This window comes from Schistocerca cancellata, chromosome 5 (assembly GCF_023864275.1).
Source record: "Schistocerca cancellata isolate TAMUIC-IGC-003103 chromosome 5, iqSchCanc2.1, whole genome shotgun sequence".
In the NCBI taxonomy this organism is placed as follows: Eukaryota; Metazoa; Arthropoda; class Insecta; order Orthoptera; family Acrididae; genus Schistocerca; species Schistocerca cancellata.
In genome coordinates, this window is record NC_064630.1 from 432,547,849 (window position 1) to 432,692,027 (window position 144,179).

The 144,179-nt window shown below is 39.7% G+C and overlaps 3 protein-coding genes across 4 annotated transcripts; 2 read left to right on the forward strand and 1 right to left on the reverse strand.

Moving 5' to 3' along the window:
• Positions 1–12,414: 12,414 nt before the first annotated feature.
• LOC126188920 (ATP-dependent RNA helicase WM6) lies at positions 12,415–47,128 on the reverse strand. Of its 2 annotated transcripts, none has more exons than XM_049930635.1 (11): positions 46,990–47,128; positions 39,938–40,154; positions 39,555–39,775; positions 28,044–28,227; positions 27,840–27,958; positions 21,516–21,647; positions 21,263–21,409; positions 20,726–20,863; positions 20,526–20,643; positions 20,260–20,307; positions 12,415–12,665 (listed from the first exon to the last, which is right to left on the reverse strand). In XM_049930635.1, the coding sequence occupies exons 2-10, from the start codon at positions 40,143–40,145 to the stop codon at positions 20,294–20,296; spliced, it is 1,281 nt and encodes a 426-aa protein (XP_049786592.1). In that variant the 5' UTR covers positions 40,146–40,154; positions 46,990–47,128; the 3' UTR covers positions 12,415–12,665; positions 20,260–20,293. The 2 variants fall into 2 exon arrangements, with proteins under 2 accessions (XP_049786592.1, XP_049786591.1); XM_049930634.1 differs by having other exon boundaries at positions 46,944–47,069.
• Positions 15,406–16,757, forward strand: LOC126188589 (piggyBac transposable element-derived protein 4-like). The gene is made up of 2 exons (XM_049930191.1): positions 15,406–16,529; positions 16,583–16,757. Exons 1-2 carry the CDS (start codon positions 15,406–15,408, stop codon positions 16,755–16,757), a joined length of 1,299 nt encoding a protein of 432 aa, XP_049786148.1.
• A 46,273-nt stretch (positions 47,129–93,401) lies between the features above and the next one.
• Positions 93,402–97,488, forward strand: LOC126188590 (craniofacial development protein 2-like). The gene is made up of 4 exons (XM_049930192.1): positions 93,402–93,920; positions 97,008–97,107; positions 97,263–97,293; positions 97,386–97,488. Exons 1-4 carry the CDS (start codon positions 93,402–93,404, stop codon positions 97,486–97,488), a joined length of 753 nt encoding a protein of 250 aa, XP_049786149.1.
• Positions 97,489–144,179: the final 46,691 nt, after the last annotated feature.

Sequence of the window (144,179 nt, forward strand, 5' to 3'; positions counted from 1 at the left end):
CTGCAAGTGACTAGAATGACAAATTAATTATATTTATGCTTTGTGATGTCATATGCCTTCCTGTGGCCTGGCAACATACCAGAAATCCTCAAGGACAGGTTTTCTGCATCTCATTGGTCATTCACTGGGCTGTAGCAAGTTGCTTGCTATGGCTGATGTTTATGATACTGCCACTTCTGTTGTTCTTGTTGACAGTGGTGCTGTTTCCGATACTTCAGATTTGGTTCTACCACTACCGCTGTGCTCCCTTGTGAACAGCTAGCAACTTGTGTGTTTCCTTGTGCTGACAGAACATTACATAATTTTTGTTCTAGTGGTAATGCTTCATTGTCAGCAGATTGAACACAAGATTTTCCAAATAATGCTTAGTTCTTGTTTACTACTACTACTGAACCATTTGAAGTGTCAATTTCTTTTTGTTTTCATATTTACTATTTCTAAATATTTGCTATTAAAAAGTTCAGAATGAAATCTCTTTCCAAATTCACCTATATCTACAAAAGTCACATTTTCTTATTTCACAGTCTTCTTTTAGACGAGAACACTAAATCTTGTTTTTATTTTCTCACATCGTTTGTTCCCACCAAGAAAGTGGAAAAGTCTTTATAGCTTAATGTGGGGATTTTTTCGCGACTTACTGATGTTGCTGTACAAAATTTCACACTTGATTTCACTGGGGAAGTTAATTGCACCTTGCTTTTGTTGCGAAAATCAGTAGCTGTTTCGCCCTTGGCAATCTCCACATATTTCAATTTTGCAAATTATATGTGACACAACAGTATACAAAGAATTATGACAGAGATTGGTATGCCAAAGAAATTGGTGAAACTGGTAGAGGTATACCCAAATGACACAAAACTTAAGGTTAAGGTAGGCAATAAAATGACAGAAAGCTTCCAAGTTGTAACAGGATTATGCCAAGGAGGTGGGCTATCACCTGTTCTCTTCAACCTACCACTTGAGAAGGTAATGTGGGATTTCAACAAAGAAAACTTGCAGGGCATTCAAATTGGTAATGAACACGTTACATATCAGGCCTATGCAGACAGCATTGCACTATTAGCATGCACACAAGAAGATCTGAACAGAAGTATCCAGACCTGAGAGTTAATGGCGACTAGGAACAGTCTACAAATTAGCTCTGAAAAGTCTGAGTATATGACCATAGGAAGAAAGATCCAAAACTCTCAAGATTTAATTGTGAACAACACCAGGTATAAACATGTGAAAGAGTTCAAATATCTTGGATCAATTTTTACAGAAGTGACATCAACTGGATGCTATCACTCTGTAGACCCTATATTAAAATTTAGAAGTCTCTCTCAACAACTAAAGCTACAGCTGTATAAGGCATTAATAATGCCAGTAGTACTTTATGGTTCTCAAACCTGGAGCACTCAAAAACAAGACCTTAACAGACTACTTACATTTGAAAGGAAGGTCCTCAGGAAAATACACTACTGGCCATTAAAATTGCTACACCTTGAAGATGGCATGCTACAGACGTGAAATTTAACTGACAGGAAGAACATGCTGTGATATGCAAATGATTAGCTTTTCAGAGCATTCACACAAGGTTGGCACTGGTGGCGACACCTACAACGTGCTGACATGAGGAAAGTTTCCAAACGATTTCTCACACACAAACAGCAGTTGACCGGCGTTGCCTGGTGAAACGTTGTTGTGATGCTTCGTGTAAGGAGGAGAAATGCGTACCATCACGTTTCCGACTTTGATAAAAGTCGGATTGTAGCCTATCGCGATTGCGGTTTATTGTATCGCGACTTTGCTGCTTGCGTTGGTCGAGATCCAATGACTGTTAGCAGAATATGGAATCGGTGGGTGTGAAGGAGGGTAATACGGAACGCCGTGCTGGATCCCAACGACCTTGTATCACTAGCAGTCGAGATGACAGGCATCTTATCTGCATGGCTCTAACAGATCGGGCAGCCACGTCTCAATCCCCGAGTCAACAGATGGGGACGTTTGCAAGACAACAACCACCTGCACAAACAGTTTGACGAAGTTTGCAGCAGCATGGACTATCAGCTCGGATAGCATCGCTGCAGTTACCCTTGACGTTGCATCACAGACAGGAGCGCCTGTGATGGTGTACTCAACGTCGAACCTGGGTGCACGAATGGCAAAACGTCATTTTTTTCAGATGATTCCAGGTTTTGTTTACAGCATCATGATGGTCACATCTGTGTTTGGCGACATCGCATTGAACGCACATTGGAAGTGTGTATTCGTCATCGCCCATACTGGCGTATCACCCGACATGATGTTAAGGGGTGCCACTGGTTACACGTCTCGGTCACCTCTTGTTCGCATTGACGGCACTTTGGACAGTGGACATTACATTTCAGATGTGTTACGACCCGTGGCTCTACCCTTCACTCGATCCCTGCGAAACCCTACATTTCAGCAGGATAATGCACGACCGCATGTTCCAAGCCTGTACGGGCCTTTCTGGATACAGAAAATGTTCGACTGCTGCCCTGGCCAGCACATTTTCCAGATCTCTCGTCAATTGAAAACATCTGGTCAATGGCGGCCGAGCAACTGGCTCATCACAATACACCAGTCACTACTCCTGATGAACTGAGGTATCGTGTTGAAGCTGCATGGGCAGCTGTACCTGTACACGCCATCCAAGCTCTGTTTGACTCAATGCCCAGGCATATCAAGGCCGTTATTACAGCCAGAGGTGGTTGTTCTGGGTACTGATTTCTCAGGATCTATGCACCCAAATTGCGTGAAAATGTAATCACATGTCAGTTCTATATGTCCAATGAATACTCGTTTATCATCTGCATTTCTCCTTGGTGTAGCAATTTTAATGGCCAGTAGTGTATTTGAACCAGTCCGAAATCAGACTACTCAAGAATGGAGAAGACACCATGACACAGAATTAGAAGAGCTGTAGGAGCTTAACATCTTGGGATAGGAGCCTAACATCTTGGGAGTGATGAGAAGCAAAAGACTGCGATGGGCTAGACATGTAGTTAGAATGGAGTTAACAAGGTGGCCCAAAATTGCAATGGACTGGATCCCATCAGGCAGCAGACCAGTGGGAAGACCTAGAAAGAGGTGGATCAATGGAGTGAGAGAAGACTTGTTGCAACTGGGAGTCACGGAAAGCTGGAGACAAGATAGAAGGAAATAGACACAGGTGGAGAGCTCTAACTGTGGTGGCGTGCGGTCCACTGGACCTGATCGCGTGAATGATGATGATGATAGGAGTCAGAAGCAGATTCCAGACAAAAAAAGAATGACAGGAAGAAAAATAATAGCAAATAAAAAATTCAATGATGCAGAAAATTATAAGAAATAAAAAACGTTACACTTAAACCAATTAACTGAATAAAAATAATAAAGTCTTTTGATTAGATTTGAACCTTCGATCTCCTAGAAACTAGGTTTATACACTTACCATTACACTAAGCCACTACACAGCAAAAAGGTGTTATATTTATGACACTGATGGCCAAGTCACAATGATTAATTGAGGGCCTTTAAAAATTTGGTTTCATGCAATGTTGTATAATGCTTATCTAATGTTAGCCAATCTCTGTGATGATAACTGTATAAATGGCAATGAATCACATCTTGCTTGGAAGGATCCAGTAGTGTTTGTTCAGTGCTGTGTATGAAACGTGCACTTCATTAGCATTGTTTTGTGTGCGTGCGTATGTTTTTAGTGTTGTTCTAATATGTGATTTAAAAAAAGGGATTCAAGATCCAAACACACCAAGAAAAAGTTGACAAGGAATTGGAAGTAAACTGCTGTTACTGTTGTGACAGGTTTGGTAATGTTGAAAGCTTCCGGCATGAAGCTCAATCCTCTGATAGGAGGAAACCTCTTACAATAGGTGAAGTGTCAACTATCAAGTAATTTTAATTGGACTGTAGTAAAGCACTGTGACATTCAAACTACCTTTGGGTTGATGAGAGCTTTACCTACAGGAAGCAGCAGTTGTTTACACAGAAGCAGCTTTCTTTCCAATTTACTAAGTTTAACATGTTGACTGCCACAAATCACTACTTGTCACACCAGAACCTTACACCTGATGTGTGCCTGCTGGTCGTTACAGCAGTACCTCTCACTTGATACCATGGTCTGGCATGGGGTTGAAATATCACTATGCATGTGGCAGTTAACACATTAATTTAACTGACACAAGTGCATATAGCAAATTTAATGATAGCTTATTGTTAATACAATGTAAATATTAAAGTCATTAAATTTCCTTGTCTTTTGTTAATGTTCACCTACATCCCTGCAAGATCTCCTCCTTGACTGAATTTATGGAACATTTAGTACATCAATAGCACTTTGCAAGACAATTTCAGTAAAATAGGGAGTCAACTAAAGACACCACAGGAATGCAATTTATAGATATGGCTCAAATTAATATGAACTGGAAAAAAAGAAGGGGTTTTTACAAGAACTCATCTTGTAAAGCAACCCCAGAAAGTCAAGAGCATGTATAGTTTTCTTGAAGTCACATCAGAAATAAATGACAAAGTTTATTTCCAGGACTCTCGAGATCAATGATTAAGCTTGTGTTCTACAGCCTCTACTCCAAACTGTAATTGTTGCAAATGGGGGACAATGGTTTATGGCATTCATTTCAAGTAACTTTTAATTTTTTTAGGAAATGTGCCCTACATAGAATGCTCTTGAAAGAGCTGTTCACTTTTCTTGTGAGATGTCACTAAGATTTTAGTGTAGGTTCTAATCAATGATTTTGTGGCGTGGTGTACACTAGTGTAAGTTCCACCCTGTCTAAATACTTACCTGTTGACTGCACAGGATAGTTTGGCTTGCCAAAGAACTATTGTGGCTGTTATCTTTACATGAAGTGTGAAGCAATATCAGGAAGAGTTAATTAGGACAGGAGGTCTGCCATAATTTTTCACCACAATCAACGAGAGAGAGAGAACAGAATGTGACGTCAACAGCAAAGAATGACCCTGATGCTGTGCTGAAGGTCACCAGTACAGGATTAAATCAAAAGTATCTGCACAATTTTTTCCAAAAGCCAATTCACAGTAGCATTTTTCAACTTGTCTTGTTTTCAATGCACTCATTCCTTTGTTGCACAAGCTTTCAGGTATCATCAGAAAATAATGTTTAGTAAACATGCCACATACACTGCTTTCTTTACATTTCCACTGGGAGGTGAACTGAAGGCCTCTAAACCCATAAATGGAAAACAGACTGGACAACATCATGATGCTCCAACACCTCAATATGTTGAATGGTTTGTATGGCAGTATGTGGGTGTTTATTGTCATAGCATCAATTCAGTTTAAGAAAAGACCTCAAATACATTTCAATTCAAACTGCAAGTTTCAACTTCTTGTGCAGCCTAAGTTTGGCTGGAAAAAGGAACAGTATAGTTTCACAATTGGCCCTTGGCTTGGCAAAAAAAAAAGAGGGCCACTTTTCCTGCATAGGGTCAATTCACTGCATTTGCACTCTCCACTGTTTTAAAACACACATTGCAGACTTTACAGAAGTAGAGACTTCAATTTACTGATAACACAGTCTACCATGAAAAAAATATTGCCCCCATATTGTGCTGAAATACTACTATTGAATTTAGCTTCTGGTACCCTTTTAGACAACAAAACATGCAGTATGCTGATCTCTTTAGAAATCAGTGGTCGTCAGACTACAGCCCAGATCATGTTTCCGTGCAGCCCACAACCCTCCTCAGCTTCGCACGGGTAGCATTAGTTACCTACTTGTTTGGCATAGCGGTGTTTTGTTTACGGAAACTGCGTAGAATTGTGATTAAAGCCGTGGAAGTAATTAGGTAACTGAAAACCATCCACCACTTTCATTTAATGCGCCATTTGCCAGTGTCCCACAGTGCTAAAAGCGTGAGCGGCCTGCTAGCCAATAATGTGAGCCGTGCATCAAATGCGTCATGAGCCTATGGTCGCTTGTTTGTCGGTGATGGGCTTGTCCCGCAGCTGCCTAATTGTTAGTTTTGTTGTATCAGTGTGTCAGTCGTGAACTAAGTTTCGGTGCCCCTGAGCGTTCGGCGCGTATTGAGTGTATTTGTGCTCATATTTGATGATATAATTATTAGTGGAATAAATAATGTTTGATGTGCCCTCAAGAACAGTGATTAAGAGGAAAATATGTGAAAAGTTTTCAAGAAATATGAAAAAGAGTTTTGCTTTATAAGTGGACACTAAGAAAGTACTGCTACTTGCTTAATATGCCTGGATATGATTGTGGGACTGAAGAGATACAATTTATTTCACCACTACACAAGTAAGCACAATTCATTTACAGTAGCTTTTCCTTTGAATTCAAATGAAAGAAAGGAAAAAATTGCTCATCTAAAATCTACCATTTGTCATCAACAAAACGTAATGTTAGCAGCAGTTGGGAAAGGTGAGGCTGTCACAAGAGCATCAAACCAAGTATGTAATATTCTGGCAAAAAATATGAAAGCTTACACAGATGCTGAATTAGTGAAGCAATGTAAGATAATTGTTCCTGAAACTTTGTTTCAAAATTTCTCCAACAGTAAATAAACATCAGCTGAAATAAAGAAGCTCACACTTTCAGAATCTACCTGTACATCGTATAGAAGATATTTCAAAATAGATGTTTGAGGCAGTAATTAATGAAGTCAAACTATGCAAATACTTCAGTCTTGTTTGTGATTCCAGTATAGATTTAGCGTCGATGGCTGTTTTCATTATTTGTGTTCTGCACAAATGATGGGGTAAAAGAGAGATTTTTTAGCAGTTATAACCATGAAAGGTCACACAAAAGGATGTGATTTTTGTAGATGCAATTAAAAAAAAACTTATCTATGAGCAAATTAGTATCAGTATGTACAGATTGTTGTCCATCAATGACGGGTGTCAACAATGGTTTGATAGTACTGATTAAGAAGGAATGCTTACTGCTTACTGCATCAAGATAGTTTGGCATGTCAAATTTCAAATACCAAATTGAAGATTATTATGCAAACAATTATAAGTTTCATAAATTTCATTCGTGCTCATTAACTTACACACTTACCTTGGCATTACAAGAACCAAACAAGATAACTGGGTAAATGACTAACAAAATATTTGCAGTTGAAGCCTAACTGCTATTATATATAAATGAACTCTGTTACAAATATTCAAAGCTGTTTCATTCTCGTAGAGAACCCTTCGCATGTTGGACATCATGATCTCAAATTATTCTGCAAATTTGGATTTCCTAAAACTAATTTGCTAAATGAAATAATCGAACTTCAGCATGACACACAGCTTAAAGCTCTGTTTATAGAACATCGTGAAACAACAGTATACTGAATTTTGGAAATGTGTTCTAGCAATTATAAAAATTTACGAGACTGTGCACAGTTCATTTTAACACTGTTTCATTCAACTTACCTTAGTGAAGCTTCATTTTCAAAAATGAAGTCCCTGAAAAATAAATATTGTAATCAGTTGTCCAGCCATTTAGAAGACGCAATGAGGATTGCATGCAGACCAAATGATGCAGACAGCCAAAAAAATTCAACATCCCAAGTCACATTAATGAAAAATTATATATTTGTATTTGCATTTGTTTTGCAGTTATAATGAATAAAAACCAGATTCAATAGGAGACCTGTAGCTTTCTTATATAGCCTGTTGCATGTGCAGTGCATCTGTCCTTTCCTCATTTTTTTTTAAATTGCTTATTTATTTCTACATTTTTTGAAAGTTTCATTTAATGCAATTATAATAAAGTTTTTGTGGCCATTTGAATACTGTATTGTAATATTTTATTAATACATATATCTCATCTTGCATGGAAGTACTTTAAAATAAATTTCAGGAACAAGATACACTGATCCCACATTTGTTTTTGGTAGTGGCTCAAAATTACTAATGATTCCCTTCCTTCCCTTCACATGCTCCTACTTAGCTACACGCATACTGTAAGATTATGCAAATCATGTGAATTTTATTTTCACAGAGATAATGAATTTGGAATCAATTAGTCAGATGCAGTGTATGCTTTTTCCAGTTTATTGAAACTTCATGGGCAGTATATTTTATGCAGTTTTCAACACTCATAAACATGGTGACCATCATTCTGTGAATGACACACCACCACTGACTCATGCTACCACAACTATTATTTCAGTCGGTCTCCATACTAGACTCCTGTGAAGGCTGACAAAAAAAAAAAGAATTGTTGACATGACTACTACTCGTATGTCTCCTACAAATATATACCTCATAATCTAAATAGTCATCAAACCGGCAGATGGGCATTTAAAATCTTTTTCCCTGTACTGCAGAATTTCAGTGTCATAAACATGGGTTATTGTTGTCAGTTACTGCACAGCAATGTTACTTAGCGAAGGAGTCACATACATCCAGCAGTTGCGAGTGGTTTGTTTCCGAAAGTAATGTTTCATTTAACATGTGCTAATGTTTACAGTTTCTCTCTCTCTCTCTCTCTCTCTCTCTCTCTCAACAAAGATGATGTGACTTACCAAATGAAAGTGCTGGCAGGTCGACAGACACACAAACGAACACACAAAATTCAAGCTTTCGCAACAAACTGTTGCCTCATTAGGAAAGAGGGAAGGAGAGGAAAAGACGACAGGATGTGGGTTTTAAGGGAGAGGGTAAGGGGTCATTCCAATCCCGGGAGCGGAAAGACTTACCTTAGGGGGAAAAAAGGACAGGTATACACTTGCACACACACACATATCCATCGACACATACACAGACACTAGCAGACATTTGTAAAGGCAAACAATATATATAAACAATATATATATAAACAATTTGTTGTTTTTAGATATATTTTTCCTACGTGGAATGTTTCCCTCTATTATATATATATATCCAGTAAAGACTAAATGGTTTGCAGCTGTCGGCTGTAACTGTCTCCTTCGTCAAATGAAAAATATACTGGAAGAATTGTAAGTAGGTGCACGTAAAGTTGTTCTATCACCTCTACAGGTGCCACTTGGTACAGGAGCAGATAGATTTGTCGTTGCGGTGGGAGGAGACGTAATAATGGAAATGTTTTCATGTTCGTTTCTCAGTCCTGACAACAAATAGATGCATGTGGCTCGTACCAATTACCTGCTATTGTATCAATCTTAAATGAAGTGGGTTGGATTCATGCATACGCATTGTAGAGATGGTCATATGTGGTACATATTTGTTAAAAGAAATAATTAGTCATTAGTGTATGTGTGTCTCCACGTCCTCCACTTCTCCTAAACCCTTGGATAGATTTCAACCACACTGATACACATATTTTCAATCTGTAAAGAAATATTGTGGGGTAAGCAAAGGCAACATCTTATTGGGGTGGGGGATGGTAATGTGGAGGGAGGAGGACATGCGGACACACACACACACACACACACACACACACACACACAGGGAGTGCGAAATGGACAGGTAAGTGGGTGAAGAGATGGTGACTGAGGGGAAAGTCGAGATGGACGACAGAGCGAGGGCAGGAAGAAACAAAATAACATAAGCTTGGAATAAATACATATCTAGCCAATGTCAGGTACCTCATCTAGTATGAAATAAAATTAAGGCTGTTGTAGTTCAGTCAAGTGAGTTGAGGAAAAATGACTTTCAAAACATGTAGAAAACAGTCGTGATCGAGTCTTATGTTACATAATACATTTAAGTCCATTTGCTGTTATTAACCATCTGTTCACAAAGACAATGCAACAACATTTCGTCGGGCAATTAGTGTTACAATTTACAGGTCATTGAGGATGGCAAGAAACTGAAGCAGAGAACTTTCTACAAGTAGTGGTCCGAATGGGATCAACCTTTAACGATAAATGCTAGAAAGTCAGTGGTAAACCTCTCGCTTCTTTACTATAGCTTGTCTATTGTAGGTTCACAACACACCATTTACGTGGTTTGCCAGTTAATAAAAAGACCTGGAAATCTGCAGCCTGATGTGCCACATCAAATTGTTAGTTTTGGCCCCTGAGCAAAAAAGTTTGACAACCATTGCTTTATGTGATATCGGGAGCAACTTTGGACACTTTTGAGTTGCACAAATACCTTTCACCTACTCTCCAGTATGGCCATCATTTCTGTGGAGATCATGCAATATCCTCCATTTCTTAGCATTACAATTTGTTTACTGAGCAAGATAAACTTACAATTCTTTCCATATAGCATAACGTATAATTTTCTCAACAAAGAAATTCACACAATACATTATTGATGAATACTAGTTCAGTATAACATTGTATTCTAAAGGAACTTACAATTATGTAAGTACAGGGTGGCTACTCAACCTTGGGGGGAAAAACTTCCCTGAGAATTCCAGGTGTGAGGATGATGGTGGTGGTGTCAAGAAGCTCCTGATAAATTATTAATAAAATTCACTTTCATTGCTAGTTAAAAATGCAAAATTCCCTAAGATTTCCTTGATTTTTCCAGGTGAAAAGTACCGTATTTACTCGAATCTAAGCCGCACTTTTTTTCCCGGTTCTTTACACAAAAAAACACACCTGCAGCTTAGAATAGAGTGCAAAGTAAGCGGAAGATCTGAAAAATGTTGGTAGGTGGCGCCACAAGAGATGGTTGCTAATAGGAACTTTTATGAATCACATGCAGTATACTCTTCACCATAAGAGTAATACGAATATAAACATTTTGCCATGTATTCGTTCGTGTTAGCTGCTATCTCATTTAAATCCTGTCTGCCTACTAAACTAAGAAACTAGAGTGAGAAAACAGCAAACGCGGAAGAATATACATATCATGTCATGTTTGTAATCTTATTATTCTTATGCCTAATAGTAAGCGGCGGTAGTGCGGACAAAAGCAAGCCATGCCGCGAGCGGCGACAGGCCGTAAACACTCATTATCAGAATGCGACAAACAATGCATGACACAGTACAGTAGTGTATCTTCAGCTTAGAGTGATGTAAACACTTATAACAAAGAGAACAGCATTAATCAAATCAAAGAAAAATAAGCAATAGATTCAAACCAGACGAAGCACGTGAAAAAGGAAGGATACCCCTATAAATACAGACGGAGCGACTGACGCATAGCAATGGCTACCTGGTAAAGCTTAACTGCTAAGCTTACGACTCAAACCAAACTACTGTAGCTGTATCGTCATCAATTCGAGCTAAAATGTGTCTCATATTAAAATGTACCAACTTTGTTTCGATTTGGAGGCGCAGCCTAAAACTTCTCTCTCCCCTTGAATTTCGAGTCTCATTTTTCAGGGGCGGCTTAGATTCGAGTAAATATGGTAATTTCCTTAGAGTTCCAAATGAATCGCCATCCTGTAGTAATAGGATTTGTTGGAGTCGACATTTACTGCCCTGCACACGTCTTCACTCATTGAAATTGTGGTCCTTGACAGAAGTACCAGCAAATCAGTAACCTTTTAAGATCTCACAACTCATGCAATTCATTTAAAACAGTGAACACAAATACACTGACAGGAAGGTAAGAGATTCAAAGCTTTTTTTCCAATTTATTTACACAAAAATGAGTTTAACAAGAATATTTTCCACAGATTATGCTTCCTTGTGAATGCATTTGGCTCAGCAAAAATTAAATTTGTAAAATTTCCCCAAAACAGTTCTCGGTTGGTTGAAAAGGCATTTACTTTTAATCGTTAATGGAAACAGAAAATTCCATAAAGTTTAAAAGTTTCCCCTGCAGTTTCAGTGCACAATTACAAAAACCACAGTTGCATCACACTTTACAAAACAGTTTGAGAGTTCTTGCTTTCAAACCAGGGTTTAACATTTGAACTCTGGTTTGTAATGAAAAAAATAACATTTAATTTCCCATAAATACGTTCCTTAAAATCAAACAAGACTTACTCCATACTAAGACAATCTTGTGAATTTGTGTAAATTACTATGGAACCTTATCACAAAGACTTGATGAAAGTCGTATTCATCATCAATGATTTGACATAAAAACTCCCCATTAATCTGAACAGAACATGCTAATTCTGTTGGTTTTCCAATAAAAATCTCTTCAAAACCCTCATGGTACTGGTGAATATGCCAGTTATCTAGCTATTTTCCCATACTGTATTCAAAACCTTCAGTGAATTTCAATCCCTTAAGACTTCTTATAACTAGGTAAATCCATTTCCTTTTGTACTATTCTGTGAAGATTCTTAAAATATGCCATTTCAAAGTTGCCACAGCAAACTATTTCAAACTCAGATTGTACTAATACCAACATGAGGCACAAACATACAAAATTAAGTTCACAAATAGGATATTCACATACAAATTTGTGCAGAATAAAGATACAAAATTCAGCAATACCGATTATGAAAGTGCATAATCTAAATGTCACAGGCAATGTAAGCTCTGTCCACAAGAAAATTATTGAAAAACAAAGGTTATATAAGTAACATAGTTTAAAAGATTGACTTTATTGACAGTAGAAACTTATTTTAGAGAGACTATTATTACAGATATGCACAGAATATCACATGAAAAATGGACAAATACTATATTTCACTTTCACAACTTTCAAGCAATCCCACACAAACACTTAGATACGGTATTCAGTCGTGTACATGATGTCCCGTTGCATAATGATGTCAGTGTATGACATTAGTGGAACAGAACTTTGTGAGTCTGCAGAATACTGCGTTGTACTATCTGTAACAGAAAATACAATTATTCCATCAACTTAGGACCAAGAGCATTCAAAACCAATACTATGGGAGACATTTTGAGATGAATGTTCTATAAATATTTCACATATTACAAGTACTGCACATACTTTAAGAACTAACACAAGTGTCAAACAATTGGCAGCTGCTGCAAAATGGTGGGTTGGAATAGTTCCAGAGTCACACACCTCTGGCACTGGTACCAATACTTGAGTATCATCCTTTTCTGTGGATCCTGTCTCCTCTGCAGAAAGTATGCGAGAATCTGTCATTACTCATCCACTTGACTGAGTGGCGTTTCAAGGTAGATCTAAGTGTCCTATACAGGGTGAATGGGTACAAGGGAGACTTCAGGATATTATACCGATCCACCTAACCAAGAAGTTCAAGGTGGTGTCTTCCACTGAAACTGAGGCAGTGGAATTTACTTGACCTGTTTTGTCCAGTGTCAAGGGGAGGGAAACACAAGAAGGTAGGCGTCTATTAATCATTGGCAATTGAAACGTATGGCGAATGGTGCTATGCTTTAGGGAAATGGCAGTAGAGGATGGGAAAGGCCACTATGTGCAGTCAGTGCCTGGGGGCTATTCTGACAGCTATTGAGGGAAAAGGGTGCAACCAAATGCAGATGGTGGCATACGTTGGAAGAAACTGCGGCTGTCATGTGGGGTCCGGTCATACTTTTATCAGTCCAGTGACTGGCACATACAGTTGAGAAGACCAGCCTTGCGCACAGAGTTTCAACAAAGCTCACAATTTGCATCGCTGTCCCCAGAACTAATCATGGTGCCCTTGGTACTGAGTCGAGTGGAAGGATTGAGCCAGACACTTTGAAGGTTCTGTGACAAGCTTAGGCTGCAACTTCCTGGACTTGTGTTATATGTTTGAGAACTAAATGGGTCACACATCCAAGGCTGCTACAAAGTAGCCAACTGTAGAGCACACACAAGGATTTTTTTGAGTGAGTGACTCTCCATTGAATCCAGATGATAGCCGTAGGAAACCAAAAAGTAGCGGTGTAAGACTGAAAGAACTGCCTCCCACAGGTGAAAGTATTAAAAACCTTGGTTACTACCGAAGCATTCACAACACTGTGCCACAGTTCGAAGAGCTTCAAAAGCAGTGGAGTTCACATAATATTGGAATTGATAGCAGTGGGAGTTTTGGGGGAAATTTTAAGTGTATATCAAAAGGAGAGGCTATTGGTAAATGAGGGTGGTGTATTTTGTTGCAATAGACAATAAACTCAAATCCAAGATAGAAACTGAAGCTGCATGTGAAATTGTTTGGGAAAGACTCACAAGGAGAGATCCCAGCAGTGGAACTGACTATTTTAAACCATCTATAAGTGATATAGGATAAGATCTCCAGTATTATACCCTACAGCCATTAACCCTTGTGGGCCCCCAATTGTAAGTAACTATTTATTTATTTTGGAATTTTGTGACATGCCCAATATCATTAAAAAATAGTTGGGAGTTCAAATCTTGTCAGGCACTTTAAAGCTTTTAAACTTTTAAAATTTTTATTGAAATGAGTTTGATGATTGTTTTTATCAATAAACTGGTTTAAGTGTTTTTTTTTTTTTTTTTTTTTTCATTTCTATTCCTTTGCCCGCATCATTTTAATCATCATAACTTCTTCATTTGCTGTGTTTTTTCTTCCCAGCACCATTTCCCCACTTGAAACCTTTCTTAATAAATCTTAAGTTTATATATTAATTTCAATTTCATTTCTTTCATTTTTAATCATATTTTTCTATCCATGTTATTGCATTCATTATTTCCATTCCTTTTATATATTTTGTGTTTGTTTTTTAACTGCTGGATCGGCATTTTGAAATATTTAAATATTATGATAGATAAATATAATTAGAATAACATTCACAAAAATTCCAAGTAGGATAAGAATGGTATAAAGGAAAAATGAGAACAAATAACAAAAATTTATATGATGATTAAAATTATGTGATAAAGAAATAAAAAGTCACATTTAAACCAATTAACTGAATAAAAGTAGAATTAAAGTAAGATCAATAAACATTTAAAAATTAAAAAAGAATTGAAGCACCCAATTTTGTGCTTCAAACCCATGTTTATGGTGTGAAGGCCCCATGTTTATGGTGTGAAGGCCCCATGTTTATGGTGTGAAGGCCCCATGTTTTGGTGTGAAGGCCTTACATACTATCCATTACACCACACAACCAATCTATATTACTTTGAATTCCAAATTTTTATTTTCTTTGATTACTCACAAACAAGGGCTCACCACGGGGAACACCTGCAGGGTGATAACTGGGATATTAACCTACACCACTGCATAGATGGTTTCAACAAGTTGATCCCACCACTGTGGATTTCTCATTGTATCTGGGGTGGGTATAAAATGGTAACTGGATAATCCTATAACCCAACAGACCCCTCTCCCGATATAACCAAAAACTTTAGAGAAAACCTCACTTTTCTTGAATTAACCCTTTTAGTGCCAAATACGATCTGATCGTGATCCAGATTTTCGGCGAAAAATGCCAGTAACGATCTGATCGTGATGCCCTTCTCATTCATTTTTTCCGCACTTGAAGGCAAAGTTGTTAGTATTTCCTAGCCAAGAAGCAGAAGGAAGGTCGAAGGCACAGCATATCGATCTTCTTTTCGATTGTCAGTGCGATATTTCGAGTAATATAAACTTCTCTGGTGGTGTTTGTTTACCGACTATTTCGCGGCAGCATGGCGTCGTCGAGTAAGAAGTTGCAGTTCGATACAAGTGATTTAGACAATAATATGATAAGTAGTGGAAGTGAAGATGAATTTGCAGAAAGTGAATCGGATTATGAGATGTCAGGTGGAGAAGAGGACTCGTCGTTTTCTTCTTCAAGTGACAATTGTGCGTCAGCAAATGACGACGACGACCAAACGCAACTAAATTGCAGTGCAAATACTTTTGTTGAAGTAATGGATGAGACATCAGATAATCCACCTCCTCCAAGCTTTGTGTATGCAGAAGTACCAGGCCCTAAACATATACCAGCAAACGCCACACCAATTGATTTTTTCAATTTGTTCTTCTCGCTGCAGCTTTTTACGATTATGGTGACAGAGACTAACAGATACGCTCGCCAGGTGATTCAGTCTACGCATTTATCGCCAAATTCGAGAATCAAACAGTGGCAACCAACAACTGTAGCAGAAATGAGGGCTTTTATAGCAGTAATTTTGAATATGGGACTGATAAAAAAACCGACGATTTTTAGTTATTGGTCAACTGATGCAAACCTGTTGACACCGTGGTTTTCACAAATGTTTTCATGCAACAGGTTTCAGTTGTTGCTGCGGTTTTTCCATTTTGTAGACAATTCGAAACTTCACCCTCCTTGTCACCCAATATATGATCCAACAGCCAAGTTTCAGGTGTTGGTGGATATTGCCAACGATGCTTTCCGTCGCTACTACACTCCACACCAGCAACTGAGTGTCGATGAAAGCCTTGTTGGGACAAAGGCGCACTCACAGCTAATCCAGTACCTTCCCAATAAACATCATCACAGATGGGGAGTCAAATTTTGGATGCTGTGTGATTCAGTCGTAAATTACTGCCTGGGGTTTTATGCATACCGTGGTGCAAAAAGTGATGATGACAAAAACGAAATAAAAGAGAATGGCCTGGGATATGTAGTTGTCATGAAACTACTAGCTCTTGGGAACTACATGCAAAAAGGTTACCATGTGTTTTGCGATAACTTTTTTACATCTATTCCTCTAGCAGAAAAGCTGTATTCAGTTGGCACTTATCTAACAGGAACAATTAGAAGAAACAGAAAATTCCTGCACATGGTCTTCTGTCAAATTATGCTGTAGGTCAGCTAAAGTTTTTCAAGAAATCTGTTAAGCTTCTCTGTGGCTTCAGACAGAAGAAATCACAGAGAAATCCAGTCCTCCTTGTGAGTACATCATCCTCTGCTACATCATCAGAAAAGACAATTCGCAATAGACAGTCGGTCAAGAAACCGGATGTTATTTTTGATTATAATAAGTATATGGGTGGCATTGACTCATCTGATATATGGCATACTGCTATTTAGATGAGAGGAGGACTGTCAAGATGTGGAAGAAGGTAGTGTTCTGCATAATTGCCAGGATGTTGCTGAATGCATATGTTTTGTATAAGGAAAGCCTAAACCCCAGCGACAAACCACTGACACGGCTAAAGTTTAACAGCATAATCATTTGCAAACTTTCTAAACAGTGGTTTCAGGCAAGGACTGCAACCACAAGTGCAATAGATATAAATGTGCCTGCTCCAACAGTATATGGTGTAGAGACTCTTCCAGGGAGAAAGGAACGCTACTGTAGTGTTTGTTCTACGAAGGATAAGAAGCGGCGTTCACGAACAGTGTGTGTTTGTTGCAAGAAAGGACTGCATCCTTCATGTGTTGGTCAGCATGTGTGCAAGTAGTTGTCATAACTGCAACCTCACATTTGTCAGTGATTTATGACTGAAGAACTGAGAACACGTTCAGAGCAAAACAATTTTTTTTTTGTAATGTTATGTTCTTTTTGATTTTTTCCTTAGTGAAATAAAAAAAATTTGTATTCCTTTATGGTGTTTTTGTTAAGGAAACTACAGAGATTCTATATATACCTGAAATTTTTGAGTATATCGTCATTTGATGGGTCTCAGAGTAAACTGAAATCAAAGTTTTAATTTTTTTCGATAAACCCCATCATGAAAATAATTTTTTTCTCTGAAAATATGTTCTTTGACAATGTGTATTGCACATATTACTGTAGGCAGCAGCATTCCCTAAAAATTAAAAAAAATTACATTCCTTTATGCATTAGTTAAGATTTTATTGCAAGTATGGCAGAGGTCTGCATTTTACTGTAAAATCGCATGGCACTTTTTAACATGATCTTTTGAGAAAACGTCTGGCACTAAAAGGGTCAAGTTCCCCAATCATATTGTAATCATCAAACAAGACTTTAATCATCCAACAATCAATTGCTGAAGTAACAGTTTTGTTGGTGGTGGTCTTGATAAGATACCCTGTGAAAACACCTTCTCTGAAAACTTCCTGGAACAGATAGTTCAGAGCCCCCAATGAAGATGGAATTACATTGGATCAAATGGTAACAAACAGACACAAGCTCTTTGCAGATGTCCACATCGAAACTGGTATCGGTAAAAATGACATGGTTGTGGCAACAATGATTGTCAAAGTACAAAAGACAACAAAAGCTAGCAGAAAATTGTGGGTTGCGAAAGCTTCAATTTTGTGTGTGTGTGTGTGTGTGTGTGTGTGTGTGTGTGTCAACATACCAACACTTTCGATTGGTAAGTTGAATCATCTTTGTTATAGTCAGTGAACTACTTAATAAATCAGTAGGGCTGTATCTCAATGAGAACTTTAAAAGTTTCAGTACAGGATGAAACAAAGTAGAGGAACTACGGCTTAAGTTTAAAACAATAGTTGACCATTCACTGGTCAGATATGAACCCAATAGGACTGTTCATAATGGTAGAGATTCTCCATGATATACAATCACTACAGAGAAACCTCTAAAGAGACAGAGACTACTGCACAATAGGTGTAAAACAAGGCATAGGACTACAGATAGAGGGATAATGAATGAAATGCCTTTGGCAGTCAAGAGAGCAAACCTTCAATGAATACCATAGCAGAATATTGTCCCGGGACCTTTCACAAAACCCAAAGAAATTCTGATCATACATAGAGGCTGTTAGTGGTACCAAAGTTAGTGTTCAGTCCCTAACAAGTAAGAGAGGAACTGAAATTGAAGGTAGAAAAGTCAAAGAAAACTCCATTTTCAAATGTTCCTTTACAAAGGAAAACCCAGGATAACATGAGCGACATCAGTATTTGTGTCATTTGTGTTGAGAAACAGCTGAAAGTGTTAAAACTGGATAAAACTCCAGAGCCCAAATGACTCCCTACCAAATTCTATACTGAATTTGTGGCTGTTAGCCCTTCAATTTATAATCAATTGTAAATCCCTCAAACAAAAAACCGCACCGTTTTTGGAAAAAGACCAGGTCACACCCATCTATAAATAGGGTAGTAGAAATGATACACAAAACTACTGTCCAATATCGTTGACATTTATTTGTTGTAGAATCTTACGACATATTCTGAGCGTAAATGTAATGAGGTGTCTTGAACAAAATGACCACCTCAATGCCAACCAGCATGGATTTTGAAACCCTTGATCTTGTGCAACCCAACACGATATACTGAAGGCTTTGAATCAATGCAGTCAGGTAAAAGTGGATGACTCAGTACCGCACCTACACTTACTGTCAAAAGTTAGATTGTATGGGGTATCATGTGATATCTGTGACAGAAGTTTTTGGTAGGGAAGATGCAGCGTGTTATATTGGTTGGAGAGTCAAGACAGCAGTAACTTCGCGTGTGCCGATTGGTCTACAAAGGAAACTGCTTACAAATCACTCCCGCAACACATTCTAGAATAATGCTTAAGTGTTTGGGACCCATACCAAATTGGATTAACAGGGGATATTGAACATATACAAATAAGGACAGTACGAATTTTCACAGGTTTGTTTGACCTGCAGGAGACAGTTACTAAGATGTTGAGGAAACTGAACTGGCAGACTTGAAAACAAACTATCCCAAGAAAGTCTACCAACCAGGTTTCAAGTACGAGCTTTAAATGAATGACTCTAGAAATATACTACAACCCTCTACATATCACTCACACAGGGATTGTGAGGACCAAGATTAGAATCATTACAGCACGCACAGAGGCATTCAAATAATTATTCTTGCTGCGCTCCACACATGAATGGAACAGGAAGATGTTCAAATGTGTGTGAAATCTTATGGGACTTAACTGCTAAGGTCATCAGCCTCTAAGCTTACACACTACTTCACCTAAGTTATCCTAAGCGACAAAGTTTTCTGCACTTTGGCAACAGCTGACTACTATGCATCATCATTAGTAGAGTACAAAAGTACATCTGGATGCACGAGTGTAAAGCCACAAGGGGAGTAAAATACTAAAAAAATCATACAGGACACAAATTGTTGAAATATATCTTGGACACAAATTGTTGAAATATATCTTTCAAACAGTGGAAATCCAGATAGGAATATCAACAATTTAGGAAAAGACAGCTTGCTACTCACCATGAAGACACATCAAGTGCAGACTGCACCGTCAAAAGACACTTGTTATGCTATAAAACATTATTAGTGTCTTCGGATTGTGCTTGTATGCAACTTGACATGTCTTCTTTACAGTAATCTGTCTTTTCCTACACCGTTGAAATATATCTTTAGTGTTCATGAAATTCATCAGTTCAAATATATGTAATATACAAAACAATGTCAAATAGAAAAGTTACCGAAATTTTCATCAGAGCAGTTTAGGGGTGTGACATGAATGGAAATCACATATTGTGACAACTCTTGTCTGCCATCATCTTTTTTCTCACTTCATTGTTAATTACGGGCATGTACTGAAATGTTACCTACACTCCAACCTTATTATTTTTGGCTTTTTACGTTACAGCTGATGCACTAACACAAAAATTGTACTCACCGTAAGAATTTGCCAGGTATAAAAAACCACACTTTCATCGACCTTCAACTGCAATAAAAAAAATTATGTTAGCCAAAGTCTTCCTTTTTGTAGTAAAACTCTTAGTCTAACTGCAAATACTAGCATTTTATAACATAAGAACAGTCAAACACACTTTTAAAAAATGATTTTTGTAAAAGTTACAAGAACGATTCACATCAAATTATATCTTGGAATAAATGTCAATCTTGTCAACAAACAGGACTATAATGTAATGAGGTACATACTGTATGATGAAAGGTCAATTTCATCAGGTAATTCTGTAATGTTCACATCAAAACGATCTTGAACATCATTTAGTATCTTGGCATCAGATTCATCACTTACAAATGTAATTGCCAAACCCTGAAACATAAGAATTAAATTTATATGTTGGTACTAACAATTACACAAGATAAATTTTGCAGTACAGAAAGAAGATACGCACTTTGGTACCAAATCGTCCAGCACGAGCAACTCTGTGCAAGTAAGTGTCCGAATTCTCTGGCATGTCGTAATTGAAAACAATGTTCACTCTTTCAATATCCATACCTCGACCAAAAAGGTTTGTTGCCACCAAAATTCTCTGGAGAAGAAAAACAGGAGCATTGTACAATCAAGCACATTATTAGTAAACAAAGCACAAATTCAAAATTTATTTTTAAAACATCATTTATTACACCTGTACTGATAGCTAGCTTTTGGAAATGTTATTTAATAAATATTGAGTGGAATTTAAGATGAATAAAAATAATCAATGTTTGCACCAACACATACTACTGGACATCTCCTTCCCTCTAAAAGCAGAAGTCCATTGTCATCAAATTAAACTGTAGTTTTTTTTTTTTTTTTGACGTTTTGGAAAGAAAATGTAAATGAACCTTTAAACTATTTAGTAAATCTGATATAAAGTTTTCAATTTTATTGAATATTTATGATAAATCACACTGGTTTTGTGTTTCGAAGTGCCTAACATAGAACATACCTTTTGAAAATCCTTGAACTGCTGATACCTTGAGAGTCGCTCTTCCTGCAGCATTCCTCTATGAATGGCTATGGCTGGAAAATTCTGCTCTATCAACAGTTGTGCAAGGGCCATACACCGCTGTACTGATTTCACAAATATCACAACCTGAACACAAATTCTTTTCACATTAACACAACCAATCAGGAAGCACAATTTTATGGCCAACTTAAAATTAAAAAGAACAATGCAAAACAGCTACATTGTACATTACCTGATTAAATTCTAATATGTCAAGCAGTTCAAAGAGCTTCTTATTTTTTTCATTTTCTTTGAGCTTCACATAATGCTGTTGCAAACCATGTAGGGTTAACTTGGCTTCATCATCCACGTATACCTCCATCGGCTGAGGATTGAAAGAGTAGTACACACATTAAGATAATGTCCCCTCCCCCCAATACTTTCACTTGGATAGATGAATATTCTGAAAGGCTAGCACCCACTATCAGCAGACATTAAATGCCTTTTATTGCCCCAATTGGTGATTTTCCCAATAAATTAATATTTGTAAGTCTGCTTGTTATAGACTTCTACATTTTTATTTTATTGACCGATGGATTCTTAAACATTAACTCGATTAATAATGACCAAGGTGGAAGACTGTTAAAATAACTGACAATCAGTTACTAATTTACACTTATACTCTTGTACACCTTTACGTGACATGAGACTTAAAATTCACGAAGCATGTTCTTTTTTTCTCAAATGTAGTAATTATATGTTATTTCCATGCACAAAATTATTTGCTTCAAAATGTGTTGTTGCAGAAATATAAGATCCACAGCTGCAGTAAGAGTTGATTCATACAGCTCATCTCGAATATTAAATATTGTGTTGCACTGGAATTCCTTTCCACAAGATTGGTGGTATTTGGCAAGAATCTTATATGCGCAGACAGACATACACTAGAAAATATATCACACAGAATATTAAACTTACAATCTGATACTTCTACAACAGAAGACCAGTAAGCTAATGTAACTTACATTATTCCATCAGCACATATTATCAAAAATATGCTCAACGTCTCAAATATTCTGGATATGTACCACTTGTGGCAATATGTGACATGGTGAAAGCAATAGTCACTCAGCAACCAGTTTCATCAGACATCTGAATGCAAAGAAACTTTTCTTTCAGTAATATTAATCCATCCAAGTAACTGCACAAAGAGATGAAAATATATTGTTCAGTATACAATTTTTTTCATGGCATTACCAGTCATGAGCTGCAAATAAATCAAAAATCAGAACATTTATATGTGGTAGCACTCAAATACATACTAAACAAAAATGGACTCAGCAAAATCTAGCTGTGATTAGAGGAAGATTCTCCCACCTCTGCAATGAATCAGATTTTTACAAAGCACTATTTTATGGGAATTTTAATGAATAATTATTAGATGCAAACCACACCTCAACTAAAAGAGTATATGTCTTCTTCATTAATGTTAATCACTCAATTCATTTCACAACCACCTCTACCAAATTAGAACTAAAAGATAGTGACTAAAATGATGTCAAGTAATATATACATACTGAATCACAGCAATTACTGACTCAAAATTTCAATAAAACTAACAACTGTCATTTTAAATAAATCGACAGAGCCTCCCTCCAACTATTTCTGCAATCATCATCATTACAAGTGTACTGAATATACTTACAAGCAAATAAAGTTCGCCAGTTCCCAAATCTTAAAATTTTTGTTGAATGGCAACAAATACATATAAATAATAATTGTCCAGCTGTGCCTCACCTCTAGAATAACTGATGACGTGAAAAACCCACAGTTCTGAGGGATCTTACAGAAACCAAGAGGCAGAGGTAAATAGAGGTAGACAGGGAGACTATAACCACTACCACTTTAGTATTTGATCATTTTAGATACCTATACGCCACCCATGATTTGGGTAATTGAATATCTGCATTTTCTGTTAGTATATTTATGAGAATATTTTCTGCAAAATTGAACTTTAAATAGATTCAAGAAGAAAACACGTTTACCTGTTGACTAGAAAAGACACAGACCAACAAGATTTAACAATTGAGTCTCAATTTGTCTTTTAATGGCTCTATCGAAAAAATGTCAGTACTGTATGCGATTCATTTTTAACATAATATTATGTCCTTTTTGATACAAAATTTGACACTCTAATCTTACCTAGAATAATTTTGGCGACACACACACCTTCTGGCACCACAAAGTGTCATCCCCTTCCCTATAATACTTAACTGTGAAACTAGAGCATCTTTGTTCCCCTAAAACTGATAATTTCATCACTCACTCTTCCAAAAGCACAACCACCTTGTACTTTATCAATGAAAACACACAAAATGAAGCCTACACCAAAACACTTCACATTTATTACTCCTGCACCTCCCCCCCCCCCCCCCCCCCCAAAAAAATGAATTGGGTAATGACCATCCCATGTACTTGGAAAATATTGGGCCCTTCTATGATCCCGCTTATTAAATAAAGCGCATGCCCACACGCATGCACCCCTGACAACCCCCCCCCCCCCCCCCAACACACACACCTAACCAACGTTGTCACATAACTATTTATTGATTCACAACACCAATTGAACATGTGTGTGGTCAGCACACAAAAAAATTTTGTGCATGAATGACACTAGCAATTTTCAGGACGACCTAAAATACATATGAATTACATTATCTCCTCACATATTGGTAAGCATAATTTTCAATTTAAAAGAATTTTGCCAAAATCAGTACTTTTATGAAAATTCACCTCACTTCTACATTACTAAACATTTATTTAATCAACCCTTGTGAAAGAAGTGTTTAATAAGAAACAAAGGAATTATTCTGTCTTTTGAGACTAAATAAGGTTTTACTCGGACTGTGCATGTTTCGCTCTTTCCTTATTTCCACATGTTGTTCAATCCACAGAAACGCATCCAATTTTAACACACCGCAATGTACCAGCCTCAATATTTACTTTTAAATTTATCCATGTTATATGGATGTTGTTTGAGGTCTGCGACCGTATTATAAGATTATGTGGAATAATTTTATACTGCTGCAGTCACTTTTTACTAATATTTTATTAGCACAATGCATTTCGGCAGCATGCTGCCATCATCAGATGCATTATACAGTCACTTATACATCGGCTGATAGGTTATGTGCATTAGCTGTGTGTGCCAGTGGGGTTAAGAATTGAAAAATAAACCTGTGTGAAAGGATAAATCTGTTACAGTGTGTGAATTATGTGAATAGAAAGATTAGGTAATATATATTAATAAATTTACTTACATTTTTGTTGGTGATTTCTGTGTGCCAGAAAATTAAATCGCAAACAAAAATATAAGTAAACGTATTAATATATATATTACCTAATCATGCTACTTACATAATGCACACACTGTAACAGATTTATCCTTATACACTGGTTTATATTTCGATTCTTGTGCTAATAAAATATTAGTAAAAACTGACTGCAGCAGTATAAAATTATTCCTCATAATCCCAATATTTACAGTTTTAGAAATCCATACTCATCTTGTAGATACTCATACTCTTCTTCAATCGTATGGAATGTGACTTATTTTTAAATTATTTGCATTCTGTGCTATGGAAACAAAAGTACATATAACTGCAAGGTGAACACTATTAAGAACATAGAAATGAGAGAATACTGTGGATTGTGCAGAAATTTAAGGATATCATTGATTATGACAAATTTAAATATTGACGTAAAAAAGAAAAAAACCACCACACTATATGAGACACTTCTGGATGAAGTTCAAGGACAAAATAAAGGAGGGCTATATTTGAGATGGGTCATGACCAGTGGTCATGAACAGTGGGACACAGCTGTAAATTAATAACTAGGCCAACAATCCTCATTTAACCTAACCGCTCTATGATACCGAGTGAACTAAAATTAAGCTGATACCATTCCAAATGCTGCAATGCAGGCTCTACATATACACAGAGCCCTGAAACATCTTAAGTATGTTCATTAAGCACTTCTCTCACAGGGTATTCCGGAAAAAAAAGAAGAAGAAATAAAAATAATGTGAGATGTTTCCTATTTTGATGTCAGTATGCTGTTTGTCAGTTGGTTACGTGTTGATTTGTTTTGCAGATTCAGTGTTGGTGTAAAAGTTTAAGAAGTTTTCTATACGAAACATAATGCTTATTGACAAGAAACTCAATGCACTGCTGGTAAAGCTGTTTCATCAGACTGAAGTAGGAAGAGAGCGGTAGCCCATTCAAATTACAGTTGTTGAAGTTGCTGTAACTAAGAGTGACCGTGCAGCACATGCCTTATTCTGCCCCTAGTGCTTGACCCGTGTCATCAGAATTCTTTCTCCCCTCATTAAGAGTTCAAAAGATTTTGCAACACATTTTACACTGGTACCCCTACAGGATTCAGGATGCACATCAGACAAAGCCCCAAGATAGGCTACAACACAGTGACTTGGCCTTTGTGTTTTGGCATACAGAAATTGATGACATGCAGTTGGAGAATATTCTTTGGGCGAACAATTCACTTTTTACTCTTCATAGTGCCATGAACGCAGAGAACTGTCATATATGGGATTCTATTCCACCATATGTTGTGCAGGAGGATCCACACACACTGCTTACGTGACTCTGTGACATGGTTTCAAAAGCTACATCCGCCTCGCAGGGTATTAGGCGTACAGAGGCATCTGCATGTTATATGAACCTCCTCCTGCAACACACAATTCTAGCTTTGCAAGAACGCGTTTCCACAACACTACCTTTGGTAACAACTGTATATATCTAGCCAATTTCAAAATGTGTGGCCCTACGGATCCCCCTGACCTAAATCCATGTTACAGTTTGTGGCGATATGTGAAAGACCACACCTACCAGAGATGAATTCGGGCTCTTCCTGATCAGAACAGTAGCATATGACAACTTATCGATCATAACACCAGGTATGCTGCGAGCAACTGTCGACCATGCCGTGTTATGGAAGCAGCACATCGCTGAGTTGGGAGACTATACAGAACACATGTTGCAACTCATGGCCATACCCTAATAACCCCGTAACAACCAGAGTTATCATGAGTTTCATCTTTCCCCCGTATTCCTGCATACACACCACACTCTGACTGCTTACAGTGTCATACTTCCATTGGCAGCAGAAAGTGAAACTATTATTTTTTCAGCAAACACACAAATTACTGAACATATCTATGATGTTTCAGTGTAATCTGTTGCCCACAACCTGTGCTGCAGCTGTTGGAAAACTTTCAATTTAATTATAACCACCAGTACCTTTATTTTTTCTTTTATAACTAGATTGTTGCACAAGATGGTTTAATGCAACTAATTATACAACCCTCTCAACGAACAATGAAGAACTATTAGTGTGAAGCAAAACATTTAGACAGCTACCACAGTCTTACCTATTGAGTAAGTACAACTAAGAGAGAAGCATACCCATTTGAAAGCACCATAGCCACGACACACACATTTCATTTTGCCGTTACATTTCAAACCCCAAAATTTATCATAAATCGGCAAAGGACAGCTTGGTGTAAATAATGAAGAAGTTAAGATCAAATTCAACAGAACTTCAACCATTATTATCCCAATTAATAAATGTTATGCTGACTCAATGTGAATTTGTAAGAAACCACTGACAGAAACGAACATGTCTATCAACACAATACAAAAAAAACAACAACAACAACATTGTATTTTGTATGATTACTGTCTTCAAGCAGAGGTGACTTATCCTCAAATTTCTCCCACCAGGAGATAATTTTCTTCTTTAATTTGCATACATTAATTTAATACAACAAATGATGAAATTTGTAATACCAAATTAGGTTTGCAATGAACACAATGATTTTGCTGAGCCCAAAGCAAGGTATCTTAAAAGAACTATCACAAAACCTGAATTCAGATGTTTTCAGAGCAATCAATCAGGAAATTTTACATACGGTTAGATGAACAAGTGGCAGGTGGACAACAGGTCCTCTCGTGCCGAAGAAATGTTGCCACATGTGGGCTCCACAGTATTGGATGTACATCATCTTCCCACTGATGTCATTACATCTTCTGTAATGTGACAGCCCAACCCCGTATCATGCTGTAGTAGCCCAAAAAAGAGTGCAGCATTACCAATAATAATAAAAATTTCCCCAACTCTTCCCTTAAACCCAAGATCTTCTTTTCTTGAAACTTCTTTCTTGCAATCTTCTTTCTTCTCAACTTGGTCTCTTCTGTTCTTGAGGCCTACACCCCCAATATGAATCAGCTGCCCATAACTAAAATAAGTGATAACACCGAAGAATTTATCGTTGATGTGCTAATTATTTGAACTTTCGAATCACAACCACTACTGCTGTCATAAACAGTGGGTATACATAGGATGAGGCAACCACGGAAGAACTGCAGCACTCCTGAGAGTGAGAGCACCTACTAGACTTAACTGTGTTCCCTAAACAAGTAAACACCTCTTGTATCTAAGTGCCACCCGTGATATAAGAATTCTATTCCTAAGTTATAAATTGATTGTAAATTACATCTTGCATAAATTTCTTGCACACTGGCCGTATCTCCTTGCTTAACGTTGCGCTGAACATCATAACTTGTTTCCCATGAGGAGTGTTGCGAAAGATCTCTTGGACATCTCTCCTCATATCTGAAAGTAAATAAATAAATAAAAATATGGTAATACACAGAATTAATGGTATTCAATTTAAAAGAATCCAATAATAACTTCATACCAAGTAATTCAAGCATTTTATCACATTCATCAAGAATGAAGTGCTTCAGATGTTTCAAGTTTAGCTTCTTTGAACGAACTAATGCCAAAATACGTCCAGGAGTTCCTACAACTATGTGTGGAACATTGTTCTTCAATTCTGCCTCATCCTTTTGAATAGGAAGGCCACCGAAAAACACACCAACCTGAAATGAGAACACAGATTAGCTTGATTTATCACACACAAGCACTGCTACAAGAATCTGATGGGCACCAACAGCTATGGAACAGGTATTTCAATAATAATTTTCATAGTAACAAACTAATTTTGAAACTTTACAGAAATTATGTTGATTTTAAAATTGGCAGTACAAGTACACAAACTGAAAAAGTTGAAAGAAACCATATATTTATTTATTTTTTTGGGAAGTACAGAAGTACATAAAGCATTTGGGCATTGTCAAAGCAACTCTAGGATTCACCTCAACGAGACGGACAGGGAGGTTGATGGAGTTGATGAGTGGAAGAACAACAGGTGGTTGTGGGGCCATACATGGTCAAACACCTATTGTCATGGGTAGGAAAACTACGTAATTTTAGGATAAACTGTGACAAAACAGTCTCCCCTAGCTTAAAAGTATCTCAAGTAACTCAAGAGATTTCTTCACTGAGTATGCAGAAAATAGAATTTTGCACACTGAGGTGAACGAACAGCACAGTAATTTGATCTGAACAGTATATTGCTTGTCAAAATTTCCAGTCCGTTAAAAACAAAATACACAGCCTCTAGTGCTATCACCATACGAATCTACAAGTTGCGATTGCAGACGTACCTTAAAGAGGTGGATATCATGTATTTATATCATAGGTGGCACACATTTTTGAGATAGGGACGATCTGATCGCAATTAGTATAGATAAAGTTTTTGAACTGCTAGGCACGGAGCTAATAAAGCTAGACATCTACAAGAAGTTAACATACTGTGCGCGTACTGGTCACTTGGTGATAATGCGGACACTTTCTTTAAACTAACTGAAGTCCTGGCCTCAGTCTCAGCCCCTAAAACTAACACAATAGTATGTGGAGACATTAATGTTAACATGGGTGTTGAGCTGACAGTAGTAGTAACTTCCTCAACACTCTTGAGTCTTTTCGTATGACACAAATGATAATCACTGCTATGAAGTTATCAAAAAGTTCAGCATCAGTTTTAACCATGTACTTCCAGATATTGACAGAGAAAATTGTGAAGTGTTTATAAAAGATCTTGACCTTTTGAATCATTATTATCAGAAAACAAAGCTAAAGAAAGATTTGGTAAAATCCGCAAAACTGTCAACCTACAAAAGAATCTTCTCTGATTCTGTTCTTAATATATATCAAAGACTTTCGAGGAAGTACAAGACACTGAGAAAAAGTTGCCTTTGCAGATGACAGCAACGTCACAGTCACTGACAAGATACCGTAAGTCATGTTAAAGAAAGCAAATGAAACCCTGAAGGAAGTTTGGGATCGAGCGGTATGTAATAAATTAATGATGAATATAAAACACAAACATACAGTATGCACCTCAGCATACAGTGGGGAAACAACTGTCACATAACACTTAGAAAATAACGCTATAGACTGTGTAATGAACACAAAGCTTTTTAGAAAACGAACAGACTGTCAGCTAAGATGGAATGAGGGTGCAGATACTGGCAAAAAGAATTTTATCTGCATGTTATGATTTTAAGAGTTTTAGCACTAATTTGTACCAGTCAACGTCTTGTAGGGACATATAATGCCTAGGTGCACTGAATTCATAGCTATGACATTATTATCTGGGGACTGAAGGCACTAAACAGTCACAGTTTTTAAATTGCAGAAAAGGGACATAAGAGAAAGTAGTCAGGATCATCATAAAAACTATTTTAAAAAATTAAGCATCCTTACTGCACTAAGTGGGTGCATGTAGCAATCTGTAGTGCATATCAAGGAAGACATTACCTATTATTTCACTAATAGTTCTACACATAATCATGAAACAACAGCCAGTCTGGACTCTTATTTACTATGGGAAAAAAACCAATATCAGCATTTTCTATCAGCAAGTAAAATCAAATAATAAATTGACAAAGGAAATGTAAAAGATTCTCCGGAGTTCAACATCTCACTAATCATGGGAGGGGGACACTGATCCAGTTTTTCAGGTGGACTCGGGAGCATAGTTGAATATGTGCAGACATGGAATCTGCTTTATCAGCAGACTGGAGCTTGCGCAAAGAGTTCAAGAGTTTCCAATAGGTGCCCTTAGAGAATTCGGCAATGATGAAAGGGACTGTGTTTTACATTACAAGTTACCTGAAACAAATTGTGTGTAAATCTGCTTACACAACATGAAATGATACCTGTCAAATTTTATACAAGTTATGAAATCTAAAAAGAAAATGGCTCTGTAATCTCTCAAGTTTGGGGGAAGCCAGTACTGACAAACAAAAAATCAATTTCAGTGTTTTAACTCATAAAATCCCCCCCCCCCCATGAACTATGGACCTTGCCGTTGGTGGGGAGGCTTGCGTGCCTCAGCGATACAGATAGCTGTACCGTAGGTACAACCGCAACGGAGAGGTATCTGTTGAGAGGCCAGACAAACGTGTGGTTCCTGAAGAGGGGCAGCAGCCTTTTCAGTAGTTGCAAGGGCAACAGTCTGGATGACTGACTGATCTGGCCTTGTAACAATAACCAAAACAGCCTTGCTGTGCTGGTAATGCGAACGGCTGAAAGCAAGGGGAAACTACGACCGTCCCGAGGGCATGCAGCTTTACTGTATGATTAAATGATGATGGCGTCCTCTTGGGTAAAATATTCCGGAGGTAAAATAGTCCCCCATTCGGATCTCCGGGCTGGGACTACTCAAGAGGATGTCGTTATCAGGAGAAAGAAAACTGGCGTTCTACGGATCGGAGCGTGGTGGAATGTCAGATCCCTTAATCAGGCAGGTAGGTTAGAAAATTTAAAAAGGGAAATGGATAGGTTAAAGTTAGATATAGTGGGAATTAGTGAAGTTCGGTGGCAGGAGGAACAAGACTACTGGTCAGGTGACTACAGAGTTATAAACACAAAGTCAAATAGGGGTAATGCAGGAATAGGTTTAACAATGAATAGGAAAATAGGAGTGCAGGTAAGCTACTACAAACAGCATAGTGAACGCATTATTGTGGCCAAGATAGATACGAAGCCCACACCTACTACAGTAGTACAAGTTTATATGCCAACTAGCTCTGCAGATGACGAAGAAATCGAAGAAATGTATGATGAAATAAAAGAAATTATTCAGATAGTGAAGGGAGACAAAAATTTAATAGTCATGGGTGACTGGAATTCGAGTGTAGGAAATGGGGGAGAAGGAAACGTAGTAGGTGAATATGGATTGGGGCCAAGAAATGAAAGAGGGAGCCGCCTGGTAGAATTTTGCACAGAGCACAACTTAATCATAGCTAACACTTGGTTTAAGAACCATGATAGAAGGTTGTATACATGGAAGAACCCTGGAGATACTAAACGGTATCAGATAGATTATATAATGGTAAGACAGAGATTTAGGAACCAGGTTTTAAATTGTAAGACATTTCCAGGGTTAGATGTGGACTCTGACCACAATCTATTGGTTATGACTCGTAGATTAAAACTGAAGAAACTGCAAAAAGGTGGGACCTGGACAAACTGAAAGAACCACAGGTTGTACAGAGTTTCAGGGAGAGCATAAGGGAACAATTGACAGGAATGGGGGAAAGAAATACAGTAGAAGAAGAATGGGCAGCTTTGAGGGATGAAGTAGTGAAGGCAGCAGAGGATCAAGTAGGTAAAAAGACGAGGGCTACTAGAAATCCTTGGGTAACAGAAGAAATATTGAATTTAATTGATGAAAGGAGAAAATATAAAAATGCAGTAAATGAAGCAGGCAAAAAGGAATACAAACGTCTCAAAAATGAGATCGACAGGAAGTGCAAAATGGCTAAGCAGGGATGGCTAGAGGACAAATGTAAGGATGTAGAGGCTTATCTCACTAGGGGTAAGATAGATACTGCCTACAGGAAAATTAAAGAGACCTTTGGAGATAAGAGAACCACTTGTATGAACATCAAGAGCTCAGATGGAAACCCAGTTCTAAGCAAAGAAGGGAAAGCAGAAAGGTGGAAGGAGTATATAGAGGGTCTATACAAGGGCGATGCACTTGAGGACAATATTATGGAAATGGAAGAGGATGTAGATGAAGATGAAATGGGAGATACGATACTGTGTGAAGAGTTTGACAGAGCACTGAAAGACCTGAGTCGAAACAAGGCCCCCGGAGTAGACAACATTCCATTGGACCTGCTGACGGCCTTGGGATAGCCAGTCCTGACAAAACTCTACCATCTGGTGAGCAAGATGTATGAAACAGGCGAAATACCCTCAGACTTAAAGAAGAATATAATAATTCCAATCCCAAAGAAAGCAGGTGTTGACAGATGTGAAAATTACCGAACAATCAGTTTAATAAGCCACAGCTGCAAAATACTAACGCGAATTCTTTACAGACGAATGGAAAAACTAGTAGAAGACGACCTCGGGGAAGATCAGTTTGGATTCCATAGAAATACTGGAACACGTGAGGCAATACTGACCTTACGACTTATCTTAGAAGAAAGATTGAGGAAAGGCAAACCTATGTTTCTAGCATTTGTAGACTTAGAGAAAGCTTTTGACAATGTTGACTGGAATACTCTCTTTCAAATTCTAAAGGTGGCAGGGGTAAAATACAGGGAGCGAAAGGCTATTTACAATTTGTACAGAAACCAGATGGCAGTTATAAGAGTCGAGGGACATGAAAGGGAAGCAGTGGTTCAGAAGGGAGTAAGACAGGGTTGTAGCCTCTCCCCGATGTTATTCAATCTGTATATTGAGCAAGCAGTAAAGGAAACAAAAGAAAAATTCGGAGTAGGTATTAAAATCCATGGAGAAGAAATAAAAACGTTGAGGTTCGCCGATGACATTGTAATTCTGTCAGAGACAGCAAAGGACTTGGAAGAGCAGTTGAACGGAATGGATAGTGTCTTGAAGGGAGGATATAAGATGAACATCAACAAAAACAAAACGAGGATAATGGAATGTAGTCGAATTAAGTCGGGTGATGTTGAGGGTATTAGATTAGGGAATGAGACACTTAAAGTAGTAAAGGAGTTTTGCTATTTGGGGAGCAAAATAACTGATGATGGTCGAAGCAGAGAGGATATAAAATGAAGACTGGCAATGGCAAGGAAAGCGTTTCTGAAGAAGAGAAATTTGTTAACATCGAGTATAGATTTAAGTGTCAGGAAGTCATTTCTGAAAGTATTTGTAACGAGTGTAGCCATGTATGGACGTGAAACATGGACGGTAAATAGTTTGGATAAGAAGAGAATAGAAGCTTTCGAAATGTGGTGCTACAGAAGAATGCTGAAGATTAGATGGGTAGATCATATAACTAATGAGGAAGTATTGAATAGGATTGGGGAGAAGAGAAGTTTGTGGCACAACTTGACCAGAAGAAGGGATCGGTTGGTAGGACATGTTCTGAGGCATCAAGGGATCACCAATTTAATATTGGAGGGCAGCGTGGAGGGTAAAAATCGTAGGGGGAGAGCAAGAGATGAATACACTAAGCAGATTCAGAAGGATGTAGGTTGCAGTAGGTACTGGGAGATGAAGAAGCTTGCACAGGATAGAGTAGCATGGAGAGCTGCATCAAACCAGTCTCAGGACTGAAGACCATAACAACAACAACAACTCATAAATAACAAAATTAATGTTAACTGCTCGTTAAATCAAGCCTTCCACTGCTACAGACATGCTCTTTGCATTCTGTGCTGAGGCGACGTTTGTTATGGCTGTACGGCTCATCGAATTCTGGTGCCTGTGCTAGGAAATGGCCTTCTGACCAATATCAAATACTTATCATTTGATGTTTTGAAAACTACAAGGTGTACAACTTTGCTTTTGCCGTTTGCCAATAGTTGGCGACAATGGTAATTAGCAGTCGAGAGAAACAGATTGCAGACATCAGGCAGTTAGCTTGAACCTTGGTCAACATAACCTCATTCAAACATCAGTCGATTAATGTCTGCATCATAAAGTTTTTCTTGATTGAATACGTCAGTTTATGAGCCGAATTCTCATCATTTGCAGGAGGTGTTACAGTTTTGTTTCAATATGAAGAAAACAGCAGCTGAATCTCATCGAATGCTCGAATGCTCTCAAGTACGTATGGTAAGGACACTATTAGTGAAAGAATGTGTCGTGAGTGGTTTCAACGCTTCAAGAAAGGTGATTTTAAAGTCATAGACTGACATAGTGGTGGAAGAGAAAATGTTTTCGAAGATGCAGAATAGGAGTCATTGCTGAGTGAAGACTTGCGTCAAACTCAAGTAGAATTCGCACAATTAGTGGGAGTGACACAGCAAGCCATTTCAAAATGTCTCAAGGCTATGGGCATGATTCAGAAAGAAGAAACTTTGATCCCGTATGACCTGAAACCAAGAGGCGTTGAACGGCGTTTGTGTGTTTGTGAACCAGAGGCAAAAACAGAAGGGATTTCTGTATTGCATTGTGACCGGGGACAAAAAATGGGTTCATTACAATAACCCTAAATGCAAAAAATCATGGGAATATCCTGGCCATGCTTCCACATCAACGGCCAAACCAAATATCACAGCTCCAAGACCATGCTCTGTATCTGGTGAGACCAGGTTGGCGTCCTGTACTATGAGCTGTTAAAACCATGTGAAACAATCACAGGTGCTTGTTATCGAACGCAATCAATGTGTTTGAATAGAGCATTAAAAGACCAACGGCCGCAACACAGCGAGAGGCACGATAAAGTGATTTTGCAGCATGACAATACTCAACCCCATGTTGGAAAAGAGGTCAAAACGTACTTGGAAACATTAAAATGGGAAGTGCTACACCGCCCGCCATATTCTCCATACATTGCTCCCTCTGACTATAACCTGTTTAGATCAATGGTGCATGGCATGCCTGACAAACAGCTCAGATCTCGTGAACAAGTCACAAAGTGGATTGATTCATCGATCGCTTCAAAAGATGAACAATTTTTTCGACACAGGATTCATACACTGCCCAAAAGATGGAAGAAAGTAGTGGTTAGCGATGGAAAATACTTTGAATGATACATGTGTAACCAATTTGTTTCATTAAAGCCTCAAATGTTGAGGAAAAAATGGCGGAAGCAAAAGTGTACACCTTGTATTATGTGAAAAAATAACACACCTTATGGTATGGTACATTCACCTGATGAACTGATTTTTCTGTTCACTATCTATCGTATTTCCAGCACTGCATCAAATTATTAAAACATTGTACTAAATTTTAAAGCGTTTGCAGCAGCAAAAATGCATCATGGAAGGTTGATTTTAGCTCACACACTGCAATGAATGAAATGTAGATATTATATTAGAAATTTCATTTAAAATTGAGAGCAGAACAATAACTTCTTTCATTCTCAAGTTTTTGGTTTTATATCCAAAGAACAGTTGTGCACGACATGTCCATTCACGTCCCTGCACATCACTAATCATGTGAAACTTATTTCCTGAGATACGGAAGTCACTCATCCTCAGCAGCGAGAGGTCAGTGACTCAGGATGCATTCAGATGTCCATAGCACTGTAGGAAAACCCAAGTGGCGCAAGTACATCCTTTCAAAACAACTGAGCAGCAGCAAAACAGGACACGTATACACGCCCACAGCAGTGAAAGAGTTAATCTCAAAACTTCATTTCAGCACATAAGTATCCTAATGAGATATTTAAAGGGCCCTACTCTTGAAAAGACATGCTGGCAGCATGTAAATGGTAAGGTTATGTTAAAATGCAGACTGAAAAGTTCATGGTCCAATTGGAAATTGATCCTACGACCTCCCAGCTCCCAGGCCCACTTTCTACCGATAAAGCAGTGGGACAAACACTCAATGTACAACATGCACAGGTATGAGAACAACTGTCCTCCAGCAAAATCAAAGATATTTTGACAATTGCATCTGACATCAATGCTTCACCAAGTTTGATGTTGCTGTCACAGACACTATCTAAAGTAAATGAAGTGAAAAAATCTATGTACGCCTAACAATACAGTAGAGTCTCGTTAATCCGAACTAATTGGAACTGGACCTTGTTCGGATTACCGATTTGTTTGGATCAGCAGGAATTACAGTGATAAGTTTCTAGAATGAAGTATACCAAGCAGATAAGTAGGTACACCATGGGAACAAGTGTGGGAACAATGGCTCACTCTCACTACCTGCCCTTGTTGTGCATTGTTGAGACATTTGTAGTGTCTGAGGGCAGGCTGTTTACCCGAAAAAGTTAATGAATGGTGATGAGTCTTTTACTGTGAGTACGGGTTGGTTGGACAGATTAAAAAAAAGTCATGGAATCCGTCAACTAACAATTGCTGGAGAGAGGCTTTCTTCTGACTGTGATGCAGTGAAGGAATACTTGGGCGAGTTTGAAAAAATGATGAGAGGGGGAAAGTATTTTCCTCAACAAATTTATAATGCTGATGAGACTGGCCTTAATTTTAGGGCATTGTCAACAAAAAGCCTGGCATCAAAAGCAGAAGACCATGCTTCTGGTTTTAAAATGTTCAAAGATCGTGTGACTATTAGTGTGCAGCAGCGCTACTGGTAATCACTAGCTGCCTTTAATGCTGATGGTCAAATCTGCTAGGCCCAAAGCTTTTAAAAACTGCAACAGGAAGTTCCTGCCCGTATATTATCACAACCAGAAAAAAGCATGGCTGGATGGTAAGTTGTTCAAAGAATGGTTTCACGCCCAGTTTGTTCCCTCAGTTCATCGGTTTTCTAAGGAAAATCATTTGTCTCCTCATGCAATCCTTTTGCTTGATAATGCGCCATCTCACCCCAGCACTGAGGAATTGTCATATGGAGAAATTGTCGCGAAGTTTTTGCCGCCGAATGTTACACCACTTCTACAGCTGGTGGACCAGGGCGTACTGCAACCATAAAAACGGATTTACAGAAAACAACTTTTAAGAATGCTGATCCAAGATGTTAGCATTCCTTTAGTGGACAAAATAAAAAAGCCCAATGTGAAATGATGTTTATTGGGCCACTGAGGCATGGCAGAATATTTCAGAAAATACTCTGAGAAAATTGTGGAGAAAACCGTGGACATCTCTTGAATTTCAGGACAACCTAGTTGAAAATTAAGAGGAAAATCTACTACGAATGACACAGACAATCCCTGGATGTGAAGAAGCTAGTGACGGAGATGCAGATGATTGGATGGCAGCATGTGGGGCACATGTGGAGAACCTTACTGACGCTGATTTAGTTGCTGCTGTGACTCTAGACCAGGAAGAAGTGGATTGCTGTGACGGGAAGTGACAATGAGCCTGAAAGCAACAACGGAGAGCTGATGCCACACGGTGACGCAGCAGAAGCCCTTGACCTTAGTTACGTTATTTGGAGCAACAGCCCACTGCTACACCTGCTGATTTGATGTTTATGAGACGATGGCACAACTATGTGTCATAGAACTGTCTGTATTCATTACACCATAAAACAATGACTGAGTTTTTGTCATCTAAAAAGTAGGGATCAAATGTCTGTGGTATTACCTAATGTTTACTTGCCAATGTTTATAATACATTTTTACTGTACTGTTAAAATAAATTAGTGTGTATGTATACCATACTTAGACTAACATTTTTCATGTTCGGATTACCGGAACTCTGCTGTACCTTGATGTATTTCAAAATTATTCTGCTGATTTACTGCTTCCCAGCGGGCACTTGAAACACATTCAATTTACTGCTAATGTTCTTTATTATTCTACTTAAAATCTGTACAAAGATATGTCCAAACAGCCTACAATTTAATCAGGGATACCACTAAAAATGAGCACTAAATGTCTACAATGGACAAAAAATGTATATCTCAGAAAAGTTCAATGAATCTAGAATTTAACTGATTCTCCATTATACAACCAACTCAGTATCACCCTCTGATTACTGTACTAACTGCAACAATCGCTCTGCATACATTTACACTCTACAGTTACAGAAATTAAGTTCTTTTTCTGGGACCTGGCCCGTACTGAAAGGTTGAGACTCCAAGCTACAAAATTCCTTCTTGGTCCACTTTTAACCACACATATAGCATTACCATGAAAGTTATCATCTACTTCATGAACATGGTTTCCTTAACAAACAGGATTAATAGAAGACTATAAAGCTTACAGAGGAGATGCATTTATCAGTGTGTCATATTCATTTAAAATACATCTCCCAAGAGACGCTATTCCGTTCACTTTAATGTTTGAACTCTGGGATAAAAATACAAACATCTGGATAGGAATGCTATTGTAATGTACTGTGGTAAAGGTTTTGGAAAGAAGTCTTATTGGGAAATGACATTTGAATAATGGAATTTCAGTTTACAGGTGGCTTCTGTTAAGTGAATAATTGGTCAGTTCATTGGAATGGCTTGTCGTTTCACTGAAGTGAATTCATAGACAAACTGTTAACTTTGATTTTTATTATGCAGTTTGAAAGTCAGGTTTGTGTATAAAATATAAGAGGTTTGATTTGAGAAGTGCAGCAGTTATTCATAGTTTCTTTTCTTGCAGTCATGGACACAGAAAACACTAACCACCATGACTTATTGTTTCCATTTGTACATTCCTTAAGCAACATCATGTAGATAAAAAGGTTGTATTTGCTGTGTGAGAATGACTGAATCCACAATTTTTAAGATCAAGGACATTGTGCACAGTGTGTGCATTGCAAATTAGTCCTAAACTCCAGGCATATGGCAAGTTCTTCAAAATGAAAGAGCAATCTTTCTTGTGCTGTAATATGCCTGTGAGTTAGCGTTTGCCTTTACAAATGTCTGCTTGTGTCTGTGTATATGCAGATGGATATGTGTGTGCGCGCGCGCGAGTGTGTATACCTGTCCTTTTTTCCCCCTAAGGTAAGTCTTTCCGCTCCCGGGATTGGAATGAAGCATAGTGAAGTAATTTGGAAACAATAGAGCTGCATATTATGGGAGCAAATATCAATCCTACACGACACTACACTCAGCTGAAAAACATTACTCGATGACACAGTGTATACCGTTTATTTCATCTGTGTTGGATTGCAATTGAAAAGCTGCAAGTATTTATGACATAAAAGACAAACTGAAACAATTATCTTTGTCAGTCACAATTTGCTTCCCGTCAAGTGGGAGACAGTACACAGGGACTCTGCAATCCTTTCCATGCACCATTTGCAAGCTGAACAGGGTGGAGCAAAACAATAATGGTGCCCCATGTACAATCCACCACACACTGCAAGGTGGATCACAGAGTATAGACATAGATTTGGACAAGGAGCATCTTTTATAGCTTTTGCATCATCATAAATAACTTCCTAAACGAAAAACGCATAAATACACATGAAATAGTTGACTATTAATTTATGGCATGTAGTGTAAGAAACACATTACTAACCTTTGTTTGTGGCATGTACTTTGAAAAGCGTTCATACTCTTTGCTGATCTGGAAGGCCAGTTCTCGAGTGTGACACATGACCAAAACATACACTTGATTTTCTGTTGGTTCCAGTTGCTGCAAAGTTGCCAAGACAAATACAGCTGTTTTCCCCATTCCAGATTTTGCTTGGCATAAAATATCCATCCCAAGTACAGCCTGTGGAATGCACTCATGCTGCACTGAAATCAAAGAACATATTCATCAGTATTTTTCATGGGTAATTACACAGTTCTTGAACGTACATATAGGCATCAGTGAGAGAGTTCAAAATCATGAAATCAATGGATATAATTGTCATCATAGGTGTTCAAAGAATGAATGTGACATTAGTATAAATTTACCCTCTGATGGATGTTCAAAACCACAATCTACAATTGCTCTCAAAATCTCTGGTTTCAGCAGGAAATCTCTGAATCCAGAACTGTGAATTGACACATACGTTCCCTTCACTTCCTTCTTGGATGGCTGAGTATCTCCTGATCCTTCCACAATAGTCTGCTCAGGCTGCTCCTCATCTTCATAGTCCAAAAGGTCATCATTATCAGCCATGTTAAAATGCTGAAATTTTTAAAATGTTAAGGTTCAGTAATGCAAGATCAAACAGAAATTGAAGGTTTCTTTATAAGAAAGAGCTATAACGAGGAGGAAGAAGAAGGTACTGCCCTCAAGTGGTCGACACACAAAAAATTCTAACAACAAACATAGAACTTGTGCTTCTATTTAGAAAGTTAGGACATGAGAGAGAGAGAGAGAGAGACGGTGGGGGGGGGGGGGGGGGGGGGAGAGGATGAATTTATGCATCAACACTGATAGTAGTGTATTGTGCTGACTGTCTTTGTCTAAAATTAGCAGCCCTGTTGTTTCTAGAAGTTTCACTGTAAACAATGAGCAGCCCCCCCTTTTCCATGTCTTGGCCTACAGTTCAAACAAGTGATCGTATGAAATTCTTGGTGCTTCTCAGCGTCAAGGTTTCTGATCATTCAACTCACAATACCACAATGCAGGCTCTTCCACCACTTTCCAATGGGGATGGACATCAGCTGCTCACAGAGTGTGCAGACACATGTAGTACATAGGTTATCTGCTGGGCAGTGCACATTGTTCAAACCTCATTCTACTGCACGTGCAAATCCTTCACCCATCCTTGTCTGCAATCACTTGGCTCAAGAAAACTAACATAAAAGAGCAGAGGCAGGTTGCCTGACTGCATGCACATAAGCCGTTTCCACACCTCTGCCTGCAAGTTCCTGGCTTTTCGCATGCAGATATTTAAGCTGGAACAGCCTGCTCAAGTGGGACTCAAGTGTTTTTTTCCTGGCTCAGAAGTAAAATTGTTTCAAAGAGCACCTGCACAAAATTGGAAAATCTGAAAAATCTAAAACTTATTACTGTGTTGCAGTAGCAATAACTGATATCACCAAAAGAGAATTCAAGGTTATGAACATGCAAAGAAACGGCAATGCAAAAAACGGCTTCACATATGTTTTCACGCGATATTCTTCCATTGTAATATTGTCATCATATTTAATCTCACCCCACTGGTAACAAAGTAGGAAGTCAGAATAGACAGGACTCATCAAAAATTATCAGATGTCCCTATCTATAATTTCATCATTCTTCCTTCAGCTAATTATATGGTTTGTTGGAGGTTAAGGGGCTAAACAGTGAGGCCATCCGTTCTCCAGTCAAATAATAATCCATCTGGAGTTAGTGTTAACAGCCATAAATAAAATTAAATAATGAAACCAAGAGGACACAAGCTGTCTCCCAAGGGTCGTATGTAGTGGGAATCCTCAGCTGCATCACTGCCACCCCCCCCCCCTTTTTCCCAAATCAGATTAAGGGCGGATAAATAGTTACAGAGGAAAAAATCCCTTCTATTCAAGAGATTCGTGATAGCTGAAGTTACAAAACTAAATACACAATGGTAATCATTGGACAGACAATAATAACACAAAGTGGGAAAATAAATAACCCATTCTGTAGGTGGATGGGGCCAGGCGAATCTCCACAAGGCTCTGCATGCGACGATGTCCATCCCACCCACATCCTCCCAGCAGTGACTTATTACAAAGTTTTTATATAGATGGGAACAGCACCCATTCAGCCCCTTCCCAGCACCCACTCAGCCCCAGGAGACACCATGAAAGGAGTTTGAAACAATATATATGAGAATAAAAGTCATATTCTCAGAGAAAACAAAGATGAATTCAACTGTTCATGAGTCAGCCACCAACATTGGAGACAAAGAATCCAGAAGACCATGCTTAACACGGAGAGCCAAGCAGGAGAGAACATTCCACCAGGCTTTGCAACGAATGTGGGAGTGGTTCGTAATGATGAAAAAAAGTTAATCTGGCAAGGATGATGTGGAAATGACATAGGATGGTGTACTGGATTCCTTCTAGAAGGAACAGAATGAGGAGCACCATTCTAGTTAGAAGGTCTCAGTCCACACACACTCTACTCATCAAAACTGCCTTCTACCAACAATGGATGTCTGAAGTATATATGTACTAGTCAATACTTTTAGTATGAGGTCATAATTTATACACGCACCATACTTCATAACAGAGTGTTATTTATGTAAATTGAAGGGTAGGGACTTCAGGATCAGCGGCATTTGCCAGACCAGGACTCGGACGCAAGATCTCCAACTTGCTGGCTCCCCAGTTGACTCATTCCCAACCAGCACTACCTATCCACAGTCCCCAGCCATGTCCTCCATACTCTCATGCTCACATTCCCACCTACCACCACCTATCAGCACCCAAAACCATGTCCTCCAAGCTCTCATGCCAAGATAATCCACTTTTTGGCAATAAATGCAGTGTCTGGACAGTCCGGTGGTTAATGTAACTGCCTAGTATGATACAGCATAAAGTCCCGATGCAGCTGATATCGTCAATTCCTTCCCTATCTCCGACAACCCCCTTCAACTTATATCATATGCATCACAGCTGCGGAACCCACGTGGTGTCTATCTTTCGGACATACACGACAACATCAATAATAAGATTTTTCCCTGGCCCATCCCTATCACCAGACTGGAACAACAGCCGAATGATACATATAGGCTGTAAACTGGCACTTCTAGTAATGTGGCGATGGCAGTAACACAAGCTTTGCACTGCGAGTACTCTGGGAAGAGGAGCATGTGAACAGAAGAAGCCATACCACTACTCACACAGCATGTAACAAACATGCATGTGTCTCTTTAGCTGTTAAGAAAACAGTGGCGAACCAGAGGAAAGCTTTTCTGTAATAAAACTGAAATCTTATTGCAATAGATTTCCATTAACAAAACCAGGATTCCTTCATTTTTCATTTGCACCCTGAAACTTCACCACCAGTGTATAATGCATGCAGTTTACAATTAAGTTCATTCAGTTTTCTTCAGGCAAATTTCAGATATTTATTTGAAAGTAACTATATGTCCACCCTTAATCTGATTTGGGAAATGGGGGGGGGGGGGGATGCAGCTGAGGATACCCGTTATATGCGAGCCTTCGGAGAGAGCTTGTGTGCTCTTGGTTTCAGTGCTTTGTTTGCATTAAGAAATTTATCCCACTGGGAGAAGAGATGATAAATTCCTGTTCGTAAAACATTGTCGGCCACTGATGGATCCACAACTGCACCCATTTTTGCACTTCCTAGTTTGTCTGAAACCAAGGTCTTTCCTCATATCTTTGACTGTGACTATGGTACATCATGGTTTTTGTGATGTATCTTCTTAGTGTCCCACACACAAGGAACTCTATGGGCAGAGGGCCGCTGCAGTCAAAGTTGCACGATAATGTCCAGCCCAACACTGCCAATCAGATAAAGGCTACGCTGCAGTGATTTGGTTGGGAAACACTGCCATATCTTCCACACAGCCCATATGTTTCACCGTCTGATTTTCGCATCATTGGCGACCTGAAGAACAACACAGACATCGGGTTTCAGTTGGACAAGGAGATGCAAGAGTGGGTGAACTGTGGATTCATCAGTGGTTGACTGCACGCTACGAAACAAGAATTGATTGACTCGTCTTCCGGTAGATACATGTCTTAACATGTGTGGTGATTACTTTTGAAAAACTATTCTGTGATCCTGTTGTGGTGGGTGCTCTATTTTCATTTGACTGTCCTGATGTATTTATTTCGAACCTGCAGAGCTTAAGTGTCCACAATCTTCTTTAGCACAAAGAATTCAATAGTACTTTGGATCATTCACTCAATTTATGTACAACAAACTTAAACCAAAGTAAAGTAATAGATATATACATTTCGTAGAAAACTGGATGCATTCAACAATAAATCCCACATAAAAAAATGTAAAATTAAAAAAAAAGATGAAGTTAATCAAATCTAAGCCTCCAACTACTTTTTGTATGTCAAAGAAGAGTCTCGACACTGGCAGCACTGTTGCTACATTCCTAGTGCTAAGCTCAGAAGGCTGCTGTAGTTCAATACACAAATGATTACAGTTTGCACATGTCAAGGCACGGACGCAGATGGCATTGTTGACGATTACAAGTGACAGTTGCGGTGTGCGCATGCGTGTGTTTTATGCGCAAATATGTCTCACTCGCTTATGCAGAATTTATCACCACAATCAGCAATGACAACTCACAATAAAAGGAATCAAAATTCACTTAAAAAAATAAAAAAATAGAATAAATAAATTAGCTATGACCCCGTTTAATGCTCGCATTAGCTACGGCATATGTAGCAGAGCACTCAGACTATGCTGAAAGCTCATTGGCTGTCAGAGAATGCATGACATAGGTCTGCACAACAAGCCTAAATTCAATCGCCATCGTTCATCTCGCCAACTATAGCTGTACCAATGTTTTGTTACTGAAAACAAGTGTATGGAGTTGCAAGAACACTAAGGTGTGTTATGTGATTGATTGGAGTAAGTGCATGAAGCAGCTCTTCTGACTGAAGGAAGTCAGTATAGACAGGTTTCATCACAATAGATCAGATGTCCCTATCTATAGTTTCATCATTCTTCCTTCACTTAAACATTAATAAAGAGAAAAAGGCACAAATCCCTTTCCCCTTAATACTGATCAATTGATTTTGAATACAAATTAAAAGTCTTATAAGGTAATGAAATCATCAGCAAATTTATTAATTTTTATGGTTCATATGTATAACTATCACAAGTCACTGTACATTAAATTCAGTACACATGCACATAGCACACAAATAAAATCTGTCCTAGCGTTAACTTACAAAAGCTATTTTTGTTTATCTGCTTTCAGTAATCAGTAATAATGCACCAGGATGAGAACATGAATGACAGTTAGGTGCTTGTGTGAAATTCCATAGCAACAACCAACCAGAGAACATGCTTGGTACAGCATTCTGATTGCTGTTGTATAGCTTGATGCATAACAAATTTACAGCAACTAAAATAACTTTGTAATTCATTTTTTTCATGGGCTACTTTGTGCTTTTTTAAAAATACACAATGGAATGCCTGCAGCTGATAGGTAAAGTGAGTTAAGAAAGTGTTAACTCGTGTTACAGTTATTTCAAGGTTGGAAAACGAACTCTGTACTGCAGGTTAACAGGAAATGGACAAAGGAATTGATACTGGACTTATTAGCTGCTGTTGCCCTGACCATACTGAGTGTGCTAGTAACAGCAAACCAACATTTTTTTCCACGTAATAGTCAATAACTTTTGTTATTCCGTTTAGGGTATATATGCCATATTTCAGGTGTCTATAGTTACTTATAGAGTTGTATAAGCGAAGGGAAATCATTCAACCCTAATCTCCACACTACCCTACTGCTTGACAACAATAAATTGGCCCTTTGTGCAGTAGCTGTCGGGAATGACAGGAGGCGCGCTCTGACCCAGCATTAGGGATTCTGTGGGGGCAGGAGGAGTGAACGGGAGGCAGGTCAGACTCCTTACCCCTATTTTGTGCTTCTGTTAAAACCAAGAGGTTACCGGAATGGAAACACTAGCAATGGTCTGTGATTATCTTCCAACTAGTGCTGATTTTTGCCAGTGCTGGCAGCACAGTAAACAAGCTAAACTTATAATGAACAAACTGCAGGCACTTTGTTACAAGCCTGTTTCTATCCTGTGTTAGTCAACATAACCTATTGGAAAAAATTTAACTTCCAGTAGCTTGAAAACTGGACGAATATGACACAGTTTGGGTAGACTGTACAGTTAGGTATGACCATGTTAACTACTAGCATATATATATATATATATATATCAGACTAACTGGACACTGCATTCACAATAACTACTACAATGTTCAACACACAGTAATGTTTACTTGCTAGGATACAACTGGAAACAAGTCAATACTACTGCTACTAAAAGTCACCGAACCAGCATCAATAGTAGCACTCGAACTCTTAAAAAAAATTTAACAAGAATGTCTGGTTATGTACTGCTACTGGAACAACCGTATTTTCCATTTCAATGCAACAGAACATAGGTTTTCAGCATTACTTTATAAAGGTATTGCCTACCAATCTGAAAAAGAGCTGTCATCCAGAGTAAAATTAATGCACATAATCCACATGCTTAATATTTCCACAATACTGATAGTGCACAGGTAAAAGAAAATTTTGCAAAAGTTATTTTTCTATGTCCTAACATTTTTAAAAGTGGTAAACTCATATTCCATTACACACCAAACCTTAACTTACGCGTTGACTAAGATAAGATTTATTTTTAACATAATACCGCAAGTAACCGGACTAAGACCTCTTCACTTTGTTTCATTTCACTTAAGGCATACGGATTGGCCACGATGTACATAACCATACCCAAGCTAAGCGTAACGACAAGGAAGTCAGTATAGATGGAATCATCACAAATGATCAGATGTCCCTATCTATAATTTCATCATTCTTCCTCTGTTTATTTACACAGTAGGCACAATAATGCAAATAGCCTGTCCTGTTTCACACAAGTTTTTAAATTGCACGAAGCATTTCACTTACTAACTACAGCCTAAAGTCACTTTCAGACAATCTACAGTTAGCAAATGGGAACACTAATTACAAGGCAGAACACAACTTGAAAACTGATCCTTCTGAATCAACAAATACAATATGGCGTAATTTATTGATTTCGTAATTCCAATTCATTTACAATATAGGAGATAATCGAAATCAATACTACATTTACTGAGCAATGTTTTGAGCTGTAACTTCGCACTTAGTACAATCTACCTCACATATCGTACAATATTATAAACGCAACAAAAACCGAACATGAGTTCCCCATTAACTCATGGCTTTTACAGACAATGGAACCATAAACAACATACAAAATAAATATAATACTTTCACCCAACTATAAACAATTACATTTTACTTACTGTTTCAAAACTCAGAAGCACTACAAACAGAAATACCAATACTAACTTTTACACGCTACTTCTTCAACCTGTGCACCACTTCACCTACAGACAAAATGGAAGGTAACGCCAGGAAATCAGTCACACAATCAAATTTGGTTATGAACGTCGATCTGGAAGGCATTGCTGGAGACAAATATATACGAGTAAAGACCCCCAATATTTTTTAATAATCACTAATAAATATCTGACAGAAATTCTTCTAAACTGGAGATTATTCTGAAATACAGTTTCTAAATTGACCGGAAGTAATTTTTAATTAGACCAATGATATCGCTGAAGACTCAACAATTTTTCGACCAAGGAAGGTCAAATTTTTTGTCAGCCCAATGGACGTGACTTTCATTCACAAAAAAATATATCAAAATATTGACGTAGAATTTTAGTTGCATCTACCGTAATGTTCTCGTATTACTCAACAGTAAGGTCGATTTATTGACGGAACGGAATGTCAAAACACTGCACAACGCGTTTGGCACATCGAAGAAAGCTGTGGCTCGTACAGAATGACTTAATTATAAATCAGAAAAAAAAAGAAATGTTTATGGCTTTCTTGAACAGAATACGTATATTGACAGATGATACAAGGTTGGAGGAAATTCTTGGGAATTACAGTTGACAATAAACTCCAATGGAGACAACAATGTCTTGCAAATTTAGCACGGTAATAATTATTATGATACTGCTTGCACATTATGCTACTAAAGAACACCTACGTACATTGTACTATGCATACTCACAGTATGGAATTACCATTTGGGGAAACCAGTGACGGCCCGCAGATATACATCCTGGATGTCCACAAATTTTTAAATTCAGATAGATATGAGAGTGCGAAATTAATAGCATCTACTGTATGAAAGTTATGCCTATCAACATATTTAAACAACTTCAGCCCCTGTTAATAATAATAATAACAATATGCGTAACTTGTCTAAAAAAAGGAATTTGTGGAATTTTGTTGTTTTCTGCATAATTAAGTACAGTTTTTGGCAAGAACGAAATAATGTTTAACCTTTTGCTACTCTCCATTTCACATTTTTGTGGAAGTGGGAGTTTTCCTGCTTTTTTTTTATTTTTTCTGTCAAATGTACAATATCTCTGATTCATGTATTAATTAACAAATTAACTTCTGGGCTGAAAAATCAGGCATTCTGATGTTGCTCCCATATAAAAACTTACGTTTATTATACACTTATTTGTTAAATGTTCGCTTATATTCAAGCTTATTTTATTCCGTCACTTTCTCTGGTCTGGGATGCCATAGTTTCTTTGCGGTTAACTTTTCCTGGTAATTTTCTTTTCTGTTAGCGCATAATACAGGTTCAACAGGGTTCACATTGACACTCCACAGGAATGCCAAATCCTGCAAAGTAGCCAGGGCGCCGACATGAAAAAATATTGGGGGGTCCAACACTGGGGGTCTTGCCCCAGGAAATTTTCAAAATTTTATATGAAAAATAGTGAGTTTTAAAGTTTTTTAAAGCATTTTAGAGTCTATCGGTCAACATTATAACACTGAAAACTGTACCCTCGATAACTCGATACTCCAGGAAACTTGACAAGCCTGATACATTTTTTGGTTTTGAAAAAAGAAACAAAACATAAACAAGCACGATATTTTCGTAAAAAGCTAATGTAATTTAGAGTAATAATCATGCTTATAGACTATTATGGGGCAGTGAATGTATAGCTCTCAAAAGACTGATATTATAATTTAATAAATTCTGAACTATCATTAAAAGAGTAAAACATAAAATATTGCTGTTACACAGTAATAGCACTTTGATTAATAAGTGAAATACCTAATCTAAACTTACTTTGATTAAGGCTCAGGGTTCATTAAATAAAAACAATATCTCAAAGTTAATGCTTTAATACAGTTAATAGACTTAATACAGTATGCCTAATACTTTCAGTCAAAAAATATGCAAACAGCGGGTTTTAATTGGGTCTTCACCCTAAAAATATTTAAGTATTTGAAAATAACTAGTACTATAGTAATATAGTACCAAACTAGTACTGAAAATTTAACATTATGTATGTATTTAATTCTCTATTTTATAAAGATTTTTAATATTGCTCTAAATGCCATTATCAGGGCTAGACTGTCTTTAGAAGGGTGCAAATGTCGACCATATGACAGGATTACCGAATATGAAGTCATTGATGACTGGTCGGATATCCAGTTCATCCAAAACATCTCCATGGGTATGAAGAACAGCCATGTTGTTCAATCGCATTTGTCCCATTGTTTATCAGAGATATGACTTCAGACATCTAAGGGTGCTAAATGACCATTCTGCTGTTGCTGTAGTGATTGGAACTACTTGGAGAAGCTTAATGAACTTCACTACTTCACATAACATTTCTCCAACTGCAGGCTCATGTGTAATGTACTTTCTTACATCACGCATTTTTTAAGACCATTTGTTTTTTCTTAGCGATATCGGTTAACATATTCAAGTGTAAGTGCAGTCTCTCAATGTCTAGGTCATTTTTGAAAAATACAACTTGTGAAGATTTTTCCTTTAAATACAATTCCCATAGTGTTCAAAACTAACACGCCTTCCATTCAATATACAAATCAAGCCCTCATATATTTTTTCCAGATCAGCAACACTTAGATGAGGGCATTGAATTTTTTCATTGGCATTCTCTACAGGGTTCATTGCATGGCAATAAAGATGTAAAAAGAAATAAGTTTTGAATTGTAACATTGACTCAAGGTAGCCTGCTCATTTGTAACCTGTCTCTGTTTTGACCTCTGCAGAAAATGTTTCAAAAAACTCAAGAAGTTCTTCAAAAGTTTTTCAATATTCTCAACATACTAGAAGCTCACATAGTGCATTGAGTCGGGCAAATGGGTTGTAGACCAGTTTGATCATTGGCGCTCTCATAGGGTATGCTTCTGAAAAGTCCCATCCTTTTGTTGGATTCCCTTATGGTGTTTATTAAATGCTTGGCTAAAGCCATAATATCCCTCATAGATGTAAGATGATGGAGACTCTCTACAACTGCCAAGTCTAAACTGTGCTATGCATGTAACATGCTTTTGGTTGTATATCCAAAACTAACTTTTTTTAGTCCTTTGAACTTACCTCTCATATTCAAGGTACCATCACAGCACTGTCCTCTTAAGTTATCCATTCACAAATCAAGATGAGCAAAACAGTCATTTAAAATAGTAAACAGAGTTTTTGATTCATTGTTGGGGGTCTCATATAAGCCAATAAAGTCTTTATTGATGATTAAGGAATCATCAACAGTACAAATAGAAAATGAAACTTGTTCGTGAATCGAAGAATCACTTGTTTCGGCAACCATAGTAGAAAAATGTTCACTCTTCTTGATCAAAGCCAACACTTTTCTCAACACAGACTTTCCTAGTAGATCAATGATCTCGTTTTGAATATCGTGGGATGTCCACTTATACCTCGATCGCCCTTGCCAATCTTTAACTGTGGTATGTCATTCTTTCGGAGTTCCCACAATTGGAAAAAGATTTGACTTTACATCTTCGTGTCCTCTAATTGCTAGTCCTTGTCGAATTCAAAATTGCACGGTAGTAAAAATTCTCCCAATAGCTAAACGGCCTTTCTTCATATCACTATCTAACTGTTCGTTCTATAGGGATGCCACATTTCGGTTAGCGACAGAATTTAGTTTGAGAACGCCTTCTTTATGTGTAAACGTATTTTCGTGAAGACTGAATTTTTCCCAAGCATTTTTCCAGTTAGAAAACTCTACAGAAGTAAATGCATCTTCTTTTTTTGAAGAAAATTGTAACAGATTATTAACATCGGCCTCTTTGCATGTTTTGCAACAAACTTTTCAGTAGATGTATCATATTCTAGCCATGTACATTTGATCAACCAAGACTTCTGAAATGACATTCCCTTAAGGGGTTGTCCAGGTTTCGGCTGTGAACAGTTCTCACCTGAAGATGATGAAGCAGTTGATGAGACACAATAATTGTTGAAGCTTGACTTGCACTGTCATCAGCTTCCAAGTACGCCTCTTTAGTGCCACATTTATCCATTACAAACTTAATTCACAACATACTAAGAGACGAAATTAAGCGAATAAAATATAGTCATATAAAGTAGTCCACTAGACACTAAATTTGGAATACTAAGCACGTCTGCAGAATGCACTGAACGAAACTACCCACACTGAATGACTGCAACAGTAGGGTAGGATTTATATAGCCGTGGCATCACAATGTCTCGAAGCGTCAAGGCGACGTGAGGCACAGGGTTCCAGGCACTTCTGCTCCAGTCCTTTTGATGTCAGCGCAGCCACAGTGGTGGCCTGTTGGCGTCAGACTTTATTCAAAGGCTCGCACACTGGAACATATTCGAAGTGTGTCCACAGCACCATAACACTATCATGAGTCACACCAATCGTTTTCAGTTAATCTGCTTACTGCTGTAACAATTATTTGTTTCAACTCATTACTGAAAGTATTTTAAAAGGTTACTACCATCCAACAAGGAAAATAAAAATTTCCAACATAATTTTGTGATTTTACAAAGCATAATATAACGAATAATTTTCTTACATTATTGGGAGGCTCCGCCCCACAAACAAATTTTTGAGGGGGCTTGGGTCCCCTCAGACCCCATGGCGTTGGCGACTGTACACAGTAGACAACTAACTCCAAACACAAACTGCCATTTGCAGAAATGATTAAACTCAAGCAATACTATCAATCATCAAGGTCACTTGGCTAGAATACAGAAGAGGCGCTGAGAGCCATAAGGGCCAAAAGCACCGCCTTTGACCCCCTACTTATGTGAATATCAGAGAAACCAGTGAAACAGCTTTTCCTAAATGTTCAAATATATGTAGAATGTGAGCCTACAGTACAGATACGAGGGGCATTTAAAAAGTTCGTGCAAAAATGAAAACTACTTATGTGTTTGGGGTAAACCCTTTTTTTTTCGACATAATCTCCTTTTAGACTTATACACCTCATCCAGCTCTGTTCTAATTTGTTGATCCCTTCTGAATAATAGGGACTGTCCAAGTCTGCAAAATAGCTATTAGTTGTGCAATCACCTTCTCATTTGAATAAAATCTTTGTCCCAGCAGCTATTTCTTCAAATTGGGGAACAAATAGTAGTCCGAAGGAGCCAAGTCTGGAGAATAGGAGAGATGTGAAACGAGTTGGACTCCTATTTCCATTAATTTTGCGACTACAACTGCTGAGGTGTGTGCTGATGCATTGTCATGATGGAAAAGGACTTTCTTGCAGTGCAATCGGCGGCGTTTTTCTTGCAGCTCGGTTTTCAAACGGTCCAATAACGGTGAATAATATGCACCTGTAATAGTTTTACTCTTTTCCGGATACTCGTTGAGGATTATCCCTTGCGAATCCCAAAAGACAGTCGTCATAACCTTTCTGGCCGAAAGACAGGTCTTCGCCTTTTTTGGTGCAGATTCTCCCTTGGTAACCCATTGTTTAGATTGTTGTTTGGTCTCAGTAATATAGTAATGTATCCGTGTTTCATCCACACTGTCGAAACGACGCTTAAAGTCCTGTGGATTCTTCCTGAGCAGCTGCAAACAATCCTTGCAACACTTCACACGATTCCGCTTTTGGTCAAGGGTGAGCAATCACGGAATCCATCTTGTGGATAGCTTTCTCATGTCCAAAGGTTTATGCAAAATATTATGCACCCGTTCATTCAAAATGTCTTCAGCACTAGCAATCTCATGCACCTTAACTCTTCTGTCATCCTTCACAATATCATGGATTTTATCAATGATTTCTGGAGTCGTAACCTCCACGGGACGTCCAGAATGTTCAACATCACTTGTGTCCATATGGCCACTCCTAAAATTTTGAAACAACTTATAAACTGTTCTAATCAAGGGTGCAAAGTCACCATAATGTTCATCAAGCTTCTCTTTAGTCTCCTGAGGCGTTTTGCCTTTCATAAAGTGATGTTTAATCGCCACACAAAATTCTTCTTCGTCCATTTTTTGACAATCACTCGACTTCCTTGATTCACATGAATGCCAAACACAAAGAAATAGACCAATATGACTGAAACTTGGTGTGCGTTCTTTCCAAAGATGCTACTAAATAAACTTGACCTCGATACGTGCCATTGGTGCCATCTCTCGGATTTTGCACGGACTTTTCAAACGCCCCTTGTAAACCATAAGATCAACAGATGTCAGAAGGACGAATAAATGCTACAGTCTCACAATCGACGATGATGTGCTTTATGGTTCTCAGTGCCTCAAATGGATTACTCTAAGATAAAATCCAAAACTTTATGTACCATATCTCATTAAGAATCACACAAAAAAGGTTTCTTTCTTAATATAACTATAACATTTACTGACGTCCAATCAGATTTTAGTACATAGTGTGTGAATTCGCACATCTGTGGAGTGTGCTTCCACATAGCTGGATTTATGGCAAATGTAGATAAAAGTCTGCTGCAGTGTAGAACCACCTGGTGACATTGACATAATCTAGTAGTTGAGTGATAAGGGCTAGCAGTGCACGCCATGAACTGTGAACATTATTCATCAGATCAACATGTATTTGAACTGTAAGGCAATTGCGTCATGCCAACAGCGAATGGCGGAAGCACCTTAAAATGTGCTCAAGTGAAGGTGTGCTCACCCTAAAGCCAAGTTTCACCGAATATAGTGGAGCAATAGTTAGTGCAGTGCAGTGGATTTAGTGCTATGTATTGCAGATTATCGCTTCTACATTACATGTATCAACAGTCAAAGAAAAATAACCAATAAATCCGCAAGGTGTCAAAAGTTAGGGTGTTCACGTGTTCTTACACAGCAGCCGCCACAGGGAGGGGGGAACTCCAATAGTAATAACACAAAAAGAATTTTTGTATTGTGAAAAAAGCCATTAAGACCATTTTGAATAAAAACACAAATGGACTCAAGCCGAGCTCCCTTCTGTAATCTAAAAATATCGACTTTTCAATCCATTTACACAAACGAAACAGTAATTTCATGAATCAAAGGTTATATATTACTAGAAAAAATGCAGATGTTCATTCATATGCACAAGAAATATAGGTTAGCTGAGAGTCACTGAAAAAGGTCCTCGATACATCTACAATTGATAAAGCATCTTCTTCAAGAGTCTACAGGATGGTATGAGTGAAAGGACATTCGAGAAACATCTGAATGGTTCTTAAAGTAAATAGAATATTTTAGTGTAGAGGAGCATACACGTAAAGAATGAGGACTGCCGTTATTAGATGTAAGTGTGTATTGTAATCAGCTGAAAATATTGTAGCATGTTGTAATTAAATAACTCATACTATTTTGTTTTATATTGCAAATGTAGGTTAAATATTTTAAGACATTAGGTTAAGCTGAGCTATCCTATGTTACAAGTAAACACCCTGTACATAATGTATGATCTAAATCAATCAGTTTCACATCACACAGGCTGTTAAAGGAACAGAACAGGACAAGATAGAACGAGATGTCAAGGTCAACGCCCGTCCATACTCAGTGATCTGTCAGCACAGGAAGATCGTTGCAAGAGGAGTATGGACAGGAGATCAGCACAGATGTAAAGTGTGTGCAAAACTGGAAGGTGGGTTTGGAGGTTTGAGCAAATTTCCTCAAATTTGTGAGCACCTACCACATCTGTGCAAACAAATCACAGCAGTTATCATTGACGCCTGGCTTCAACCAGCTTTCTGTTCCCAATACCATCTGTGCATTAGAACCTTCAATAAGCGATAATAATTCTGGAACCTTTCCTTGGATGCTCCTACAGTTTACTAAAATCATATCAATCTTTTCTATTTCTGATCTGTGAGAACTTAGATTCTCTGAGTTCGCTGTGGTTGATTTAACAGGCAAATCGTGTTTGCTCCCTAGGGAGGGGTCCTCAGACCTAAAAGTCCCATGTGCACGCCACATGTACTCCGGTACCTTAGTAGCCGCTTCCTGCGTGTAGTGCATGCCTGACCTATTAAGGGGAACCCTACAAATCTGCACCCAATAGCGGAGGTCGAGAAATTCGCATTCGATACCGTCACAGAGACATCTGAGCCTCTGGTTTAGACCTTTCACTCTGCTCCAAACCAGAGGAACGCGATCAACCCTGGGTACAATGTACAAATAGACAGCTTAGCCTGCACCCTGCGTGCATTGTTAGTTGCCTTTACCAAATCAGACATCCTCCGGAAGGAGCCAAGGATGGACTCAGAACCCAAGTAGCAGGCATTATTTGTGCCGCCACATAGAGCACTTCAGACAGAGCTTGCAGAATATCATTAGTAATTTTTCTGATCATGCCGTTGTAACAGTGGGTGACTTCAACTTGCCAGGTATAGATTGGGAGTGTTATGCCATCAAAATTGGTGCCAGAGACAGGAAACTGTGTGGCGTTTTTCTGGATGTTTAGTCAGAAAATTACCATGAGCAGATAGTTAGAGAACCAACTCGTGAGGGTAAAGGTATAAGTGATCATAAGGCTGTGACAGCATCTGTGACGTTGGGTCCTACAAGGAATGTTAAGAAAGGTAGGAAGATATATTTGCTCAGCAAGGGTGACAGGATACAAGTTTCAGAATATCACATCAGTCAGCATCACATATTCTGTGATGAGGACGAAGATGTGGAGAACAACTGAAAAAATTCAAAGGTATCGTTCAATTTGCTGTAGACAAGTGTGTTTCGAGTAAGGCATTAAGGGATGGGAAAGACCACCATATTTTAATAGCGTGTTAGAAAAGCGGTACGTAAACATGGAGTACTTCATCTCAGACTCAAGAGAAATAAAAACCTAGCTGATAAGCAAAAGCTGAACGAAGCGAAAATGAGCGTAAGAAGATCAATGAGAGAAGCGTTCAATGATTTCGAAAGCAAGACGTTGTCAACTGATATGAGTAAAAATCATAAGGCTGTGACAGCATCTGTGAGGACGGGTCCTACAAGGAATGTAAAGAAAGGATTTTGGTCGTATGTAAAATCAGTAAGTGGGTCAAAATCCTCTATTCATTTTCTCGGCGTTCACACCGGCACAGAAACTGAAGATAACAGAGAGAAGGCCGAAATACTGAATTCGGTCTTCCGAAGTTTTTTCACCGCAGAAGGTCGTAACACTGTCCCTCCTTTCAATCATCGTGCGAACGTCGAAATGGCAGGTATTGAGATAACCGATCGCGTAGTTGAAAAGCAACTACAATCGCTTAGTAGTGCAAGGGATTCAGGACCATATGAGATACCTATAAGATTCGTATAAAGTTTACGCGAAAGAACTTGTTCCCCTTTTAGCAGTAATTTATCGTAGATCGCTTGAGCAACGAAAGGTACCTAACGACTGGAAAAAAGCGCAGGTCATTCCCGTTTATAAGAATGGCCATAAGACAGATCCACACAATTATAGACCTATATCGTTGACATCATCAATCTGTTGTAGAATTGTGGAACATGTTTTATGCTCAAGAATTATGACGTTCTTGGAAAATGAACATCTCCTCTATAAAAATCAGCATGGATTCCGCAAACAGAGATCCTACGAAACTGAGTTCGCTCTGTTCCTCCATGAGATCCACAGCGCAGTGGACAACGGCGCTCAGGCTGATGCCGTGTTCCTTGATTTCAATAAGGCATTTGACACCGTCCCGCATTGCCGTTTAATGAAAAAATACGAGCTTGCGAAGTATCGGAGCAGACCTGCGATTGGATTCAAGACTTTCTTGCTGATGGAACAGGTCGCTCTTAACGGAACTAAATCAACAGATGTAAAGGTAATATCCGGAGCACCACAGGGAAGTGTGATAGGACCGTTGCTGTTTGCAATACATATAAAAGATCTAGTAGAAAGTGTCAGATGCTCTTTAAGGCTATTCACAGATGATGCAATTGTTTATACCAAAGCAGCAACGCCAGAAGGTTGTAATCATTTGCCGAACGACCTGCAGGGAACTGATGAAGGGTGAAGACTCTGACAGTTGACCTTGAACGTAAATTAATGTAACATATTGCGCATACATAGAAAAAGAAATCCACTACTGTACAGCTACATTATTGATGACAAACAGGTGGAGACAGCGTCTGCCGTAAAATATTTAGGAGTAACTATCCAGGGCGACCTTGAATGGAATGACCATATAAAACAGATAGTGGGAAAACCAGACACAAGTCTCAGAGTCATCGGAAGAATCTTAAGGAAATGTAACTCATCCACGAAAGAAGTGGCTTATAGGCGCTCGTTCGCCCGATTCTTGAGTATTTTTCATCTCTCTGGAATCCCTATCAGGTAGGACTGATTTAGGAGAGAGAAGATCCAAGGAAGAGCCACGCGTTTCGTCACGGGATCGTTTATCTGGCGAGAGATGCTAAACAAACTCCACCGGCAGACGTTACAAGAGAGACGTTGTGCATCACGAATAGATTTACTATTGAAATTTCGGGTAACACTTTTCAGGAGGAGTCAAACAACATATTACTTGAAACTTCCTGGCAGATTAAAACTGTGTGCCCGACCGAGACTCGAACTCGGGACCTTTGCCTTTCGCGGGCAAGCGCTCTACCATCTGAGCTACCGAAGCACGACTCACGCCCGGTACTCACAGCTTTACTTCTGCCAGTATCAGCGCACACTCCGCTGCAGAGTGAAAATCTCATTCTGGAAACATATTACTTCCCCACACGCACATCTCGCGTATTGACCACGAGGAGAAAATTCGAGAAATTAGAACCAATACAGAGGCTTACCGACAATCATTGTTCCCACGCACTATTCGCGAGTGGAACAGGGTTGGAGGGATCAGGTAGTGGTACCAAAAGTACCCTCCGCCACACACCATTAGGTGGCTTGCGGAGTCTGATGTAGATGTAGAAATCTGGCGCGCCAAACTTATTTCAGTCTTCTGTTCGTTCGGTCTGCTGTTTCTTGTACGTGTGTGCACAGTGAATCATAAAATGGCTGAAAAATGCCAGTGCTCTAGAGCAGTCGCTCCCAGCCTTTATTAGACCTTTACTACTGAGCGCAATTAGACATTATCTAGTACATCCGCTCTCTGATCCTGCCGTTTGTTGCCCCCGCCGCCCACATTATTAGCAACCTTAGATTCTTAGCACCTAACTAAACCGTAGAATGAAAGACTTTTCTTGGTGTGTTTGTGTGTGTGTGTTTGCGTTTGAATGAATGATGAAGGAATCTGTGGTGCATCGCAAGTGCTACCCACAACTGATTCTCAGAAAAGAAAGCTAACTATCTGCAAGGAGGGTACACACATGTTACAAAACATGCTTCCCTTGCATTACTGCTCTCCATTGCAGCATTTGCTTGATCTGCACACCGCAACCATAGTTAAAACCAAACAAGTTCGTAAATCAATTCATTGCTGCACTCCTTACTTCTGAACTGGCAGAAACTGGACTTCGGGCTGTTAATGCTTCGTGTCTAATAACTCTAATGAGAATAATAATAAAACTGTGTGCAGCTCTATAGTAGCCGCTATGTAGTTACTGCTGTGTCGTGCTGTCAGTTAATTCATTTATCTGTTTCGAAGTGAGTATTAAACCTGTTTCTGGGCTACTGCACGCACCACCTCCAACTTGGAGAACACTTTCTTGAGATATTTAGCATTTGTTACGTATATGTCTCACTTTTATCACCAGCGGGATAAAGAACGAAATACGTGTGACGAACCAGTAACATACGCTACACTAAAGCTAGTAACCGAGAAAAAGTAATTGTTTGAAAACCTGGATTATCAATATTAGAGTCTTACAAAATTGTGTTAGTAGTAATGCTCTTTTGAAAATAATTTAGTTTCACGACTGAAACATATCCCATCGTTTAGTTGTTACCGCTCACAAAATTTTACTCTACCCCCCCCCCCCCCCCCCAAGGGGTTTTCACCTCTAGGTTGGGAACCACTGTACTAAAGCGAGATTGCCCACGGGCACCGTGGGCATTTGTGTCGCCCTGCGGGCACGATGTGCGCGCGGCCATCGGGCAGCTCGCATCTCTTACTAGCGAACCAGAATATGTTGATAATACTAGGTCTGTTCAAAAAATTGCGGAACATTCGTAATTTCGTGCCAATGCTGTGTCGGAGCGAAATGCGGTTGGCATGCCTCCACACACCTGTATTTGATGTGTAACTGCTGAAAGTTTCACTGTTGTATGTCTGTCAGTTATTGTTCATTGTCGTATTGAGTAGAACAATGTGTTGCACAGTTTGTGAATTTCTAGATGGCGAGTTAGAGGAGCAACGCGTCTGCATTAAATTTTGCGTGACACTCGTGAAAACCTTTACAGAGACACGTCAAACGACGCGGCAAGCCTACGGTGCTGAGTGCTTAAGCCATACTCAGTATTACGAATGGTTCACACGGTTTAAAAATGGCCATACGGAAGTTAAACCTTTACAGAGACATACCAAATGATGAAGGAAGGCTATGGTGAGGACTGCTTAAGCTATACGTGGTGTTAAGAATGGTTCACATGGTTTAAAAATGGACGGGCGGAAGTTAAAAGTGACCCTTGTTCAGGACGTCCTTCAACAGCTACCGACGACGCTCATGTCAGGAACATCACCGAAATTGAGAGTGCCAATCAAAGACTTACTGTCCGAGATATTGCCGAAGACGTAACTTTTCAGTTGGGTCATGAAATCCTGACATAGCATCTTGGAATGCATCGTGCTGCCCCCAAGTTCATCTCATGGCTCATAGGTTAACACCAGAAAGACCTTCGCCTCACAATCGGTAAAGAGCTTTTGGATTGTGCAAATGAGAACGAGATGTTTCTTAAGAGCATGATAACCTGTTATGAGACATGGTTCTACGGTTATGATGATGAGATTAAGATTCGACTTCACAATGGGCCAGGAAAGGTTCTGCAAGATCAAAAAACGCCCCTCAGGTCAATGTCAAATCCATGCTCACAGTTTTCTTTGACTCTGGAGCATTAGTTCATCATGAATTCATGCCATACGCAGAAACTGTTAATCGATGGCACTATCAGAGCGTGTTGCGACGCCTGCGAGAAAATGTGAGAAGGAAACGGCCTGAAATGTGGCAAGACATTTCGTGGCTCTTGCGTCACGATAACGCTACAGCACATTCATTCCTGATGCTGCGTGACTATTGCACAAAAAACGAAATCACTGTGCTGCCCCATCCTCCATACTCTCCAGCCTGATCCCTGTGGACCTTTTTTTAATTTCCACCTTTGAAAACCTCACTGAAAGGACGAAGATTTGCAACGATAGACAAGATAAAAGAAAATAGCGCAGACAGCGCTTGGCGCGATCCAGGCAGAGGCGTACCAAGACTGCTTCCGGAAGTAGAAACTTGGCATTGGGGGCGATGTATAAATTGTGGAAGAGGGTATTCCGAAGGAGACCATGCACAACAAGTAAAAGGTATGTGCATAAAAATTTCGTGGACAGACTTACGGAATTTTTTGAACAGACCTCGTACAGGGGTTGCCCATAAAGTAACGCACCACATTTTTGTCCTCAGCCAAAAGCAATGCTGCGAATGCGAAACGTTATGTATGTATAATGTATTAATTGAAGTCTCCTGAGTGAGCGCGTCAAGTTTCCGTCACTTACGACAGATAGCGTAGCTGCAGGACAGTTTCAAAATGGCGTCTGTAGGTGATTTACGTTACAAGCAACGTGCTGTCATTGAATTTCTTACTGCAGAGAGAGAAACTATGGGGAATATTCACAAACGCTTGTGCAAAGTCTATGGAGCATCTGCTGTCGATAGAAGTACAGTTAGCCGCTGGGCACAGGAGGTGAGGTCATAAGAAGGCGGTTCGGCAGAGCTCCACGATTTGCAGCGGTCGGGGAGACCATCCACGGCTGTCACATCTGACATCCCTGACCTAGCTCCCTCGGACTTCCACTTTTTTGGGCCATTAAAGGATGCCATTCGTGGAAGACATTTTGTGGACGATGAGGAGTTCATTCACACAGTGAAGCACTGGGTCCGCCACCAGGATAAGGATTGGTACCGACAGAACATACATGTCTTTGTTTTGCACTGGAGGAAGGCCATAAAACGGGATGGAGATTACGTGGAAAAATAAGGTGTATAGATAAAACACCATTCTTTTGTATGTGTAATTCTCATTATATTCAATAAAGAATTGTTGAAGGGAAAAATGGGGTGCATTACTTTCTGAGCAATCCTCATACATGATAGGCAGCTGATGCTCAAGTTCATAGTCACTTTAGTGTTCTTTGCACTATAATTATTAAAGTATGGCAAGGCAATATGTTATGACACAGTATAATATGTGTATAATTTTTCCCCATATCACCAGCTATACTTCTTGTTCCACTTTTTTCTAAGAGGAAATTTATTATTTCAGCTTGGTTTGGAAAAATAACGGCAGATACTCACATTTAGATGACACCAGTAGGAGATAGAAAAGTGTTTGACAGTCTGCAGTTCGGTAATGATACCATGAGAAAGATCGCCTAAATTGTGGTCCTTGTCCAGAATTGGTTGTTGCGTTTGGAAGTTGCGCGCCAAAATGGCAATCTTCTGCTATTAATATTAGAAAAACTAAACAGTGTATTTACTTGCATTTCATGTAAAAGCATCTCTCAATAAAAGACTATAATTCCATTATTTCAAATGTGTTAATTAAAAGCACAATAGCAAACAGCTACTACACGAAAAGCAGATGAAGCACTTTGGAGATCTTCATATCGCGCCTAGCTTGGATGATGTGCGAAATGGTTTGGCTGTAAAGTCAGAGTTGGTTCAGCAGTCTTGGAAGACAGACATGATATTTGCCTTTGTCGGTATTGGTTGAAAGCATAATTAGCATTCTCTGCTTGTTTGGACATGTAACTGAAAACAATTTGATGGTAACCTCGTAAATAGATAATTCATTGTTTTGTTTATTTTTTATGAATATGTGAAGAATTGAAATGATTTGTGATTCATAAAGTGGAATACAATTTTTCAGTTTCTCGTATTCTGCTAATTAAAAGTGAGTGGCATTGAAAATTTTATTATTCATGAAATATCAGTTTCTCGCTAAGAGTTTATTATAGCCTCAAGATAACAGATTCACGACTTACATGCCGTTTTTTGTGCAGGGCACAACTATAGGAAACTGGAGGTTGTTGAACATTAATTAGAATTTATGCATTCCTCTCAGGGTAGGGTTACCAGATGCCCGCATTTACATGGAAATGTCCTCATTTTCGACTTTTAATGTAGTGTCAGCATACATTTTTGCGATTTATGCTAATGTCTACGTTTTTGAGTTTTGGGAAAGAAGATATTTTGATTTTATTTTTCATCTCTTATCGTCAACAATTTAAGTACTTTTAATTTCTGTCATTGAATTACATCATTTGTTATTAGCTTAAAATCGCTCTGTTATACTGAGAATACCGATAATCTCGATTCATATTGGGTATAAAGTATGTTTCTTTTAGCTTCGAGATAGCTGCTTCGACCATAGGTAGTATCTATGGCCAAAGGAGAGCTATGATGTCTATGTGCTCTTTGTTTTTGTGTAGTACACATGTTTTTAACGAAAATTTTACTCATCCATCTGCATCTTTATTCTCTCTATTCATCTTATTGGGCCAGTTTCGTGATTTTCAAATTATAACTTATAGCAAAGTAGCATAGTTCAATTTTGTAAGTAAAGATTTTGTCATGCAGTACAGAACAATGCATTTTGATCATGCTTTGTTTCACTTTTGAATAAGATAATTTTTCATTATGCCAAAGAGGAAGTGTACATTTACAGATAAACTCCAAGAAAAATACTCGCACTTTCATTCTGGAAGAGTTCAGTGGGAAGCAGAATGTATGGTTTGTTGCCCAGGGTCCTATGTATCTATAGCAAATCATGGCACCAGTGACCTGGAAGTACATGTGAAAACAGAAAAACATGTGAACTGTGTTAAAGATGCAAATTCATCAAGGTAAAGTGAGTAATATTTTTACAAACACCAGTGCTGAAATGGACACAAGTAAGTGCTGCTGAAGGAACTCTTGCTTACCATATTGTGTTTCACCACAGCGGTTATAAATCTGTGGACTGTATCAGTGAGTTTTTGAGAGAAATTTTCCTTGAATCATCAATATCATCAGAAATCTCGTGTGAGCATACCAAAATTAAAGCAACAGTGAATTCAGTTCTAGTACCTCATTCAAGAGAATGCCTCATGAAAGGTCTGGAGTGTATTCCTTTTATTGGTATCTCCACAGATCTTAACAACCATGGGAATATTAAAATCATCCCCATTATAGTTCATTACTTTGATCACAGGAAGAGAGGACTGCAAATTAATCTTTTTAATATAGAAAGTAGACCAAATGAAAATGGAGAAACTACTTCAACACATATCACTGATAAGCTTAACAAGTTTAAAATTAAGGGGATATGTGTGGTGCTTGCTTCTGATAATTGCAACACAATGTTCAATGGTATTAAAAGAGATGATGGAAATAATGTATTTGCAAACCTAAGCAATGTACTTAACAAGATATTGCTGGAGTGAGATGCCTATTTATATCCTTTGTAGCTGAATTCAGCATGGGACTGACATCCTTGAAACTGACAGGATTAAATAATGAAAATGTGTAACCATTTTTCAACACATACTGTCTGTGGTGAGTCTCTAAAGAAATTTTGTGATTTTGTTGAAATAGAGTACCAACAACTTCTCAGCCATAGCAAAACTCGATGACTGTCACTATTTCCAGCTGTTCCGAGACTTTCAGAGATGCTTCCCACTCTTAAATCTTTCTTCCTGTCACAAGAGAAACCTCCAACAGTCCTTACGAACTTTTTATGCTCCATATCAATGAGATATATCTAAGGCAAATGCAATCTTTAGTTGGTATTTTTTATAATTATATTGGTAAATTATAAAAAAGGAAGAAAACTCCATCATAGATGTCATGGATGTACTGGATTCCCTTTGTGGTGTCCTTCAACACAGAAACGATAAAAATTTTATGTCTTTGAGTGTGAAAGAAAAATTATTTCCAATAGAAAATGATGGTTACACTTTGAAGGTGAAGGATTTGAAGTGACATGTTGGTATCATCTATACACGATGTTCAGAGTGCCTGACTATGTTGATGGAACCTTTTTGTGAATTTTCTTGTTTTAAGTGTCTTGATTTTTCAGATAAATCATGGATTTATGTGAAAGAATCACTCAAATTTTTGTTGAATAATAATATTAAAATTGACCATGGAGAGTGCTTTGATTAGTTTTGAAGTTAAAAAAATTTCAAAGCCATATATGATGAAAAATCAGAACTGGCTCATAAGAAATGGTGCAAGTATGTTGAGTCAAGTAGTAGTGAGGAACAGTTTAGCAAGTTAATTAAAACTGCACAGTCCTTCGCATTGCCAGCACATAATGCTTGTGATGAGAGGTTGTGCTCCTTAACACAGGCACAGTGGACAAAGAAGAGAAGTAAACTCACTATTGACACTATAAGAGGGACTGCAATGGTGAAATTTCATTTTAGGAATTTGGACTGCAAGAACTTTTTTAAATACTTGTGTTGAGAAAAGGAACTTTTAAATAAGATTTAGTCAAATGAAAAATGCATGAGTCCTAAAGCGTTTTAGGTGTGCGAGATGAGTGTAGTGCTTTTATTTTTTGTTTCTTGTGTAATAAATTTAAGAAATAGAAAGTGTCCTCTTTTTTCATCCTAAAATATGGAAAATGTTCTCATTTTGGCATTCCAAAATCGGTTAACTCTAACTGAGGGTGGTGGAAGTAAATAGGCACTTCATGTGTACTGCAGTCTTAGAACATATGAGATCAGTGACACATTATCTGTGGTAACTCAGAGAAGGTATGAATGTGAGAAATTTTCAAGGGAAGCGATTTATCATACACACATACATATCACCATCTCTCTCTCTCTTTTTCAACTTAAGTAGACATGATCTGTTTGGAAGTTACTTTATATGCAATGCCAGTTTTCCTTTTAAAAATCCAAAGCCAATGAGTTTATGTCTGCCCTGCAAAATTTTACTCAAGATATTCAGTTACTTTGTAAGGCCAGTTAGAAAAGCAAGATATAATATCTACAAGACGTCATCAAACTGTTTTACTGTTGTTTCTTTCATGTCCATGAATAACACTGCACGTTTACATATGTTAAAAAAACGTTCTAAAACAACTCTTCGACAACCAGCAATCTTCACACACATACGGTACATCGCCATCATCAGACCCCAGTTCTGCCAAGAAGGATTTAAACTGCTGATATCCCAAACAATGCGATCTCAAAACTGTTTTTACAACAAGGTCTATGATGGCACTTATTTTCGCACATTTTGCCAGCAGATTAACGAGATGTAGGTTGCATTCTATCACTAGTACTTCCTGCTGGATACAAACTTCCTTCACCTTGTTCATTATCAAAGTAACTATACCAGAGGTTTGACCACCCATTCCAAGGATCCACCTCTTGCAATCAACAGAAGTTTTTCCCAACATAGCTCATATTTCTCAATAATGTTTCCTAATGTAGAAAATATGTCTTCGACCAGAGTTGTACCTTGCATTGGCATTAAATCAAGGAATTCCACCATCAAGTTGAACTCAGCATCAACACCTCTTAGAAATACAAGAAGCTGAAAAAAATCACATTTTCATCCAATGTTAAAGAGAAAAAAAAATTCTAGTCTTATCTGCAGTTGCGTTTCCACATCGTCTGCTTTTTTTTTATTCACCTGTAAACATTGCTTCATCAGAGGGGAAATATTTCGAAAATCGAAAGAGCCGTTGGACACGACAGCAGAGAATACTCCTTAATAAATTCTCTGTTGGTGAAGGGATGCGGTGTTTTGGCTGTTTTAAGAGTTATGTGACAGCTCACTCACAATGCACCAACATTCTGGATAACATAGTTCTCTTACTGTAAATACTATGCAAGGAAGAGGTGAAATCGAGAGCAAAAATACATAATGCTTAGAGGAAAAAGGTGTAAAAATGGGAACATGTGTAATTATGGGCACCCCTGAAGAAGAGCGTTTGGAAAGTGCTGTAGTCTGGCGATCGGGACTGAGCAAAAATACATAATGCTTAGAGGAAAAGGTGTAAAAATGGGAACATGTGTAATTATGGGCACCCCTCAAGAAGAGCGTTTGGGAAGTGCTATAGTCTGGCGATCGGGACTGGAAACGGTGCCTGTTGTTGATAGATGGTAGTAGTGAACAGTTTGAAGCACTGTTTCAAGCAGTGTATTTACAGCATCAGCTATTGTGTGAATTGATGTTTGTTCAGGACTGCAGACGTTTAGCAGGTATGTGAAATCGTTGTCTTTTTATATCTTTCTGATTAGTTTAAACATTTTATGAATGGTATTCGAAATAACGGAATCCTAAGCTACTTTTAGAGGCAGGTTTTACGCTACACACGCTTTTATGTTAGATATGGTAGTAGCCATGTTGCTTAAGAATGGCTGGTGTAAATATGGGTCCATTGGGATGGTGTAAAAATTGGCCCCTATTTAAGGAGGGCCCATAATTACACCATCTCTTCTCTTAAACAAGATATGGTTAGTCGACTTGTGTTTAAAGTTCATGTATACAACTCACACAGCAACAAACATATAAATAGAATTTTCAGATTGCGATAATAGACCCTAGTGTTTTTGTTGGTCCCTGCAGAAGCAAAGGAGGCTTCTGCAAAAGGTGCAGCAAGAACGTTCTGAGTGCCTCGTACCACTTTGTAGAGATTTCTTGAACTTGATAAAATCCCTGAGCAAGTGGTTCAAGAGACAAAACTTGGGAGGAAACCGATTTTAGATGCAGACCTCGAAAAACAACTAGTTTCTTATCTCCATGAGATGAAGCACATTGGCGGATCTGAGAAGAATGGCATTTTTACTTGCCCACAGAAATAGTTTGACAACCCGTTTCAAAGGAGGAGAAGCAGGACGAGCTTGGGCTGAGCTTTATCGTTAGAGACATAAGGATCAGCTTTCAATTCGAAAACCTTGTGGCACATCGTATGCCAGTGTCTTAGGCTTCAATAAATAGAATGTGACGATTTTCTTTGATTTATTGGCAGACGCTTTCAACAAACACCCATATCCAGCAGACCGAGTCTATAATGTGGACGAGACAGACCTGTCCATTGTCCAAAGCAAAACTTCAGAGTGATTGGGAGGAAAGGGAAGAAAGAAACTGCGGCTCTAACGTCAGCAGAAATAGGGGCTACAGTTTCAGGTTTCATGCACAAATGTATGAAAATTGCTTTTTGTATATCTCAAAAGATTTCTTGCACCTTTTTGTGGATGCCCGTATTTGCACCCCCCTTTTTTAAGTTCCATTTTACAAGTTTTTTTGTAGACCTTCGTTTTCGTAGAGAAATAATGGAAGCTAATCATTGTTTTGTCTCTCTTCATCTGTTAAACTTGTTATAATTCTTAATGAAGGTATAAAATCTAGAATTTTTACAAAAAGAGGTGCTTTTAAGTCAAAAGCAAAAGAGGGTGTACATATTTACACCTTTTTCTCTAGTAAATAACAGTATCATTTTCAAAAAATAACATATATATATATATATATATGAACTGTCTTCTTTCTTTCTTTGCTGTGTTAGCTCGCGAGGTTTGGCGTTCGCTTCCTCAGTATTCAAAGTGATCATGGATTTCTCATGAAGGAGCTAAAAATGTTGCTTCAAACCATATTTCTTCCACGCCAATAAAATTGCATTACAAAACAGACATTGACTGGTTAATGTTTCAATAAAGTAATCATCTTCCTACTGTGGGTTGTAGCATAGGGATTCGAGCGACTTTCGTCTTGAGGACCGTAACTCATCAGCCATTTTCCTCTGTCTAATTTTTCCTACCACAAACGCCAAAGAGACTTCGACAGCGACATCACTAACGAGACGTAATAAGCCGGCCAGTCTTGCCATGGGCGCATCGTTAACAAATGAGCGGTATTAGCAGAAAGGTGGAGAGGGAAACGCAGGCTGACATTACCTGCGGGCTAGCAGCGTGAGCACTCACGGACGCCAGCGCCTGCAGTAGGGCGTTGGCCAACCCTTGTCTAGAGAGTTCATTGCTCCATTTAATGGAATGTATATGAGACACTTATATTTGTGAAAATTGACAGCAAGGAATACATCGATAGAGATAAGAATGTAGCATCTTATAACTCTTTAATGGAGAAATTACAAGTTCAGAATGGAGTTTCATGTTCTGTGCAAAAGTCTATAATAGGCTGCTGATAGACTTCATGCATGGGACTGTAAATCTTGACGTTGAAACACACTAAACTGTAGCTCATATGTCACACCTGTAAGTTTTAAAAACATGCTGCATTTCAAACACGTCTAAAACTGTAAAATATGATCTGTAACCTGTCGTAATTACTTTACTTGTGTTCATGTAATGCTCTGTAACAACAGCATAAATAGCTCTACATGTGTTGGGTGTGATTTCACTCAATGCTTTTTTCTAAATTGGAGAAGGAAACTCAAGATTGATGTAGCTGTTTCCTGTCGCCAAGGATTTTAAAGTCGCCATCGGCCATCATTTGGAGACATTACTCTCCTCATTTTACGTATTACACAAGGAGTTATGAGCGCCTGAAGATAACTATGTGTTTCCAAATTCATCTACAGTAGTTGGGTTCATGCTACAACTGACCAAGTAAATTTATGTGCAAAAGCTGCCTTCGCTTAAGCATTCACTGTGTAAACGTTTTTGATGGGTCTCTCTGTTTCTTGCATTTTGTTTGAATTTGTTCAATGCAAGTTGCAAACACAGATCAAAATAGAATTTTCTCCATTACGAATTTATGACTAAATGCAATAAACCTTAAGGCTGCAAGAGTGTACTCACTTGCAGCAGAAATGTCTTTTCTAGACTGACACATGATGGGAGAGCAGTAGACTGGAACTTGTTTTGTGTGAACACATCACATTTGCAGCGATTTATTGCACATACAAATATTTACGCAGACTGATTAGATTAGATTAGATTTACTTTCATTCCAATTGATCTGTAGTGAGGAGGTCCTCCAGGATGTGGAACATGTCAGAAAAACAATAATACATGACAAATATTTACAACTAAAACAAATAAGCTAATGTACCATTCCACAGGTCCCAAGTGGAATGATCGTCATTATTTAATGAACACTATATGAAAGTCATTTTACAAATACTAATGCACTGAATTTAAAATAAAAAAGTTTTTTATTTATTTATAAGGCAATAAACATGTAATACAACTACTATAATACTTATTTACAATGAACACATTACTGAAATGGTGCAGAAGTTAGATTGTACTTACACACACACACACACACACACACACACACACACACACACACACACACACACATTTACAATTAATACATTACTGCACTGAAATGGTGCAGAAGTTAGATTGTACTTACACACACACAGAAACACACACACATTTACAATTAACACATTACTGCACTGAAATTGCACAGAAGTTATATTGTACTTATATATATATATATATATATATATATATATATATATATATATATATATATATATATACACAAATCAGTTGGTTTTACTGAGAAATTCATCAATGGAGTAGAAGGAGCTGGCCACCAATAAATCCTTTAGGCTTCTCTTAAACTGAATTTCATTGGCTGTTAAGCTTTTGATGGCTGCTGGCAAGTTATTGAAAATGTGTGTTCCTGAATAATGCACATCTTTTTGTACAAGACTAAGTGACTTTAAATCCTTGTGAAGATTATTCTTATTTCTAGTATTGATTCCATGAATTGAGCTGTTGGTTTGAAAAAGTGATATATTTTTAATGACAAATTTCATTAAGGAATAAATATATTGGGAAGCAGTTGTTAGTATCCCTAGTTCCCTAAACAGGCTTCTGCAGGATGTTCTTGAGTTCACACCACATATAACTCTTACTGCACGTTTTTGTGCCCGGAAAACTTTAGCTTGGCTTGATGAATTACCCCAAAAAATAATCCCATATGACATTGTCGAATGAAAGTAAGCATAGTATGCCAGCTTTTTCATTTTTATATCCCCTATGTCTGACAAAATTCGCATTGGAAACAGAGATTTGTTAAGACGCTTCAGCAGTTCTGTGGTGTGCTCCTCCCAGTTGAATTTATTATCAAGCTGTAATCCCAAGAATTAAACGCTGTCCACTTCTTCTATCTTCTTGTCATCGTATGTTAGACATATACTCGTGGGACACCCCTTACAAGTTCTGAACTGCATGTAGTGTGTTTTTTTCAAAGTTTAGTGACAAAGAATTGGCAAGGAACCAGTGATTAATGTCCACAAATATTTTATTAGCTGATCTTTCTAAGACTACGCTTGATTTGCTATTTATTGCAATGTTTGTATTATCGGCAAACAAAACAAACTTGGCATCTGGTAATGTTACTGATGAAAGGTCATTGATATACACAAGAAAAAGTAAGAGCCCCAAAATGGAACCTTGTGGGACCCCACATGTAATTAGTTCCCAGTTGGATGATGCCTGATAGCTTGATACATGTCTCTTTCCTAATAACACTCTTTGTTTCCTGCCAGAGATATAAGATTTGAACCATTTTGCAGCATTTCCTGTTACACTATAGTACTCTAATTTACTTAAAAGCATATTGTGATTTACACAGTCAAATGCCTTTGACAGGTCACAAAATATACCAGTTGCCTGCAATTTTTTGTCTAATGAATTAAACACATTTTCTCTGTAAGTGTAGATAGCATTCTCAATATCAGAAGCTTTTAGAAATCCAAACTGTGACTTTGACAGTATGTTATTTGAGATAACATGGTTATAAAGTTGACTGTACATTACTTTTTCGAAATTTTTTGAGAGTGCTGGCAACAGTAAATTGGACGGAAATTTGATGCTATTTCTTTATCTCCCTTCTTAAACAGTGGCTTAATTTCAGCATATTTCAGCCATTCAGGAAATATTCCACTGATAAACGACAGATAGCTTAATATGTTACTTAGCTCAGAATCACATTCTTTAATTAACTTTGTTGACATTTCATCATACCCACTAGATGTTTTTGATTTTAAAGATTTTATGATGGACATTATATCTGTTGGGGTAGTGAGGGTCAAATTCATATTATGGAAGTTACTTGAAATATCTGGTCTGAGGTATTCCATAGCAGCATCTACTGAACCTGACAACACCATCTTTTCAGTAACAGTTATAAAATGTTTGTTAAAAAGTTTTGCAACACTGTACACATCTGTCACCAATATATCATTTACTCTTAATGCTATTTGTTCCTCTTCGTGTCTGGTCCTACTGGTCTCCTCCTTCACTATATCCCACATTGTCTTTATTTTGTTATCTGATATGACTATCTTTCCCTTGTAATATATTTGCTTTGACATCCGTATAACAGTCTTTAATATTTTGCAGTATTTCTTATAATGTGCTACAGCATCAACATTTGGAAATGTTTCGGATTGACAGATACAGTTGTCTTTTTGTTTTACAAGATACCCCTATTCCTCGAGTAATCCATGGCTTCTTTGTAGACTTTGCTCTAACCTTGGTAAGTTTTGGGGGAAAGCAGTGTTCTAATAAGGTAAGCACTTTATTAGCAAAAGTGTTATATTTTTCATTCATGCCTTGAGCACTGTAAACATCAGTCCAGTGAATGTCTCTGAGGAGTGTCCTAAAAAAATCAATTTTTGGCTTATTGATTACCCTCTTGAGCTCAGATTTAACAGATTTTATACCCTGTTCAGTATTAACATTTAACAGAAGGAACTGCATATCATGGTCTGGGAGGCCCTTGACTATTGATTTTGTAATATAATTTTGTTCATTGGACTTTTCTATAAAGATATTATCAATGGCTGTTCGTGAGCAAGTGGCTACTCTAGTGGGGAACTGTACAGTGGGAATTAAGGTGAATGATAGTGTTACTAACTCAAATATGTTCTTATTGAGAGAGTCTTTAAGGAAATCTACATCGAAATCACCAGCAACCACTATTTCTTTGTTTTTGGTTGTTAAATGGGCCAGCACAGCTTCAAGGTGGTTTACAAACAGATTAAAGTTACCTGCAGGTGCTCGATATACACTTAATATTATTAAGGATTTTTTGTGAAATTCTAATTCTGTTGCACATGCTTCCATATGCTGTTCTAGGCAAAATTTATGAATGTCTATGTTCTTAAATTTATGACAGTTCTTGTGCTTTGTATGTGGTTGGGCCTTCAACGTATGTCGGGAAGAATATTTTTTACATCTGTATCTACTCTTGGCAAACCACTGTGAAGTGCATGGCAAATGGTACATCCCATAGCACCAATTACAAGGGTTTTTCCTGTTCTATTTACATAGGGAGCTTGCTTAAATGACTTTGTGTGAGCTCTAATTAATCTAATCTTGTCCTCATGATACCTGTGGGACTGACATACAGGGGGTTGTAGTGTATTTCTAGAGTCATCACTTAAAGCTGGTTCAAGACACTTCGTTAGCAGACTTTCTCGGGATAATTTTCATCTACTCTTATCTTCAAGAGTCTGCCAGTTCAGAACTTTCAACGTCTCTGTGACACTCTCCCTGAGGGTCACACAAACCTGTGACCATTGATGCTACCCTTCTCAGCATATGTTCAGTACTCTCTGTTAGTCCTATTTGTTACAGGCAGGACCAGTTGAAGGCCCAAGCCACACAAGCCACTGATTGGGATGGTAAGGTGTAAGTGTCCCATACAGGACATATCACAAACTGAGAGATGCATCAGGGGCACCACAGTGCAAGGTCTGTATACAGTGTGTTAGTAGTGAAAACTGACCTGGGTGAAAATTTTTGCGGGAAGAGGGGGAAGAAGGAAGGAAGGAGCAGGGGCACCAAATGAGAAGTCACCTGGGTGGAAAAATATTCTCAGGCAGCCCTGGTTATAGGTCCCACTCACTTGAGCAATATTCTAGGACTGATGGGGGAATGGTTTTGTCTTCTGTTGACGTAGGAAGTTAATCTATTTTCGCTGTGCTTTCTCATGTTACAGTAGATTATTCAATGCTTTTATGTTTCCTTGGTTTTTACTGTATTATGTTGCTTTGCTTTTGTGATACATTGCATATGTTCCATGACAACCTGGGTTTTTTTGACACTAAGTGTCTTTCACAAGGGAGGCCAGATAACTACTGAAAGTGAATAGTGGTTTTAAGTTTTACAATAACTGAGTAGAGCTGACACACATGCTATTTATAAATAAGAACATAAATTGAGAATAATTCCTCATGAAATAATTGATTAAGTAAAAAAGTCAGCTCTATTGAAGGAAAAAATATTGTTATTTCTGGTGTAATTTGGTACATAGAAAACAACATAAACATGACCTATGTGTTTCCTTTTCAATGTTATTTGGTGTGTTTCTATGTGTATCTTTGTGCAAACAAATAAATATCGATGTAATGAAATGTTGTTACACACCTCAGTCGTTAAAACTGATAAAGAACATCTGCCATGTGGTTCTCTTTGGCCATTAATAAATTCTGCAACTGCTGGTTCCTCAATAGGGATACTATATTCTGACTTTATCATGCATGACAATGTCATCATCTCACCTTCACAGTGCAGTTCTGGACTAACCAGACTGATGTTGTGTGTAATTCCATTTAGCAAGACACTTCACCATTTGATGGTGATGTTAGCTGAAGTTCTAACCCATTCCCTTGATAGCAAGTGTGAACCAGCCTTAATTCTGCCACTTCACAATGTGACTGTGAAACGATAATAAACAGTTTTAAAGGAAGTTTTCTTTTCTAAAAAAAAAGTAATAAATGGAAGGAAAACTGAGATTTTATACTGTTTTAAACATTCACCATCCAAGAGACATGACATCATTTGATCTACATAGGAATTCTATATACTTCCATGGTTAATAAAGCGACTATTGAATTTTCTGGAATGACCTGGAAAAAGCAACTAACATGAGAGGGGATGGGAATTAATAATATCTGCATCAGTCTTAATGGTGAGATTAGAAAAACCTCAAGATCTTCCAGACAAGGAACCGAGATTAACGTTGATTTTTGGGGCTCAAATGATACTGTTCATAATTCCAAGGGTTGGAATAAGCAGTGGAATATTTCTGATGACTTCCCTCATAGCCAACGTATACTAGTTGTCATCTCCAATGGGCTCCTTATTACGATAGTAAGAATTATATCAGAGCAATGAAGACATTCGACAAAGTAATATGGGTGTGATTTGGCTGCGCACTGGACATGTTCCTTAAACTTACTCCTACCACAGCCCAGTGTTTTGAAAAGTTCATGAATTCATAAACGCTTTATGGATAGCTGCTATAAAGAAAATCTCTTACTTTTTCCAGGAGTGCTTAGATGCAAGTGGCTGTGACTGAACATGACTGCTACGAGAATTAAAATGTGAAGTGTTATGGTTCTCTTAAGCAAAAGGGAATAACAACTATGATAATTAAACGTTATAACTCGAGCAGGAAGGCCTAGAATCATATCAGGAAGTGAAAGATTTACATTATGCAACAAAGAAAGTCAGCAGGGGTCATTTTCTTATATTCCATCACGAGAGACCTATTTAAGGTGTACCATATAAAGAAGTAACAAAGTAAGTATAGCTCCTATGAAGACTCAACTACTGGGCATAAATAAAATACTACAACGAAACCTAAAATTTTGTGTCTAGGGGCATATGACTCTGACAACAAGTTCTACAAGACAGCAAGATTCAAATGGCATGTTGCAGTGTCCATTTACAATTTTGGCCATGCTATGAAGAACTGCCTCCTTGATCTTTTCAATGTAATGTATTATGGAGGTAATTCTCTAGTGCATGATGTATTCAGACCAAGACAAAGCTGCATGCACAAATGCTTAGAAACATTACATACATTGAGACAGTTTAGAATGAAAGCTGGAAACAGCAACAGCTTACTATGACTTAACACTGCTCACAGAGCCATATAGGAAGAGGCCTTCCATCATAAATTACTGCCTGCCATTAGTTCTGACAGATCAGGAGAGGTCATGAACACTATGCAGAGATGAAGACAGTGAATAGCTCATGATGATTAACACCCTTAAACAAGACTGCAACTTCGTCAATACTGATCATATGGTTAATTTTTTATGAAGATTGAGAGATTTCTGTGGAGAGAGCAGTTACTTGCAAACACGTCCAGACACCCAGGCGAAACTTCATATTTTCATGGACATGAGACAATCACCAGCAGATGTGGGGTCATCTCTTGCAGTACGACACGCCACCGATCCTAGTGGCTTCAACAGCGCCTGCATGCAGACGACAGCCTCTCGTCTTTCACCAGCTATATTGGTAATGTTGCACAGCTTCAGCAAATTCAGAAGCCTATCAATCGTTTTCAGGGCCATATTTTTTATAGCAGCCTTGTACTTGCAGTAGTCACGCCCAGTGTCCATTGCATGCTTAATTATATTTTGATGTGAGAGACCAATCATTAGAATGATACAGCCAAATGTGTGTGCCTAGATTGGCATCCCTCCACTCACAGTAGCCAGTCTCATCCACACGTAAATTCCAGTTAGGTTTCCCAAGTCTATTGCCAACCAATGTGAGCTCGTGTTAATGAAGTGTTATACAGATGAAGCTTCTGTCAATGTGCTTGTTCTCTCTTGGCCTTGATTTTCTTTTCTTTCTTTTTGCTTGTGCCTTTTTCCACAATGACGCAGGGTCGGCATGGTTAATCGGATTTGGCGAGGTTAATTGAAGGGGTGGCCGGATGCCCTTCCTGCCACCACCCGTACTCCCGGGACGGAATTAGTGTACCCCAACTGTCTGTGTCTAGTGGAATCCATGGAATAGTGCAAATGTGTGCAGATATCTGCAAGCTGTATAACTGAGGCGGGCCAGGGGGGCCAGTCTGGTATTCACCTAGGGGGATGTGGAAAACCGCCTAAAAACAACATCCAGGCTGGCCGGCACCGGCCTCCATCGTTAAGCCACCAGGCGAATTTGATCCGGGGCTGGTGCTCCTACTCGAGTCCAGACGGCAGCACCTGGCGGGTTCTCTCTCTTGTCCTTGATATTAATTAATAAATCTCTTTGTGATACGACAGATCTTTGTTATAAATTTTTCAACAACATCCATTCTCATTCCCTATAATGTCATTTATTTTGTTGTGGATTTGAAGGAATTAAATTAATTTATGTCAAGCTAGTCAACTCATTAGGTGATTATTTAACGAATGTCAGATTTCCTTGCGCTATTGATAAACATGGCACCTCTTGGGTGTGATGGTTACGACTTTTTAGTCGTTTGGCAGACAGAGAACTGCCGCCACCATAGGATAGCTTTCAAGATAACAAAATATCATACTGAGTACAAGAGTCTAATTTTTAATGGACATAAATAATTCACAAAGTAACACTTTAGCAGAAAGAAAAAGCAAAACACATTAGTATTTACCATGATATCTTAAACGACTGTGTCATCTCAAACTCAAATTGAAAATGATGTGGAAGTAAATCATTTTCCTCCATTTTAAATGAACCATATTTCACACAAAATATGGATAGAGTTTCACTACTTTCTGACTGGAAAGTGTTCTGATTTGTACTGAATATAAAATTTACTAGAATCAAACAGAAATTTGGGTAACAGAAAGATCTTACAATCTAACATAGTTTATAAACATTAAATTGTAATTTATGGGTGCATATTGAAATTGAGCTAGCAACCTGTCTATCACAAGACAATGCATATAACTATGACATGATGTTCAACACTGTACATGGTTTGACATTGCTCCCCACTCACAAGAAACTTACATCTGCATTTCAGTGACTTTTAACATGCAGATTCAATATCCCGACTGGATCCGAAAAGTGCCCAGATTTTCACATCCTGAGCATGTTGTCATATGCTCACCACTACAGCGACACTCAAAATTATGGGGTCATGTAGGCTTCATGATACCTGCTTGTTTTTTCAGCTTTTCGAGAAGCGAATTTACCATTGTCGATCTGGCGTTTTAGGACTGAAGAAGTGTTTCAATCATATGGATGCCATTACTGTGCTATTGTCTTTTTGTTGTAGGATAATGGTCATGGAATTTCCATGTAAAATCTCATAAATGTCGCAGGTAAATACAGGATTACAGTAAATGTTGTGAAATGTGGACTTGCTACACTTAGCATACAGTTGCTGTATGTGGTTCATTTGTCTTGCTTCCTCAGTTCTGGTGATAAACTTCTTGAGGCAGTTATCCACAGCACCATCAGTTGGAAATAGAAATTCAGTTTGCATTACCGACTGCAGTGCAAGAAGAACGCCATTAACACTATAGTATGTTCACTGTTTACATTGTACACGAATTTCAAAACTGGAAGTGTCAGATTTCATTCTGCCAACACTTTATCAGAACGTTCTGTAAAGCTAATCGATTGAAGACAGTAGGTATTTGTCATCCTTCAGACAATGTTGGATTACTAAATTGAATCTCACCCAATTATTGACTAAAAACGTTTCACAGTCGAGGATCATTGAGCATGGTGCCGTGTACTTCAGAATTTTTACTACAGCATGGAACTTGCTAGTTCCTGTAGTTTCGACAAATGGTCTACCGTTTCTCATTTGCTGACTTTGGGAAATCCTTAAGGGGTCAACTCCTGACAAACTATATGGAGCAGCTGCAGTCAACACTACTAGATGCCTCGGGAATAACTCAATAATATGTTTCTGTAGGTGGCATACCTTACAGTGGCTTAAGTAGTGTCTTATAGTTTGGTTAAGGTGCAGCCACGTCTGCGTCCGTTTATGCCTGCATCATGTACATAATCCGTGAGTCACAGTATGGTGCATGGCGGAGAATACCTTCTACCACTAGTATTCATTACTATACCTGCTCCACTTGGAAATAGAATGAGGGAAAAACGACAGTCTATATGTTTTCATATGATTCCTGATTTCTCTTATTTTGTCTTCAAAGTTCTTAAGAGCAACATAGATCTGCAGTCAGCTGCAAATGCTGGTTCTCTAAATTTTCTCAGTGGCGTTTCGCAAAAAGAATGTTGTCTTCCTTCCAGCTGGCAGTAAATGAGCAATTCCGATGAGCAACCATCTATTTTTCATTATATTCTGATTACTTTTACATAAAATATCGCCTGTCGCTGGGAATTCTCCTTTGACAGCTTCATTTACAGCTTCTGGATCCTCAAATTCGACATATGTTAATGTGGTTGGGATGTCATTTATTGCAGATACGTTCACTCAAGAAATTTGGTGAAAGAAAAATGGTCTTCACTGGCATCTTCTACAAACAGTGATGCATTATTTTTATTTCACATCCTCTCAATTATTTCTTGTGTTTCAATTAGGTATATCTTAGAAACATTTTACAGTTTGTATTCAAGCTTCTGGAGACACAGTCTGTGGCGTTTTTGTGTCCTAATTACGAATATAGCTGGAGATGTTAGTTTTCATATTTGTAAAGGCTATTAAATTAAGTGACCTACACATCACGAGCCTTCAGCAGGTTGTAGAGTATATCTTAATATTTTTGTGGCATGTCAAATGCACTGTTTTACAAAATTTTATTATTGCCTCAGTTTAATACTACATGTAGATATAAGAAAGAGGTATTTGGAAGTGTATCAGGCTATGTCAGCTACATACTTTAATTTTATACCCACTACAAAAGCAGTCATCAAACTTGAAATGTGCTGTGGCCTGTTATTTTAACTGAAACCCTCAAAGACATTCAAAGTTTCATTAGGATTTGCTCTTAAAATGAAATATGAATTGCTCCTATAAAGTAAGGAAACCATAATAGCTAGAGCCTCTCCCTTCAGAAAAATTACAAAACTGCAGCTGGGAAAATCAAGTTCAGAGTCAAGCGGAAGAAAAACTCTCAGATGCAGAATGGTGTGGCTAAAACTTTCACCCCAATGCAGCTCTCACTGTAAGAAATTGTTATGCCAAAATGTATAGCTATCCAGAACTTATTCCACTAAGCTAAACAATGTGCTTTATGCAGTTACAAGAACGCATATGGGATTTATAGCGAATTCAGCTGTATTACCATAAACATGGTACTTTGCAAGAGAACTCTGTTACATACAAATTAAGATCATCTTTCTCAATGAATGAGAACTATTTTAGTTGATGTGGTACATCTCTCTGTTTCACAAACTGCACAAATCATCATAACACAACATGAATTGTGATAATCTTTACTATACAGTGTATAATATTCTGTATTTCTGAGAGCTGTATTTAATTTTGTTAACATATAGAGAAGTGTAATTCAGGTCCTGAAGATGTATTTAACTATATGTAGAGATACTGTGCAAATCTGGCCCTTGTACAATGTTTTTAATATGATCCATAGCGTCTGAAAAACCACACTGCAAAAGTATTTGTAGGGACCAGGGAAAGATGCATTGTTTGAGTGTGGTGAGAACTAGACAATGTCCTAAATTATTGAGAAATTTCCCCATAGGCAGTTGCACAGCTGACCAGCAATATTTCACCAGACAGACAAAACAGTCATAGAGCGAACTGAGTACTTAAATTGCTTACATCTTTTCATCTTCAGATATGTGCTTTTCTTTCAAACATCTTTATATCATTTTCATTGTTCTATTCTGAACTTGTGACACCCTTTCTGATTTACTGACATAAAACACTCTGTTTGTAAGGCAATATGTTTAGCATAAGTGTAATAATTTCATCTGTACGCTGTAATGCTGGCATTGTCATCATAAGGGATATCTCTAGATACTGTATCAATAAGTCAATAAAATATTTGGCTAAAAAATCATTCATTAATGATATCGAGTAACATCAATAGCCAGTATTTCCCAGGGACCACTCTAAGAGCATATCAATAAAATTGTTACAGCTAATAACAAAGTACATAATAAACACAATCACAACATAAATTTAGAAATAATTTCATTCTGGTGCAAATGTGTTTTGCAATATGTGCACAGCATGACGTAATTGATTCACTTGAATGGAAAAGTATGTAACAGCACTTACGTTCATTATTTTAATAATGCAGATTGAGAATGTTCAAGTAAGTGAAAACACATATTTCATCAAAAGAAATTACATCAATTTTACTAACATATATTTTTGAAACATATAAATAAAGGGACTGAAATGTTATAATAGTTTCTATGGGGAATACTGGTTTTTACCAAATAGCCTATATATAACTAAAGTTAAGTACTGTTAAGATATAGACACCTTTGTTAATAAAGTACCTTTCTACTTACTGCGTAAACTGAGAAAATTAGAGAAAGTACTGTTTATTTCAGTATTATTTTTTTTATTGAACAGAACTCCATTAGTCTAATCGCCATTATTACGTTATAATTTTTGTAATTTGTACATTTTAATCAAACACATATGTTGCAACTAAAAAGAGATGTGATAAAATAATTAAAAAATCAAGATTGCAAAAGTGGAAAATTATATATTTTAGAATAGCTAAAAGTAAATTAGTGGAAGACAAAAACATTATTAGATAAGGAAAATATTATGTTAAATAAAAGTAACATTTAAAAAAATATAGAACAACTGCTCAGTTGGGACCATTAGTGCCAAACTTTGCATAGATGCCAGTTTTATGAAGGTACCAGTCAGTATATAGCGTAGCTCTTCTAAGAGTAATGAGATGATGCTCATCATATCTTTCATGTGATGCCCAGTGTTGACAGAAAGCTTCTGTCTGTTTCCTGTTACAAACAAAATATTTTTTAAAGTGGAATTTTACATGTCCATTCGATAGAACTGTCCAAAATTAATCTAGTGTGATATTTCTTTTATCGATATGTATTAACAGAGACAGTAAAACTCGAAAAATAACCAGCACTCCTGAAGCGACACCACTGGCCTGGGCCTGCACTGACTGCTGCCACCAACTATGCAGTGGTAATGAGCCACTGTTGGATTGCTGTTTATTTCTCAAGTTTTACTGTCCCTATCAACACATGTCAATAAAGCGATTACCACACTACGCTAATCTGTAACCATTCTATCGAATTAGCACACAAAATTCCACTTTAAAAAAAATTGTTTGAAATTGGAAACAAACCATCACTTTCTGTCGACTGTAGGTGTGCATGAAAGATTCGATGAGTCCTATTTGTTTGGGCTGATTCTAGCTACACAATGCGAAAACGATATTGAAAATTTCTGCTGAAACACCAGAGAAAATGCGCCTGACCACTCGTAGGAGAGACAGCCTGCATAGCAGAAGGTTGGTATGCTTCAGTTGTCCAGTATAAGTCAGGCTACAGTCAGTTCATGAATAAACTATGCTAATAAAGGGTTAAAATAAGTAAATCATGTTTTTTCCTGTTTCAAGAGAAAATGTAACCCTAGACAGAAATGAAAGGAAACAAGACGCTGAAGTGTGAATTTAACAGTAAAAATGGTTTGTCTAAATCAATAATTAAATAAGTAAACTTTATCTATGATTCCCATTTGATATAAATTCATATTAATGTATAAACATTCATTTCTCTCAGACTAATATGCACAGATAGAATTCATGTTTCGAGCAAAATATTGAGTGGAAATTTTCAGTATACAGGGCTGAATAAGAGACGCGCCTGATAAGTTCCTCCTCTTAAAAGTCGATGGAAGCTGAAATTTGACATCCTTGCATATACGAGGATGTTTTCATAAGTCTGGTATAAAGCGCAAAAAGATGTTTGTGTCATAAGTAACTCACGTTATTTCTCGACATAGTGCCCTTTGAGGGATGTACACTTGCTCCAGCGTACCTCCATTTTTTCATCCCATCACAGAAACACGTTCTGCAAAACTCTGCAAAATACTCATTGACTGCAAGTACTACTTCCTCGTTTGATGCAAATTGCTTCACAGCAGATGAAAGTTCCAAGGCAGAGAACAGGAACCGGTCACTTAGGGCTGATTCCGGTGATTACAGTTGATGAGGAACCAATTCAAAGCTCAGTTCATACACTTTCCTCATTGCTATCGCTGATGTGTGCGACAGAGCGTTGCCCAGGTGAAAGAGCCCTTTTAGCGTGACAATCAACACAAGTTTCAAACGATACAACAATTACGCGTAATAGGATCCAATTATGGTTCTATCTTTCTGCAAGTAATTTGTGAGGACTATTCCTTGGGAATCCCCCCAAAAAACATTGGGTTTCACGTTACCTGTTGATAAAATGGTCTTTGACTTCAGTGCACTTTCGTCAGCTGTGTCCGTTGTTTTGACTGTCATTTTGACTCTGGTGCATAATGATTGATCAAGGTTTCATCAATGGTCACAAATTTGAGCAAAACGTCTTGCAGATTGCGATTAAACATAACCAGACATTGTGCTGACATGCTGTGGCAGACGCATCTTTTTTCGACTGAGAGTAATCGTGGCATCCACCTTGCACACATATTCTTCGTAGCCAATTGTCCATGCATGATATTACACTCTCGCTCAGTTGAGAGATCTACAGTTGCAGCAATCTCACTAATTTTTATTCAGCGGTCTTGTGCTACCATATCAGGAAATTTTTCAATGGTTTCCTTTCTGGCGACATCGATGGCCACAGGAAATTTCGTCTTCGGGGCTTGTCTGACGAAGTTTAAATTCATTAATCAGAAAGTAAATGGTTATCAAGTATGGTGCAGAGTCCGTGTGAACTTCATCCAATTCTGTTATGATTTGTGCAGCTGCCCAACCCCTCAAAAGAAAATGTTTAATAACAGTGCGAAACTCGGCTTTCTCGAATTTCAAATTGCAGTCAACACACTGACCAGTTCAGAAAGCTGTCAAGTATGAGATGGATACTGCACATTGTTCCAGTTCTTTATGCAATCCTTGTAACATGAAAGTTTTACGAACCATGAAGGCGCGACTAAAATGTTCTATTCTTACATGGGAATTTACTAGGCTTTTCGAACTGAAATAGAATATATTGTTATTTTCCTGTGTCATGAAACTGGGAAGTTCATGACATAAGATATACAGCAACTGACCATCCAAAGTGAAAACTCAAAAGCTTTGTTCAAATGTGCGCCCCTACCAATGTTGTCAAATCTGAGTAAGTATCTGCATTGCGTCCATTTACAACAAACATAAAGCAAAGTAAACACGATTTATTAACACAGCAAAAGCAGTCAGACATTACTGATATTGGTAGTGTGATTTTTAGATGTTTAGGACAACTGCTTCTCTCTAGTATATATATACTACTTCACTCATTCTACATTTCTGAAAGTAGTCTTTGACAAAGGCGCATACAGAGCACTACATATGAAGGAATGTCTCACATATAACTAAATTAGTGGACAATGAAGAGACAGATTGGTTCTGCTAAGCATGCAGCCCACAACTGTATTAAGATACTGACTGAATCACTCGAGAAGATCTACAACAGTAAATGAGTATAAGTTTACAACAGTATGACACTGTAATACACACATAAAAAAAAGTTTTGCATCACCCCGGTTCACAGAACTCCTGAAGACAGACATTGACTGTGGATATTGTATCACAGACACAGTCCATTTGACTGTTCAGAGATGTCACTAAACCTACCCAATAATGTAAACAACCATGCATGAGCAGCTCCCATTAGACAGAGAGGATCTGACAGCCAATCAGTTCCAGTCATTCCACCAGGAAGGAGGTACACAGCTCGATTGGTCTGTAGGTCAACCACGCCTAGGCGGTCAATACCGTGGTACGATCGCGTCCACATTGTTTCTTTGCGCCAGGAAGGTCTCTCAACAAGTGAAGTGTCCATTCGTCTCGGAGTGAACCAAAGCGATGTTGTTTGAACATAGAGAAGATACAGAGAGACAGGAACTGTCGATGACATGCCTCGCTCAGGCCGCCCAAGGGCTACTACTGCAGTGGATGACTGCTACCTACGGATTATGGCTCGGAGGAACCCTACAGCGACGCCACCATGTTGAATAATGCTTTTCATACAGCCACAGGACGTCGTGTTACGACTCAAACTCTGTGCAATAGGCTGCATGATGCACAAATTCACTCGTCCATAGCGAGGCCCATCTTTACAAACACAACACCATAAGGCACGGTACAGATGTACCCTACAACATGCCAAATGAGCCGCTCAGGATTGGCATCACATTCTCTTCACTGATGAGTGTTGCATATGCCTTCAACTAGAAAATCGTCGGAGACGTGTTTGCAGGCAACTCGGTAGGGCTGAACGCCTTAGACACACTGCCCAGCGAGTGCAGCAAGGTGGAAGAGTTTCCCTGCTGTTTTGGGGTGGCATTATGTGGGGCCGACGTACGCTGCTGGTGGTCATGGATGGCGCCATAACGGCTGTACGACACGTGAATGCCATCCTCCAACCAATAGTGCAACCATATCGGCAGCATACTGGCGAGGCATTCGTCTTCATGGGCGAGAATTCGCGCCCACATCGTTCACATCTCGTGAATTACTTCCTTCAGGATAACGACATCGCTCGACTAGAGTGGCCAGCATGTTCTCCAGATATGAACCCCAACGAACATCCCTGGGGTGGATTGAAAAGGGCTGTTTATGGATTACGTGACCAACCAACCACTCTGAGGGATCTACACCGAATCGCCATTGAGGAGTGGGACAATCTGGACGAACAATGCCTTGATGAACTCGAGGATAGTATGCCACAACGAATACAGGCATGCATCAATACAAGAGGACATGCTACTGGGTATTAGAAGTACCAGTGCATCCAACAGTCTGGACCACCACCTCTGATAGGCTCATTGTACAGTGGTACAACATGCAATATGTGATTTTCATGAGCAATAAAAAGGGTGGAAATGATTTTTAAGTTGATCTCTATTTCAATTTTCTGTACAGGTTCTGGAACTCTCGGAGCCGAGGTGATGCAAAACTTTTTTTGATATGTGTAGCTCCAATTACTATCAGTTTCATTATGTTGGGAGAGTGTGTATACACTCATGTGCAAGCTATTGAGCACAACCAATGCTATTGTTGTATAAACGACAGACTCATTACGAAAAGGACAAATAACTGTTTTAAGTATCAAGATACTTTTTATTTTCCATCTTAAACACTATTGTTAAATTCCAGTACACAAAATAGAAACCAAACATCACTGTTGTGGCCCTGTTGTTACATGATAGTGTGTGCATAGAATGTGTGGTGTATGAAATAATTGGTGCTGAGCTATGAAATGAGTGAATAGTGTAGCACTAGCTTCTAAAATAACAAAATAACAACTGTTGCAAGAGTATGTAATCAAACCAGTAAACTATAGGGCCAAACTAAATAAGGTTGTGCTGTTTTGAACAGACTGACCTTGTACTCAATAGGATGGAAAATGTAATCCCCATCCAACCATCCCACTTTAGATTTTCTGTGATCTCATTGAACTCCTTCAAGCAAATGCCAAGATGGTTTCAAGTATAAGGTCATGAGTGGCTGTTTATCCCATCCTTGTCAAACTAGATCCATAAGTATGAAAGTGTTTGTAATTGCAAAATACATTATTTGTTTTATAATTTACAATACCATATAAAGACAAGACACTGTTTAACAATGTTACCAAAAATGTAGAAAAGTTCTTGACTGGTTTACTTCAGATTTGTACACAATACTCTAACGACATTTTTAAGTGATTAACATTGCAAGATCACAGGTTAATGTAAGCACGAGACAAGCCATTGTAAATGTGAAATGCTGGTACATTAATAACCGCTGTAACAGACAGAATGCTGAATGCAAACATGCAGACATGCATGCATTCCGTTGTACAGGTGTTGGATGTCAGTTTGTGGAATGGAGTTCCAAGCCTCTTGCACTTGATTTGCCATTACAGGGACAGCTAATACAGTTTGTGGATGACTCTGTAGTTGTCGTCTGATGATATACAGCATGTGTTAGATTGGAGAAAGACCTGGAGATTGAGCAGGCAAAGGCAACATATCGACACTCTATAGAGCATGTTGGGTTGCAGCAGCGCTATATCGGCGAGCCATACCCTCTTGGAAAACAGCCTCTGTAATGCTGGTCATGAATAACAGCACAACAGGTCGAATCAACAGATTCACGTACAATTTTGTAGTCTAGGTGCATGAGATGACCACAAGAGTGCTCCTGCAGTCATATGAAATGGCACCACAGACCATACGAGGCCTGTCTAAAAAGTATCCGACCTACGGCCTGAAAAAGTATTTCGAATACTTGACAAGGTTTGGACCCTAATCCCCTTTAAATTAGGCTCCTTGTTGTTGCACACACTTAGCCCACCGATCCTTCCACTGCTGGAAACACCTCTGGAATTCTTATTTTGGATTAGTGTTCAGCTCTGTCGTCGTGTTCCGCATTATCTCTTCTCTACTCTCCAAACGGGATCCTTTCAGTGGCGTCTTCAATTCTGGAAGTCGCAAGGGGCCATGTCTGGAGAGTAGGGAGGTTGGTGAACAGCTGTAATTCCATGTTTGGCCAAGAAATTTTGGATCAAGTGGGATTAATGTGCGGGGGCGTTGTCGTGATGCAGTTGCCAGTTTTCCGCCATCAACATGTCTGGTCTTTTCCGCCAAACTGCTTCCATTGTGACGACTGTCTTTTTGTTTCTGGGTCATACCCGTACACCCATGACTCATCTCCAGTTATCACGGTGCTCAGAAACCAGGATCAGTGTTGGTGGTGTCCAGAAGGTCCTGTGCAACGTCAAAATGGAGGTCTCCCATTTGCACGCAGTGCATGTTCAAATCATCACGCAGAATTGCATGTGCAGAATCTTTACTCACTCCATCCTCTTGGGTAATCTCCCACACGGTCAAACGACGATCTGCCACCACCAAATTTTGCACCCTCTCAACAACAGCCTCACTCTGAGCAGTTTGGGGGTACCAGAACGCCTCTCCACTGATGTGCAGCCATTTTTGAATCGGTTGAACCACTCCTTAATTTGTGTTACACCCATCGCATCTTCTCCAGACTCCTGCTGAATATTACGAACCGTTTCGATTTTCGAATCATCAAACTTTTGACAAAATTTGATGCAGTATCTTTGCTCAACACATTCAGTCATCTTGAGAGAATCGGTAATCTGACGAACACGTTGTGTAGCACCTCACTCAGCGACTGACAGGCAGCGACTGACGCGCTGGAATGCAGGGACAAAATTCACGCATGCGCATAAAGGTCTCTCCCTTTACTGTGTACAGTGGCGCCACTCTATCGTCTCTATTTTGCGTAGGAAAATCAAAGGTTGGATACTTTTTAGACAGACCTCTGAATTTCAGGTGTAGGTTCAGTGTTCTAGGCTGCAGACAAGTGGGTTGCTGGCTCTCAACTGACCTCCTTCTGATCTATGCACGGCCACCACTGGCACTGTGGCAGAACCAGCTTTCGTCAGAAAACAAAACAGGCCTCCACTGCGTCCTCCAATGAGCTACCTTGATAACCGTGAAGTGGCAAATGGCGGTGGTTTTGGGTCAGTAGAATGCACGCTACAGGGCGTCTGTCTCGGAGCAGTCCTTGAAGTAAACAGTTCGTAACAGTTCATTGTGTCACTGTGGTGCCAACTGCTGCTCAAATCGCTGCTGCAGATGCAGTACCATTCGTCACAGCCATATGTCAAACATGGTAGTCTTCTCTCTTGGTAGTGCCACACAGCCACCTAGGTTTTTTGTGACCATTTTGCCAACAATCATGTACAGTGCCTACATTTCTGCGAAGTTTCTCTGCAACATCACAGAAGGAACATTCAGCTTCTTGTAACACTACAACACGACCTCGTTCGAACTCAGTGAGGTGCTGGTAAGGCGCTGTTGTAGCCTTAAAGGCATTCTTGACGAACATCAACTCACCACCTCCAGTCTCAAAGTTAGCCTACGCTCACGACTGTTAAGGTGTGTATTTAAAGCAAACCACATTAGTGGTACTAATAACGCAAATCTTATGGAACTGGCGTGAAATTTGTATAGATATTATCTTTCAGATGTAGACACACGCCTACCATCTTTCGTTTGTATAACACAACTTCTTGTTAGTGTTGCAGTTGTCTTTCTGAGTATAAAGGGGAAACATTATTAGGAAAATCTCGAAAAGTTCTTGACTGATTTTTACTTCAAATTTTTACATAGTATTCTAATAAACATTCGAACGGACAGAGGCTATTTTAATATATATGGTACATAAATTTACACAAATGGTCCAGTCACATTAATGTGACCACTTGTCAAAAGCTTGAATATCAACTTTTGCAGCGTGGACGCGCAAGAGGAGAGCCAGTAGGTTTCTAGAAGATACCAACAGGGATGTTGAGCCATGTCAACGCCTGTGGCCAGAGAAGTACAGTAAACGCATCCTGAAGCTCTTTTAACCACATCCATACACTTTGAGCTATGTGACACATTTCATTGACCTGCTGGTAGATTCCATTGTGCCAAGGAAAAACAAACTGCATGTAGGTGTGGACATGGTCCCCAAGCGTAGATCCACACTTGTGTTGATCTATTGTGCCTTTGAGAATGACGATATCGTGCATGGAATACCGTGAGAACAGACCCCCAACCATATTGGTCCCTCCTCTGGCTTGGACACTTCTGACCATATGACCATTGTTGCAAGGCAGTGCAAACGAACGACTAACTGTCCAATGGAGCATAAAACCTGATTCATCTAAAAAGGTCACCTGTCACCTCTCAGCAGACGTCCAGTTGGGGTATTTGCATCCAAATTCCAGCTTTCATCGCTGATGAACAGCACTCAGCGTGAGTGTATGAACCAGGAACTGCTGCAGAGGTCCATATGCATAAATGTTTGCTGAACAGTCATCAAAGAAATACTGTTGTTAATCCCTTTATCTATCTGGGCAGTCAGTTGCTCAGCAGTAGCACTTCTATTCACCTGTACACAACTCTGCAGCTGTCATTCACCCTTGTCATCTATGGCCTGCAGTGCACCACAATTGCCTCAGTGTCAGTTTTGAGTAGCGCCATTTTGCCATGTTAAGTGCACTTTAATCAGGGGGGCATGCGAACAATTAACAAATTTTGTCGTTTTGGAAAAGCTTCCACTCTTGGCTTGAAATCTAGTTATTCTGTCCTTTGGAAGTCAGATAAATCACTCCATTTCCATGTAACGATATCCTTTGTTTATCCTCCATTAGTAGTGTTTCCACCTGCCATCTGTAAGTGGTTATTCCTCACTGACATCAAACATAAGAGTCCATACAGTTTTTTGCACTATATATATGATGTAAAAATTTGAAGTAACTTTGTCAAGAACTTATCTAGGCTTCTGCTAACAACAAGTCTAGAGAAGTTCTTGATCAAGTTACTTCAAATTTTTACATGATGCTCTAAAACTCAGCCAGACATAGGCTATATATTTTTTTAAACAACAATATACAGATCTGTTTCAATCAACTGCTGTGCAGAGTTGTCATGCTATGAAAATGTGTGTTTTGGTTTTCTTTCTGCTAGTCAGTTTCAACGGTGAAAGTGGGGCATTTAAACCATTAGAGAATTTGTTTCTTCCATATATATTCTTTCTCCTTATATATAATTTTAAACAAAAATTGTACACCCAACAATGTACTGTTTTATTTCCTCCCTTGCATTCAGTTTTAACTGAAAACAGGAAAATTATATTTATGGCTTATCAGTGTATGATTAGAAAATTATTGCAGAAACTGAATCGTCTGAAACTTTGTAATCCTACACATTTTCAGATTAAAACTATGCACAATACCGTAATATTGCCACTGAAGCTACAGTCCTCACAGACCCAGCAGGTGGAGAGATCATTCTCATACCCCGTATACCAATGATATACCAATGCTCCCAGTTGATATACCCAACCATTTTAAGTGACTTCAATTCTTAAACAAGGTTTAGTTTGCGATAACAATAAACAAGGCTTAAAATCTGATAGAAAGGGGGAGAGGAGATGGACAAAGAGGTGAGAAGAAAATGGACATACAGATGGGGAGCTAGGAGATGGACGCAGAGAGAGGGGGAGGAGGAGATGGAGAGAGAGAGGGGGAAGGAGTAGATGCATAGAGAGAGGGAAAAGGAGGTAATGGACAGAGAGAGGGGCAGGAAGAGACAGACAGAGAGAGGGAGGAGAAGGATATTAAGACATATCCAGTTCCAATGCTCATTTAGCACTTGTGAAGCATTGTTGGCGCACTAGTGGTAATATCATATATATACAACGTCTAATAAAAGTGAAAAACAGATTAATGTACATATCTCTCTGCATTATTTGCTATGTCAGATCTCGTTCCAAATTTCTATATTTTGTATCGTGCTTTTGAATATTTCTTGCGCATTTAGCCGCGTGGAGTCGTCCAGATGGCGCGATATTTCAGCAATCTGACTACTTCCCGTCTTTAGACGGTGCTGATGACTAACTGAAGCTGTGGGCAGCACCTTAATATCCCCTACCACCGAATGGTGTGCTCTAGCTGGCCGTTTCCAGGAGCGGACTTCGTGCAGTGGTGAGGGAAGTGTATTGGGCACAATCCTATGTCCCCAGTCCTGCTGCCACCAACACTGGACGTGTGTCTCTGTTGGTGTGGTGACAGCACGTCCTCACCCCCTTCAGCTGTTGCAATGAGATTGGCTTTCTGTGCAGACCACCAGTGTGTTTTTACCGTGATGAAGGCTGGATCCTAAGCCTTGACTGATAGAAAATTGTTGTCTATATTTACTAGTTTACGATGTACCCACATCTCTACAGCCTCCTCTAAAATACAATCACAAAACGTGCTGGACTATTGCAACAGCCGGCCGGAGTGGCCGTGCGGTTCTAAGCGCTACAGTCTGGAACCGCGTGACCGCTATGGTCGCAGGTTCGAATCCTGCCTCGGGCATGGATGTGTGTGATGTCCTTAGGTTAGTTAGGTTTAAGTAGTTCTAAGTTCTAGGGGACTGATGACCACAGCAGTTAAGTCCCATAATGCTCAGAACCATTTGAACCATTTGAACTATTGCAACAGCTTGGGGCTTTTTCAGTTCATCACATGTGCTTGTAAGATGCAGTGCTCTACTACAGAGGACTCTGCCATCTTTTCGTCGTCAGTGAGGTGTTTATACTCCATGTGTCTGGATAATCTGGCCTACATACTTCTTCCCACACTGGCAGGGGATGTGGCAGACTCCCAGTTTCCAGAGCCTTAGGATATCCTTGACAGATTTTCGTCTTGGTTGGTTGGCGGAACACGCAGTGACGTTATGTTTCTGAAGTTTCCCCGACACACGGGGTAATCGGCATCCCAAGATGGTTCTCTTCAGTCGCAGCAAGCTGTGACATTGGCTTCTTCAGTCTTGTGGCCCACTGTGAGAGTTCAGGATCTGGTGGTTACTGTAACTGTTTGTATGGAACATGGCTTGTATGTGCTGCAGTTTGTCTGCTAGACTCTCTCAGTCCAAGATTTCGCATGCTCGTTGCATTGATGAGCTTAGGACACCTTCTTGTCCGGAAGGGCCATGACACATAAAGGTACCCAAGTACAAATCTGCAGATGTCGGTTTACAGCAACCACCGTGTTCTAGTGTGCCATCTGGCCTTCATTTAAGTAGTATGTCCAGAAACAGAAGTTGATTGTTTTCTTCTATCTCCATGTGACGTCTTGATGCAGTGAATTCAGGCGTTGAAAGAAGTCTAGAAGCGTTATGGGGTTCTTCCGAGTGATGATTTCTCTAGCATTTAACTAGATTCAGATGGAGCATAAATTGTTACTCATCCAGTCATGCATCGTGATACTGACTGAGTTTCATGTTCCTTTTAACTGCAAGTCACAAGTCAATTTTGCCGACTCAACGTTTGCTATAAAGTGGTGAATACTATCTTCAGTTATTCTGTGAATGTTTAAAGTCTTTGCATTTGAGCACATTCCATGTTGCGTCCCTAAGCCAACCTATTCTTCACTGAATTATGATCAACTGATTGTCAATACAGTTTATTCTTACAGAACCATAAGTAGGAGACATATAAGCGCTCTGGCTAAATGGGAAGCATTGATATCTCTCTAAACAGTCCAGACAGTTGCCCTAATTTAATTTAATGACCTTTATATAAACAAACTGTTCACATGTTCCCATGTTTTGTTTATTTAGGTTGTAATTACTGGACAATCACTGTTATGATAATGACAATTAATGTCAGTAACTGCTATGATAATTACAATAATTTATAGTCAAAATTGTGGCCTAGTAGGGGACTTACGTTCGTGTTCACCCAGGTGTCTGAATGAGCTTAGTGTAAAGTAATTTATGACCAAAAAATGGCGACCCTGCCCCACTGTTACAGCATGCTCCTTCCCCCCCCCTCTTCTTCCACTGCTCCTTAGCGTTCCCAGTGTACTGAGACTGCCATTCATAGTATGGACCTTTCTCAAGCAACAGCAGCAGCAACAGTAAGTGCAGGTGATATTTCAAATTTCCTGATGTACAGGCCTAGTTTTCACAAATATTTGGCAGGGTATCGCACCCACACATTTTCTACAAGATATGACGCTATTTACGGTTTTGAAGCTAATTTTACGGTTTTTTTAGAAGACACACATTTCATTGCTGTTTTACTGATTTACTGCTTACAACAGTTAGAAGAAGCGGTAAAGAGATTGCCTTTCAGCCCCTCCTTTTGTCAGAGCATTATACCCCCCCAATCTTATCATTAACAAATTTTCCAGTCTTCGATATATAACATCTGCAACTACCTGATTTTGAAATGTAAATAGTCTGTAGTCATTAGCAATTGTTTCTCTTTCTTTAACCATTACCTTACAACTCAGATGATCATCTGACAGTGTACCCACCCATTGTTATTTTATTACAGTGGTAAACTCATTTTGTGGTTCATGGTGTGGGTTCCTGTAGTCATGTCCTAGTTCATGAACCACGGGCAACGTAGGAGTGGCCAAGTAAGTGGTCCCGACAGTCGGGATACCAGTTACTTTGGAATAAGGCTGGGCATCTCGGACATATTCTGAGTCGTGGTCACCTTTGTGCTCATACGGCAAAGACTACCAAATCCACCGGTTAGTCCCTCAGCCGTTAGGGGTAAAACCCAATGGGACTCTGGGCAAGTAAGGCTAGCAACCTGCTTCCCTGGTACTTTAAATATGATGCTGGCAACAATCAGAGCAAAATGCCTCGGACCTTTGGAGGTGACGGAGTCCCACCTCTAACTGACAAACCAGGGACTCCTAAGATACGACTTGGCAAACAAATGGTAATGAGATGGGGAGCTATTAATATCAATGGGGGCTACTCTGGGAAGAAGGTAGAGCTGGCAGAGGCTGCAAGTAAGATGGGGCTGGACGTTTTAGCTGTTAGTGACATTCGGGTAAGGGTGAGAAAGAAGAGGAAGTGGGAGAATAGAAGGTCTACCTGTCAGGAGTCAAAGCAGGAATAGCACAATGGGGTGTAGGGCTTTACATCAGGAAAGAAATGGAACCCAGCGTAGTTGCAATAAGGTATGTAAACGAACGACTGATGTGGATAGATTTGACATTGTCTAGCAAGAAAATTAGGATTGTGTCAGTATATTTGCATTGTGAAGGGACAGATCAAGATAAAATGGATAGTTTTTATGAGGCACTCAGTGATATAGTTGTTAGAGTAAAGGACAAGTGCAGTGTTCTGCTCATGGGTGATTTTAACGCCAGGATTGGAAATCGAACAGAAGGGTATGAAAAGGTTATGGGTAAATTTGGAGAGGATATGGAGGGCAACAGGAACGGGAAACAACTCTTGGATTTCTGTGCCAGTATGGGCTTAGTAATCACAAACTCCTTTTTTAAACATAAGAACATTCACCGGTATACTTGGGAAGGCAGGGGAACCAGATCTGTCATTGACTATATAATAACAGATCAGGAATTCAGGAAGGCTGTGAGGGACACACGTGTATTCAGGGGATTCATTGATGACAGTGATCATTATTTAATATGCAGTGAAATTGGGATTGTGAGGCCGAAAGTGAAGGAGGTCAGGTCCATATGTAGGAGGATAAGAGTGGAGAAACTTCAGGATAAGGAAATCAGGCAGAAGTTCATAACAGCGATCTCAGAAAGGTACCAGTTAGTTGAATGTAGTCAATTACAGTCATTGGAAAAGGAATGGACAAGGTACAGGGACACAGTACTAGAAGTGGCTAAAGAATGTCTTGGAACAGTAGTGTGTAAAAGTAGGATGAAGCAAACAGCTTGGTGGAATGATACAATCAAGGCAGCCTGTAAAAGGAAAAAGAAGGCGTATCAAAAATGGCTACATACCAGAACCCAGGTAGACAGAGAAAGTTATGTTGAAGAAAGAAACAAAGCCAAACAGATAATTGCAGCATCCAAGAAGAAATCGTGGGAAGACTTTGGAAACAGGTTGGAGACTATGGGTCAAGCTGCTGGAAAACCATTCTGGAGTGTAATTAGCAGTTTTCGAAAGGGAGGTAAGAAGGAAATGACAAGTATTTTGGACAGGTCAGGAAAACTGCTAGCGAATCCTGTGGATGCCTTGGGCAGATGAAGGGAATATTTTGAAGAGTTGCTCAATGTAGGTGAAAATGCGATCAGTAATGTTTCAGATTTCGAGGTAGAATGGGATAGGAATGATGATGGAAATAAGATCACATTTGAGGAAGTGGAAAAAATGGCCGGCCGCAGTGGTCTAGCGGTTCTGGCGCTGCAGTCCGGAACCGCGGGACTGCTACGGTCGCAGGTTCGAATCCTGCCTCGGGCATGGGTGTGTGTGATGTCCTTAGGTTAGTTAGGTTTAAGTAGTTCTAAGTTCTAGGGGACTTATGACCTGAGATGTTGAGTCCCATAGTGCTCAGAGCCATTTGAACCATTTTTTGGAAAAAATGGTCAACAGATTGCAGTGCAATAAAGCGGCTGGGGTGGATGGGAAATTAAGTCGGAACTCATCAAATACAGTGGAATGTCAGGTCTTAAATGGCTACACAGGATAATTGAAATGGCCTGGGAGTCGGGACAGGTTCCATCACACTGGACAAAAGCAGTAATCACACCAATCTTTAAACATGGAAACAGAAAAGATTGTAACAACTACGGAGGTATCTCTTTAATCAGCGTTGTGGGTAAAATCTTCTCAGGTATTGTTGAAAGGAAAGTGCGAGTATAAGTTGAGGACCAACTGGATGAAAATCAGTGTGGGTTTAGGCCTCTTAGAGGTTGTCAGGACCAGATCTTTAGCTTACGGCAAATAATGGAGAAGTGTTATGAGTGGAACAGGGAATTGTATCTATGCTTTATAGATCTAGAAAAGGCATATGACCGGGTTCCTAGGAGGAAGTTATTGTCTGTTCTACAAGATTATGGAATAGGAGGCAAACTTCTGCAAGCAATTAAAGGTCTTTACATGGATAGTCAGGCAGCAGTTAGAGTTGACAGTAAATTGAGTTCATGGTTCAGAGTAGTTTCAGGGGTTAGACAAGGCTGCAACCTGTCTCCACTGTTGTTCATATTATTTATGGATCATATGTTGAAAACAATAGACTGGCTGGGTGAGATTAAGATATGTGAACACAAAATAAGCAGTCTTGCATATGCGGATGACTTAGTTGTGATGGCAGATTCGATTGAAAGTTTGCAAAGTAATATTTCAGAGCTAGATCAGAAATGTAAGGACTATGGTATGAAGATTAGCATCTCCAAAACGAAAGTAATGTCAGTGGGAAAGAAATATAAACGGATTGAGTGCCAAATAGGAGGAACAAAGTTAGAACAGGTGGACGGTTTCAAGTACTTAGGATGCATATTCTCACAGGATGGCAACATAGTGAAAGAACTGGAAGCGAGGTGTAGCAAAGCTAATGCAGTGAGCGCTCAGCTACGATCTACTCTCTTCTGCAAGAAGGAAGTCAGTACCAAGACTAAGTTATCTGTGCACCGTTCAATCTTTCGACCAACTTTGTTGTATGGGAGCGAAAGCTGGGTGGATTCAGGTTACCTTATCAACAAGGTTGAGGTTACGGATATGAAAGTAGCTAGGATCATTGCAGGTACTAGTAGATGGGAACAATGGCAGGAGGGAGTCCACAATGAGGAAATCAAAGAAAAACTGGGAATGAACTCTTTAGATGTAGCAGTCAGGGCGAACAGGCTCAGATGGTGGGGTCATGTTACACGCATGGGAGAAGCAAGGTTACCCAAGAGACTCATGGATTCAGCAGTAGAGGGTAGGAGGAGTCGGGGCATACCGAGGAGAAGGTACCTGGATTCGGTTAAGAATGATTTTGAAGTAATAGGTTTAACATCAGAAGAGGCACCAATGTTAGCACTGAATAGGGGATCATGGAGGAACTGTATAAGGGGGGCTATGCTCCAGACTGAACGCTGAAAGGCATAATCAGTCTTAAATGATGATGATGACGATGATGATGATGGTAAACTCATTCCACGTCTATGAATTTGCTTGATTCCTGTGATGGCAATGAACTGCTGTACGTGTGTTATATAAGTTGATTTTCTTTTGATGGTGGCTTCCAAGGTCTGAGACTTCTGACAGTGAATTTAGGGTAGAGCTATGAATATCTTCTTCCACATGTATGTAGTGGTGCTTACTTCAGAAACATTTCATTCCAGAGATGGAAGTAAATTGTTGTCTAATAGTATAAGGATCGGATTTACCTGGCACACATACACACACACACACACACACACAAACACACACACACACACACACAGAGGTTGAAGATCCGCATATGGGATTCGTGATTAGAGTCTTGCAGTTTCACAAGAAATATAGTATGTCATCGTCTTTTCTAGAAACATAATACCTTCCTACCAGTGTTGTAGAGCTATCCACCGATCATTTTAAACTGCAGTGGCTGCTTAGCAAATCAGCCACGATCAATTAACATGATTTTTTTTCTTTGTCAGCAATAGTGTTCTGAAAAGCATTTCTTTCGTGGGTGGCTTACATTACCCTTATCCAAGTATTTTTGAAAAATGGATCTGAACCCAACATATTCTTCTCCTGCATTGGCTCGCTCCTATGTTATTTTTTTTTAATGGCAGTTAATGTTTCTGGCGGCAGGGTGATACTATTGATAGACAACAGTTAGATTTATTTTCGTTCTGGTCAGTTCCACCACCACCATTGTTATGGCGAGACTGTAGAGGGATATGTCCACAGAGTATTGACTGAAGATGATGCCTTACTGCTTCATCCTTAAATACAAGGGCTGATTCGAGAAAATCAGAGGCATAACAACTGCAATTCGTCAATATTGAATGGTTTTCTATATATTTGTATTTCTAATGTGTCTTAATCTCATTCATCACATTCCAGTGATCACTAAACTAGTTATAAGATGGCAGTGGTATAACTGTATCAGACCATTAACAGCATAGCGTTTTGTGAGAAATACATAATCTTTTTTTCAAATGGGTATATGCTACATCACATTTTCAGGCTCTATCCATCAGATCATATTTACATTGGTGTAGCTGATTTGCACATCAACCAGAACCACACACAATTCAGAGGTATTGTAAGGGTAGTGAAAGGTTCATAGTTTAATTCAGTGCTTACACGTCAGTCTGAATTGTATTGTTAGAATCTGCAAGTGACAGGTGGATGGGTTGGGGTTGTTCGTCTGTCAATCATTAGTGTTCCAATTACCTCCCTTAAGGTTCCTGCAATGGATTTGAGTCCAACATATGCATCTTACTTTAGCTCACTTCACATGCTTACTGCTAGCCATGTTACAGCTGTTGATGCTTCTGGTGATGGGATAAAGGATTTCTTGTCCCATTTATGTGTAACAGATTTATTTATATTCAGTTCAACTACCAGCTCCCTATAGGTACTCCTGTCTGATTGTAGACAACTCCATCACCTGCGAAACATCCTGCATCTTAACAAATTAACCGCTCTACAATGCATCATGGAGGATACAGTGCATCAGTATTATCCATTACCACTCCTTCCCACCCTCACACAATGAATGAGTTAAAAATTAGTTTCTATATACCCCTATACATATCTGAAACCACCCTTACATTTTTGTGAGAAATATGTCATCTTTCCCAGAGCTATTTTCTATTACATAGATGTCTGCCGTATTCTAACCTACATGATCCTAGCAGCATTCACATGATTGCTTCAGCCATATAACGCAAACAGATCCAGATTCTCGTGACTGATAGACAGGAACTGTTTGTGGTGATATATAAAACCAGTGATCCACCCAAGTAATTAGTACTGAGTTACCAAAGCGATGTTACTGTTTACCAATACATTTAATTTAACCACCAATAGCTCTCTGCTAGTCAACATTAGGATAGTCCTTGTCAAAATTTAAAATGGATGGCGAGTTACAAAGCTGAAACTTATTCCAATAGAGTGAGAGAAGCTGTGCAGCAAATGCACATATACGAGGGTTGGAACTTAAATAGCGGCAACTATTTATTTACAACCGATACAAAAGAGTTACATGTTTTCACCTGTTACTATCCTTCAAAGTAGTCACCAGCGTTGTGTAGAACCCGTTGCCAGCGATGTGGAAGGCGTAGTAAACCTTTAGCAGAATCTGTTCTGTTGATGGTGCGAATGGAGCGGTCTAAAGTTATGGTGATTCTCATGTACGACTGTGCTGGTGTTATCCTAACACATTACGTTCCTCCACGGCATACCTTCAATGCACAATATTACTGCTCGTTTTTGGAGCATCACCTGCGACGAGCTTTGCGAAAGAAGCGGTGACCCTTTCTGCGCAACCCACGTATCATTTTGCACGACAATGCGCGGGCGCATATAGCGCAAACTGTGGCTGCTCTGTTCGGTCAGTGGGACTGGGAAGTACTGTAACATCCACCACAATCCCCGGACTTAAGTTCTCGTGACTTTGATTTGATTCCGAAGATGAAGGAACCACTTCGTGGTATTCGCTTCAGAACTGTTCCAGAGATTCGAGAGGCAATAGACCGCTCCATTTGCACCATCAAAAGAATAGGCGCTGCTACGCCTTCCACATCGCTGGCAACGGGTTCTACACAACGTTGGTGACTACTTTGAAGTACAGTAACAGGTGCAAACATGTAATTCTCTTGTATCGGTTGTGAGCTACACATAGACACACGAAAGCAGCTCACATATTATTCACGTTCTAAAAGTCATTGAGCCACAACTTTACGTGAGTTAAACATTCCATAGACGCAGTGGTCTTCTTTTGCAGAAGTGCTCGCCATATTTATTCTGTCACGAATGTGACGCACCACACGGATTTTTTAAGTTCGATCAGAATATTTCACAAGTGGTTATCTTTAACACCAAAGCACATAAAATTACCAAACATTCACTAAAATGGTTTCCACTGCCTTTCTGTTAGCGATAACCAAACCAAGTTTACGTCTCTTTATTCATTATTTTACATACTACTTGCGAAGAGCGAGCTAGCGTGATGTGTTTGGTACAATGGTCAGGAAGTGACTCACCTAGGCAGTGTCCTCATACAGATAACACCCCTCTAACCACATGGGAAGCTCTCAATTCTGATTGGCTGTTGATGTGAATGATCGATCAGAACATTCTTTCCAGATGCTTCTTGTGGAAAAATCCTCTTATCCAATCACAATTTAGAAAATAATTTTACATAATCAAAACTTCAATTATTACTTTATATTTAATTACAAAAGAAATAAAGTATCAAATAATTTCAATATCAAATAACATACTTATTCCTTTCCTAACTTCTTTTCTTGTTGCCTTTAACAAAAGCGTGCTCATTCAGACTAATGTCACATGATTTGTGGCTCTTCTCAGAAATTTTTCCCATGGTTTAGATTTCACAGAGAGCTTCAAAAAATGAAACATTTTGAATTTTCATATGTCCCTCATTCACCCTCTCAATCAGTCCCATGCACTCTCATAACAAAATATTAGTCCTAAAAGGTTCCAATATTATGTCAAATAAAAATTACAAATGTTACACAATGAAAGAATCTAGTTATTGATTTTTTTAGAAGTTGAAATTTTTGTAATAGCTCAATATGTTGTTGAAAGTTAATTTCTTCCTGATACTAGATCGGGTTCGAAGTACCAGAATGATTTTTTGTGATTTTTAAGTGAAATTTTCTATATTATAAACTACGATAAATAACGAAATGAAATTTGGACACTATCATTTTAGCAATAACAAAAATCACTGTGTAAAGTTTGAACAAAATTGGAGAGTAACTAATGTAGTTTGTTTAGATTCATAAGGAGCATAAATATTCGTACCGTTCTACTGGCGGGCTGAGTCACTGCCACAGGCGGCATCGTTAGCTGCATTGTAACTGTAGGAAAATAACGAATGAATCTCCTGCAGCTACTGCACCAGAGGCATTCATGGTTCCACACTGTACTGCACCTATGATAATCTGGAATAACTTCCTACATTACAAGTTGTCGACTAAGGACAGCACATTGTATCTCAGCATTCCTTCATTCGACAGAAGAAATGTCAGAGCATCGATATTCACTGTGATTGGTGTCGCTACATTAAAAGTAACAATTCGAGAGCCATCACAGAGTGAATTTCAAAAGCATCAGAATGTCATGAACATACACAGTTTGCAGGATGCGGTATATTCTGCAATAGATTGATTACGTCGATAGTGAGTTGGTGTTAAAAACATTTTTGACTACATTATAAAATGTACATCGGGACTTAAAGTTCGTGATGATAATGTTGAATTAGGTAGCTGTGAAAGCGCATGCACCGAAAGTTCAGCACAAGATGGTGTTATTAATACCTACTCCAACAGGTTTCGGAAAGAATACATTTGGAATTCAGTTATTTGTGAAATATTGTCGTATATTGAATGGTAGTTGATGTGGAATGAAGAAGGAGACAATTTTTTTTTTAATTTCAGTAATGTCTATCAGCTCTATTTGAGTACAATAATGCTGTGTGTGTGGTACTCCCTTACATCATAAAAAAAAGTTCCTTTAAAACTATAGTTTTTCATACCATGTACATGCATATACAACCCAGCCTGATTTTTTAATTTAATTTGCTTATGATAAATAAGCAGTTATCCGCTCACTCCTACAGTCTACCATGCATATACCCACATATAGACACCCTCTTGATTATAAAATGTAATTTACATATGAAGAAAATACCCAGTCATCCAGCAGAGCACTGGAGTCACATGTATGTGTGTGTGTGTGTGTGTGTGTGTGTGTGTGTGTGTGTGTGTGTAACATAGTTTCCAGACGTCTGTCCATGCTGTTTAAGCGCAATAATGCTGCATGTGGTACTTCTCCCACCATTAACAAATGTTCCATTAAAACTACAGTCTTCTGCACATGCATCTACCTCCTATACTGGTTTCTGAAATGAACCTGTGTATCAGTAACATTTAACATATTTAGAAAGCATCAGATTCGAACAGTCCATTCCATAGTTAAAAATCAGAGCTTAAAAACCATGTTCTTTTCACTTGGGAGAAGAAGAACTTCTTAGCCAAGATCGCTATGAAAAACTTTATTGTAGATGACTGGGTTTGGTAAAACTAAGTTATCATCTTCAGATCTTCATAAAGATTATTATAAATATTTTATGCCAGATTCACACAGAATCTTTCCATTGAATTTCCAGGCACATAAAACATAAAAAGAGCGATGTGTTGGCCTGTCAAAGTCAAAATTATTATGTACATCACAATTCGCCGAAGCATCATTCCCATAACACATCATGCCTACCAGGGTGCCACAGTAATAACTGTCTTACAGCTCAGTTGTGATGTACATAATAATTATGATTTTGACAGACCAAGACATCACTCCTTTCATGTTTTATGTACATGGAAATTCAATGGAAATACTTTGTGCATAGCTGACAAGAGATGTTTGTAATAACCTTTATGAATGTCTAAAGATGGTACCTTAGTTTTACAGAAACCAGTTTGTAGTGATCTCAGCTAAGAAGTTCTTCCACTAAGTAATCACTACAGATACCCCATTCAAACTCGACATGAATAAACTAATGCAGTTCCTTTTTAGTGCATGAAGATATAAACGTTCCTGCCAGATGTTTGGTAGTCACAGATATCCATTCTGTTAAAAGAAATCTCGAATTTTATTCAGATGCATAAGCAAATAGCCATCTATAGAAGGCCATTGCAATAGTCTAAGATGATGGTCCGTTTTAATGTTAGCCAGGTGGATTTTTTTACATTCTTGCTGCCTCCACACCAATTTTTTCCTGATACAACTTATGCTACTGACTATAGGAAATGGTACAATGTTGCCAGGATACATAGACTTCCCCTTATTAAAGTAATAATCTGTAACATCATCCTACATGTAGTGCAAACATTAAAAAAGAACCTTGCAACTTCTAATTCAGTTTCCAATTACAAATTCTGTGTAATGCTTTTTACTAAAGTAATATGAGATATGGCTGTAGGTAGCACTGTATAATTTATGTTACAGATGGTTTTGTGACGTGACAGAATCAGTTTTTCTTGTTCTCCATGCAGTACACCGCAGTACAGAATGTAGTTGCTACTAGCTTCGTTGGGGTGTACATATAATACAGCAATTGTTACCAGATAATGAGAAACTGTGTAGCAGAGGTCTTAACACTACTACTCTTCTCGGGAACAAAAGTATGGTTTTGTTTTTTAGCCACATGGAAGACTGCACATATTACAGAGCAGTGGTACCGGTATTATCTGTCAGTTCTATGTTTTGACACTAAAAACAGTCATGATTTTTTAATGCAGGTCAGGAGGCGTTAAGATCGCAGGGTAATCATAGTTGTTGTATTAAGAGCAGACCTAAGTGTGACTAATGTAGGATATAACAAGAAAGGAAGGCACTGTAACGATAATGCTTTAGTCTCTTCGATGTGTATTAACAATGTGTAAAAAGTATAAAATGAAGTTGTAGTACTTTCTTCACAATCACTGTTTTCGTCAAAAATGCGTTATTGCAGTTGAAACAGGTCTCTGACACACTCACACAATGAAAGGGGAGATACACATTTAACACAAGCACCACTGCGTCTGCATGGAAGGAATAGTACTTCCATTTCTTCTTGAATGCAGATTTTACACAGGCGAGCATTGTCAGAAACTCTCAGAGTCACATGGTGTTCTGCTTCTGCTGCTTTCAGAAGATTTGATGGAGGTTTAACGTTAGTCGCAATCTTTGCAGTAATTTTTACGTCTCTAATTCAGCAAATATCATCCACAAAATTCCTAGCCTTCACAATAAGCACAAAAAAGATTTGAAAAACCACACAGCATGTTCCACCCATGGTTTGTACAGTGTATCCCAGTATTTCTTATCCTTCACAACAATGGAAACACAAAGTTACATCTCCATTACCAATATAAAAGAATCCAGCTTCAATTAGTTTGTCAAGATGTTGCTTAATAGCTAAGTCCAACCACTGAAAGATGCCAGTCTCGCATCATATGTTCTGTATTTAGGATGAGCTAACATAATTTCTCATACATCTCACACTGACCTGCAAAACAATGTTGATTTAGCAGACAAGTGTGTGGGCATTTGCGTTCTGTATAAGTATTGTGAATAAAGCAGTTTGACCGGCTGTAGAGACACTTTCACAGATGTATCTCCGCAAAACCATCAGAACATCCACTATGTTAAAGAGAGACGTGCTTTTGAAGCTCCCTATATATATAGCCTACTCTAAAGATCCAAGATGCTGATATTTCCACTAATGTGATCATGATATCGCTTCTGGTCACATGTTCTACACTGCTTGTAAATGAAGTACAGCTATAAACACCTAGTGAAATTGCACTGTTCTTTTGTATGTGTGTATATCAATTTGTCATGGGGACCCCCAGACCCTGGCCTGGACCTAGCACTGGTGGGTCCGCCTTCAGACACCACTCCAGAGGTATTGAGGGTGTATCCATTTTCGAAATGTTTCCCAAACATAAACAAGGGACATAACACATACTGGATCCACCTTTTAACTCTATCCTGGATGCAATATGTGGTGGATCCATATTCGGTTCCTATCCTGGACATAGCGCCTAGTGAATCCATCTTTGAATCCCATCCTGAACCCACCCTGACTATGGGGGCACCCCACGATGAACTGATATACATACATACAGAAAAATAGTGCACTTGCACTGTGTGTTGTAAGTAGCCTGTTTATGTGTTTGTATGTTAACAGCGCTATAGACTGTAATTAATATCGCTGACAGTGCACTCCACCCTCAGTCAGAGACTCTCTGGTTGGATGGATGAGCAGTTAGCAAGCCGATGGCTTGGACATGTGTCCTTCATGGAGACTCAGTGTTGGTAGGACATGAATTGTAAAATGAAGATGGAGGCAATTGGTAATGTTTGGGTAGTGGAATTATTGTTGACTATATAATTTTTGGAACTGAGTATCACATGAATAAGCACTGTGTACCTTCAGTAAGAGAGTCTCTGGTTGGACAGACAAGCAGTTAGCAGTTAGTGAGCGGACATCTTAGACATGTGTCCTTCATGGAGACTCAGTGTTGGTAGGACATGCATTGTAAAATGAAGATGGATGTAGTTGGTAATGTTTGGATAGTGGAATTATTGACGACTATATAGTTTTTGGGACTGGATGTCACGTGAATAAGGTAAAATCTACTAAATACATTGTTTGCTCTTCAACAAAAATCTTTCTTTTGCTAATCATATGCCTCCCAGTAGTTAGAGCCTATAGTAGTTAGATCTTCTTATTTAACAGGCTGTAGTTGCTGCTTGCTGTAATTTGTGTAGTTCGTGTTATGAAGATTTTCTGTGAAGTAAGTGACTTATGAAAATGTGTGGGTTATTGTTAGGATTTCTTCCAATTCAGGGCTATTCTTTTGGGTTAATTATTTGAAGTCATGTTGTCATTGCAGAGCAGTCAGATTGCGTTGGGCTGGTATATTGTGAGTATTAAGTGAATAGGTTAAGTTTGAGTTGCCTTTGTCAAGGAAAATTCTGTAGGTCAGTGTTGAAATGATAAAAATAAGTAAAGACACAATAGGTTCAGTTGCACTCAGCTGTTTAAGTAAACACTCAGTTATTTCAGTAGACTCACACAAAGAAGTTTCAGTGTTTACAGTTGTAAAGTATTTACAAGCAACTGTAGCATATGAGACAAGAAGCCATGTCATCATCACATCACATGAGTGGAAGTGCCAACATCTTAGATTCTTAGAGTAGGCTACATAGTGGGTGAAGAAAAAATGCTGCACTTGGAGATGTACATGTGATTCCTCATCCGGATTAAAGGAAAAACTTTATCTAGCAAAAACGTGTCGAAACGTAGAACTGACTGACAATACCACCATTTTGTAATGGATGCAGTCTTCCATGAGGTTAAAAAACATAAACATCATTTTGTTTCCCAGCATAGTACTACTGATAAGACCTCTACTATACAGTTCCTCACTTTCTGGTAACAAATAGTTTGCCACATGTACATCCCACTAAGCTAGTAGCAATTACATTCTGTATTGGGGTGTATTGCTTGGAGGAAAAGAAATTCTGATTCTGTCACCGCACAAAACCGTCTGTATCATATAAGTTACAGAGTGCTGCCTACAGCCTTATGTCATACTACTTTAGTAAAAACCTTTACACATCAGATGTAACTGGAAATGGCAGCAGGTGCTGGGTTTTTTCAATGTTTGCACTATATGCAAGGCAGAAGGATGATGCCACATAGCAGTTCTTTAATAAGGGAAGTGAATGCATTATAGATGAATTGTACCATTGCCTATAGTCAGTAGTGGGAGGTGTATTAGCAAAATATTGGTATGGAGGCGGCCAGGAATATAAGAAGTCCTTCTGAAGTAGAACTGGTTGATGTTAAAACAGACCATCAGCCTGAACTATTGAAATTACCTTCTAAATATGACTAGTAGCTTATGGATTCGGATAAAACGCGAGATTTTTCCAACAGAATGGATATATGTGACTACCTCACGTCTGGCAAAAATGTTTACACCTTTCTCCACTAAAAGGCACGTGGTTTTTAAGCTCTGATTTATAATTATGCCATGGAGAAGGCAAGAGCCGAGTAAATGGATAAGGACGGAAAATGTCCACCGTGGTTTAACAATGAAATTCGAAAAATGATGAGGAAGCAAAGACTGTTATACTCTTGGTTCAAAAGAGAACGCGCAAATGACGATAGAGGAAAGTTAACAGGAATTAGTGTGTCTGTAAAAATACCGATGAGCGAAGCTTACAACAACTACCACCCTTATACCTTAGCAATAAATCTTACCGAAAACCCGAGAAAATTCTAGGTCTACAAAAATTCGTTAAGTAGGCCTAAGGTTTCTATCCAGTCACTCATTGACTAGTCTGGTGTGGCAGTAGATGATGTTAAAAGTAAAGCTGAAGTTTTAAATTTCTCATTTAAGAAATCTTTCACACAGGAGGATCGTATAGACATACCGCCGTTTGACCATCGTATAGATTCCCGTATGGAGTATTCAGTAATAAGCATCGCTGGTTTAGAGAATCCGAAAGAGTTGAAAGTAAATAAGCCGGCAGGTCTTGCTGGAGTCTTTACTTTTTAATTAATGATCTTAAGAATAATAATTACGATGGAAATTTTCCGGCGCCGCACAAGAGGCACAACATTAGTGAATTCATTCCGTAGCGAGTGTGTCATCTAATTTACGCACAGCGACTAACGCTCCACACAGTCAGGCTCATGATTTTTCGTATACATGAAAAATCTGTAACATATAATATTGTATTATTACATATATAGTTGTATGAGCCTTAAAGTAATTTACATCCTCTTCTATTTTAAAGAAAATGTTTTCTCTGCTTAAAAAAAGAATGACAGCTATACACAGAATAAACAAAACAAACCCAATCAGAAAATACTAATTCAATGGGAAACATAGCATTTAAGTTCTCCCTCTCTCTGATAGTTTTTGATGTTTAAAGGTACCTGATAGTATTAGTTAAAAAAATGTTATATGTACAGGACGTCCATAATTGAAGCTTCAGTATTAAAACACTGCAGAAAGACAGTCACTGTTCAGAATGACATCAAATTTGAGCAGCATGTTATTAACACAAGCGGAAATGTCATGGAACAAAAAAAAAAAAAAATTACCAATAGAAGGCTCTGTAAGCGTCTTAACGAAAATGGCGTCTGTTACAACTGACAGATGAATCGCAGTAGGACGGCTATGGTTTGAGCTGCACTTTGCACCATCTGTACTGCTCAATGTGCATGACTCCACAAGGTCGGCAGTCAACACCTGTGGCACTGTTAGGCAGGTAAGCCCATCCACCAGGGCAAAGTCGTACCACATCGGATGGGAAAAATTGATTTTTAATTCTCCTGGGGGCAAACACCGCGAAAAAGGAAAACGACATCTATTTTTAATTGTCCTGGGGCCAAAAACCATAAAAAAGCAATATGACATAATTTCTTTAAATGCCCTGGGGATCAAAAACAGCATAAAAAAGCAAAATCACATCGGTTTTTAATTACCCTGTGGCTAAAATCCGCAAAAAACTCAAAATGACATTGGTTTCTAATTGTCCTGAGACTGGCACAAGACATGTTCAATACGCTGTTCACTGATGAAATACGTTCGGGTGATCAGCTGAGTGATGGCATTGTCTTGTTGCAATGTTTCGATGTGTTTTGAACCCATCATCATCTAGCGAAGTGTTGGGATTTTGTGTTCCACCTATCCTTATACCATAGTTAACCGCTGTCCACTTCTGCAGGCAGCCCAATCATGCGCTTCAGGAAGGGGGTGCCGCGTTGGTGATGGGGAACGTGATGCAACCAGTGGTGGGGGGATCGTGCAGCTGCCCTGGCGAGGGTGTTGTGTACCTGTTGTCATACAATCTGTCTGCGGACGCCACCGCCTTCAGAACGAAGTGTTCCTGATGTATTTTCTCAATTCCAAAATCCCACACTGCCTACGCTGAAATCTGCTATCATGGTTTTCTAGAATGCTGTGCAGACTTATTTCCACTGCCTCTTTAACAACCAAGTCGCAGAAACTGTTGGCACTGCACAGTTTATTCGGCTCTGTTCTGAAGGCGTGGTGTCTGCAGACAGATTGGACAGCAGCCAGGACTCGATACAAATGCAGGGCCACAACACGATCCCCCCCCACCAATGCGACACCCGCTTCTGGTGGCAGGTGACTGATCTGTAAGCAGAAGTGAATAGCAGTCGAACGACTATACAGATTGATGGAACCCTGCATCCTGCCACTTCAGCCATTGTAACATTGCAACAACACAATGCCACCACTCGACTGATAACCCAAGACGATTTCATCATTGGAATACGCCGAGAAAGCCAGCAATCACATATATGCTGTCCACTGTTTCTGCCACAAGCTCATATCGAGAAATAGCATATTACAAACCAGAAAGGAGTGTCTTGGGGGTTACATTCAGAATGTGTTGTACAATGCGTCCTTGCAGTTCAGCTATGTTCATAATTGGTGCGCTGAAAACAACATTTTTAGATAACCCCATAGCCAGAAGTTCAAATGGCTCTGAGCACTATGGGACTTAACTTCTGAGGTCATCAGTCCTATAGAACTTAGAACTACTTAAACCTAACTAACCTAAGGACATCACACACACCCATGCCCGAGGCGGTCGCGCTGTTCCAGACTGTAGCGCCTAGAACCACTCGGCCACACGGGCCAGCCCATAGCCAGAAGTCACATGGACTAGCATCAGGTTATCTGAATGACAGGGCTGTAGGGAAATGACAACCGATAATTCTAGCATTTCCAAAATGCTGCTTCACTTGCTGTGCAATGTGTGAAGGAGCCCCATCTTGCATAAAAACGATCCTACCCACACATCCACATTGTTAAAGGGCTGGAATGATGTTGGTGAGTGAAAGATTCTCGCAATATTTACCAGTGATGCTCCAGGTAATGGGACCTGCAGGACTCATCTCCTCAAGAAAATATGGCCCTAGGATAACTTATGCCATTAACTTGCACCGTGCAGTCACCTTTGCAGAATGAAGTGGCACTGGTTGATGTGTGTGTACATTTTCCATCGCTTATATTCAGCAGTTCTACATATATTAACATGTCCATGGAGATGAAAATAGGCTTCATCTGTCCACAGAATGTTCCATGCCCATTCATTACATACTTCCATTTTGACTTTCTGGCAGGTCAACGGGAGGTAACTCCTGAATGTGGGTGATTTTGTATGGATAGCAGCCCAGGATTTTATGCAACATCTTATGCTTCATGCTCACAGACATGCCCAACATTTGGGCAGTTCTCCATACATTGCATGTTTGCACACCACTGCTCGACCCCTTCTGCAAATGGTGTGTTCATATCTTGGATCAACCGCTTTTCCCCCTCTGTCAAACCTCCTCATTTTCTGCAGATCCTTAGCAGATGTTGGACCAATGTATTTTTTATACCTTTGTGTGTCCAGAGCTTCTGCAGGGCTACTGGCATACAGTCACAGTTCCTGTAAAAGAGCTTTACTGGCAACACGAGATCCTTCTCTACATCTACATCTACATCTACATCTACATCCATACTCCGCAAGCCACCTGACGGTGTGTGGCGGAGGGTACATTGAGTACCTCTATCGGTTCTCCCTTCTATTCCAGTATCATACTGTTCCTGGAAAGAAGGATTGTCGGTATGCTTCTGTGTGGGATCTAATCTCTCTGATTTTATCCTCATGGTCTCTTCGCGAGATATATGTAGAAGGGAGCAATATACTGCTTGACTCCTCGGTGAAGGTATGTTCTCAAAACTTCAACAAAAGCCCATCCCGAGCTACTGAGCGTCTCTCCTGCAGTCTTCCACTGGAGTTTATCATCGCTGTAACGCTTTCGCGATTACTAAATGATCCTGTAACGAAGCGCGCTGCTCTCCGTTGGATCTTCTCAATCTCTTCTATCAATCCTATTTGGTACGGGTCCCACACTGCTGAGCAGTATTCATGCAGTGGGCGAACAAGCGTAGTGTAACCTACTTCCTTTGTTTTCGGATTGCATTTCCTTAGGATTCTACCAATGAATCTCAGTCTGGCATCTGCTTTACCGACGATCAACTTTATATGATCATTCCATTTTAAATCACTCCTAATGCGTACTCCCATATAATTTATGGAATTAACTGATTCCAGTTGCTGACCTGCTATATTGTAGATAAATGATAAAGGATCTTCCTTTCTATGTATTCGCAGCACATTACACTTGTCTACATTGAGATTCAATTGCCATTCCCTGCACCATGCGTCAATTCGCTGCAGATCCTCCTGCGTTTCAGTACTATTTTCCATTGTTACAACCTCTCGAAATACCACAGCATCATCCGAAAAAAGCCTCAGTGGACTTACGACGTCATCCACAAGGTCATTTATGTATATTGTGAATAGCAACGGTCCTATAACACTCCCCTGCAGCACACCTGAAATCACTCTTACTTCGGAAGACTTCTCTCCCTTGAGAATGACATGCTGCGTTCTGTTATCTAGGAACTCTTCAATCTAATCACACAATTGGTCTGATAGTCCATATGCTCTTACTTTGTTCATTAAACGACTGTGGGGAACTGTATCGAACACGGCATCTACCTGGGAACCCGAGTCTATGGTCCTCTGAGTCTCGTGGACGAATAGCGCGAGCTGGGTTTCACACGATCGTCTCTTTCGAAACCCATGCTGATTCCTACAGAGTAGATTTCTAGTCTCCAGAAAAGTCATTATACTCGAACATAACACGTGTACCAAAATTCTATAACTGATGGACGTTAGAGATATAGGTCTATAGTTCTGCACATCTGTTCGACGTCCCTTCTGGAAAACGGGGCTGACCTGTGCCCTTTTCCAATGCTTTGGAACGCTACGCTCTTCTAGAGACCTACGGTACACCGCTGCAAGAAGGGGGGCGTACTCTGTGTAAAATCGAACTGGTATCCCATCAGGTCCAGCGGCCTTTCCTCTTTTGAGCGATTTTAGTTGTTTCTCTATCCCTCTGTCGTCTATTTCGATATCTACCATTTTGTCATTTGTGCGACAATCTAGAGAAGGAACTACAGTGTAGTCTTCATCTGTGAAACAGCTTTGGAAAAATACATTTAGTATTTCGGCCTTTAGTCTGTCATCCTCTGTTTCAGTACCATTTTGGTCACAGAGTTTCTGGACATTTTGTTTTGATCCACCTACCGCTTTGACGTAAGACCAAAATTTCTTAGGATTTTCTGCCAAGTCAGTACATAGAACTTTACTTTCGAATTCATTGAACGCCTCTCGCATAGCCCTCCTCACACTACATTTCGCTTTGCGTAATTTTTGTTTGTCTGCAGGGCTTTGGCTATGTTTATGTTTGCTGTGAAGTTCCCTTTGCTTCCGCAGCAGTTTTCTAACTCGGTTGTTGTACCACGTTGGCTCTATTCCATCTCTTACTATCTTGTTTGACACATACTCATCTAACACATATTGTACAATGGTTTTGAACTTTGTCCACTGATCCTCAACACTGTCTGTACTTGAGACAAAACTTTTGTGTTGAGCCATCAGGTACTCTGAAATCTGCTTTTTGTCACTTTTGCTAAACAGAAAAATCTTCCTACCTTTTTTAATATTTCTATTTACGGCTGAAATCATCGATGCAGTAACCGCTTTATTATCACTGATTCCCTGTTCTGCGTTAACTGTTTCAAATAGTTTAGGTCTGTTTGTCACCAGAAGGTCTAATATGTTATCGCCACGAGTCGGTTCTCTGTTTAACTGCTGAAGGTAATTTCAGATAAAGCACTTAAAAAAATTTCACTGGGTTCTTTGTCCCTGCCACCCGTTATGAACGTTTGAGTCTACCAGACTATATCCGGCAAATTAAAATCTCCACCCAGAACTATAACATGGTGGGGAAATCTACTCGAAATATTTTCCAAATTATCCTTCAGGTGCTCAGCCACAACAGCTGCTGAGCCAGGGGGCCCATAGAGACATCCAGTTACCATGTCTGAGCCTGCTTTAACCGTGACCTTCACCCAAATTATTTCACATTTCGGATCTCCTTCGAATTTTCTTCGATACTATTACACTTCTTATCGCTGTAAACACGCCTCCCCCTTTACTCTCCAGCCTGCCTCTGCGGTATACATTCCAATCTGAGTTTAGAATTTCATTACTGTTTACATCTGGTTTCAGCCAACTTTCTGTCCCTAGTATTATGTGGGCATTGTGACCGTTTATTAATGAGAGCAGTTCTGGGACCTTTCTATAGACACTCCTGCAGTTTACTATTAGCAGATTAATATTGTTATTCCCTGTTTCATTTTGCCTACTCCTACCTTGCCGCGTCTCAGGAGGCGTCTTGTTGGGCCTAGGGAAGGAATTCTCTAACCTAAAAAACCCACATGTACACTCCACACATACTCCGCTACCCTTGTAGCCGCTTCCTGCGTGTAGTGCACGCCTGACCTATTCAGGGGGACCCTACATTTCTCCAGCCGATAGCGGAGGTCAAGTAATTTGCACCCCAGATCTCCGCAGAATCGTCTGAGCCTCTGGTTTAAGCCTTCCACTCGGCTCCAAATCAGAGTACCGCGATCGGTTCCGGAACGATACTACAAATAGTTAGCTCAGATTCCACCCCGCGAGCGAGGCTTTCCGCCTTCACCAACTCCGCCAACCGCCTGTATGAACTGAGGATGACCTCTGAACCCAGACGGCAGGAGTCATTGGTGCCAACATGAGCAACAATTTGCAGTCAGAGTGAACACTGGCCTTCTTCCCCGACCTTTCCGCTATCTCCCTAAGGGGCTCCATCACCCGTCTAACGTTGGAGCTCCCAATCACTAATAAACCCCTCCCCCCCGTGTGCCTGCTCGGACCTTGCTGAAGGACTGAGATAGTCATGTTGGGTGCCTGAAACACAAACTGAGAAACTGCTGTGTGCTGTGCATCTGTTGGTGCGCATATTCTGTTACTTACAGCGCCATCTATTGGTCAGATTTTCGATATTTTTTGTTCCATGTCGTTTCCCCCTGTATCAACGATATTCTGTTCAAATTTGACGTCATTCTGAGCAGTGATTCTCTTTTTACAGTGTTTTGAAACTGGAACTTCAGTTATGGACAACCTGTGTGTAGATTATCAGAAAAATTATTTACTTTTTTACTAACTTTCCATGTTAATATAAATACAGCGATAACAAGATATTGAAAAAGTAATTGTTAATAAACAAAAATTGCTGTTAACAAAATTTATTCCAAAAAATTGTTAATAGTAAACTATAGGTTAATTTGTTGTATCATTGTTGTTACTAATGAAAGAACCTGAGCCTTTCACCGTGGAGTACAGTTCAAATATAGAGAGAAAATTTATTGTTCACAATATTTCAGGACTAAATTTGTTTATAAAAGACCTGATCCTCTCACTATAGTGTACTGACTTAGATTGATGAGGCCTGCAATAACTGCTTAGTATTAAAATTGGAATTGCTTACTAATGAAATTGGGAGGGGGGAGGATCTTAAATCTTATTGGCCCAGGATGTAGGAGAGAGGGTGATCTTCATTTCCCCCAATTCTATGTCACTCAACTGCCCAAGATTCATGGGCGAGCTTTTGGTTATATGCTGACCGTGACTGCAACACACTCAAGAGCCCGCAGACCATGTGATTTATTTATTTATTTAGCGGATTACGTAACGACAGTGTATGTACCATGTACAATTGCCTCATGTGCTTGAGTAGGACAGAGGTGTCACCCAATTGCCTCATGCATAACCTGACACCAGAACTGACCTTGAGACAAGATTGTTATCAGTTACCACACTGGCCCTGCTTACCTGCTATGTCCATTTTTTAGGGAGGAAGCTTCACACTTGCACATAAGACATAACTATCCACACTGTTGCGTAGCTCTAAAGATCGCTACTCCATTCTGGGATAAATTCAGTGGACTAAAATCAACCATCTGTCTGTTTGATTTCTTACAAAATTTTTGGGTATTGTTTGAGGTGGTACACGTCAGTCCACAAAAGCAAATGAATTTGTTCACGCAACATTTAACCTTTGAGATGAGCCTGTGGTGACAGGTTGCAGCCAAATAAGTGTGGACTTTACTCAACTAAGTAAGGAGTTTCACTCGCAGTAACAGCACTGGACATGTCAACTGAAAGTGAGCCACTCTCTGATGAGCAGTCCACTGCACGCTCACAGTGGAGGAAACCTAGGTAATTTTTCCTGCTCGAGGTGTTTTCCATACATCACTTAGACTCTGTATCTACATCTACATACAAACTCCACAAGTCACCATATGGGTCATGGCAGAGAGTACCCTCTACAGTTACGAGTCATTCCTGTTCTGTACCACTCACGAACTGAACGAGTGAAAAACGATATCTATATGCCTCCATATGAGTCCTAACTTCTCATATCTTATCTTCATGGACCTTATGCGAAATGTATGTAGGCGTCAGCAAATTTGTTCTGCAGTCAACATCAAATGCTGGTTCTCTAAATGTTGTCAGTTGCGCTCCTAAAAAAAAGAAAAAAAAGAAAACATCGCTTTCACACCAGGGATTCCCACTTAAGTTCCCAAAGCATCTACATAATACTAGACTGTTCCTGGAACCTAAAAGTAACAAATCTAGCAGCCCACTTGTGAATTGCTTCGATGTCTCCATTTAATCTGCCCTGGTGCAGATCCCAAACACTCAAGCAGTACTCAGGAATAGGTTGCACTAACGTCCTATATGTTCAAAAGATGGACCACACTTTCCCAAAATTCTCCCAATAAACCGAAGTCGACCATTCGCCTTCCCTACTTCAATCCTCACATGCTCGTTCCATTTCATATCGCTCTGCAGCATGACATTCAGATATTTAAACATCATAATTGTGTCAAGTAGGACACTACTAATGCTGTATCTGAACACTATAGGTTTGTTTTTCCTACTCATCCACATTAAATCATATTTTTCTACATTTAGAACTAGCTGCCATTCATCACACCAACTAGAAATTTTGTCTAAGTCATTTCGTATCCCCCTATAGTCACTGATCTTTGATACCTTCTTGTATACCACAGCATCATCAGCAAACAATTGGAGATTGCTGTCTACCCTGCACGCCAGATAATTAATGTATGTAGAAAACTATAGTGACCCTATCACACTTCCCTGGGACACTCCTGACGATATCCTTGTCTCTGATCCTGGACACTGACCCTGAGGAAATGATTTATCTCTTGATCAGAGACTACTAGAGTGGGAATGATGTGAATTGTCAACAGTACCTGTGGTGAGCGTTGAGCAGTGTTTGGAAATACTATTAGTCCTAGATGATTTCTGAGGGGAGAAATAGTTGTGAGATGCCAGTGGCAAGGAACCACACTGAGCTAATACCTAACCACTGGCGACCCTAGACAATCTGAGACGACATCTGGTCGTTCAGTAAATCAGTCAGGAAAGAACAACAGAAACAATTATCGCTGATGGCATTCTGTTGAGCAGAACATGCTATTGGTGCCATTTGAGAACTTGCAGTGGAAGAAATCACATCCCTGACGATGTACTCTGCCACAAAATCCAGATGACTGAGTCCTGCAGATAGTAATCGACCCAGTTCACAGCACTATCAATGTAGACCTAACCACACAGTCAAATTTCACCCACTGGATGGACGTCACGATTCAAGATTGGAGGACAGCTGTTCCCGGTATCTACTAGCCAACCTACTTGCTAAAGAACATCAGTTGGCAGAGAAAGGGTATCAAAGTCTGCAAGTTGCAAAGGGGTATTTTAGAACTGCACAGATCCTATTAGACACCAGAGCATTCACTTCCATTACTGCAGAGACGTGTTTCAATATCCGGATGGAGAGAGTATGAATAGGTTTTCCTGTAATTGTGGTTGGGTAAAAGTTGGAACAGGAATGAGATCAAAACCAATAAATAACCAAGTGTACATGCACAAGGAGAAATATTGTTGGATTCTGCTTCTGAAGACAATGTACAAGTATGGGGAGACGGGGAGGCTATTGCATCCCACTTCTGAGAACAATGTACAGGTGGTCAAGTAGTCAGAACTAAGGAGTGGGCACCCAGGGCTGATGTTAAGTGATGGAATTGGAAATAAAATGAAAAAAGAGAATATATTTCAGTGTATGGGATACAATGGATGCAGCTATGGTCGGAAATTACCAGGTGTAGGCCAGTCTAGGAGGTCGAAAAAAACCAAATAAAGTGAGCAACAGGAGGGGAGGCAGTTCGTGTTAAGTTCCGTTGATGGATAGTCATATGGCACAGAACCAGAGGCTCTACCTCCCAAGAAACACATCTGTTTTACTCAAGGTCTGGGACACAAGGTAGTGAAGCAACTGTGTTCTGCTCTGCAGAACCCTCCAGAGTCCGTACATGTGACCTGCCTCCTATGTAGGCTATTGGTTAAAACTAAAGGCATAAATTCATTAACAGTTTGGTTAGAGGGCTGAGGTCGTCTCTTGTCAGCAGCTTTAACCAGACAGAACTATCTCGGTTCCAAAGGCAAGTGGCTTATGTTCATAGGCACAGCCAAAGTTACTCTGGAAGAAAACTTGTAAAGATTTGACTGGGGCATTTGAAATAAAATATTTAAACCAATTCCCTAAACATTCCTTGACTGGCTGCCGTCCTGTACACGAGTTTTATTAAAACTTTCCATCTAAGGCGCTATGTAGTTCCTCCCACAACTCGTAGTGATCAGCTTTTGTTGCCGTCATTATTAAGTGCCATCTTGTTGATCCATGCAGTTACCAGAGAGTAAATTGTGAGCAAGAGGTGATTTACATCAAGACAGGTAGCAGGAGGCTGACTACCTTTCTGCGAGCCACTGAGAGAGATGGACCTCAGGTGTATATTTGCTATCTGCAAATGAAGGGTAGAAAGTATTTATATTCACACCATTACTTCATATCATTATCCAAGTGCAGAGCATTGAAGAGCGAAATAGAAAAGATGACTGAGTGAAATGTTATCACTAGTTGGAAAACGGTGTTTAACGATGCGGTTCTCCCTGTCAGTAAAGCCAGAAGGGGGATAAGATGTGATAACCTCTTGGTACCTCAATCAGGTTCTCATAACACAACGAGACCTTCCAGAGGCCAAAGAAGACCTTCTGACGATCTTTGAAGGAACTAAACGTTTCTCTACCCTCGACATGACCATGTCGTATTGGCAGATTCTACTTTTCGAAGAATTAAGGAAATACAATGGCATTCCTAGTCAATGACAAGACCTACGAATATACTGTGTTGCTGTTCAGGTTTAACCTGAGTGTCGCTATGGTCACACACACACCAGATGCAGTTTTGGATCCAGGCATTGCGATGTAGTTTACATCATACGTCAGTGACATTGAAGTATCTTCAAGGAGTTTAAGGAATACTGCGGAACTCTGAGGAAGGTATTGCAAGCTGTGGCCGTTACTGGCATTCCCCTCCAACTAGGAGCATGCACATTCGCTTGTCAGGAAGTGAAATTTCTAGGTTCTTTTTTGAGTATGCGTGAAGGCAATGAGAAATTAGAGGCTATCTGCTGATTTCCATTAGCAAAAATCAGCAACAGTTAAGATTAATGGGATATTTCCGGAAGTATGTTCATCGCTACACTGGGTGCAGCGTCCACCTGATGGGGATGCTGAAAAGACTATTATTTTTTGTTGGATTGAGGAGCACAAATGTGAATTTCAGGTTATTAAGTGGAATTGGAACGCCCTATCCTGAGAATGTTAAATTTAGTGATTTGGTTTCCCTGTATTTCAGGAACCTCTGTACCCATTGACATGAAACTTTTACAGGACATTAAACTGTGTATTCTGAATCTACTGAACTACAGTAATTGCATTTCAGGCACTGCTTTCGGAAATTTTTGAAATTGACAGTTAAAATTTTGTGTACTTTTTTGTACATTATCCTAAATAATTTTATTTACACATAATATTATGTTCTTCTTATAGTTCAGTAGACTCAGGATATGTATGTTACTACATCCTGAAAATTAGAATATTCTACTCAAAGTGGTTTCTGAGATTTAGGGAAAAATGCATCAGAAAATGTAAATTTTCAGGAATGGCTTCTAAAGTTTCGTAACTCGCTATATATGCTTAATTTTTTTAAATTTTTATTCACTCAGAAGAACCCTGCATCATACTGTATATCATCCTCTTGATCTTTTCCCAAGTTTTTTTCTTCTTTTCTTCTTTTGGACTCCTTAGTGGCCAAGTGTGCTGCATACTCTGCTTTAACAATGCGAACCTTGTCCATCTGTTCAAGTTGTCTGATGCAGTTTGCTCCAGAATTAATTCCCACATGCTGTAGCATTTTCACCCTACCAATGTTGTCATCATTAAAAGCAATAACAGCATCACTAACCCCCCACTTTAGTGTCTTCATTCCAACAAAAAAATTTTTTGGTAAGCGAGTCCATATAAAAGTATTTAAAGACACTGGGATTTTGAGTCTGACCATGCAGACACTTCTTCAGTAATTCAGGATTTTCCAGGTCACTGCAAACAGGTTTTATGATATCCATGACTGCTGCTGGGATTGTATGTTTATGGCTGTATGAGCTGTTTGAGTACTGGGCATTCCGATAATTGCACCATGAATCAGGTCCAAGAGGGCAAAGATGGTGTACTGGTCTTTCATCAGTTGAAAGTCTGTGGAAGAAGGTAGAACATACTGCCTGATTCATTTTCAACAAACCCTCAATATTATTTCTAATAGAAATCCCATAATACTGCTGTAGTTCATCAATCATTTTTTCTGTCAACCTGCCTCTTAATATGTGCTTATACTATGAAACGATATGATACTGTTTTTGACAGTGCTAGCAATACAAACACGTAATTTAACTTTTATAACACAGCAATCCACAGCCTTCTATATAAAAAGTTACCGATTTTGTTAGATTTTGAAGTAATACACATAACAATTTTAACATTTTCAATCGGTAGTGTAGAGTATATTTAAAAAATAAAACAGAATACTTCCCATGTGAGTTTATATATACACTCCTGGAAATTGAAATAAGAACACCGTGAATTCATTGTCCCAGGAAGGGGAAACTTTATTGACACATTCCTGGGGTCAGATACATCACATGATCACACTGACAGAACCACAGGCACATAGACACAGGCAACAGAGCATGCACAATGTCGGCACTAGTACAGTGTATATCCACCTTTCGCAGCAATGCAGGCTGCTATTCTCCCATGGAGACGATCGTAGAGATGCTGGATGTAGTCCTGTGGAACGGCTTGCCATGCCATTTCCACCTGGCGCCTCAGTTGGACCAGCGTTCGTGCTGGACGTGTAGACTGCGTGAGACGACGCTTCATCCAGTCCCAAACATGCTCAATGGGGGACAGATCCGGAGATCTTGCTGGCCAGGGTAGTTGACTTACACCTTCTAGAGCACGTTGGGTGGCACGGGATACATGCGGACGTGCATTGTCCTGTTGGAACAGCAAGTTCCCTTGCCGGTCTAGGAATGGTAGAACGATGGGTTCGATGACGGTTTGGATGTACCGTGCGCTATTCAGCGTCCCCTCGACGATCACCAGTGGTGTACGGCCAGTGTAGGAGATCGCTCCCCACACCATGATGCCGGGTGTTGGCCCTGTGTGCCTCGGTCGTATGCAGTCCTGATTGTGGCGCTCACCTGCACGGCGCCAAACACGCATACGACCATCATTGGCACCAAGGCAGAAGCGACTCTCATCGCTGAAGACGACACGTCTCCATTCGTCCCTCCATTCACGCCTGTCACGACACCACTGGAGGCGGGCTGCACGATGTTGGGGCGTGAGCGGAAGGCGGCCTAACGGTGTGCGGGACCGTAGCCCAGCTTCATGGAGACGGTTGCGAATGGTCCTCGCCGATACCCCAGGAGCAACAGTGTCCCTAATTTGCTGGGAAGTGGCGGTGCGGTCCCCTACGGCACTGCGTAGGATCCTACAGTCTTGGCGTGCATCCGTGCGTCGCTGCGGTCTGGTCCCAGGTCGACGGGCACGTGCACCTTCCGCCGACCACTGGCGACAACATCGATGTACTGTGGAGACCTCACGCCCCACGTGTTGAGCAATTCGGCGGTACGTCCACCCGGCCTCCCGCATGCCCACTATACGCCCTCGCTCAAAGTCCGTCAACCGCACATACGGTTCACGTCCACGCTGTCGCGGCATGCTACCAGTGTTAAAGACTGCGATGGAGCTCCGTATGCCACGGCAAACTGGCTGACACTGACGGCGGCGGTGCACAAATGCTGCGCAGCTAGCGCCATTCGACGGCCAACACCGCGGTTCCTGGTGTGTCCGCTATGCCGTGCGTGTGATCATTGCTTGTACAGCCCTCTCGCAGTGTCCAGAGCAAGTATGGTGGGTCTGACACACCGGTGTCAATGTGTTCTTTTTTCCATTTCCAGGAGTGTATAATTTTATTCGGAAAATTGGTAATTTTATAATGAGATAAGGATCCGAAAATGAGAAAAAAAATTTCCGTTCTAACTCCCCTTAAGAATCCTCTCGCCAAGAACATTACCCTCTACCATCCCAGCTTCAGTCAGAGAATCTTTCTTGCCCTGGATAGCTCACACTGTACTGTGGGGGAAAGTCTGTATTAGGATTACAGCGAGGAAGATAAAAACGAATACTGTGCAATTTGTTTTGCAAACTATGAGCTGTATGCTGTGTGAGTGCGAGTGACTTTATGGTATGATTGAGAAAGAGCTATTGGCAGTAGTCTGGATGGCACCATTTCCAACAGTAACTGTTAGGCAACCTGGTAACAACAATTACTGACCTTCAAGTGATAACATTCCTGAATAGCTGTCTGCACCTGAATGCCAGATTACTGCTCTGTGCACTCACTTGCAAGAATTTAATTATACAATCTAGTAAGTGCTTGGTAAAGACAATGTGGTGCTAGCTCTGGGGGACCCTTCACATCATTATAATTATCCAAAACAGTTAGAGGTCAGGAATCAGATTCTTGAACATCAAAGAAACGAGGCAGTAAATATTTATGAAAAGTTATTGGATGGGGTACCAGACGCCTGAACTCACAGAAACAGCAAGCTATGTGTACTTCGCATTCTGCAAAAAATGCAAGTAGATCTGATAGGGAGGACCCACCTGCTTTTCAGACATGACGATGTAGCAAAATGTCTCATGACTCTGAAACAGGATATACATTTCAAGAAGATTAAGGAAATTACAGCTAAGTAATTAGTCAAGTGTGTCCAGTGCCAGAAGGCAAAGCCAGCGAAAGAGAGGTTAACAGAGTTAACATGTTTCCGCAGCAGCACCACATAACCTAATATCAGCAGATACAGAGGGAAGCCTACTTGTAGGAAGAGGAGGCATGTGTTTCTTATTCTTTTCTGAGAATGTAAAATTGTATCCAGTTAGAATAACGTTGGTAAGTTGCCTACGGTGTTACACCAAAGAATTCAGCGATCTAGAATTAGGGTCCCAAGCTTGGGTTTGTGAGAAGCAACAGCGAGGCATCACTGTACACAGGACAAGTATTTACCATGCTGCAACCAATGGCATCAAATAATTTTTCAGAGAAGTTAGGAAGCTGGCGCGACTGCACTGTTTAGAAATGCACACACGTTGGGCTGAGTACATTTCAGAGTTTGAGAACATAACCAATAATCTAATCCATGGTATGCCAGGACACTCACAGACTGAGTTAATGTTGGGAAAGTCTGTAGTCATACCTATTAGAGACGCAGCTAATTTACTTCTACCTCCCCACTTTAGAATTAAAGAGTAAAATAAAAACCACTATTCAGAACATAATAAGGCAGCGCCAAGAAAAGAATGTCTTGACACTGAACTGTGATACCGGTCCATTTCACATAGTTTGACAAAATGTGTCATCTTTGCACCATACTGTTGGCACTGTGTAGTCTGCCATGCTAATCTGACCTTGGCGAGATTGCACCAAAGCTTGCCGGAAGAAAGATGGGACATGTTAGATATTTTTATTCTATTTAAGTTCCATTATTCCCTACTCCATATGTAACAGTATTTGGGTGATTGTCTGGTTAGTCGCGAATTCACGCATCATGGAGGCAGAAGAAGGAAGAGGTCCAGGATGTGCGAGAATATTGGCTCGCTTTTTCAAATGTTAATGAAAATCTCTCTCGACTCCTGAAAGAGAATGTTACTTCGAAAATGATTGAACCTCACACAAAAGAATCATATCCGAGTTTAAATTCTAAAAAAAAAAAAAAAAAAAAAAAAAAAATCTCACCACCACCTGAAACAGAACTTACTTTGTAAGTGAGAATCAGGTTCTTGTCTGTGAGAGAGAGAGCAAAATGCGGAACTGCAAACAAGAGAATCACTGGTGTGTTCAAATTCTAACAAAACCATCTCCCCACCATTCGACAGAGGGAGCCAGCTTTGGACTTAAGAGAGAACCGCAGGACAGAACAGTGACAGAAAAGCATGCTATCTCAAACAGCCCCTAATTGGAGTGTTTCAAATCCACTGGACATCTCCCCCCCTCCACCTGTGGCAGAGCATCATTTTGGAGGCAACGAAGACAGCCAGAGGTGAGAGAGACAGATGGACGCAGAATCATAAGCCATGGGATGATTCGATATGGGGGTGGCTGATAACAGAGGAAGGAGTAGTTCCAGTCAAGGATGGAAAGTTATGGCAGGAGGGAGACAGTATGATTGGTCGCTCTTCCTTTACTGCCTTCCTAAGTATCGCAGAATGACCTCAGTTGTGTGAGTATCCGTGAAGCAGTGAGAACTATTGCAGGCCCCAATGGATGGCGTAACGTGAGCACTGGTTCAGTGTCTAATGTATGTCAGTAAGTGTGCTAAGGCGAGTGTGAGAGATCTCCTGTTGTCCTTGAGAGGACAGAATTTAGGTGATCATAGGTCACATTCCTGTCATTTTCGGTTTTGTTTACTCGAGTCTGTTAAGTCACAGAGACTTTTGGTGTCGTTCTTATGTCTTATGATGACTTTGGATTCAACCAAAATATCACTGGTGGTCGTTTCCTCATAGGCCATATATTTTCCTCACTATGAAATCAGTGTTTGAAACATTGGTTGATACTTATCAGAGAAGCATGTTTGTCATGTGTATCTGCAACGTGTGAGAAATAATAATAATCTTTCCTTACTATGCATAACAATTTCCTTTTTTTTCCTTCCCACTAGAGTATATTCCCAAAGTCCTGACACAGTTATTGTTTTAAGAGGGACTACACCTTGCTGTGTAAAGTTTTTGTAATTATTCATTGTTTTGGATGTCGTCTTGTTGTTCTTCATGTGTTTTCGAATAGCTGATCATATATTAAGGATTAAAGTTCATTTATGACCCAAACAAAAGCCCCCTCACGGGTACCAAAGCAAACCACAAGTCTCCTATAAAATCACTTCCGCCACCTGCTTGTTAGAATTCGTTTCTGGTGTGTGATGTTTAGTGATTACTACCTGTGCCACAATTTAATCGTTCATACTAATTTGTAAAGTAGAAGGAAGCTTGGCTGGAAGTGACTGCAAAAGGTTAACATTCTGTTTAGGAGCTGTTTTAAACACGCGAGATATTTGACAGTTGCACTTCCAGTTAACTTTTGCTACCACAATGTGTATTAAAGCCAGAACGGTAAATTTTCAAGAGAAATGCCAAAATGCCTTCGATCAAGGTAGGTGACTTGGTGTTGTTAAAACGCATCGGTGATCATATTTCCTTGACAAAAAGGTATCCAAATTCTACCTCCATTTTGATGGCCATTACCAGGTCGAGAAAGTAATAAGTGTTCATTCATACCTACTTGTAGATGCTGATACCAGACTGGAAAAAGTATACAAAATATCAGCACTGTAGTAATACATTAATAGACCAATGCCCCACAACATTCCTGCCATAAATGTTGTTGTTTTAATGATATCTTCTGTTTTTCATTTTCTGTTTATAGTCGAGATGAGAACTTTGGTAATTAAATGTGTTTAGATTTAAGATTACAGACTATCAAGGACAAATAATTTCAAGAGAAGGACTCAGAGATAATGGACATCCAACTGCCTCTGCTTGTAGAAATGTCACAAGCAGAAGCAGAGAGAGAAGAGTGCTCAGATTCTCACCTCCTGGTTCGTCAGCAACACGAAGAACAAGAGGGACAAGGCTAACAGAAAGTCGTTTCTATATGAATCTCAGATCTGCTGACATACTGCAGCAGAAAACAAACTCGTAGATGTAGATTAGTGATAACACAAATCTGCCACTAGGGTACGTGTAGGCTTTTGCAGCTTCATGAAGGTGAAGCTGAAAAAAATATGATGTGAATCCCCAGAGTAAAATGTGCTACATTTACACCGTAAATATTCAATGCAAGCTTCTTCCCAGTGATGACAGTAAGCAATGAGAAAGGCCTCAGAGTGCGATGCTTATTAAGAATTTCTTTTAAGGATTTTCTGAGGTGAGACCAAAAAGTGTTATATCCAGGAGTTCTCTGACAGTGATTTCCTATGTGTGTAATTATTGTATTGCTTGTATGTTTCTTCCTTTTTTATTTGCATACATGAGTCTGCACCGATGTGACACCAATAAAAAGATGAATCACAACCCATGTAATTAGTTTCAGATTTTGATTAATGTATCTGAGACAGCCTAAAAGGGAACAGAATTTTTTTAAAACTGCAGTGAATTACTTGATTAATTGAAAAAGAATATAGGTCAACAAAGCCTCAATGTGCTATTTGTCTCGAATTCAAAGGGGCGCCAGTTTCCTGGCAAGGATGGCCATCTCACCTCTAAAAATCTTTAGGCATGGCAGTTGTAAATGAGAGCCTTTTCTAGCACACATGCACCCACTACGTTGTAAGTCACGACTACTTTCGTTTAATCTGAGAGAGAAAGCGACATTAAATATGTGGGTAATTCAAAATCTAAATATAGTTTCTACCAATCAGAGGAGGAACGAATCAGATAACGATAAGCACGAGAGGTAAGCATGCATAATTAATGAGCTGACAAATTTGATAGGCGGTTTGCACGCTGATAATTCATTTTTCGGCGATTCTAAGTGACCAATGGCACCCAAGAGTAAGAGTTAATGGAGGAGAAATTAACATCATTTTCAACTTTCTAGAAGCTAGTAACATAATCACAAGGTGGCGGCTCTGTTGTAGAGGCAGATTGTTCATGCGGATTGTAGTCATTACAGTCAAATGCAGTCCATGTTAATGGACTTTTGTTTTGGTTTTTTGAAATGCAGAACATAGGTACTGAAAAAAACATTACAAGTTTTACAAGGAATATCGAACGGATATGGCACGAACATCTTGGAAAAATTAGAAATACAGTAAACTCCCGTTTATCCGAAATGATCAGGACGGCGGCTGGTGCTGATAACGAAAATTTCGGATAAACCGAAGTCCCCCTGTTTTCACTCGTGAAACACTCCGAATTGCGTCAATCCGCGAAATATGGTCGTAAAACTTGCGTAGGGTACGTAGAATGTTATTGATTGAATAAGGCTGCTTGTTTTTGACTGAAAAATTGTGTTGAGGCGTTTTTAAATGCTGAATAACAAAGCTCATTTGTTTTGCGTTCTTACAGAAAAAATCCGTCTTATTTGGCTGCAGGAAAAAAACAGGAGTTTTAATTTTATTACCTACTCTTTTTAATAAGAAATAAACTACTGCACAAAATTATGAAACAAATCTAGAGATTATTGAAAGGCACGAAAGGATTGTCTAGAGGAACTTTAAAGTAAAAAAAAAAACATATAACTTATGGACGTTGAAGTTCTAAGACGCCTCGTAGAATTTATTTTTTGGAAAAAAGTCAGTAATGGTTTTTTGGCTTGAGAAACTTATGTTGTGACAATATATCTCCAACGTTGTAAACAAACGATTCCGGAATAAGTCGCCTCCTCCTGTTGGCTGATGCACCCCAGCGCGGTTGGGATCGCTTCGTAACCGACTGTGTGAGGAATCTTTTTCTCTGCTTCGCCATCAGATACATATTCTTCTGACACTTTCTAATTGGTCGCAATTTGAACGATTTCTTCCTCAGTCACATCAAAAAAGTCGTTTTCCAATACAACTCTTTGCTTTTTAAGTTAGCGTCTTCACAACTTGGTAGCTTCTCCAGTAAATCCAACAAAATTACGTCATTAGCATCTGTTTCTGGCACGTCAGCTTGAGTTTCGGAGTTGCCTCCTTCTTCTCGCCATTTATGAGTTAACTTATGATCCAAGAGTTTTTTCCAAGACCTAACGAGAGAAATTGGAGGAATTAGATTCCAAGCTTCACCAATCCACTGAATGACACTTTAAACATAGATTTATTAAAGAGCTTGTACAAAATCTTCTTCAGCATCAATCGCAGTAGTTAAGTTTTCCAGCAGCTCGCGTCTGTAATGTTTTTTTCATCGCCTCAAGAACACCTTGGTCCATCAGTTGACATAGAAACGTGACTTTTGGTGGGAGAAACACAACTTTGATATCCCCATCTTGTAGATCATCTGGGTGAGAAGGAGCATTGTCCAAAAGAAGTAGCGCTTTCCGAGGAAGTCCATTTTCCTCCATGTATTTTTCTACAGCTGGAACAAACTCTGCCTGGAACCAATCTTTGAAGTGGCGCCGTTTATCCTGGCCTTAGACTGATTCGTGTACCACAATGGCAAAGGCTTATCAGCTGGTTGCTGTCTAAATGCTCTTGGCTTTTAGGACTTGCGAATTAAAGTAAGGCACAATTTATGATTGCCAGTGGCATTACTGTATGCGAGGACATTAACTCTTCCTTTGCTTTTTTTATATCTGGATGCCGTTTTTTCTTGATTAGAGGCAAGGGTTTTTGTTGGCAACATTTTGTAATTCAACCCGGTTTCATCACAGTTGTAAAGTTGATCGCCAGTATAACCTCATTTATCGAATATTGTGTGCAGTTTCTTCTTAAAATTAGCGATAGCGGCTTCATCCCCGGATAATGATTCGGCGCTGATGGCAATTTCACGAATGCCTTGCCGCTTCTTGAACCATTCCAGCGGGCCATCACTTCCGAGGAATTCTTGCTCCTTTCCTTCAATCAGCTCATAAAAAGTTGTCGCTTTTTGACGAAGTAAAGGACCTGAAACTGGTACACCTTTGGCTCTTATTTGTCCGTGCCACAAAAATAAGGCCTCTTTTAACTGAGGATGTGCACCTTTTCTCATTGTTTTTCAAGATTTCACCGCACTGCCTGACGCTTGGATGGAAAATTGTTCAATTTCTGATCTATTTGTCTTCCAATCAGTAATCGTATTCTTACCAACGTTCAATCCGCAGCATCTTTCGCGGGTGGCTCACCAACATCAATTCTCTGCAAAGCGCGAAGCTTTTGTTCCAACGGTATCACATTCTTTTTTCGTTTCGTGCCCGTAAGCACGGTCAGCGTTATCTTTTTTTTTTTTTTTCGAAAACACACAGACGCACGACTTGACAACACTCGAAACGCACTAGACAAAGCTTTTGACTTTTTAAATCAGGCTGTGGCAGCCATCGAATGAAAACTTTCGATACATCTATCCCCTCTACCCTATCCTACCCAAGCCCACGCGGCAACACAACAGTGCGTTGTAAGTTCACTGTTAAATTATTAAACGTTCTACTCCGTCTGATGTACCGACAACAGGCAGGGGGAAAGTCTTTGGCGGCGCACTGTCATTGTCGATTTCGACAGGGCTACGTCGCGCTGCCAGCAACACTGTACATACAAAGAATTCCAATAGGTGGCATTGGCATGAAACCACGCAATACGAACAAGAAACACGCTAAAACTTAAGCCAAAACACGCACGAATTGAAGACACTCCCACTTTTGACACGCGCCAGTGCACTGATTAGCAATAGACTGCCGAAAAACACCAACGAATGCATGGCTCCAGGCGGAGACAAGTTGACTGTTGACAAGTGTCAGTCTAGCTAGCTAAAGGCGTAGCTGCGCGACGTATCAGATAGCGCCAATCTGAGTCGCGGAAATCGGAAAAATTTGTTCGGATTTCGGATAAATGCGATTCGGATAAACGGGAGTTTACTGTATATGCACACAAAAACATTATCCGAACGATATCCCTAATGAACAAAACGATCTCAATCATAAAAACTATCTAGAAAATTTTATTGACATTTTGGGAAACGTTGGATTAAAATCGCAGTAAACAGAAAACGAAAGATAACCATAGGTACAAATGACAGCAAAATTATAATAGCAATGAAACGCAACTAACAACACTGACTAGCAAAGATTACAGTCATTACACTGTAAGCCGGCCGCTGTGGCCGAGTGGTTCCAGGCGCTTCAGTCCGGAACCGCGCCGCTGCTACAGTCGCAGGTTCGAACCCTGTGTCGGGCATGGATGTGTGTGATGTCCTTAGGTTAGTTAGGTTTAAATAGTTTTAGGTCTAGGGGACTGATGACCTCAGATGTTAAGTCCCGTAGTGCTGAGAGCCATTTGAACCATTACACTGTAAACATAAACACCACCAACTAAACTGTCAGTCCAGTTGTTAAAAGTAGTTCACGAAAATATTCTATACAAACAAAGCTTACACGATTATAACTATCTAGGAATAAATGGACAGTTTACAGTTTACTCAGTGATGCAGTATGGACGTCTATTCCAACTAGATGTAAGTATGTATGTAAACTGACCTTTATGTACATCTTTTATAAAGGAAAGTCACTCACCAAATGTAACATTTACAGGTTTACTTGAGAGTGGCATTATAGCAGAAACAAGCATGCTGTAAAGAAGAAGCATTAGTAATTAAACTATTTGCAGGGTACCTGGAATTATTCACTACAAAATGTCATATTATAACATATTCTATGCTGTGGTCCCAGCTGTAACGAAAATAGCCAGTAAGTTTCATTAGTGCTGGCCTAGGGAGTCTATTAGATAACTTTGTAATGAGACACCCACATCAGTCACAAAGAGGTCTTCTTGGCCCAGTCGGTAATACAGGAGCTGTTAGATGAAATTGCCGAATTCTGTGTGTGGTTTTGGCATTTCCCACAAAGGGGCTGAGTAAAGCTATCAGGTTAATTAGTATGTTGGTGTACTGATGTTGCTAACATCTAGCTGGAGTGGCTTGCCTTCTTCGTGGACGCTAGATAGTCTGTAAAGTCCAGGCAGTGCAGCAGCTCGTGAATGAAGTCTCTGTAGCGTCTTATTTTGAAATGTGTGTTGGGGAAGCATGATGACCTTCCCCATTACCTGGTTTGTAGCAGCGTCTTTTATTCTGTAGGCATCACCCTCTAATAAGCTGTACATTTCTTGCCTGTGTAGTTGATGATGTAGCATGGCCATAGTATTTCCTTTGCCTGCTGGAAGGATGACTGTCTCAGAATCTTCTCGGAAACTCTTAAATGTTTTTTCCCTACCTTGGTGATGTTTTGCTATTGGTGGAACAGCCATAGTAAGTGTATCGCATGTTCCACATTGTATTTCCTCCATAGCATACCGTGTAAGTGCAACAGTATCCGGTTCCACTGGCTGCTGGCTTCATAACAACACATTCTCATCCTTTTCAGTTGCCGTTCTGGGAGAAGATTTCCACACGGACCACCACTGTACTTTCACCATGTTCAAGGCTGGATCCCAGATCTTACTTAATTAAAAACTACTGTATTAAACAATGGAAAATGCAGGATGGAATAAAGGAGTCTGGCCTCGGCTGCCAAAGACAATGGCCATATGAGTGAGTTGCGTGAGTGTGGGTGTGTATGTTGTCTAGTGCACAAGGTCTTTTGGCCAAAAGCTTAACTTGCAGCAGTCTTTTTGTCATGCCTATCTGCGATTCACCATCTCCACAATATGGTGAGTAGCAACCTATCTTTTTCATAATATTGTCTTCATTTATTAGCTCCTCATGTAGTCAGATTTAGAGATCTTTTAGTACGCAATGCCAGGAGGTGTGAGACTCTTGCAATAGCTTAATGGCATCGTAATTCATGATATGTTCATGGGAAATGCAATGATCAGTATAGAACGCAGTTCATGCCCATCAGAGGTACTTGCCTCCCTTGTGCCATCTGCTTTGCTGCATTTGTCTGTAGACATCAAGGAAGTCGAAGTAATATTTGCACTGAAACTTCCTGGCAGATTAAAACTGTGTGCCCGACCGAGACTTGAACTCGGGTCCCGAGTTCGTGTCTCGGTCAGGCACACAGTTTTAATCTGCCAGGAAGTTTCATATCAGCGCACACTCCGCTGCAGAGTGAAAATCTCATTCTGGAAATATTTGCACTGTCAGAGAAAATCTCTCTTCCACTAATCGTGATCTCTTAATGTAATTTTTCTCTCTCTATTTGAAAATTATTGTTTTATCCACAAACTAATCATCTTTGAAAACATAGTCTATAGTTAAGCCTTCTTCAAATCCACTCACATTTTAAAATGTATCGGCTTGTTTCTACCACCAGTTGGTTGGTTGAATAATTAAAGGAACCAAACTAAACTATATGATCAAAAGTATCCGGACACCTGGCTGAAAATGACTTACAAGTTCGTGGCGCCCTCCATTGGTAAGCCGGCCGGAGTGGCCATGCAGTTCTAGGCACTACAGTCTGGAACAGAACGACTGTTACCGTCGCAGGTTCGAATCCTGCCTCGGGTATGGATGTGTGTGGTGTCCTTAGGTTAGTTAGGTTTAATTAGTTCTAAGTTCTAGGGGACTGATGACTTCAGAAGTTAAGTCTCATAGTGCTCAGAGCCATTTGAACCATTTTTTTCCATCGGTAATGCTGGAATTCAGTATGGTGATGGCCCACCCCTAGCCTTGATGACAACTTCCACTCTCGCAGGTATACCTTCAGTTAGGTTCTGAAAGGTTTCTTGGCGAATGGCAACCCATTCTTTATGGAGTGCTGCACTGAGGAGAGGTATTGATGTTGGTCAATGACGCCTGGCATGAAGTGAGCGTTCCAAAAGATCCCAAAGGTGGACTATAGGATTCGAGTCAGGACTCTGTGCAGACCAGTCCAATACAGGGATGTTATTCTCGTGCAACCACTCTGCCAAAGGCCGTGCATTATGAACAGGTGCTCCATCGTGTTGAAAGATGAAACTGCCATCCTCGAATTGCTCTTCAACACTGGGCAGCAAGAAGGTGCTTAAAACGTCACTGTAGGTCTGTGCTGTGATAGTGCCACGCAAAACAACAATGAGTGCAAGCCCCCCCCCCCCCATGAAAAACACGACCACACCATAACACAACTACCCCAGAATTTTATTGTTGGCACTACACCCGCTGGCAGATGACGTTCACTGGGCATTCGCCATACCCACACCCTGCCATTGGATCGACACATTGTGTACCGTGATTCGTTACTCCACACAGCATTTTTCCACTGTTCAGTCATCCAATGTTAATGTTCCTTATACCAAGCGAGGTATCATTTGGCATTTACCGGCGTGATGTGTGGCTTATGAGCAGCTGATCCAAGTTTTCTCACCTTCTGCCTAAGTGTCATAGTACTTGCAGTGGATCCTGATGCAGTTTGGAATTTCTGTGTAATTATCTGGATAGATGTCTGTCTCTTCAACTGTCGGCGGTTCTGTCAGTCAACAGATGAGGTTGGCCTCTACTCTTTTCTGCTGTATGTGGCCCTTCGCATTTCCACTTCACTATCACATCGGAAGCAGTGGACCTAGGGATGTTTACGAGTGTGGAAATCTCGCATACAGACGTATGACAAGTGACATCCAATCACATGACCACATTCGAAGTCCGTGAGTTCGGCAGAGCACCTCATTTTGCTCTCTCACGATGTCTAATAACTACTGAGGTCGCTGATATGGGGGACCTGGCAGTAGGTGGCAGAAAAATGCAAGTATATAAAACACGTATGTTTTTGGGGATGTCCAGATACTTTTGATCACATAGTGTTGTAGGTCATCAGTCCCTTTTTCCTCAAACAGATAAGTCTACATGACTGTACATCAGAGATGGCTTACCATGCAAAACCAAAGGGAAGAAAACTCCAAGATCTACCAAATGTCAACGAATGCTAGATAAGGGACAAAACAAACACAGACAGGGCACGAGAAGCATAGATAGACAAAAGACAAACAAGTCAAACAGACCACTCATGAGAGCAAAGGAATTGTAAAAGGTGAGGTAGGATGAGGGCCAGGGCCAAGCCCTGACAGCTGCACCCCAAATGTGGGCAGAGGGGGCAACAGAGTGTTCTGACAACCCCTTAATGGGCCAATAAGGTTAAGTGGCCTCCCTTAAAGAGAGTAGTAGGAGCCCCCTTCACAAATAAAATGTAAAACTAAGTAGGCTGCTGAGGCATTGTCTCCTAACACCAGCATTAGTGAGCCAGGGAGAATAAGAGTCCGCTGCAGGGTGGCTAGGTTGGAACAGTTGAGCAAAATGTCAAACAGGAACCACAATGCCAGTGGAATTGTGATGCAGGAGATGACCATGACTCAGCCAAGTATTGCTGGTGTGTAACCAGCAAAGGATGGTAGAGTAATTGGGAGAGGCCTGCATGGAGGACCTCCACAGAATCATAGTCTGCTTTATCACCCACACTTTGTTTGGATGAAGTCAGAGTGAGCCATTCTGTATTCCAGATCCCTAAAACTTGATGGCGTAAGACTGACTGGAGGTATGTTTCCGAGATACAGATCTCAAGGGTCAGCTTATTGGTAGCCTGGTTGCCCAAGCTATCAGCAAGTTCTTTCCCCAGGATCTCAACGTGGCACAGGATCCAAATTGAAAGTCACTGAGCGTCCACATTGTTCAAGGGCATACAGGGAATCCTGGGTAGCCATGACCAAGGGGCAGTGGGGGGAACAGTGGTCAAGAGCTTGCACACTGCTGGAGTCACAGCAGAGAAAGGACTCACCGGTGCAGGAACGAGTATCCTCAAAAGATGGCTACCAACTCAGCAGTGAAGACACTACAGTCATCTGGTAAGGAGTGTATTTCAGTACGCCCGACCTTAGTATAAGCAAAGCCTACATGACCAGCAACCATCGAGCCAGCGCTATATACTACTTATGAAACCTGGAATGTGCCAAGAATGGAGAAAAATTGGTGGTGGTGGGCCTCAAACTGAACAGAGTTTTTCGGATTTTGTGAAAGGTCAAGTCAAAGCTGTCGCCAACAGATGCACCATGGACGTGTACATAAGTGGGCCTAGAGGAGAGATGGTACAGGAAACAACTCGAGTTCAGAGAGGAGGGACTAGAAGTGGATTACGATCGTAATCCCTGATCGGAGCCACCATTGCAGGAGATGGATTTCAGTGTTTCAAAAGAGAAGATAGTAGTTCAGATGCTTGGGGGTGCTGTGAATGTTTGTAGCATAATTGACAAACTGCTGTTGGCGCCTGATCTGTAATAGTGAGAACCCAGTCTCCACAAGTAAGCTGTTTACATGGCTAGCTTGAAAGCCTCCTGTCACAAGTTAAAACCTGCTGTGATGTATTGGATCCCGTGTCTGCATTGCTGAGGGCAATGCCAAACTATATGTCAGACGCCCATAATCAAGATGGGACTGTATATGGCTTAGTAAAGCTGCAGAAAGGTAGTGTGATCTGCAGCCCAGCTGGTGTCACTCAGACAATGAAGTGTATTAATATATAGCCAGCACTATCACTTCTACCACTAAAGCTGTCGATGATGGGGAATTCACATCAACCGAGCATCAAAGACCAGGTTTAAAAGCGACAAATCTCCACCACATTGAGTAGTTGGTCGTCGAAGTAAAGTTCTGGTTGTGGGTGAATGGTACAACAATGACAGAAATGTATGACATGAGTCTTGGTGGCTGAAAACTGAAAGCCATGAGTGAGGGCCCATGCTGCACGATTCATATGGAACCTTGCAGTTGATGTTCAGCAACTTCAACACTAGAGGAGCATTAGTAGAGGCAAAAGTCGTCAGCATACGAGGAGAGTGGTACTGAGGACTGCAAAGCTGCTATTAGACCATTGATATCTACTAGAAAGAGAGGGACACCCAGTATAGAACCCTGCAGGAACTCATTCTCTTGGATATGTACAGTCCTGTGGGAGGTACCAACTTGAACCCGGCAAATATGATGAGACAAGAATTTCTGGATAAAAATCGGGAGCAGACACCAGAGGCCTCACTCACGTAAGGTAGTGAAGATGTGGTGTCACAAGTCTTCCGCAGGTCGAAGAAGACGGCTATAAGTTGTTGACATTGGATAAAAGTTGTTGGGATAGCAGCCCCAAAGTAAACCAAATTATAGTAGTTGAAAGGCCTTGGTTGATAATCCTCAGGTGCAGAGGCTCAAGCATAATGCAGAGCAAAATGTTCAGGGACAGTATCTGCATCAATATAGACAGCACCATTCAAGGTAATACCAAGTAAATCTACAGGTGTCTCTTATTCATAGAGACGTCTGGTCATTGCCAAATCCTGTGAAGGAGAGGTATGTGATCCAATTGTTGAAACGTACCATTCCCAGCATTCTCATTTTCGTTTTATTATTGGGCAGGTGTTCAGGGGAGTGACACTGAGGGAGGGAAAGGAAGATCGAGAAGTTATCACTACCAGACAGTTCATCATAGACTCGTCAGTTGATGACTGGGAGAAGACAAGGCCTACAAATGGAAAGGTCACTGGCTGAGAAAGTTTCGTGCACCACATTAAAGTGTGTGGGGGCACCAGTATTCAAATGTCAAAGCTAAAGTTGTGCCAGTAAGTTTACGAGATCTTTACCGCAGCTAGCGATCATTGTGCCACACCGCAAATGGTTATGGGCATTGAAATTACTGAAGATTGTGAAAGTTGGGGGGAGCTGAGAAACGAATACGGACAGAATGTCCCGAGACACTTCACCACCCGAGATAAACAATGCCAAGAGTAATATCCTGATATGCCCTTACCTAACAGCCACAGACTCCAAAAGTGTATTAAGAAGCACAAGTTTGCATATAATGATGATGATCACGACGCTCTGTAACTATTAGGATGTGGCTCCATCAGCCACTGGCTGGTGTCTGGCTGTAGACGGGTAGAAACCTTGGAGGGAAGTGTCCCGAGGGACTCCATCCTGGTGAGAGAAGCCAGAGAAAGATGATTTGTTTCTGGCTGAGAGGTAGGGACCAATGTTCCTGGTGAGTGGGAAGATGTGGGGGAAGCAGCAACCATCAGGCAGGCAGGCATGGCCGAGCAACCCTGAGGGCCCATTGTAAGAGTTGTAACAGGTGGGAGTACCATTGTCTGTAGCATGTGACACTGTTATACATGCAGGGTGCAAGCACTTATACTCCTTCTAGGACTGTTGATAAGTTAGTTATTCCAGAGGCTTATATTCTTGTATTTTCTTCTCTCTCTGGAAAATGGTGCAATCTAGCAAACAGGGAGAAGATGCTTTCCACAGTAAACACAGATTGGGGGGAGGGGCACAAGGAGCATTCGCATCCAGTGGTGATCCACAGTCTCTACAGTAGATGGGGCTAACGTCCAAATGTGAAGACATGTGCCCGAATTTCAAATGCTTGAAGCACCACATGGAGTGGGGAGCATATGGTTTCACATCACCTTGGTATACCATCACTTTGACCTTATCAGACAATGAACTGCTCCCAAAGCCCAAGATGAAGGAATCGGTAGCAATGCTATTGTCCTTTGGACCCCTAGGGATGTGAAGGTCAAAGTGTACACCCCGTTGCTCCAAGTTGAGATACAACTCACTGTCAGATGGAAAAAGCAGGTCTCAGTGGAAAATGATGCCCTGAACTATATGTAGACTATTGTGGGTAGTGACAGTCGTTGGTATGTCACCCAGCTTGTCATAGGCAAGCAGCATCTGTGACTGGGCATGAGATGCTGTTTTGATCAAAATTGACCTGCTTTTCATTTTAGAGACGTTTACCACTTCCCAAGGCTTGTCTTCAATGATCACAAAGAATAAGGGCTTTGTGACCAAGAAGAAACCCTCATCAGCCCTTGTGAAAACCAAGTATTGCTGCTCAGGCCTATGTTCTTCCCATGGCGTAGCCAGGGAAGGAAACATTTTGGGATCATATCTCTCTACATTAAATGAACACTTTCCTTCCATAGTTACATCAGGGGCCATATGGCCTCCAGTGGGAGACAACACCAGCCACTTCATTAATGGCTCATTCACCATGGTGCCATCCACTCCGAATACGAGCTCTCTGCATGGGTGCCACCCAGCCCCAGCAATGGCTAACTGGCCAATAATCCATTGCTCAGAGTCCTCTTGCTCCAGTCACGATGGACACGTACTCCTCGAAGTACATTGGGCGTACTCAGTTCGGGCACAAAAAGTTTGATCTCTCCATGGCCAGAGGGCTACCACTCTGCAGGTACTTGACGACCCCCCCCCCCCCCCCCCCCCAAATGGGATGGCTACCGTGCTGGGTTTTGGATGTACTACCTTATCAAAGAGACGGGTGCAAAGGTGGAAAGACACTAATGTGAGACATACACCACATTAAGTGGCATTCCCTGCACAATCTGCACTTCTAGAGAATTTTGAAAAAAGGTGGCAGGTCAAACGAAACAATGGGGACCATGTGCTTATTTAATGAAAAGTTGGAGAGAACACCGAAAGTGGAAACTCAAGTCTCCAATCATAAACCATGTCCAAGCAGGGTTTGCACCAAGAAAATCATCTGGCAGAGAGGTAGAGGGGGAAAGGGATTGTTTGAGTATATGCTTGTGGCACAGAAAGTAAGTAATGGTGCAAAGGCTGAGGCCCTGTGATAGCAAAGCACGTACTCACTAAAGATATGAGCCATATAGTAAGAAGTTGGGTCTCTGGTGGAACTTTCTATTTATGACAACCTCTTACGAAAGTGGAAGTAGTTTTCGTAGTATCCAATGAGGTGCAGCACTACAGGCTTGAACAGTGCTTTACACTAGAAACGTGGCTGGCAGCTGCAATCTGAGCATCACTCTAGTAACAGAAAATGCATGAACAATCTACAGTAAAGGAAAACTGACACAGACTGTTTGAAGATATTCAAAGGAGAAAGCGCTCTGATTATTATTTGAAGTAGATATCAAGAAACTGGAAGTTGAAACTCATGAAATTATCAATAAAAAGGGAGAATGGCATAATGCTGTATATGAGTATGTGGTGACTAAGGTGGTCGCATGGCTGGCAGCCGCAATCAGCTGACAGAACGCAAGTGTCAACGAGGTTCACGTGTTGGCTGCGAGAAGTGCTGACATGTACTTACTCCTTGCAGTGACGCACGAGCATTCCATGACTTTTAAATGATGTGCTATGTTATAATTTCTCCGTTGCTGATTTCACAGAACGTTTCTGGGGAGTTCTACCCAAGTTTTCTGTAATGTTCCATTGGTTTTTATTGTGTAATCACTGCCTGTGTTATGTGTTCTTTCCTGAGTGATCTTCAATAAAAACATGATAAACGTAGAAGACGTACTTCTTCCACAATAAGAACATGATAGTTAGTCGCGAGCCTAACACATTGTTGGAATGCGACATCTGGTGACCCCGACGTGATTGTGGCTAAGGAGACGATTCATCAGGACCAAGAAAGTAACATTCGTTAGCGATACACCAGAAACTCCCGTGATTTCAAGACTGGCAGTATGACTACTACCATTATGGCCTCAAAACCCTGTGTTATGGTTCGCACAAGTTGAGGTGAGTTTTCTTTGTGCAGGTGTGACATCCGATTCCACCAAGTTTGCATTGGTAGTGAGCCAATTAGACCATCGATACACTGCTGAAGTGCAGGATATTATAACTTCGCCACCCACCACAGAGGCCTACACGAAACTCAAGACCGAGTTAATTCGACGTGTATCCGCCTCACAAGAGGAGAGGGTACGGCAGGTTCTAACACAGGAGGACACTGGAGACAAAAAACCGTCCCAATACCTCCACCACCTGAGGAGCAAAGTCGATGCAGGCACGGTCCCAAATACGCTAATTTGTATATTATGGAGCAGTAGATTGCCAGCCCAAGCGAAAGCCATCATCATGTCACAAACCAATATGTCGATTGAGGCCATAGCCAATCTCACTGAACATATTCAAGACGCAATTGTGCCTACTTCCTATTCTGAACCATCGTCAGCGTGTTCCAGTACTTTGATGGGAATTAAACCTGACTACAATAGTCTTGCAAGTAAAGTGGAAACACTTAACAAACAGCTGAACAAGAACTTATTAAGCAAGGTTGACGTCCTCAGTAGACAAATGAATGAATTGCTCGCTGACTGGAATGTTAAAGGACAGTTCTGATGGAGATGCTAATGCCACTCTTCTGCGCGCATGCACTCCTCTGTTGACGCGCCACCTACTAACGTGTGTTGCTATCACCAGTGATATGGAGAACAAGCACACAAATGTAATCTGCCTTGTGCATGTACCAGCAACAAACATCACGCAGAAGTAAGCACACTGGGCAGATCTTCTGTATGTCTATTCATAACGGACTGCAAAACGGGCCGAAAGTTTTTGATCTACACCGGATCCAACGTCAGCATTCTAAGATGCAATAAGCTACATAAATACCATCTGGCCGCCACATTTCAACTGTCGGCCGCTAATAACTCTGCAAGCATGACTTATGGAGCACAGCATTTGGAACTAGACCTCGGACTGAGATGTTCTTTGGTGTGGAACTTCAGAGTCGCAGATGTGATGGAGCCTATCATCGGCGCAGACATCTTGGCGCATTACCGCGTGATATTGCCAATGCTCGGCTGCTGGACACAGTCACAAGGTTGTCCACCACTGTATTCCGGTGCCACGCTGCAACTTACAACACCAAGGCGATACAGGCTGTGGACGACAGGTACTCTAAGCTACTAGCGCGGTTCCCTGCTCTCACAAGGCCTCCAGGAACCCCACAAAAGGTATGTCATGATACAGTACGCTACATTAATATGACACCTGCCCCCCCCTCCCCCAATTTCATGCAGACCTAGACGTTTAGCTCCAGACCGGTACGCGGTCACTAAGGCAGAGTTTGATGCTATGCTGGCTGAGGGCATTATCCGCCTGTCTAGTGGGACGTGGTTGTCACTCTTGCATTTGGCGCCTAAAAAGAACGGCATGTGGCGGCTGTGTGGCGACTACCAAGCCTTAAACGCGAGAACAATTCCAGACTGCTATCCAGTGCCTCTCCTAAAAGACTACCATCACGCATTGTGTGGCAAATAGGTGTTTAGTGTGCTGGATTGTGCCAAAGCATACACACAAATTCCAGTTGCTGAGAAAGATATTTCGAAGACAGACATTACAACGCCTTTCGGCTTGTTCGAAAGTTTATTTATGACGTTCGGACTGAGAAACGCTGCACAAACATGGCAACGATTCATTGATTCTGTATTACGAGGGTTACCATGTTGTTTTGCCTACCTAGGCGACATACTTGTCTTCTCAATGACGCCAGAGGAACATGAACAGCATCTCGTTGAAGTGTGTGTTGAGAGAACTGGAGATAACGTTTTTGGGTCGCCTAATTTCTCCTGCAGGATCGCGCCTTTTGCCAGAGAAAGTTAAGGCCATTCCTCGTCCAGAGACAACCAAAGAATTACGTAGATTCTCAGAATCCTCAATTTTTATCGATGCCATCTGCCACATGCGGCAGAACTTCAAGAACCATTTACACCAGCGCTGGCCGGTCCTAAAACAAAAGGCAAAGTGCCTGTGCAGTGGTCATAGATGCTTTCGAAACCGCCGAGAAAAGCATAGCTGAGGCAACGCTTCTTGCTCACTCTGCTTTAGATGCGCCTCTTGCGCTCGTGGTCGATGCTAGCCAGGTGGTCATTGGTGCAGCAATATGTGGACGAAACCTGGTAGCCCCTCGCTTTTTTCTCTCGGAAATTATTGCTTGCTCAGCAACAATGGAGGGCTTACGACCGGGAATTGTTGGCCTTCTACACTTCTGTGAAATATTTCCGAACACAGCTGGAGACGAGAGTATTTACAATTTATACGGACCATAAACCTCTGACATTTGCCTTCCGCTAGAATAACAATAAATGCTCACCAAGGTAGTTTAATCAGTTGGAATTTATTGCTCAATTTTCCACTGACATTAAACACATCTCTGGGTTGAACAATGTAGTGGCGGATTGATTGTCATGCGTCAATGCAATCACGGAGACCATCGACCTCGCATGCCTGGCCGCACAACAACCAGATCAAGAACTTGAAAATTGCCTAAACGATGACACAGCAGGCCTGCAGCTCAACTTCATTGATGTACTAGGATCAGACACTAAGATATATTGTGACATCTCAAATAAAAAAGCGCACCCATTCGTCCTGGCCGACCTGTGTAAGCAAATATTTAATAACCTCCATGATTTATGTCATCCAGGGGTAAAGGCGATGATGAAGCTCATATCTGGTCATTACATGTGGCCAGGAATACAAAAAGATTGCCGTCAGTGGGCTCGTGTGTGTGTCAATTGTCGATGCAGCAAAATTTCATGTCGTGTTCATGCACTAGTAGGCAAATTCCCAGACATGACTGAGAGGTTCGTCCTCGTCCACTTGGACATTGTGGTACCTTTACTGCCCTCAGAGGATCAATGCTATTTGCTAACCATCATTGATAGATTCACTTGCTGGACAGAGGCTATTATGATTGACAACAATTTTCCTGAAACACTGGCTGCCGCATTTATGTCCAACTGGGTCACTCATTTCGGCTGTCCATTACATATGACAACTGACAGAGGACACCAGTTCAAATCTGAATTGTTTACTCAGCTGAGCAAGTTTTGCGGCACATCATATCATGTACCAATGAGTTATCATCCAGCCAGCAATGGCATGGTTGAACGGTGGCATCAGTCCCTCAAAGCTGCCCTAATGTGTCATGAATTGAAGTGGACCACGGCTCTTCCTTTAGTGCTACTCAGCCTCCAATATGTGTTCTTTCCTGAGTGATATTCAATAAAAACATGATAAACACAGAAGACATACTTCTTCCATAATAAGAAAGCGATAGTTAGTTGCGTGCCTAACACACAGTGGAAACGCGACAAGTATTAAAGTTACTGCCTGTATAAGCAATTTTCATGATACAACAGTCAGACAGTGTATATCTTGTAAGGAATCCAGTTTATTCCTTAAAGATAGCCATATAGACCATTAACTTGCACCTAATCACAGTAAAACAGGCATCAAATAAGCAAAGGTTTCATGGTTACCAATGAGACGTATTACGAGTAGGCATGAAATTTTCCATGTATATCACAATGAAAAAAATAACTTACAACCATTTCTAAACGTGATGACAATCCTGTTTCATTTGCATTTTCATGATTGAATTTGTGATGATAGCAGTGGTGTTAAGAGTGGGTGGAAATAAATAAATCTGGAAGTAAAACTAAAACTATAATAGGAATACTATTATATGCCTTTTGAAGAACAATATTCATACTTCATTAAGTGAATGGAATCAATTGAGTCTGCCAGACAGAATAAAAGTACCATACTGGATCACTCATGATCACAAAAAGTGAAAACAAAATCTATTAAAAATTGGAAAATTCTTGGTGCCAAAACACAATTTTTATTAACATCTGGAATATGACTTTTGATTATAGATGTTCAAAGTGACTTGGTTCATTATTCAAACAGATAGGTTATAATGAAAAACTTATACTTTTTAATTGTGTTACGATAAATGATGTATTAGCTCAGTTTACAGTTGGTTTAACCTTAACTTGCAAGGTGACTTCTCTGTGATGTATACCATGAGGGGGGTTTCTGGGACCCCTATATTTAAACTGAGATTTAAGGCAAAAATCATTTGAAATTTTTAATTTATGCTACATAACATTTATTTTTATAATTATTTAAGTGTTGTTTAAATGCTTCTAGTTTATTTAATTGCACTAAACAAAGCCTGAAGCATTTTACTATTTATCACATAGAAGTACATAATTTTGTGTGGTTCTTTTAAATAGTACACATAAATAGATATTTGAGTACTGAATTTTACGTTCTGAAAAATTATGCAATCTCTGTAGCAAATACATTTCCAAATAAAACTAAATTCAGGGGATTAAATTTGTGCATAAAAATTCCACCTGACAGGTACAAAAAGAGTCTGTCAAATTGACATTCATTGCTGGGAACTACATTTTTCCTATCACCACTCAGAACACATTAGATTTTAACAGGCACTTTAAGTATTTCATTGAAGTAACAGACAGATCCCCATCACAACTTTCCTGAAGTTCTTCCTCTGAATGATACTCTTGTTCAATAGCAGAACTGTGATCACTGGCTAATATAAAGTTGTAGTCTCTTTTATGTATTTCTTGATCAATATCACTGGCATCTTCCTCCATAGAACTGACAATTTCATCAATCTTGGGAAAGTTAAAAATGACACATTCAAGCCAACACATTTTGAGCTACATGGTACTGCACAGAAGAAAACAGGCACATAGTTCATGAAGCGCAGTCTAGGAGACTCCAATACCTATCAATAACACGTTTAAACAATAAACACGGAAGGCGATAACGCAACTGACAACAAAACATCATAGGCTTGGCAATTTAAGGAGCATAGGGGGAGAATAGAAGCATTCCACTACTGGCCTTGGAGAGCGAGTGGTCTGTGAGACCAAACCTCTTGAGAGTTAAGAGTTAATAAAGTTATAATGAAGAATCTACCAGCAACAGGCACTACAGCGTCCAGCTGAGAAAAACTGTGACATGGAATAATGCTGTACATAATAAGGCTGTGCAACAATGTTTCACCATGACACAAAAATCTTGGCAAAAAAAACTTAGGATCCATTATTAATTTCAGTTCAACCACTTTATGCAGGGGTATGTGCAACAATTAGAAACAAGTTGCTAGACAGTTGCAACAGGTGTCTTTTTACTGTTTCTGTAAATTTGTTGAAATGTTCCCTACAGTATTATTCACACATTTTCTTTGATATCTGTCTTCTTCATTTGAAAACTCTTGTTCCTCATTTGTATCATTATAATTCTGGTCTTGATGGGTTTCTGACTTTTTTGTGGCTTCTTTTCTCTCCTGGCCCTAGCTTTGTGTATCTAGTTGTAGGAATGGTATCTGCAGCCCAGCCTACTATCGTGTCTTCTGTCCTACCCAAAGAGGTGTATCTTCACATTAGCCAAGGTTGAACTATCTTATCTTATCTTATCTCATCTCACTTACACTAGTTGGTCCAAACACATACTGATAGGCAAAAATGGAATTATTGCTTATAAGTACCCACTACAGTTTAATAAATTCGTATCATTTTAACTATACCTCAGAAAATACTGTCACAGTCTTAGTAATTAGGTACACTGAATAATGAAATACAGATTCTGACATGTTTAACTTTTGTCCAGTCATTTTCTAGAAATGTGTTCATTCAGCTTCTGAAACCTTTCTGCATTGTCTCACACTCAATGAGTCCATGCCATCACTTGTTCAACCAAATAAATACAGATATTGTCCAGTGAATCTGATAACTGTCACAGAATGAAAAATTAAAAGTAGCAGAATGTGGGTCCTCTATCGGATATAATCCATGATGTGATTTGAATTTATTGTGTACTTGTAAGTAATGAACCCACTTTTGGATTTCACACACAGTCAAATTTTCTTTCTGTAACTCCATTAGCAGCTTTTCGTTTCCCGCTTTCGTTTCTGTGATCCACCTTCAACAAAGTTCACTTACTACAGCAGTTTTCATTGATGTGCTACATTTATTTTGCTGGCTTTTTCAATTATTTGTGATAAGGCTTCAACTCTCAACTTAACAGATAACATCTCTCATTGTTCTTCTTAGTGTTTCTTGAGCATTTTTTCTCATTCAGAGATAACATATCTTGTAGATTGTCAGCCTATCTGCACTTTCCTTTTGCTGTTCATCTACTTTTTTCTTTCAAAACAGCTGAATATGCTTCAGAGTGCTTTGGTGGTAAGGTTTTCTGTTGATGCAATTTACAATTGTCTTCTCTTTCTAGTTTCCTCTGTTATTTCCTCTATTGTTCACGTGCCTCCTTTCTTTTCTCTGTTCATACTTTCCCTTTTGTAATTCTCTCACTATTGTCTCTTAACTATCCAGCCTCCCTCTATGATAATTCTGCAAGAATTTTAAGAGTTTAATCAAGACATCTCCATACTCTCAAGCTTAGTCACTGATAATATTGTATTTTAAATTCTTCCATTATTACAGCCTCCTTGAATTACTACTACTGTATCACAATAGCAAT

What these genes read in the sequence shown, in the direction of transcription:
- LOC126188590 (XM_049930192.1), top strand. Translation starts at nt 93,402, where the DNA reads ATGGAACCCAGCGTAGTTGCAATAAGGTATGTAAACGAACGACTGATG. An exon ending in TAGAGGGATATGTCCACAGA is followed by an intron (nt 97,108 to 97,262) that starts GTATTGACTGAA and finishes ATCACATTCCAG; the next exon opens with TGATCACTAAACTAGTTATA. An exon ending in CTAGTTATAAGATGGCAGTG is followed by an intron (nt 97,294 to 97,385) that starts GTATAACTGTAT and finishes TCACATTTTCAG; the next exon opens with GCTCTATCCATCAGATCATA.
- LOC126188920 (XM_049930635.1), bottom strand. Translation starts at nt 40,145, where the DNA reads ATGGCTGATAATGATGACCTTTTGGACTATGAAGATGAGGAGCAGCCT. An exon ending in AGTACATGCCACAAACAAAG is followed by an intron (nt 28,228 to 39,554) that starts GTTAGTAATGTG and finishes TTCTCATTTCAG; the next exon opens with GTTGGTGTGTTTTTCGGTGG. An exon ending in ACATATTAGAATTTAATCAG is followed by an intron (nt 21,410 to 21,515) that starts GTAATGTACAAT and finishes ATTTGTGTTCAG; the next exon opens with GTTGTGATATTTGTGAAATC.
- LOC126188589 (XM_049930191.1), top strand. Translation starts at nt 15,406, where the DNA reads ATGGCGTCGTCGAGTAAGAAGTTGCAGTTCGATACAAGTGATTTAGAC. An exon ending in GTCTTCTGTCAAATTATGCT is followed by an intron (nt 16,530 to 16,582) that starts GTAGGTCAGCTA and finishes CTGTGGCTTCAG; the next exon opens with ACAGAAGAAATCACAGAGAA.